We start from the raw sequence: 144179 nt of genomic DNA, 5'->3' as shown, positions 1-144179 counted from the left end.
ATACATACACTGCCTCCATACATACATACACTGCCTCCATACATAAACACTGGGTTGATATCACCATACAGATGCCGGGATCCTGTCTGTCAGATGGCCGGCGGGGGGGGGGGGGGGGGGGGGGGGGGCAGGGGGGGGCATCCATACACTGTTTCCATACACTGCCACCATACATATATAAACATACACTGCCTCTATATATCCATACACTGCCTCCATACATACATATATATATATACATCCATACACTGCCTCCATACATATATAGTACAGGGCATACATCCATACACTGCCTCCATACATACACACATATATACATCCATACACTGCATCCATACATACACACATATATACATCCATACACTGCCTCCATACATATGTATGGAGGTAATGTATCCATACACATATGCAGGCACAGTACATCCATACATATATACATCCATACACTACCTCCATACATACAGACATATATACAATACATCCATACACTGCCTACGTACGTACGTACACTGCCTCCATTCATACATCCATACACTGCCTCCATACGTACATACATACATCCATACTAGAGATGAGCGGGTTCGGTTTCTCTGAATCCGAACCCGCCCGAACTTCATGTTTTTTTACACGGGTCCGAGCGACTCGGATCTTCCCGCCTTGCTCGGTTAACCCGAGCGCGCCCGAACGTCATCATCACGCTGTCGGATTCTCGCGAGGCTCGGATTCTATCGCGAGACTCGGATTCTATATAAGGAGCCGCGCGACGCGGCCATTTTCACACGTGCATTGAGATTGATAGGGAGAGGACGTGGCTGGCGTCCTCTCCGTTTAGAAATTAAAATAGATAGGAGAGTGAGAGTGAGACACTTCATTTACTTACTGGAGCTTAGGAGGAGTTATACTAGTGACTGATGACCAGTGACCTGACCCACCAGTGCAGTTTTATAATTTATTATTATTTAATAATCCGTTCTGTTCTTGTTCTCTGCCTGAAAAAAACGATACACAGTGACTCAGTCACACTCACATACCATATCTGTGCTCAGCCCAGTGTGCTGCATCATCTATGTATAATATCTGACTGTGCTCACACAGCTTAATTGTGGGGGAGACTGGGGAGCAGTTATAGGTTATAGCAGGAGCCAGGAGTACATATTAAACAGTGCACACTTTTGCTGCCAGAGTGCCACTGCCAGTGTAACTGACCACTGACCACTGTGACCAGTGACCTGACCACACTGACCACCAGTATAGTATATTGTGATTGTCTGCCTGAAAAAGTACACTCGTCGTGTGACTTGTGTGGTGTTTTTTTATTCTATAAAAATTAAAAAACTCATTCTGCTGACAGACAGTGTCCAGCAGGTCCCTCATTATATAATATATACCTGTCCGGCTGCAGTAGTGATATATATATATTTTTTATATCATTATTTATCATCCAGTCTATACTAGCAGCAGACACAGTACGGTAGTTCACGGATGTAGCTACCTCTGTGTCGGCACTCGGCAGTCCATCCATAATTGTATACCACCTACCCGTGGTTTTTTTTCTCTTTCTTCTTTATACATACTACATCTCATTATCATCCAGTCTATATTAGCAGCAGACACAGTACAGTACGGTAGTCCACGGCTGTAGCTACCTCTGTGTCGGCACTCAGCAGTCCATCCATAATTGTATACCACCTACCCGTGGTTTTTTCTTTCTTTCTTCTTTATACATACTACATCTCATTATCATCCAGTCTATATTAGCAGCAGACACAGTACAGTATGGTAGTCCACGGCTGTAGCTACCTCTGTGTCGGCACTCGGCAGTCCATCCATAATTGTATACCACCTACCCGTGGTTTTTTTTTTCTTTCTTCTTTATACATACTACATCTCATTATCATCCAGTCTATATTAGCAGCAGACACAGTACAGTACGGTAGTCCACGGCTGTAGCTATCTCTGTGTCGGCACTCGGCAGTACATCCATAATTGTATACCACCTACCCGTGGTTTTTTTTTTCTTTCTTCTTTATACATACTACATCTCATTATCAACCAGTCTATATTAGCAGCAGACACAGTACGGTAGTTCACGGCTGTAGCTACCTCTGTGTCGGCACTCGGCAGTCCATCCATAATTGTATACCACCTACCCGTGTTTTTTTTTTCTTTCTTCTTTATACATACTACATCTCATTATCATCCAGTCTATATTAGCAGCAGACACAGTACAGTACGGTAGTCCACGGCTGTAGCTACCTCTGTGTCGGCACTCGGCAGTCCATCCATAATTGTATACCACCTACCCGTGGGTTTTTTTTTCTTTCTTCTTTATACATACTACATCTCATTATCATCCAGTCTATATTAGCAGCAGACACAGTACAGTACGGTAGTCCACGGCTGTAGCTACCTCTGTGTCGGCACTCGGCAGTCCATCCATAATTGTATACCACCTACCCGTGGTTTTTTTTTTCTTTCTTCTTTATACATACTACATCTCATTATCATCCAGTCTATATTGGCAGCAGGTACAGTACGGTCGTCCACGGCTGTAGCTATCTCTGTGTCGGCACTCGGCAGTCCATCCATAATTGTATACCACCTACCCGTGGTTTTTTTTTCTTTCTTCTTTATACATACTACATCTCATTATCAACCAGTCTATATTAGCAGCAGACACAGTACGGTAGTTCACGGCTGTAGCTACCTCTGTGTCGGCACTCGGCAGTCCATCCATAATTGTATACCACCTACCCGTGGTTTTTTTTTCTTTCTTCTTTATACATACTACATCTCATTATCATCCAGTCTATATTAGCAGCAGACACAGTACAGTACGGTAGTCCACGGCTGTAGCTACCTCTGTGTCGGCACTCGGCAGTCCATCCATAATTGTATACCACCTACCCGTGGTTTTTTTTTTCTTTCTTCTTTATACATACTACATCTCATTATCATCCAGTCTATATTGGCAGCAGACACAGTACAGTACGGTAGTCCACGGCTGTAGCTATCTCTGTGTCGGCACTCGGCAGTCCATCCATAATTGTATACCACCTACCCGTGGTTTTTTTTTTCTTTCTTCTTTATACATACTACATCTCATTATCAACCAGTCTATATTAGCAGCAGACACAGTACGGTAGTTCACGGCTGTAGCTACCTCTGTGTCGGCACTCGGCAGTCCATCCATAATTGTATACCACCTACCCGTGGTTTTTTTTTTCTTTCTTCTTTATACATACTACATCTCATTATCATCCAGTCTATATTAGCAGCAGACACAGTACAGTACGGTAGTCCACGGCTGTAGCTACCTCTGTGTCGGCACTCGGCAGTCCATCCATAATTGTATACCACCTACCCGTGGTTTTTTTTTTCTTTCTTCTTTATACATACTACATCTCATTATCATCCAGTCTATATTAGCAGCAGACACAGTACAGTACGGTAGTCCACGGCTGTAGCTACCTCTGTGTCGGCACTCGGCAGTCCATCCATAATTGTATACCACCTACCCGTGGTTTTTTTTTCTTTCTTCTTTATACATACTACATCTCATTATCAACCAGTCTATATTAGCAGCAGACACAGTACGGTAGTTCACGGCTGTAGCTACCTCTGTGTCGGCACTCGGCAGTCCATCCATAATTGTATACTAGTATCCATCCATCTCCATTGTTTACCTGAGGTGCCTTTTAGTTGTGCCTATTAAAATATGGAGAACAAAAATGTTGAGGTTCCAAAATTAGGGAAAGATCAAGATCCACTTCCACCTCGTGCTGAAGCTGCTGCCACTAGTCATGGCCGAGACGATGAAATGCCAGCAACGTCGTCTGCCAAGGCCGATGCCCAATGTCATAGTACAGAGCATGTCAAATCCAAAACACCAAATATCAGTAAAAAAAGGACTCCAAAACCTAAAATAAAATTGTCGGAGGAGAAGCGTAAACTTGCCAATATGCCATTTACCACACGGAGTGGCAAGGAACGGCTGAGGCCCTGGCCTATGTTCATGGCTAGTGGTTCAGCTTCACATGAGGATGGAAGCACTCAGCCTCTCGCTAGAAAACTGAAAAGACTCAAGCTGGCAAAAGCACCGCAAAGAACTGTGCGTTCTTCGAAATCCCAAATCCACAAGGAGAGTCCAATTGTGTCGGTTGCGATGCCTGACCTTCCCAACACTGGACGTGAAGAGCATGCGCCTTCCACCATTTGCACGCCCCCTGCAAGTGCTGGAAGGAGCACCCGCAGTCCAGTTCCTGATAGTCAGATTGAAGATGTCAGTGTTGAAGTACACCAGGATGAGGAGGATATGGGTGTTGCTGGCGCTGGGGAGGAAATTGACCAGGAGGATTCTGATGGTGAGGTGGCTTGTTTAAGTCAGGCACCCGGGGAGACACCTGTTGTCCGTGGGAGGAATATGGCCACTGACATGCCTGGTGAAAATACCAAAAAAATCAGCTCTTCGGTGTGGAAGTATTTCAACAGAAATGCGGACAACAGGTGTCAAGCCGTGTGTTGCCTTTGTCAAGCTGTAATAAGTAGGGGTAAGGACGTTAACCACCTCGGAACATCCTCCCTTATACGTCACCTGCAGCGCATTCATAATAAGTCAGTGACAAGTTCAAAAACTTTGGGCGACAGCGGAAGCAGTCCACTGACCAGTAAATCCCTTCCTCTTGTAACCAAGCTCACGCAAACCACCCCACCAACTCCCTCAGTGTCAATTTCCTCCTTCCCCAGGAATGCCAATAGTCCTGCAGGCCATGTCACTGGCAATTCTGACGAGTCCTCTCCTGCCTGGGATTCCTCCGATGCATCCTTGCGTGTAACGCCTACTGCTGCTGGCGCTGCTGTTGTTGCTGCTGGGAGTCGATGGTCATCCCAGAGGGGAAGTCGTAAGCCCACTTGTACTACTTCCAGTAAGCAATTGACTGTTCAACAGTCCTTTGCGAGGAAGATGAAATATCACAGCAGTCATCCTACTGCAAAGCGGATAACTGAGGCCTTGGCATCCTGGGTGGTGAGAAACGTGGTTCCGGTATCCATCATTACTGCAGAGCCAACTAGAGACTTGTTGGAGGTACTGTGTCCCCGGTACCAAATACCATCTAGGTTCCATTTCTCTAGGCAGGCGATACCGAAAATGTACACAGACCTCAGAAAAAGAGTCACCAGTGTCCTAAAAAATGCAGCTGTACCCAATGTCCACTTAACCACGGACATGTGGACAAGTGGAGCAGGGCAGGGTCAGGACTATATGACTGTGACAGCCCACTGGGTAGATGTATGGACTCCCGCCGCAAGAACAGCAGCGGCGGCACCAGTAGCAGCATCTCGCAAACGCCAACTCTTTCCTAGGCAGGCTACGCTTTGTATCACCGCTTTCCAGAATACGCACACAGCTAAAAACCTCTTACGGCAACTGAGGAAGATCATTGCGGAATGGCTTACCCCAATTGGACTCTCCTGTGGATTTGTGGCATCGGACAACGCCAGCAATATTGTGTGTGCATTAAATATGGGCAAATTCCAGCACGTCCCATGTTTTGCACATACCTTGAATTTGGTGGTGCAGAATTATTTAAAAAATGAGAGGGGCGTGCAAGAGATGCTGTCGGTGGCCAGAAGAATTGCGGGACACTTTCGGCGTACAGGCACCACGTACAGAAGACTGGAGCACCACCAAAAACTACTGAACCTGCCCTGCCATCATCTGAAGCAAGAAGTGGTAACGAGGTGGAATTCAACCCTCTATATGCTTCAGAGGTTGGAGGAGCAGCAAAAGGCCATTCAAGCCTATACAATTGAGCACGATATAGGAGGTGGAATGCACCTGTCTCAAGCGCAGTGGAGAATGATTTCAACGTTGTGCAAGGTTCTGATGCCCTTTGAACTTGCCACACGTGAAGTCAGTTCAGACACTGCCAGCCTGAGTCAGGTCATTCCCCTCATCAGGCTTTTGCAGAAGAAGCTGGAGACATTGAAGGAGGAGCTAACATGGAGCGATTCCGCTAGGCATGTGGGACTTGTGGATGGAGCCCTTAATTCGCTTAACAAGGATTCACGGGTGGTCAATCTGTTGAAATCAGAGCACTACATTTTGGCCACCGTGCTCGATCCTAGATTTAAAACCTACCTTGGATCTCTCTTTCCAGCAGACACAAGTCTGCTCGGGTTGAAAGACCTGCTGGTGAGAAAATTGTCAAGTCAAGCGGAACGCGACCTGTCAACATCTCCTCCTTCACATTCTCTCGCAACTGGGGGTGCGAGGAAAAGGCTCAGAATTCCGAGCCCACCCGCTGGCGGTGATGCAGGGCAGTCTGGAGCGACTGCTGATGCTGACATCTGGTCCGGACTGAAGGACCTGACAACGATTACGGACATGTCGTCTACTGTCACTGCATATGATTCTCTCAACATTGAAAGAATGGTGGAGGATTATATGAGTGACCGCATCCAAGTAGGCACGTCACACAGTCCGTACTTATACTGGCAGGAAAAAGAGGCAATTTGGAGGCCCTTGCACAAACTGGCTTTATTCTACCTAAGTTGCCCTCCCACAAGTGTGTACTCTGAAAGAGTGTTTAGTGCCGCCGCTCACCTTGTCAGCAATCGGCGTACGAGGTTACATCCAGAAAATGTGGAGAAGATGATGTTCATTAAAATGAATTATAATCAATTCCTCCGCGGAGACATTGACCAGCAGCAATTGCCTCCACAAAGTACACAGGGAGCTGAGATGGTGGATTCCAGTGGGGACGAATTGATAATCTGTGAGGAGCGGGATGTACACGGTGATATATCGGAGGATGATGATGAGGTGGACATCTTGCCTCTGTAGAGCCAGTTTGTGCAAGGAGAGATTAATTGCTTCTTTTTTGGTGGGGGTCCAAACCAACCCGTCATATCAGTCACAGTCGTGTGGCAGACCCTGTCACTGAAATGATGGGTTGGTTAAAGTGTGCATGTCCTGTTTATACAACATAAGGGTGGGTGGGAGGGCCCAAGGACAATTCCATCTTGCACCTCTTTTTTCTTTAATTTTTCTTTGCGTCATGTGCTGTTTGGGGAGGGTTTTTTGGAAGGGCCATCCTGCGTGACACTGCAGTGCCACTCCTAGATGGGCCCGGTGTTTGTGTCGGCCACTAGGGTCGCTTATCTTACTCACACAGCTACCTCATTGCGCCTCTTTTTTTCTTTGCGTCATGTGCTGTTTGGGGAGGGTTTTTTGGAAGGGACATCCTGCGTGACACTGCAGTGACACTCCTAGATGGGCCCGGTGTTTGTGTCGGCCACTAGGGTCGCTTATCTTACTCACACAGCTACCTCATTGCGCCTCTTTTTTTCTTTGCGTCATGTGCTGTTTGGGGAGGGTTTTTTGGAAGGGCCATCCTGCGTGACACTGCAGTGACACTCCTAGATGGGCCCGGTGTTTTTGTCGGCCACTAGGGTCGCTTATCTTACTCACACAGCTACCTCATTGCGCCTCTTTTTTTCTTTGCGTCATGTGCTGTTTGGGGAGGGTTTTTTGGAAGGGCCATCCTGCGTGACACTGCAGTGCCACTCCTAGATGGGCCCGGTGTTTGTGTCGGCCACTAGGGTCGCTTATCTTACTCACACAGCTACCTCATTGCGCCTCTTTTTTTCTTTGCGTCATGTGCTGTTTGGGGAGGGTTTTTTGGAAGGGACATCCTGCGTGACACTGCAGTGCCACTCCTAGATGGGCCCGGTGTTTGTGTCGGCCACTAGGGTCGCTTATCTTACACACACAGCTACCTCATTGCGCCTCTTTTTTTCTTTGCGTCATGTGCTGTTTGGGGAGGGTTTTTTGGAAGGGACATCCTGCGTGACACTGCAGTGCCACTCCTAGATGGGCCAGGTGTTTGTGTCGGCCACTAGGGTCGCTGAGCTTAGTCATCCAGCGACCTCGGTGCAAATTTTAGGACTAAAAATAATATTGTGAGGTGTGAGGTATTCAGAATAGACTGAAAATGAGTGGAAATGATGGTTTTTGAGGTTAATAATACTTTGGGATCAAAATGACCCCCAAATTCTATGATTTAAGCTGTTTTTTAGGTTTTTTGGAAAAAAACACCCGAATCCAAAACACACCCGAATCCGACAAAAAAAATTCGGTTAGGTTTTGCCAAAACGCGGTCGAACCCAAAACACGGCCGCGGAACCGAACCCATAACCAAAACACAAAACCCGAAAAATTTCCGGCGCTCATCTCTAATCCATACACTGCCTCCATACATACATACACTGCCTCCATACATATATATATATATATATATATATATATATACATATCCATACCCATACACTGCCTCCATATGTACATACATACATACATACACTGCCTCCATACGTACATACATATACACATACATACATATACTGCCTCCATACATACATCCATACACTGCCTCCATGCATACGCACATTTACAGTATACACTGTCTCCATACATAAATCCATATACATAATGGCTCCATACATACTGTACATAAATCCAATCCCCCTCCCCACCCCCTGAGCACACTTTAGCCACTACCACTTCCCAAGGGTGTGACTCTAGGCAGCCAATACTCCGGGTACCCCACCATCACACCAAAGGGGCGGAATTTTACCGCTGGCCAGGATGCTGTAAAGAGGTTACTGCTCCTGCTGCTGCCACCATCTTCCGGCTCATGGTGCCGCCCGGTTAGTGCTGCTGCTAGCGGGGAGACACTGCTCCTGCTGCTGCTGCCGCCGGCTCCGAGTCCATAGTGCGCTGCAGATGACGTGGGGCGGGCGGTTGCTTCTGTCGAGGGGCGGGCGGCTTCTGCCTCTGATTACATTTTTCAAAACAAATCAGTGCTGTGGGTTGCGGGGAAAGTAGCGGCCGCTCATTCCTAGTTGTGCAGCTGACTAAGTGCCGCCCTAGGCAGCTGCCTAAAGCTGCCTAATGGTAGCGTCGGCCCTGTCTGGACAGACCGTACCCCTCTACGTCCTGAACTACCCCGATGTCGCTCTGATGAACGCAGCGCGGTATCCCGGACAGAAGGGGATCGATCACTTGTCTTGGAGAGGGAGAAGGGGACTGCTTCTAGCCCTGCTCGGGCTGTCCGCTGCGCCTTCTCCTCTCCAACAGAGTCCCTTACCTTCTAGCTTCTGCTCCGTCTCCTGTCCCTCCGTCAGCGGCCTGCTCCGTAGTCGCTGATGCGCCCGGCGTCCTCCCGCACTTCCGGTTTGGTCCGATCACGTGACCGAGTTGAAATCTCAATGGGTGCCGTTTCTTTCCTCTCTCGTCCTTCCTCCTCTGGGTCTTAAATCGATCGCTCTGATATTCAATTTTAAAGTCTATTGTGGATGTGCTCGTTTGTGCTTGTGTTCTCCAACGCGTATCGGCCAGTGTTGGCCTTCGTCAGGGAGTCCTTGTCCGCCATCTTAGATGTGGGCTATTTATGCCCACATGCAATGGGAGTGGCCTAAGTTGATTTGCTGCATAATTGGAAAGGGGGGGGGGGGAGGGGGGATAAGGGGGGGAGAATATGTGCTAAAGAATGGAATAAATAGAAGTAGAATAAAGTAAATGGGTTTTAACCCTTCTCATTCTTGTATGCCTTGTACCCATAAACGGGGGAATGGGAAACATAGAAATTGTGCCACTATACTATAGTGCTGTACATTAACTTTATGACAGTCAGTCATCGTAGTCCAATTAATATTGAATATTATAATGAGATGGGTCATATAGAAACATTAGGTTAGTGTATATAGACACGCACAAGTTTTCTATGTATGCACCTACACACACACACACACACACACACACACACACACACACACCCCTTGTCATTGAGAGGGTGACCTTTTGGGACTCTAGTTTCCAGTGATTGTCCATAACCAATTAGCTACTGATCACTTGCCTGTAATTACTGCTCATTGTCTAGATTCAGCCCATGCGGTCTTAAGGTTTTGAGTGTAAACATCCATTTTAGCTCTTCCTTGTTAATCGTCTTCGTGAAGTCCCCACCTCGCCAGTTTTGTTTTAACATTTTAATACCTATGACTTTCATCCCATCTGGGTTCTGCCCGTGTTTTTCTCTGAAATGATTTGAGAGGCTGTGAGTTTCTAGACCTTTTCTTATATTCCTTATGTGCTCAGAAATTCTTGTTTTTAGTGGTTTTACTGTCCTCCCTATATACTGCAAGTGACAGGGGCATTCAACCAGATAAATGACTCCCTTAGATTGACATGATATATGTTCCTGAATGTCAAAAGACTCCTGTGTCATATTTGATTGAAAACTTAAAAAACCCTTGGTTGAAACACGGTTTAATTTACAGTATTGGCAGGAATTGCAGTAAAAGAAACCTTTGCTCAGATTAATTCCTGATAAAGTGGTCTGTAATGTTTCTCTCTTATTTAGATGACTGTGTGTTATTCTGGATTTAAGGTCTGGCGCCTTTCGATAGATCACTCTTGGTTTTTCTGGCAATATGTCCCCTAATGACTCATCTTCTAAAAGAATGTGCCAGTGGTTTCTGATGATCTTTTCAAGTTTTCTATTCTTACTACTGTATTGGGTTTGAAATGTAACTTTCCAATCTTTTGTCTGCTCCTTTTTATTTTTATTATTGTATGTCAGAAGTGTTCCTCTTTCTAATTTCTCAATTTCCTGTAGATCTCTGTCTAGTGACTCTTCTTTGTAGCCTTTGTTCATAAACTGTGTTTTCATTTCATTAGCCTGAGTATGGTAATCTTCTATTTTCGTGCAGTTCCTCCTAATTCTTTTAAATTGGCCTGATGGTACACTACGTAGCCAGTTGGGGTGATGTCCACTGGTGGTGAGAATGTAACTATTGACATCCACGCTTTTTTGGAAAGTTTTAGTATGAATGGTGGTCCCTTCTATGAAGATGGTAATATCTAAGAAGTTAACTGCGGTTTGACTGTAATCGGTTGTGAATATCAGGTTATTGTTATTTGAGTTGATGTGTTTCAAGAAGTCTTGTAGTCGTTCCTCGGTTCCCTGCCATATGAAAATTACATTGTCTATGTACCGTCGCCATAGGACCAGGTTCACCCCAAAGTCATGCCCACTCCAGATGTAATTGTCCTCTACGGAGCAGACCGCTGGCGGAGGGACAGGAGACGGAGCAGAAGCTAGAAGGTAAGGGACTCTGTAGGAGAGGAGAAGGCGCAGCGGACAGCCCGAGCAGGGCTAGAAGCAGTCCCCTTCTCCCTCTACAAGACAAGTGATCGATCCCCTTCTGTCCGGGATACCGCGCCGCGCTCATCAGAGCGACATCGGGGTAGTTCAGGACGTAGAGAGGTATGGTCTGTCCGGAGTCCTCACTACTAAGAGCACCAGCCCTACCCTGACCCCACACCGGCAGCGGCTACTCAGGGGTACCCCTTGCTCTTTTTCTGGATCCCACCTATGTAAAAGACATTTCACAGATCATTTATTAGCTCTGGACAATATCCATCCAAGACATTATCCACTGCAGAGGTGGGACGCCACCTTTCTGAAGTGGAATATCAGCATATTTATTCCAATTGTGCTAATTTATGAACATTATCACCGCTTCATCCATAGCAGTGGAACCCTCCCCCATTTTCTCCCCTATCTACCCCCCCTACCCTGTATTAGCAGACGTTTCAGTGCACTAACACAAAATAAAAACACAATTTTATTTCAGCATCATTAATTATTGTCAGTGATTAGATTACAGCTAATATTGTTTAGCAGTGCCATCACATTGAGGGTACAAACAATTAGGAAGAGAAAAACACACAATTCTTTCAGGCGCACTTGTAAAACCCATTACTAGTATTGTTTATGCCAGAGGTTCTCAAACTCGGTCCTCAGGACCCCACACAGTGCATGTTTTGCAGGTCTCCTCACAGAATCACAAGTGAAATAATTAGCTCTACCTGTGGATGTTTTAAAATGTGTCCGTTAATAATTAATACACCTGTGTGCCTGCTGGGTTACCTGCAAAACATGCACTGTGTGGGGTCCTGAGGACTGAGTTTGAGAACCTGTGGTTTATGCGAAGTCTTTTGGAGGTATTTCATTTACAAGTTGTTGCCCACACGAAATATCCGTACACACGAGCGCCATTTACCTGACTTGTATATTTCATACGTTATATCTGCCACACCTGCAGTGCACATGGGGGCTCATACCCGTACGCACGCAGTGGTTCATTGCTGTGGTGCGAATTGGTCAGAAATGCGCATGCACGGAGGTTGCAGTGCGCACGCGCATCATTACCTGGCGACGATTATCACTGGGCCACGACTCCGCCAGCGACAAATGTGATTGCAGCGGCGACCGCAAGAAGATGGACAGGTGGGAGGTGTTCCACGGTGGATACTCACCATTTTCCAGGCATGGTGAGTTCAACGCAGGCGTGGTGAGGTGCTTGGAGGGCGGATGTCTGACGTCAGGACCGGGACCATCACCGCTGGATCCGTCGCACAGGGTAAGTAACTCTTACCCTGGTCTTGTTTTGCAGGAAACTTTTTTAGCATAGCAGGGCTGCACAAGCGTTCGCAGCCCTGCTATGCTAAAATATACTCCCCTATAGGCGGAGATTAGTTGATCGCACCAGCAGCAAAATGTTGCTTGGTGCGATCAACTCGGAATGAGGGCCATGGTTTTGCCCAAATGCTAACAAATTTGCTGCTGCGATCAACTCTGAATTACCCCCATTATCCACTCACTGATTATTTCCAGACAAAAAGTATTCACAGCGCTTCACTTTTTCCACATTTAGTTATGCTACAGCCTTATTCCAGAATGGAATAAATTTATTTTTTCCCTCAAAATTCTACACCCAATACCCCATAATGACAACGTGAAAACAGTTTTTCTGAGTTTTTTGCTAATTTATTAAAAATAAAAAAAAACTAAGAAATCACATGTACATAAGTATTCACAGCCTTTGCCAAAATTGAGCTCAGGTGCATCCTTTTTCCACTGATCATCCTTGAGATGTTCCTACAGCCTTATTGGAGTCCACCTGTTAGAAATTAAGTTTATTGGACATGATTTGGAAAGGCACACACCTGTCTATATAAGGTCCCACACATGACAGTGCAAGTCTGAGCACAAACCAAGCATGAAGTCAAAGGAATTATCTGTAGACCTCCGAGACAGGATTGTCTCGAGGCACAAATCTGGGGAAGGGTATAGAAAAATATCTGCTGCTTTGAAGGTCCCAGTGAGCACAGTGGCCTCCGTTATCTGTAAATGTAAGAAGTTCGGAACCACCAGGACTCTTCCTAGAGCTGGCCAGCTGTCTAAACTGAGTGATTAGGGGAGAAGGGTCCTAGTCAGGGAGGTGACCAAGAACCCGATGGTCATTCTATCAGAGCTACAGCATTCCTCTGTGGACAGAAGAGAAACTTCCAGAAGGACAACCATCTCTGCAGCAATCCACCAATCAGGCCTGTGTGGTAGAATGGCCAGACAGAAGCCACTCCTTAGTAAAAAATCACATGGCAGCCCGTCTGGAGTTTGATAAAATACACCTGAAGGACTTTCAGACCATGAGAAACAAATTCTCTGGTCTGATGAGACAAAGATTGAACTCTTTGGTGTGAATGCCAGGCATCATGTTTACAGAAAACCCGGCACCGCTCATCACCGGGCAAATTCCATCCCTACAGTGAAGCATGGTGGTGGCAGCATAATACTGTTGGGATGTTTTTCAGCGGTAGGAACTGGGAGACTAGTCAGGGTAGAGGGAAAGATGAATGCAGCAATGTACAGAGACATCCTGGATGAAAACCTGCTCCACAGTGCTCTTGACCTCAGACTGGGGCGACGGTTTCTCTTTCAGCAGGACAAGGACCCTAAGCACACAGCCAAGATATCAAAGGAGTGGCTTCAGGACAACTCTGTGAATGTCCTTGAGTGGCACAGCCAGAGCCCAGACTTGAATCCGATTGAACATCTCTGGAGAGATCTGAAAATGGCTGTACACCGACACTTCCCATCCAACCTGATGGAGCTTGAAAGGTGCTGCAGAGGAATGGGCCAAACTCCCCAAAGATAGATGTGCCAAGCTTGTGGCATCATATTCAAAAAGACTTGAAGCTGTAATTGCTGCCAAAGGTGCATCAACAAAGTAAGGGCTGTGAATACTTATGTACATGTGATTTCTTAGTTTTTTATTTTTAATAAATTATCAAAAATCTCTTAAAAACTTTTTTCACATTGTCATTATTGGGTACTGTGTATAGAATTTTGAGGGAAAAAAATAATTTATTCCAGTTTGGAATAAGGCTGTAACATAACAAAATGTGGAAAAAGTGAAGCACTGTGAATACTTTCCGGATGCACTGTACATCTCTGACCTTATCTCCTATCACTCTACCACCCGTCCTCTTCGCTCTGCTAATGTACGCCGACTCTCCTGTTTTCTGATTACTTCCTCCCACTCCTATCTCCAAGATTTTTCACGTGCGGCTCCCTTACTCTGGAATTCTCTACCTCTCCCCCTCAGACTCTCCAACTCTCTAGAGAACTTTATTATCAAACCCAGCCAAATCTCATCCTGACCCTCTGTCCCACTCTCGGTCGACCCCATTTGTATCACCCCTCTCTGTCTGCCCCTCCCCTTTAGAATGTAAGCTCTTTTACGAGTAGGGCCCTCTTCCTTTATGTGCGTATCCTTTTCTTACTTTAATAACCCTCAACTGCACCAAATCCTGCAGTACTTTTCGGCCACCTTGATACTTATCTCAGTGTCGTCTACTGATGTAGTTATGCTTAGTTACCCTGTACTTGTGCCATATTGTCTTCAACTGTAAGTCACTGTTTTCCTGTTTTGATAATGTGCATATGTACTCTGCAATTGGGTGCTTCAGAATACTTGTGGCACCATATAAATAAAGGATAATAATAATGACATTAATAACATGTTATATCTGTCCTCAGTGCAGTGCACATGGTTTTGCCCATTAGCTAACAAATTTGCTGCTGCGATCAGATCTGAATTAGGCCCAATGCCCCCTTTCTATTTCTCTTGTTATTGGCACTGCCACAGTATATCAATTCAGTTAATTCAATGGAGCAGAGAAACTAGTAATTTTAAGTGCTATTTTGGCCCATAGGACAGCAGAAAGGAAATAATCAGCATTACAGGAGAATGAATGAAAACAAAATCTATAAATGTTTCTTCCAATGTGTATAGCTTTAGGTGTATGCAATGAAATTTCCTAATGATCTGTAAAATTATTTATCTATAAATTACAATATTTCAGAATTACCAGAACCTTCAATGTATTTAGAACCTGACTCTACTAACAATGAAATGAAGATTCGTTGCAACGCACCAAGAGCGCACAATGAAATTTGGTTCCAGTTGATGGATGACTCTCGTATGATTACAGAACAGGCAGCGAATGATACCAACAGTACTATATTCACTATAAATCCAAGTGCATATCTTCTTAAAGAAAGAATTTCATGTAGTTACCGCATAAAATATGAATGCGGCTTTGTGGATTCTAGACCTTGCAGACACTGTAAGTCTTTCTATACCGCTTTTTACCTTATTAGATATAAGTGACTTATTTACCAGTAGGGGAGAGAGGTGTATGATGAGCCAGTGGGTAAGATGACCCACCCCTGTGTCTAGGTTACTGTACACTTTTGCTGTCATTTGACCATAAAATCCGTAAGCAATGGTTATATCTATCTGGCTGTGATGAGAGAAGCACATGGTAAAGTGGTATGTTTTTTTTTCTTATAAGAAAGTTTTTTGTTTGTCAAAGTAAATTTTCTGCATGTCAGGTTTGTTATGTCAAATGTATTCAGTTGTAAATATAGATGTCATACATGTTGGTGATTTGCCAATGTATTAAACCATACAAATCATTTGGCTAAAGATTAGCCTAAATTACTAAAATAGCCTGTTTGAAATTTAGGGCAATGAGGTGAATGCAAGATTTCTTAGAAGAATCCTTAAAAACAATTATAGGGATCTAGGCCACAAACTTAAGGCAAGGACATCTAAGGTAATATTCTCGGAAATATTACCTGTGCCACGCGCTAGGCCAGGGAGATTAGGGATGTTAATGTGTGGCTAAGAGATTGGTGCAGGAAGGAGGGATTTGTGTTCCTGGAACACTGGGCAGACTTCTCGGTCAGGGGCCATCTTTTTTTGTCGTGCTGGATTGCACCTGAACGAGGAGGGGGCAGCAGTGCTTGGGGGAAGGATGGTTAGAAGGTTGGAGGAGATTTTAAACTAGATGTCTGGGGGGAGGGATTAGAAAGAAGTTACGGGAACATCAGTGAGTGCAGTAAGGAGGGAGGTTTTAAGTATAATGGGGGTGGAGAAGGGGGAAGGGGAAGAACAGCCAGAAATGCAAAATCAGGAATTAAGATATCATTGAATAGACACACAGATAGGGATAGTACTAACCTAAAGTGTATGTTTGCAAATGCAAGAAGCCTATCAGGAAAAATTTGGGAATTAGAAATGCTTGTAATAAAGGAACAATATGATATTTAGGTATCACAGAGACATGGTGGGATGATTCTCATGATTGGGTAGCTAACTTGGAGGGTTATATCTTCAGGAGAGACAGGGCTATTAAAAGAGGGGGTGGTGTATGTCTTTATGTTAAAACATTTGTAAAACCATACTTAAAGGAGGTTATTTACGAGGGAACTGGAGATAATGTGGAGTCATTATGGGTTGAAATTTCTATGGGAAGTAAATGTACAAAAAAGCTTTTAAAAGGGACTTGTTATAAACCGCCTCATTATGTGTGACTGAGGAAGCGCAACTCTTGATGCAAATCAAGAAAGCTGTCCTAATCATTGGAGATTTTAATTACTCGGATATAAATTGGGCCAATGAATCATGTGATACAGATACAGCTAGGGGAAAAAGGTTTTTAAATATGCTAAAAGATAACTACTTGTCGCAAATAGTTGAGAAACCAACCAGAGTTAAGACTATACAGGACCTAGTACTAACTAATAACGTGGAGATAGTAGCAAATACCACAGTAGGGGAGACCATGGGTAACAGCGATCATAATATGATCACATTTGATATTAGTTTTCAAAAGCAGCATTCTAATTGTTCAACTAAGACTCTTAAAAAGCTAATTTTAACATGCTGAAACACGCACTGAAGGACATAGATTGGAAAACTTTGTTTCAGGGAAAGAACACTGCTGAAATATGGGATGCTTTTAAAGTGTTGCTAGACAAATATACTCATAAGTTCATCCCCATGGGCAATAAACATAAGAGTATTAAATTCAAACCAATGGGGCTAAACAAAAAGGTAAAGGAAGAAATGTATAAAAAGAGGCGGAGTCAATCCTGTACTACAAGGAATATAACAAAAAATGCAAAAAGGAAATCAGAGCAGCTAAAATAGAAAACAAAAAGGAGCTAAGGAGAATAAAAGTAACTTTAAAAAGCAATCTTTAAGTATATAAATGGTAAGAGGGTAAAAAAGAGACTATAGGACAATTAAAAGGTGAACTGGGAGTCTTGATAAATGATGACTAAGAAAAAGCTGAAATATTGAAAAAAAAATGTCATCAGTGTTTACTAGAGAGGACCAGATGGTGGGATTAGTGAGTAACCATAATAATAGTAATGATTAAGGCCCATTGCTTAATACTTGTCTGTCTGAGGAAGTAGTCCATGAGTGATTAAAAAAATTAAGACTAATAAATCTCCTGGTCCAGATGGACTTCATCCTAGGGTTCTTATGGAGCTTAACGCTGAAATAGCAAGGGCACTGATTTTCACTGATTCAATTACATCAGGCATGGTACCCAAGGACTTGCATATAGCAGAGGAAGTCTCAATATTTAAAAAGGGTAATAAACTTCATCCTGGTAACTATAGACCGTATAGTCTGACATTTATAGTGGGGAAACTTTTGGAAAGTATACTAAGGGATAGCATACAGGGTGCACTTGGAGAACTCACAGTTTATTAATAAGAACCAGCATGGTTTTGTGAGAAATAGGTCATGTCAAACTAATTTGATTAGCTTCTATGAGAAAGTAAGTGACAATCTTGACCAGGGTAATGCAGTAGTTGTGGTCTATCTGGATTTAGCAAAAGCTTTTGACACAGTACCTCATAGGAGGCTGTTTTCAAATGAAGGGAGCTTGGTATAGGGAACACTATCTGTACTTTGATGAGTAAATGGCTGGATAACAGGGAACAGTGAGTGGTGGTTAATGGGATGTTTTCCACCTGGGCTAAAGTAATCAGTGGAATACCACAGGGTTCCATGCTGGGGCCACTATTGGTTAACATATTTACAAATGATCTAGGGAAGGACTAGAAAGCACATTGTCAATTTTTGCAGATGATACTAAAATATGAAGGGTAATAAATTCAGATGTGGATGTGGAGTCTCTTCAGAGCGACTTATTTAAACTGGAAGTTTGGCAACGAAGGAGTTTGAGGTTTAATATGGAAAAATTTAAAGTTATGCACTTTGGGACTAAGAATAAATATGCATCCTACCAATTAAATGGGGAAAATATAAAGGAAACAATATTAGAAAAGGATTTGGGGGTGTTCATTTATAGTAGATTTAGCAGCAGTACCCAATGTCAAAGTACAGCAACAAAGGCAAATAAGGTATTAGCATGCATAAAAAAGGGAACTGAGGCAAGAGAGGAAAGCATAATCCTACCACTGTATAAATCATTGGTCCGACCGCATGTTGAGTACAGTGTACAGTTCTGGGCACCACACTATAAAAGAGACATTTTAGAACTTGAAAAGGTTCAGAGGCGAGCTACCAAATTTATTAAGGGGTTGGAGGCACTGGACTATGAGGAGATACTTTCTAGGTTAGATATGTTTACACTAGAAATGAGACAACTAAGAGGAGACATGATTAATACTTACAAATACATAAAGGGGCAATATGTGGAGCTATCATGTGAGTTGTTTATTAAGACACAACTCCTTGCGCGGACACTCACTAAAGCTTGAGGAGAGGAAATTTCGTACTCCGCGCAGGAAGGGATTCTTCACTGTAAGGTCTATACGAATGTGGAATTCACTGCCAGAGTAGGTTGTAATGGCGGACTCAGTCAATGGCCCTCATTCCGAGTTGTTCGCTCGCTAGCCGCTTTTCGCAGCAGTACACACGCTAAGCTGCCACCCTCTGGAAGTGTATCTTAGCTTAGCAGAATTGCGAACAAAGTATTCGCAATATTGCGAAAATATTTTTCTGTGCAGTATCTGAGTAGCTCGAGACTTACTCTGCCAGTGCGATCAGTTCAGTGCTTGTCGTTCCTGGTTTGACGTCACAAACACACCCAGCGTTCGCCCAGACACTCCCCCGTTTCTTCAGCCACTCCCGCGTTTTTCCCAGAAACGGCAGCGTTTTTTCACACACACCCATAAAACGGCCAGTTTCCGCCCAGAAACACCCACTTCCTGTCAATCACACTACGATCACCAGAACGAAGAAAAAACCTTGTAATGCCGTGAGTAAAATACCAAACTTCTTAGCAAATTTACTTGGCGCAGTCGCAGTGCGAACATTGCGCATGCACAATTAGCAGAAAATCGCTGCGATGCGAAGAAAATTACCGAGCGAACAACTCGGAATGAGGGCCGATGTGTTTAAAAATGGTTAGATAAATTTCTAACGGAAAAAGATATCTGAGGATATAGGGGGTAATTCCAAGTTGATCGCAGCAGGAAATTTTTTAGCAGTTGGGCAAAACCATGTGCACTGCAGGGGGGGCAGATATAACATGTGCAGAGAGAGATAGATTTGGGTGTGGTGAGTTCAATCTGCAATCTAAATTGCAGTGTAAAAAATAAAGCAGCCAGTATTTACCCTGCACAGAAACAAAATAACCCACCCAAATCTAACTCTCTCTGCAAATGTTATATCTGCCTCCCCTGCAGTGCACATGGTTTTGCCCAACTGCTAAAAAAAATTCCTGCTGCGATCAACTTGGAATTACCCCCATAGCCTTTAACCAGAATAGAATATGGAATATAATATAATTCAGGTTGAACTCGATGGACTACTGGTCTTTTTCAACCTCACCATCTATGTTACTATGTAATCCGTGGGAGCACTGGGACGGTTAAAGTCCTATTGGACCGTCCAAAATCAAGCTCTGAAGGTCCTCCATTCACTCCATATGGACTATACCATCTTCACAAGTGCTATATACACCCCCTGGACTGTGGCATCTTTTTCCAAGGATTCTATACAGGAGAATGTGTTTGGCCTCTATATGTGGTAATATATTCAATGAAGTGTTGTGCTGTGTTTGCCCTATTTTATATATTTTTAATATCTATATATATATATATATATATATATATATATATATCTATATATATATATATATATATATATATATATATATAGTTCCCAAATGACCGGCACTCCAAACAACTTGTTAATTACCTGGGTGCCCTCCCACGGTCCAGACAGAGCAGAAACAAAGAGCAAGTTCAGGCGGCACTCCACGGATTTACAAAACCAAATTAGACAGCTACACCAGCTTGATTGTCAACGTTTCAGGTGCTATTTAATTACACCTTTCGTCAGGATACAAATAAAGAAAGTACAACATACCTTATATAGATCACCAGTGTTCAGACCCCAATCACCTTTGCCACCCTTTTCCGGTCACGGGTGCCGTCATTAAGCACGGCCATCCACAGCTGACAGGAAAACGGGTTGCCATAGCAACCCCCAACCAACCAACACGTAACCTACGTGCTCCAGACCACCCACACCCCCGGAGCCCGTCCAGCGGCATTGCGTAAAGCCGCGTCTACCAATGAGCGGACGGGGGAGGCGGGGGCCCGTCGCCTAGGCAACGAAATGCTTACCAATGTGACAACAAACAGTGTGCGGAATCATGCTGGAACATAACACAGGCAATCAAAGCATATAACAATATCACATTGTGGTGCTTCGTCATGAGTACAACAACTAGGGTTAAATAAAAGGTCTGGATGCTGCAATAATCACGATATTAATGAGTCGGTTATCTAAGGAATTACGGCAGTATTGCGGTATATATTAATGATCAGAAAGCTATTACTTTAAAGCTGGTAACATCCATGGAAAGAATTCCTAAAGGCATTGATTAACCACCCTTACAACACTAAATGTGTCAAAGATCATAGCAACAACATAGCCAAATATAATATTAGTTTATGAATCCATTCAGCAATAAGCCGCCTCTCCTAGAAACCGAATTAATTAACAGTTAAATGTGTCATTAAATAGAAAGACTCATTATCGCTGCTAGCAGACCTATTAGGTATACAAAAAAACATAGGCCCTCATTCCGAGTTGTTCGCTCGGTATTTTTCATCGCATCGCAGAGAAAATCCGCTTAGTGCGCATGCGCAATGTTCGCACTGCGACTGCGCCAAGTAACTTTACTATGAAGAAAGTATTTTTACTCACGGCTTTTTCTTCGCTCCGGCGATCGTAATGTGATTGACAGGAAATGGGTGTTACTGGGCGGAAACACGGCGTTTCAGGGGCGTGTGGCTGAAAACGCTACCGTTTCCGGAAAAAACGCAGGAGTGGCCGGAGAAACGGTGGGAGTGCCTGGGCGAACGCTGGGTGTGTTTGTGACGTCAACCAGGAACGACAAGCACTGAAATGATCGCACAGGCAGAGTAAGTCTGGAGCTACTCTGAAACTGCTAAGTAGTTAGTAATCGCAATATTGCGAATACATCGGTCGCAATTTTAAGAAGCTAAGATTCACTCCCAGTAGGCGGCGGCTTAGCGTGTGTAACTCTGCTAAATTCGCCTTGCGACCGATCAACTCGGAATGAGGGCCATATTTGTTGATGCTATTACCAGGCCCATTATACCCAAGCAGAGACAATACTTTATAAAAAGCATAGAAGAGATAAGTTTTCATTGAGGCCCATTGGTGAGACAGTGTTAAAGTTATTTATCCAACGTGCCTCCAACTGCAGCAGCTTCTTATTTCGGTCGCCCCCACGCGGTAATGGTGGAACATGGTCCACCAATTTGTACCGCAAAGTGGCCATACTGTGGCCCATTTCCTTATAGTGACGCGCTACTGGCTGTTCGGTGGCTTTACCCTCCAAGGCCATTCTGATGGCGGATCTATGTTGTGCAGCCCGTTCCCGAAAGGTGCATACCGTTTTGCCTATGTATGCTAGACCGCACGGACATTTAATGATGTAGATAACAAATCTTGAAGTGCACGTCAGCACATGCTTAATGGCAATTTTTTTACCAGAGTGGGGATGCAGTACCACTGGTCCTGTTTCCAGGAATCTGCAAGTTGTACATCCCGTACACTTGTAGGACCCCGGGGGCTTACTCAAAAAATGAGACCTGAGCTCCCTTTGTGGTGATACTATATCAGAATGTACCAACCAGGTGTAATTAAATAGCACCTGAAACGTTGACAATCAAGCTGGTGTAGCTGTCTTATTTGGTTTTGTAAATCCGTGGAGTGCCGCCTGAACTTGCTCTTTATATATATATATATATATATATTAATTTTTGTTGCTGCAACTAAATGTTAATTTTTGTATAAATAAAAGGCTATATTGTCTATATCCAGTTTATAGCGCTGTATATTCTTCCCTTAATCAATACCCTTTAAATACACTTAAACCTCTATATGTTTCCTTTAAAGTCCCTCAGACCCCCTTACATGGAATTAGATCATTCTACATACCCCTAAAATTCCCATCAGATCCCCCACATGCCCTCAGACATTGCACATATAAACAGTAGTGGAACTAGTGAGTGGTGGACCCAGGTTAAAAAATATGCTTTGGGTCCCACACTCATACGCCTCCCCCCACATATGCTAAAGATTAGCAAGACAGTTCGTTCATGCACTGAGTGCCCTTGGCTGTGCTCCCTCTACGGTAGCACGTTTCCCGCTACACATTGCGGCACTATATCCCCCCCCCCCCCCTTACAAACTACATCCCTGCACTATAGTCCCCTTATAATATACTATACTACTTTGCTGTACTACGTTACATCACCCTATATATACCTTGCACTACATCACTACACTCCATTTTTGCACTACACCCTTCCTATACCCTGCCGTACATCACTACACTACATTACTTAATACATCCCCCTATATGCCGCACCACATACACTACATCCCCCCATATGCTGAACTACATCCCCCCCATGCGCTGCACTACATCACTATATCTCCCTCCCTATACGCTGCACTAATTTACTACAGTACACTACACGTTAACATTAGCAACATCCCTCCAGATACCTTCTCAGCTCCTCTGTCCTATGGAACTCAAACAGGGTAGAATGAGAGAGTGCAGGCAGGGTAGTGTGGAAGAGGGGAACAAATTTAAATTGGTGGTGACAAGGTGGAGGGTAAGAAGCGGTCGAGCCTAGTCCTCAGAACATGAGGAGCAGATTATAATATAGAGGGTCAGTCATGTGCGGTCGCACCTGAGACCATCAGTGCAAAGTACTGATTTTAGTACTTTGCTAATGTATAGGACCTGTTCTGCATGTGAGCGAGCAGGTCCTGTGGCACAGGATGCAGGCTGGTATGCTCTTCCACACCAAGTGACCTGCTCAATTCCCTGCCTGAACCCTCTAACACCTTCTCTTCCTTTGATCCTACAAATGAAGATGAAGTATCTGCACTCTTTTCATCTGCCTACTCTAATACCTCTCCCCTTGACTCTATACCCTCACAAATTAGTAAAGCTCTGTCTACTGTGCTCATCCCAACCTTAACGAAAATCTGTAATCTCTCCCTGTCTACTGGTATCTTTCCTTCTCTATACAAGCATGCAGTGATTACTCCCATTCTGAAAAAAACAAAACTCTGACCCGAACTCTCTCTCTAACTACCATCCCATCTCTCAGCTCCCATGCCCCTCCAAGCTACTGGAGAGACTTGCCTACACTCGCCTCACACACTTTCTTAACTCACACAGCCTACTGGACCCACTTCAGTCAGGATTTCGTGCCCAACACTCCACAGAGACGGCACTGACTAAGGTAGTGAATGATTTAGTCACTGCTAAATCTAAAGGACATTACTCTCTACTTATTCTCCTTGATCTCTTTGCTGCTTTTGACACTGTTGACCACTCTCTTCTCATACAAACACTACAATCCCTAGGTATTCAGGACACAGCCCTTTCTTGGTTCTCATCCTACCTATCTAATCGCTCCTTCAGTGTTCATTTCTCTGATTCCACCTCTCCTTCGCTACCTCTCTCAGTTGGAGTACCGCAAGGCTCAGTCCTAGGTCCTCTGCTTTTCTCTATCTATACCACATCGCTTGGCAAACTAATCAACTCTTTCAGATTTCAGTACCATCTGTATGCGGATGATACTCAAATCTACCTATCCTCCCCTGATTTGTCACCATCTGTATTGGGCCGTGTCACGGAATGCCTTTCTGCCATTTCATCTTGGATGACATCTCGTCACCTCAAACTTAATATTTCCAAAACAGAATTAATTATATTTCCACCGGCCAATAGTAGTTTCCAACCTGATATCTCTATCACTGTTGAGAACTCTGCAATCACCCCTACCCCACAAGCTCGCTGCCTAGGTGTCATTCTTGACTCTGAACTGTCCTTTGTTACCCACATTCAATCTGTCTCAAGATCATGTTACATACATCTAAGAAACATATCCAAAATACGCCCTTATCTTACACAAGACACAGCAAAAACTCTAATCCATGCTCTCATTATCTCCCGCATTGATTATTGTAATAGTCTCCTGACCGGTCTTCCCAAACATAGGCTCTCACCACTACAATCCATTTTGAATGCAGCTGCGAGGCTAATCTTCCTTGCCAGACGTTCATCGTCTGCAGATTCGCTCGGTCAGTCCCTCCATTGGTTACCGGTATTCTACCGTATTAAATATAAAATACTTTTACTCACATACAAGGCTATTAACCAAACTGCACCAACATACATCTCTTCACTCATCTCAAAATATCTCCCTACCCGACCTCTCCGCTCTGCACAAGATCTACGTCTCTCATCCACATGCATTACTTGTTCACACTCAAAATTACAGGACTTTATCCGGGCTTCACCCACTCTGTGGAATGCCCTCCCACGCACAGTAAGACCCGTCTCTAGTCTCCAAACCTTTAAATGTTCCCTGAAAACTCACCTCTTCAGACAAGCCTATCAAATTCTAGACCCACCCACATAACCTTCAGTGCTTCCCTATCTAATTACATCCTCTGTAGAATATTCATAACATCACATATCTTGTCTTTCTTTAGTCTCACACCCTCCTGACACTTGGATAACTTTGTGGGGTATCATCATACAACCCATTAAGAACCTAGCAATCTGGTGGACCATTATGCAATAGGTAGCATCTATCCTTGTGTATCTATGCCTATTTCCCTATAGATTGTAAGCTTGCGAGCAGGGCCTTCCTACCTCTGTCTGTCTGTTTTTACCCAGTTTTGTTCTATTACTGTTGTTCTAATTGTAAAGCGCAATGGAATATGCTGCGCTATATAAGAAACTGTTAATAAATAAATAAAATAAATAAATCCCTGCACCGCGCTGCTGCTGGTGAGTGACAATGCACCGTACCACACTCCCCTCCGTTGCCTAAGCATACCTTACCTTTGATAGGGGATGATCGGGGTACGGTCAGTGGCGGATCTAGACTTAACTTTTAGGGGGGGCGGTTTAAGAATTATAACTCCTCCCCTTAATCATAGCCCATCCCACTTAGTAATACCCTTCCCGTTCGCTTCTAAAATTTCCTATTGTTGCCATTACTAATAAAATGTTGCCAGTTAGTGGAGAGAACCCTGCGCACTGGTGATACAGACTGGCGAATCGCCATTCCTTCCATCAGAGGTGGTAGAGGCTAAGACACTAGGGCAATTTAAATATGCATGGGATAGACATAAGGATATTCTTACAAAGAAATAAGGATCACATAAGGTTAGAGATAAAAATAATGTAAAAAAAAAAAAAAGGGGCAGACTAGATGGGCCAAGTCGTTCTTATCTGCCGACAAATACTGTTTCAACAGCACACAGATTGAGCCGAAATTCACATTATAGCACACTGAATGAGCCGTAATTCACATTATAGCACACTGAATGAGCCGTAATTCACATTATAGCACACTGAATGAGCCGAAATTCACATTATAGCACAGTGAATGAGCCGAAATTCACATCATAGCACACTGAGCCGAAATTCACATCGTAGCACACTGAATGAGCCGAAATTCACATCGTAGCACACTGAATGAGCTAAAATTCACATTGTAGCACACTGAATGAGCTGAAATTCACATTGTAGCACACTGAATGAGCCGAAATTCACATCGTAGCACACTGAATGAGCCAAAATTCACATTATAGCACGCTGAATGAGCCGAAATTCACATTATAGCACACTGAATGAGCCAAAATTCACATTATAGCACACAGAATGAGCCAAAATTCACATTATAGCACGCTGAATGAGCCAAAATTCACAATATAGCAAGCAGAATGAGCCAAAATTCACATTATAGAACGCTGAATGAGCCAAAATTCACATTATAGCAAGCAGAATGAGCCAAAATTCACATTATAGAACGCTGAATGAGCCAAAATTCACAATATAGCAAGCAGAATGAGCCAAAATTCACATTATAGAACGCTGAATGAGCCAAAATTCACAATATAGCAAGCAGAATGAGCCAAAATTCACATTATAGAACGCTGAATGAGCCAAAATTCACAATATAGCACACTGAATTAGGCAAAATAATGCAGGGACATAATGCAGGGAGAAGAGGGGGGAGAAATGGGACACAGGGGACACCTTCCCCCCCCACCACCACACAGACACACACACACACACGAGACACCTACTCATAGATGGCACACACTGGAGGCCGGGTCCCGCCGCGTTATTGGGAACTGGTGGAGAGCGGTGCAGCGCGGCGGCGGACGAGGAGAGAGAGCGTCCTAACGCGCGTACAGGGAGGAGGGGGCGTGGTCAGAACAGAAGCTGCTGTACGCGCGTGAGGACGCTCTCTCTCTCCTCGTCCCCCGCCGCGCTGCACCGCTCTCCACCAGTTCCCAATACCGCGGCGGGACCCGGCCTCCATCCCGGTGGCGGTATATCTAGGGGGGGCGTTCGCCCTAATCGCCCCCCGCTAAATCCGCCACTGGGTACGGTGAAGCAGAAGGGGAGGGCAGGAGATCACACTCTCCATATAGCCTCCTCCCCTTTGTCTGCTGTCAAAGTGAAACTGACAGACTCGCACAGGACATGGACAGCGCTGCTGGCCAGATCGCGTCCTGAGGGACCCAACGGGTTTTAATTTTCGGGGTCCTCACTGTCATTTTTGTGGTAAAATACGCGCAGTAGCGTGTTTTTGCGATCACTGCCCATATTACACACAGTACAACATTACATTACATTACACACACCCATATTACACACAGTAGCACATTACATTTTACACTCCCCCATATTACAGACAGTAGCACATTACACACACACACCCATATTACACACAGTAGCACATTACATTACACCCCCCATATTACACACAGTAGCACATTACACACACCCATATTATACACAGTAGCACATTACATTACACCCCCCCATATTACACACAGTAGCACATTACATTACACCCCCCACATTACACACAGCAGCACAATACATTACACCCCCCACATTACACACAGTAGCACAATACATACATTACACTCCCCATATTACACACAGTCGCACAATACAACACCTCTCCCTCCTCTCCCCCCCCCCCCCCCCATAGTAGCACATTACATTGTACATAGTCCCCCTACCCCCAATAACCCCCAGTAGACACTGTACCTGCCTGGTTTGTTGCTCCCTCCTGTGAAGAGCAGGGTCAGGTGGCAGCCCTGGGACAGTGTGGTGTGGGAGGTAGCACAGAGCAGCCACATCCAGCAGCAGGGAAGCTGGGCTGTTACAGGAAGCCTACTGTGGTGGGCGGGGCCAGCCACAGCGATGCAGAGCCCCTGCTGCCGGGTCATGTGCTTCACTGGTGGCTGCTGTGCTTATTTACACCCTGCTGCTGGTCAGACTGCCTGACTGGTACAGGGCACTAGGACAGTGACCAGGACTCTCAGAGCACACAGTCTGCCTCTCCGGCGCAGTTCCTGCCCCCCGCATTTCCGGAATCGCGCATGCGCAGCCCGGATTCACGCGGATGAAGAGTTAAAAACCGGGAGGGCTGACAAGGTATGCGGGACAGCGGGAGGCTCGTGTAAAAATCGGGAGCCTCCCGCTGAATGCGGGAGGGTAGGCAAGCCTGAGTCACTCTCTACCTATATCACCACCGTATAATACAGACAGTATTAGTGACTGCCATATAATACAGACAGCATTAGTGACCCATACCTCCCAACATGACCCTCTCCAGGAGGGACAAAATGCTCTGCTACTGGACTTTTCTCTTCATTTATGATTGCTAGCAGCTGTTTTGAACAGGAAATGCATAAGAAAGGTGTTCAGGGGAGGCAATGGCAATCATAAATTAAAGAGGGAAGTCCATGAGCAGAGCATTTTGTCCCTCCTGGAGGTGTTGGGAGCTAAGGTGACCTACTGTACATATTCTTAAGATGGCATTAGTGAATGCCATATACAGTACTGCAGTGACTAGTGACCACCATAAATTAGTGATAGATTAAACTCCTAATTACATCCCCCATCCTTCTGTCACCCAGGACACATGATCCCCCCATCACACACACACACACACACACACACACACACACACACACACACACACACACACACACACACACACACTATTGGATTACCCAGAATATTCTTGATTAATAATAAACACAAGCTCTAATTTAGGAAAGCTGCCTAATTAAACAGTCTGTTGCACAAAGAAACACATTGTAAGTATTAATCAAAGAGAGAAGACTTTTTTAGTTTATTATCTTTCATTTTTTACATTGCCTGTGATATTTTATTTGAGAAACAGTGCTTTTATGTATTTTTAAGGTAAAAAAATGTGTTTATATTACAGTGGGAATTGTAAGTTTGGGCACCCCAGGCAAAAAATAATTTTAATGTGCAAAAAGAAGCCAAGGAAAGATGGAAAAATCTCCAAAAGGCATCAAATTACAGATTAGACATTCTTATAACATGTCAAAAAAAGTTTGATTTTATTTCCATCATTTACACTTTCAAAAGAACAGAAAACAATAAATGGCATCTGCAAAAGTTTGGGCACCCTGCAGAGTTAATACCTTGTACTGCCCCCTTTGGACAGCTGAGACCTGGCAGTGTCATGGATTGTTCTCAATCATCGTCTGGAAAGACCAGGTGATGTCAATCTCAAAGGTTTAAAAAGCCCAGACTCATCTGACCTTGCTCCAACAATCAGCACCATGGGTTCCTCTAAGCAGTTGTGTAGAACACTGAAACTGAGAATAGTTGACGCTCACAAAGCAGGAGAAGGCTATAAGAAGATAGAAAAGCGTTATCAGATGCCCATATCCTCTGTTCGGAATGTAATTAAGAAATGGCAGTCATCAGGAACAGTGGAAGTTAAAGCAAGATCTGGAAGACCAAGAAAATATCAGACAGAACAGCTCGCAGGATTGTGAGAAAAGCAAGTCAAAATCCACGTTTGACTGCACGATCCCTCCAGGAAGATCTGGCAGACACTGGAGTTGAGATACTTTTACAAATATGGTCTTCATGGAAGAGTCATCAGAAGAAAACCTCTTCTACGTCCTCACCACAAAAATCAGCATTTGAAGTTTGCAAATGAACATATAGAAAAGCCTGATGCATTTTGGAATAAAGTTCTGTGGACCGATGAGGTTAAAATAGAACTTTTTGGCCGGAATGAGCAAAGGTACGTTTGGAGAAGGAAGGGCACAGAATTTAATGAAAAGAACCTCTGTCCAACTGTTAAGCATGGGGGTGGATCAATCATGCTTTGGGGTTGTATTGCAGCCAGTGGCACAGGGAACATTTCACGAGTAGAAGGAAAAATGGATTCAATAAGAGTCCAGCAAATTTTGGACGCTAACTTGATGCCATCTGTGAAAAAGCTGAAGTTAAAGAGAGGCTGGCTTCTACAAATGTATAATGATCCTAAACACACCTCAAAATCCACGGTGGATTACATCAAGAGGCGTAAACTGAAGGTTTTGCCATGGCCTTCACAATCTCCTGACCTCAACATAATTGAAAATCTATGGATAGACCTAAAAAGAGCAGTGCATCACAGACAGCCCAGGAATCTCAAAGAACTGGAAGACTTTTGTAAGGAAGAATGGGTGAAGATACCTCAAACAAGAATTGAAAGACTCTTAGCTGGGTACAAAAAGCGTTTACAAGCTGTGATACTTGCCAAAGGGGGCAGTACAAGGTATTAACTCTGCAGGGTGTCCAAACTTTTGCAGATGCCATTTTTTGTTTTCTGTTCTTTTGAAAGTGTAAATGATGGAAATAAAATCAAACTTTTTTTTGACATGTTACAAGAATGTCTAATCTGTAATTTGATGCCTTTTGGAGATTTTTCCATCTTTCCTTGGCTTCTTTTTGCACATTAAAATGAATTTTTGCCTGGGGTGCCCAAACTTTCAATCCCCACTGTAGATACGAATTATCCTAAATTAGAACCCATAATCATACCACAGATTGAATGTTATGGGTAAAACAATACCACTCATTGGACATCAAAATATAATAAAGTCTACTAGAAAAATGGAGTGAAAAGCAAAAACAAAAAATGACTTCATAAATGTGTCATGATCCTGACTTTTCAACACTCATGTATTAAGTGACTTATCATGTGACTTACCTTTGTTACCTGTCCTGCGGGTCAGGTTTTCTAGTTGCTTAATGTTGTGGAGCAGAAGCAAGGACGTCACAATATTAGATCTCATCAACTGACCATATTCCCTTCACTCAAAGTACCTTGCCTCAGCTGACTCTAGCAGCCAATCTGTGACCTGTAACTCCTATATAAATAAACATATACCAAACAAGCCAATTAGGAAAATTCAGTACAGGCGCTATAGATATAGAATAACCACACTAATATTTTTAACTTATTTTTGCAGCTCTCACACAGTGATCAGAAACAACTGAAAAGATAAATAAAATGAATATATAAGAGAGCGCGAAAATAATATAATATAAAAACAATTTATTAACTTAATAAAGTGTTCTGTTTCAGTCTGGTTTTATGACAAACTGAGAGCTTCTTAGACTTTAATTATTTGGTACCACGAATATCTACTTCTCCTCCCCCCTTTCAAACCCCTCCCATATCCTTTCATGTAGTTTTATTCTGTTTTTATTTTATTGTTTTTTGTGATTCTTTGGTGAGAATTGCGATGTCGGCCTCTCCAACTATGTTTAGTTAGTTATAGCTTTTTACATGGATATCTGCTTTTATTATAACAAGAGTTGTTATATATTTACTGGCTCTCCTACGGATATTAACCACAACCTGGTTAATTCTCCCTTTTAAGCTGAGGCTGGTTCTGATATATATTGCTAAATTTATTTAGCTACTTTCTCTTTCTCTCCTTTGTCCTAGATTCCCTGATATGGGAATTATACTTCTTTCCTAATTTAACTGCTAAATTGTTATTCTTACTTTTCTGTAATGCCGTCATCGTTATATTAATTGTAAATGTATACGTTGTCATAATGACGATCTTAAATAATAATAAAGAAATTGTTGTCTAAAAAAAAAACAAACAATTTATTATGATTAAAAAGTCCAATTGGTAAACAGATCAAAATTTGTTATAATAATAAAACCACATCACATCACTTGAACCATTATAAACCAGTAGACTTATGTCCATGACCAGTCCCAATTTAAACGTATTTATAGATGTCCAAAGATTCTTACATAGACAAAGATGTAAATAAATGTCCCGGACCAATGAATGGCTCCCTGTATTGAAGAATAAATGTGGATGTATACCTTATTGAGGGTACTGGCCTTTTAGATATAGTGGAGATATGTGCCGAAATAGAGCTTGACACTCTGCTGGATATGATTTAATAATCCTCCTCATCCATGTAGTGCAGTCACAGCCCCCGTGATTGGTACATAAAATATCTCACCGCTAGCATTTCTGTGCCTCTCGTCCTTTGAACTCCAAATGGTGCACTTGTAGCCGTGGAATGCAGGGAGACGCTGACAGACCCTATAGCACAAGTGCTGAGGCAGCGATGTAGAAGATGGTGAATCCCCTTCTGAGTAAACCGACAGCCAGCTACGTCGGAGAAACGCGTAAAGGTGATAGCCACTTCACCCACCTTGTTACCAGCTTTCAATACCGGCATTGCCACTGTGGTGATTACCTGTGCCGCGGACAGCTACTTCATCCCAGCTTTGGGATCCACCTCCTTGCAGATCACCTATTTTGTTGCCGGCCGCTCTGTCCCAGTCAGGGACGAATCATCTGCAGACCGCCCGTGCTGCTTGCGGCTGCGCTGCCCCAGTCCGGGATTCACCGTCATCTACATCGCTGCCTCAGCCCTTGTGCTATAGGGTCTGGCAGCGTCTCCCTGCATTCCACGGCTACAAGTGCACCGTTTGGAGTTCAAAGGATGGGAGGCACAAAAATGCTAGCGGTGAGATATTTTATGTACCAATCACGGGGGCTGTGACTGCACTACATGGATGAGGAGGATTATTAAATCATATCCAGCAGAGTGTCAAGCTCTATTTCGGCACATATCTCCACTATATCTAAAAGGCCAGTACCCTCAATAAGGTATACATCCACATTTATTCTTCAATACAGGGAGCCATTCGTTGGTCCGGGACATTTATTTACATCTTTGTCCATGTAAGAATCTTTGGACATCTATAAATACGTTTAAATTGGGACTGGTCATGGACATAAGTCTACTGGTTTATAATGGTTCAAGTGATGTGATGTGGTTTTATTATTATAACAAATTTTGATCTATTTACCAACTCCTATATAAGCCTTCCTTGTTGCTGATCTAACTGCCAGAGCAATTTATCACATCCTGACTACCAGGCTTCTGTTTCCAGAAAGCCACATTGCTAATCCTAGCTACAGTTAATAGAAGACTACAGTTCTTAGGGCCTAATTCAGTAAAGATGGCAAATTCTGGTAATTAGCAGAATTTTCAATCCTTCTGTTCGTATGTTGGGGGCCGCCCATCACAGGGCAAGGCTGCCCAGCATGCTGACCCCCCCCCCTCCCCCTTCAACAAGCAGAAATTGCGATCACATCACAATTTCTGCTTGTTAGCAGAAACTAAGGATGCCTCCTGCCGGCACAGCTAAGCTGCGTCCGCAGGAGGCCGCCACCATGTTTCCGATCATGGCAGCTGCGTGACATCACACCCCCATTCGTGCTTCACTGCGCCCCGTTTGCCAGCCTACGCACCCACAACCCTCCATCTTTGCTCTAGAAATGGAGCGTTGCCACCCCCCTGCCCAGGGACCACCTCTGCCTGATTGACAGCCAGAGGCAATCACATTTTCTGCAGCCCCCCACAGATAATGTGGGCACATGCACAGGACGGCCACATGCGCATGCATCTTTTTCTCATTTTTAGAGGTTGGGTCGCACACTGCTGTCCAACCTGAATTAGCCCCTTAGTTTTTACAGTTCCTTGCATTGCTAAGTTCCCTGCCTGTGCAGCCTGTCAAACCACAGACATCAGAGTTCCTTGTGCACTGTTCATCTAAGTTTATGTTATTCAAACTACAGCATATCTGTGTCCAGTCTATCAGATCAGTGTGGACTTCAACTGCAGCCCACTGATGTCAGAACTGTTTGGTACATTCAAGATTCTAGTCTGCAGTAATCTACAGCCCCATACTAGTGTCTGCTTCTCAGTTTTCTGTGACTCCTTCCTGTTACAGATGTATTTGGTTGTGAATTCAGACTAGATGTAGAGACTGTGTTAGGATCATGGGTACTTGAGCAGAAACTGGGAGGTCTTATCCAAACTTCACAGGTTGGATACTGTGATGTGAAGCAGTACCAGTTACACAGGATTGCTAGGATGTGGAGCAGTACCAGCTACATGGACTTTGACGCTGGGATGCAGAGCAGTACCATCTATTCTGGACTGCTATGTTACAACCAGCCACTCATGCATAGATGCTGGGATGTGGAGCAGTACCAGCTATTCATGATTGCTGGGTTACAACCAGCTACTTAGACTTAGATGCTGGGATGAATACCAGCTACACAGGATTGCTGGGACATGGCCAGCTGCTCAGACTTAGATGCTGATATTAATACCAGCTACACAGATTGCTGGGACACAGCCAGCTGCTCAGACTTAGATGCTGGGATGAATATTAGCTACACAGGATTGCTGGGACACAGCCAGCTACTCAGGATTGCTGGAGCATGACCAGCTGCTCAGGATTTCTCGAAGGAGTCATTGAGTGCTAAGAATGGCAATTGTACTGGAGTCAATAAGCATAATGCTGACCAGGGAGAGTCTCAGCAGACCAGTGGCATCAGAAGGGGTTGACACCAAAGTGCTGGCTTTTCCACAGCGACAGAAGCTAGGTGCTGCAGTGTAACATTCTCCTGCAGCACCTGGCTCCTGTCATAGCGAAGGAGCTGACGCTACATACAGCCCTGTCTTCGGGGGCACCCAACATCTCCGTGGATGCTGGGCATGCCTCCCAGAGTGATGAAACCTGCGGCTGTCCTCGAAGCCACACTCATCGATAGACCACACGCATTTTCGGACACACGGGGAAGGGGGATGCACCAGGTGTCACCTATACAAGTGAAACCTCTGCAGCAGACTTCTCAGCAGATTTACAAACATCAAAGCACTGACAACCAGGAAGTGCCTTTGAAGGATTTTTATACACCTGGGTATCTGCTGATTGGCTGGGAGCATCATGTGATCACAGACTGGCTTCCAGTTGGTGTTTGGCCAATCACCTGATCTAAACTGTCATGTCTGTGTCCATCTCCAATTGTGGGGGGAACTCTGGCAAGTACTGTGAAAAATGCAAAGAGAATGGAAAGCACTCTGCAGTTCAGGTCTAATACTTCCAGCTGGATACAAACTCTGCTGTAATCAGGAGTCTGCAGGTTTCACAGACAGAGAACTTACAGGTGCACACTCAGCCTGGAAAGGAATGCAGCAGTTAGTAACACAGATCCATGCTGCAGCTTGCATGCTACTGTAAGTCGACCTCTCAGGCAATTCTGTAAAACTGCATGACAGATGGCAAGTGTAAGTCACAAAACAACTAGTTAATTATGAGACAAGTAGTCAGGATTGTGACACTGACTAATCACCCACCTGTGAGCTTCACAGGTGAGTTAATCTCAGACCTGTTAACCAGTTGCTGTATTAGTGCAGTCCTCCTGCAGTGTTCCTGAAATCCTAGCGTGCATTTAACATCTGGTTGCCCTGCAAGCATCCATTCATCTGCTTCATAGACAATTTCCAGTCCTCTTCTGTATACTCATTTAAAGACAGTGGGGTTATTCAGTATCGGTTGCAGATTTTACTATTTTAGCAAAATCCACGACCACTAAAATTCAATGCAGGGGGGCCACCCAGCACAGGGTGAGGCAGCAGGAAATGCAGGTGACCCCCAAAACACCCAGGACACGTCTGCATTTCCCTCACCACTCTCACCCAACGCTGTGTCACCACCCCCGGACGCCAGCCGCCTGTCAATCACCATGTGATCACATCCTTCTGGGATGCAATCGCATAGTGAAATTCTGCCCCTGTACATTGCAGCTGCAGCACATACGCAGTGTTCTGAAAATTGCCCGTTTGCGATTTTCTGAACATTGTGGGCAACTCTGAAAAGCCCCCATAATCATCTACTCCTGAGCTGTCTGCACACAGTCTCCCTGATTCCATCTACAAGTAAGCATATATTATTGCAAGTACAATTCCTTAGGGGTCTATTTACTAAGCCTTGTATGGAGATAAAGTCAGCAGAGATAAAGTACAGCATGTGGCATTGCAGTTAGGAGCCGATTTGCTGGTACGTTATCTCCGTCGACTTTATCTCCAGTCAAGGCTTATAGGCCCTACACACATGCCGATATTCTGAAAGATATGAACGATCTCGTTCATAAATGAACGAGAACTCGTTCATATCTTTCAGTGTGGAGACTCCAGCGATGAACGATGCGCGGCCCCGCGCTCGTTCATCGCTGATCTCCCGTCGGCTGTGCATGCAGGCCAATATGGACGATCTCGTCCATATTTGCCTGCACTTCAATGCAGCCGGGTGACGGGAGGAGTGAAGAAACTTCACTCCCCCCGTCACTGCCCCCCCCGCCGCCGGGTTGCTCGTCGGCCGTATCGGCCGTCGGGCACCTCGGCGGCGCATCGCCGAGTGTGTAGGGCCCCTTAGTCAATAGATCCCTTAATAGATCCCTTAGAATGTAAGCTCTCACGAGTAGGGCCCTCTTCCCTCATGTGCTTATACTTTTCTTACTTTAATAATCCTCAACTGCCCAGATCCCACAGTTTTTTGACCACCTGGAACTTATCTCTGTTTACTGGTGTAGTTATGCTTAGTTGCCCTGTACTTGTCCTATATTGTATTCAACTGTAAGTCACTTTTCCTGTTTTTTATGTGCATTTGTACTCTGTAATCGGGCGCTGCGGAACCCTTGTGGCGCCATATAAATAAAGGATAATAATAATAATAATAATAATAATGTCTAGTATTCTGAGGTTACTACACTTCCTAGTTTCAGCTCAGCTGTATTTGCTTCATAGCGCCACTGAACGCAGCAATACCCGATTCCTGCTCATTCTGGTTCATCCCGGATTATGCCTGTTCCAGTTCCAGACCTGTTTCTGCCTGTTTTTGTTCCAGCCCAGATTTTGCTTGTTCCATTTTCAGCCCGGATTCTGTCTGTAACGTTCCAGGCCAGATTTTGCCTTTTTCAGTTCTGTCTACTACCAGTACCAGTCCAGTTTCAGTCTGAACATCAGTACCTATCGTCTTGCCCTAGTCTCAGAGTTCACTCCTATGCCTGCACCTTTAAGCATTTATCTATACAGTTTCTTCTATAGCTCAATTATCCTAGTCCCTGTGCCCACAGACAAACACCACAAATCCAGACAGGACAGATACTGACAAAATGTATAGAATTATTAATTATTATTATTATTATTATTATTATTATTATTATTTTTATCATCCTTTATTTATATGGCGCCACAAGGGATCCGCAGCGCCCAATTACACAGTACATAATCAAATAAGCAAACAAGAAAACAGCACTTACAGTTCAAGACGATATAGGACAGGTATAGAAAACCCGGGGTTAGGTGCCATCAAAGGGAGTATGGCGTATAAGATAGTGTAAGTAAGAAAAGTAAAGGCACATGAGGAAAGAAGGCCCTGCCCTTGCAAGCTTACAATCTGAAAGATGAGGGGCTAACAGACCGGGGTGACACAGAAGGGGTAGACAGTGAGCATAGACAAGAGGGTTAGGAGGAGAGTTGGCTGGGTTTGGTGAAGAAGTGGGTCGTCAGAGCCCGTTTGAAGTTTTGTAGAGAGGAGGAGAGTCGGATGAGGAGAGGTAGAGAATTCCAGAGATAGGGAGCAGCACGTGCAAAATCTTGTAGGTAGGAGTGGGAGGAAGTAATCAGTTGGCAGGAGAGACGGCGTGCATTAGCAGAGCGAAGAGGACCGGTGGGAATGTAAAGAGAGAATTGTTATATTAGTACCACTGTTAGAGCCACAATCTAAATATATGCTACAGTCTGACATTCAGAGCTAATATTATCTACACACAGTGTAGATATACTTATATTCATAAGCTATCGGCCCATTAATTATCCAGGAACCAGTCACTTATGAATATACAGTATTCTTCAGTGTGTTCCCTAATAATATCATTGGTTCCTAGTAAATACATTCCATTGTAATGAATAATTGTTCAATCTACAAAACACAGTAGCTGCCTCAGCTATGTAGGTGATAGATGACAGGTTTATTCATATCACATATTTAGTTAATCACTGGAGCATTCTGCTAGGACCTGTCACGTTGTTCCATGTGAAGACTTATACCAGTACATTTCACATTTAGTTAGGCGGGATCAGTCGGTCATACCAACACCAGGATCCCGACCAGCACAATCCCGACAGGGGGACGAGCGCAACACAGCCCCTTGCAGGCTCGCTGCACTCGCCACGCTGCTGGCACGGTGCCTTGCTACGCTCGGCACACTAATTTATTTGCCCTCTATGGGTGTCGTGGACACCCACAGAGGGAGAATATGTCGGGATTGTGCCGGTTGGGATCCCAGTGGAGGTAATCCGACCGTCGGGATCCCGTCCGGCGGGATCTTGACCGCATCCCAGTTAGGCCCCTGGTTGCTCTCTACTGGGGATCGTGGGGATAAAAGGTTTCTAAAAAAATTGGAAAACAAATTCCTTTATTCTGGTCCCTTTATGACAATTGAATAAATATGCATTATTTATTGTAAATACTGTCTCTAGTTTATTACTTCTGGGACAGACAGACTTTCGTGCTATTGCTTGAGTTGCACCTTCTATTTCCCCAATTTATGGCAGGTACAGTATGAGGAGCTCAGGGTCATAAGCAGGACCAGAGCTGGGCTCTATGATACCCTGTGCCAGCCCTGCCCCTGAAAAGTTGACATAATGTTGTCACATCAATGGAAGAGACCGCTGACACTAGGAAGTAGAGCACTGCCCAGTGTAACCTTAGGACAGTGGCTCTACTGGCTGCAGGGAGCATACCCAGACAGAAGCACTATTGGTTGCAGGATACCATTCCAGGCACACTGTATGCCAAGTGCATGTGCAGTGGTGGCAGAGATGGTGCTGCCCCCGGGGCTCTGTGCTTTAAGCGACAGCACCACTAACACCTAGCTATGGCCCTGGTCATAAGCACTGCCATGAGATGTTCCTGTTACAAATGGCTACACCATATGAGAGGTTGGGTACGATATCACTCAGCATGCTGACAGTCAGAATCCTGGCAGTGGAATCTCGACGTCCAAAATCCAGATGGAAATTGGTACGTATTGTAGGTATTGTAACCCTAACCCACGCCTCCCACAGACTGACCCTGTTTCCTCCCTCAGCCTATCCTTAACGGTCCCCTCCTACAGCCTAACCTTAACTGTCCCCTCCCACAGCCTAACCCTCCCCCTAATGACTTTCCCAACCCCCAATACTTTCCTTCTTGATTTTGAGCCTAGGTATTCTGCTGCTCGGATTCTATCAGCAATCTGAGCATCTGGATATTGACTACATTTCCATACGAAGACATACAGAAAGGGGCGATTCTAGAGAGGAGGAGGCGGCAGCTAGAGGATCCTAGTGTTGTCCCACAGTTTACAGCGCATGGGTGTACGGTGTGGGCTCCCCTGGGTCCCCGGGGGCCTGTGTGCACTGCGCACACTGCGTCTATTATAAATATACGCCAGTGCATGCAGATAGGTTTATCCACACAAACATTTTTGCTATTTACAGTGTACTTAGCTTTTATTTCTGCACATTAATCTATCAATATTGTTGTTCTCAGTTTCAGGAACCTACACACTGATGTTCGTCCGACATATTCTGTCAGCATTGGTGTTAATTCTGATGGGCATCATAATATTAGTACACTTCAGAGGATTCAGGAAGACAGAGGAATCTGCACTTTCTCTACCACCTACTCGCTATAGATTTGGAAAAGAGTCTGATAACACTCAGGTTGTGTGGAAAATTGGCAGTGAGGAGGAGACTGCAGAATTTCCCAAATAGCTGATTCAGCTTCCACCATTCCACACAACAACTGCAGCACAATTTTATTTGTGAGCAAATTCTATGAAAACGTTTTCATTTTTGTTGTAGTTGCATCACCATTTCCTACAGTATAACAAAAAATGTAATATACTGACATGAAAAAAGTAGGTTTTATATAGTATTTGCCTTGCTATGCCCCTGTTTCTGTGCATTTAGGGACTGATTGTGAGTCGGACACAAAGTGTCCACAAATGTGGGCATCAGTGGCAGACAGATTTTCTACCTTATGTTAATGGAGGTATCTGTACGACTTTACGACTTTACGCGTACTGTTGCAGCGCCCATTTTTTTTTCCATTCACAGCTGCAACCATCATCATTAGTATTGGCACTTACACCAGTCCCTGCAGGGTGCAAAAGATCCATCATAAATAGGCTTCCCTATTCTGAACACTCACCTTAGACTAGAACGGAAATGTGGCTTTCTGCCCACGACACTCCCATGAAACTGATTTTTTTCTTGTGTTTGCAAGGTAGTCACCCAGAAATGCCCAGTTTACAGATAACAAGAGATATGACAATGCATGTCGCTTCTTCTGTCAAGATGCATATGCATGGTGCATTATATGCGCTGTTTGTTATTGCTATTTGCAGTGTATGCAGGGCCTGTGTATAATCAAGGGATGAATCAGTTTCCTTGATCCAGTTTACATGTATGAGTATGTGCATGTGATAGCTGGAAAGTGGTGACTGAAGTAGAGCAAAAGATTGTTCCCATTGACAGGAGTAGATGCCCAAAGATGGGAAGATTGAGTCTTCTGTAGAGAATGTGGGATATAAGAAGTAATGAACCTGGTTCATTTAGTGGATGGGGAACATCTAGGGCTAGAGAATGTGCAGCATACTTGCCTACCTGCCCCTCTCCATGAGGGAGAAAAAGCTCTGTTCCTGGACTTTCCTGGTAATGTATGATTGCCATCACCTGTGGTGATACACATTTCTTATCAATTAACTATCTCACCACAGGTGATGGCAATCATACATTACCAAGAAAGTCCAGGAACAGAGCATTTTCTCCCTCATGGAGAGGGTCAGGTAGGCAAGTATGATGTGCAGTCAGTGGGAGTTATTGGTTTAGTAGATGCCCCCAGGCCATACTGTATATGAACAAGGAAAACATTCTCATCCTCAAAACTGCAGATCCTAATGTGGCAGTGACTGAGTCTCTCCTTTACATTCAAAGCAATATACATGTTCCATTCCCCTGTATACTCATAAGATTAGAGCAGGTTCCTCTGTGGTGGAATGACGTCTACAGTAAATTGTCATATGTTGCCTGGCTATGGTATGTTTTACCCCTGTAATAAATGCTTCTACACATTGAGAAGCTCATTCAGATATACATAAATTTCTGTACTGCAAATGTGTGTACTCATATTTATGTAGATTTTTCTGTATTATTGACTCTTCTCTTTTTAAACAAAAAAAAGAGGCAGAATAGCGGGGGGCTTTATTAAGGGATGAACTAGTGAATATATGTAATTGGGTGTCTAATATTTACCTTTTATTTCTGTACATTAGAGCAGTAAGTAATTTTGCAACATAGTATAATTAAAATAGCAAAATAAAGATTAGTGAGAGTTGTAAAGGAAAAGTGATTAAAAAACTGTATGCTATCTTTCCATTTTGTAAGAGATGATGTATTTTGGAAAGTGTATGGTAGATTTTAACCGTTATATCTTATTTTTATGCTGATAAGTATATACTTATTTACAGAATAAATATCCCACTTTAAAACCTTGTGTCAAAATTAAAGATTTTCATTAACGCTTTTAATATTTTTCTGCAGATATCACTATTAATATTACCAGTATCTGACATGCCACATTAATGTTTATGTACAAATCTCCTTGCAATGAGTTCCTTTTGCAGCTGTCATGCCTGCACATACTGTATATCAGGCCTGGCCAAACCGGTCCTCGAGATCTACCAACAGTTCACATTTTCCAGACCACCTAGCTGGTGCACAGGTGTAGTCATTACTAACTGAGATGTGCTGCATTCATTCCTAACTGACAATTCTACAGATCTCCAGGAGGCCTGGAAAACATGAACTGTTGGTAGATCTCGAGGACCGGTTTGGCCAGCCCTGCTGTATATGTATCTAGGACAGTGATTCCCAAATATGGCCCTTAAGGCACCCTAACAGCCCAGGTTTTAAGGATATCCATGCTTAGACACTGGTGAATTAATTAGTACCTCAGTCAGTTTGATTATAACATCTGTGCATAACAGGGATATCCCTAAAACCTGGTTTGTTGCGGTGCCTTGAGGACTGCGTTTGGGAACCACTGATCTTGGAGAAAAAATGTAGGGTTCCTGCAAAAGCAGTTCCAATCTATTTTACTTCCTCAGAACACAATACATTCCACTGTGTTCTCACTTCCCTGTCCTCTGCTTTCCACAGCATACAGGGGAAAAGTAGGAGCAAAGGGACAATTACATTAACTTTGATAATTCTTTAATTCTCAGTCTTTAACCCATTATAGGGTTTTATCTATTGGGTGTTTTTTACCTTGAACACTTGTTCTACTGCTGACATCATGCAAAAAACTGTGTCCATATATTGTGGACCTTAATACTCATACGTAGAGTTTATAAATATACCAGGGTACATTTACTAAGATGGGAGTTCTATTTAAGATGGGATGTTGCCAGGGGCTGGCTGGTAACTTTTAGCCTGTGGGGCAAGTCCAGAGCTCTGGCCCATAAGAATGGCGCCATCTTAAATGGAGGTTTTTTTGTTTAAAAATATTTATTAAAAAAAAAAATTAGGCCTGGTGTAAATTATCCCAAAGATACTTTATTATAAATTTGTCAGTGTGGCCGCGGCTTCAGCAGAGCTGTGTAGTGCAGAGGTGGCCAACCAGTCAGTGGTAAAGAGCCAGAAAAGATCTGTAGTCAAGGGTAAGAGCCATATCATGCGCACGCCCAAGGCGCGTGAGCAAAAATGGGGGCGTGGCATAGTTGTCACAATGCCACACCCCATTTTTATGCGCATACCTTTCACAGTGCCAGATACACATGTCCCCCCAGTGCCAGATATGCCCCCAGTGCCAAATATGCCCCCACTGTCAGCTACACATCTTCCCAGTGCCAGATATGCCCCACTGCCAGCTACACGTCTCCCCAGTGCCAGAATGCCCCCAGTGCCAGATACACGTCCCCCCAGTGCCAGATATGCCCCCAGTGCCAGAAACACATGTCCCCCCAGTGCCAGATATGCCCCCAGTGCCAGATACACGTCCCCCCAGTGCCAGAAACACATGTCCCCCCAGTGCCAGATATGCCCCCAGTGCCAGATACATGTCCCCCCAGTGCCAGATACACATCCCCCAGTGTAAGATACACATGTCCTCAAACTGCACCCCCCCCAAGTGCTGCTCACCGCTGCACTGCTGTTCTGCTCAGTCAGCTGCTTGTGAGGGGAGGAGAACACAGCGTGCGCCTCCCCTGCCCCTCAGTCTCCACTCTCCGGTGGTGTTGATTTTTTCTAATTAGGCGCCGGTCTGTGAGCCAATCAGAGTTCATGGACCGGCAGCTAAGACTCCTGATTAGCAGTGGGTCCGCGAGCTCTGATTGGCTCACGGGCCGGCGTCGGGCACTGCAGACTAGGGCAGCGGGAGGCGCTGCTGAAGCTTACGAGCCGCAAGCTGAGATAGAAAGAGCTGCATGCGGCTCGAGAGCCGTGGGTTGGCCACCGCTGGTGTAGTGGAAGGTGGCGGCCGGTCCATGACCCTTGGCAGTAGCGTGGCCCGGGGGGCACATGGCACCCTGCCCCCCAGGCCAGCCTGCCTCTGGATGTTGCCCATATCAACCAATCAGATTCTACTTCTCATTTATCTAGTACCTTCTAGAACATGATACCTGGAATCTGATTGGTTGCTATGGGCAACATCCTATCTTAAATAGAACTCCCATCTTAGTAAATTTACCCCACAGTATGATGTGGTGTCATATAATTGAAAAAAACTTGGTCAATTTACCTTGATAATTTGGATTTACTGTAAGTGTAATGAATATACAAAGGGAAGGATTCTACACTGGATAGTAATAATTACACAGTATCTCTCAGAATAACCAACACCTAACAAGGGGTATAATGACATTAGTTAGCTATAGCTCTGTTGGTGGGGCTCCCCAGAACCAAATGCAGTGTACTCAAACGACAGAATTAGCAAAGGCTAATAAAGAAAGTGATTCCTTTTGGGGGGCACTTTTTTGTCATATGGTATGTATAAATATGTGAAATGGTCAATATTAAAACATAATTTTAATTAGTTGTCCACTACTTTTGAGAGAAATTGCATATGCATTTACTAGAAGAAGGAACCATCTGTCCCTTATATTCTATTGTCATTCCCCCATCCTCTGACTGGAAAACATTTGAGATAGATTGGAGTGTCTGTGGACCAGGATACATGGTAGCTCATCCTCTAATACTGCACTAGATGGCACCCAGTCCCCAACAAGGTAAACACCATTAACCCACACTTGTCTGATCTTTGCTGGAAAAGCTGCCACATGAGGGGTACTTATATACATATTTGGCAGGAGTGCCCGGCTATTCGAGATTCTGGGATAGTATCGACCTCATTGTCTATATCCTGGGTACCCAAATACTAAAGGATCTCTTGACCTTGTTGTTTTAAAAACCTATTAGAGCAATCCCTAAACCAGCACACAAGCTAGTTTGACATACTGTACTTGCATAGCAGCTAAGCTACAAAGAGCCACGGATTGGAAAAATCTGAACTCACTCTCTATGATTGCTGCAATGAGCAAACTATTTGAAATCCATGGACTATATAACCAACCTTCTACTAGACCTTCAACTAGGTCTTCTTAGTTGAAGACTCCAACATGGTTTGAGATCCTTGGTATCCAATGGTGGCTCCCTTCCAGGCAACATTTAACTTAGCTTTTAACCCTCACCACTGTAACCTACCTGCAATGTGTAGTAGGCATTAATAACAGTAGGCAATTATTTTCACTTTGGGGCCAGTAAGGACTGTTATTATCCCCCACCCTTCCCTAATATTATTTTAGTCCTACAGTACTTTCTCTTCCTTGAATTGGCATACAGCTAAACAGTCCCGGCTGCTTTCTCACGGTACATTCTAACATGAGATGCTACTCTTACAATTTTCATCCCAATATGACTTCCCTTTTTGGCAGATGGATAGATTCACCCTGGGATACTACAGTTTCTCCTGTGGTTCTTTTCTTCCCAATGATTTGGAATTTATTCTCTAATAATAGTTATTCATTCACTCCGTGTTTTTATGATACTTGATAATGTCTTATGCAAGTTCATTATATTTTTTGTTGCTGTTATAAATAAAATTATATTAAAGAAGACTAATTTATAGATTTATATGATCTTCAGAATAGTTTTAGAAATAAGTTCCTAGGACTTTCTAGTCTCTTACTGTACTGTATTTAACTTTGCACCTGGACAAGCCATGCTGCAACACAAGTAGTGCAGATGCATATATGTTTTCTGTATGCAGGGTAAACAGGGTTCTAGTCTATGGATAGACAGTATCTAGCTTGACAGTCAGTAGGCCAACATCATATGGTCGGCATGGCCAAAAGGCTTCCATGTAAAAGGTCGACTGTGTTTATGGTCGACAGGTACAAAAGGTCGACTTGACACATTTTTTTCAATGTTTGCTTCATTTACCTTCCACGTGGACCACGATTGGGAAAAGCTTTATATGTGTTTGAGTTCACATTGGGGAACTCCTAATGGGGGAGCCTGCTGTACTTTCTGAAAAAGCATCTCAGGATGATTGTTAAAGCAACTGTAAATGAGCCCCAACACTCACATATGTGGGGCTTGTTCTCAGTTTGTTTCTAATCAGTTATAGACAGTTTCTAGTTAGACAGTCAGCAGGTTGATTGAGTTTATGGTCGGCAGGAACAAAAAGTAGACAGATTCAAAAGGTCGACATGACAATGGTCTACACAAGTTTTTTTATTATTTAATTTTTTTCAAACTTTTGTTTCGTTTACCGTCCACATGGACTACGATTGGAAATAGTAACCTGTGGTGAGTGCAGTGAGCCCACGAGGGTCTACATTCCCACTAATCATGGTCGCACACTATGAGATGAACACATTTTGGTAAAACATTTTATTTTGTGTTGACTTTTTTGTGTCACCCATTTACATGTTGACATTAGACACAGTTGACCATATGAGGTCAAGCTATTGACTGTCTATCTATTTTCTGCACCCAGATAAACACTGGCTGCCTTTACTTGTAGCCCACAAATGCTGGACAGCTGCACCCCTTCCGAGGGAATCAGTATGATATCCCAGCTGTTGGAATCCCAGCGATCAGCAAACCGACACTGTAATCCTGACAGCTTGAATACCGGCGCTGAGCGCATTGTGTCCCCTCGTGGGCTCGCTGCGCTTGCCATGCATCGGGCCCAGTGGTGACCAAATCTATTCCCCCTCGGGTGGTGGCATGGACCGGCCTGGGTGCACCTAGTCACTGTGAGCATCTCCGTCTGGACGGGTGCGCGCACCCGGACGGAGACGCTCCCCAATCACTTAAATGGAGAGCGTCTCCGTACGGGCGCGCGTGCGCTCAGACAGAGACGCTTACAATGGGAAGCGGCTCGTGCACTCCTGGAGTGACTAGGTAGACGGATCGCCTAGTCACGCCGGGAGTGCACGCCTGTGCCTTGGGGAGCCAAGATAAGGAAGTCTCCATCTGTAATAGAGGTAAGGTACAAATGTGATTAGAGGTTGTGCCTTGAACCAAATATTAAATAGGACTAGAACAAGATTAAAAAAAGATGGGCAATAAAAAACATGCTGCACTCTACTATTCTGAAGCATCTTAAATTATCCCCATAACACCAGTAAATCAGAGCACTTATTTGGGCACAAAACACATCCTTGGGTATAGATCCGCTAACGTAGCCATCAGTATGCTGGGGAACCACGATAATTTTCATGTAGCACACAACATAGATACATAGAATTTGAGGGCAGAGAAGAACCACTTGACCCATCTAGTCTGTCCTTTTTTAACCTTGAACCCTATTTAGTCCTTGCAGGTAAATGTATGACCAGGCATTATGGGAGGAAGTGGTATCAGCGCACGTTTCTCAGTAGTGATTACTGGCAAAGGCCATGAGATGGAGGAGAGACTGTGAGACACAGTGCATCAGTACCAGGCTGATGCACGGGTCTGGGACTCATGATAGACAGCAAAAAGGTCGACAAACATTAGGTCGACGTCAATTGGTCGACACACCTTAGGTCGACATGGACAAAAGGTCGACAGGAACAAGGTCGACATGGAAAAAGGTCGACATGAGGTGTTTTTTTTGTGTCGTTTTCTTCGTAGAGTGACCGGGAACCCCAATTAGTGCACCGCTTCGCTCGCCATGCTTCGGGCATGGTGCCTTCGCTCCGCTACCGCTTCGCTCGGCACAGATTACCGTTCCAATCGTAGTTCACGTGGATCGTTAAGTATGAAAAGGTTCCAAAAAAGAAAAAAATCGTGAAAAACTCATGTCGACCTTTTTCCATGTCGACCTTGTTCCTGTCGACCTTTTGTCCATGTCAACCTTTTGTCCATGTCGACCTAAGGTTTGTCGACCAATTGGCGTTGACCTAAGGTTTGTCGACCTTTTTGCTGTCGATCTGGAGTCCGGATACCCTGATGCACTGTGGGCTGTGACAGGGATTTCCGGTAGGGGGAGTTTTCACTTCCACACTGTGGCAGCCAAGATGTTAATACATGTCATCGCTACTGCTTCCTGCAGGGAGGGGTGGTTAGGTTTAGGCTGCGGGGGGGAGGGTTAGGGTTAGGCTGCGGGAAGTAGTCATGGGCAAAGTGAGTCACTGAACTGAGTTGAGACACATGACTCAGTTCAGTGAAGTGTCTCGAGTCAGTGTCTCGGCACATGAGTCATGACTCATTTGTATTTTAATGTATTGCAGAGACTGCACATGAATCAGTGAGTTGCCAGTGCTGGCAGATCAGTGCTGGACTCATGGAGGGAGTTATTCAGCTGCAGTGATTGTGCAGTGCATCTGGGGGATGCAGCTGCTTATGCACTGATTGTTAATAATATATTAACATAGATTCACTGAGTCATGTTGATATATTATTAATAACCACTTATTGCATACTAGTTACAGAATATGCACATTACTTCTGACTGAGGAGAGAAAGCTTAACAGCCATGAAACACATCATTCAGTCTGTAACTAAACCAAATAAAAACATTTTTTTTTACTTTGCATACTTTGCTAATTGGATGATTTTAGGTGGGCTTTTTTTTTAGGTTGGCTTGGATTTATTATATTATCCACTATCTAGCCTCCAGGGAGTTTGCCACCCACAATCACATTGAGCAGGAACAGTGAGTTGAGAACACTGTACCACAGGGGCTCCACCTCCTGCAGGCTTATGCTGCATGAATCAGATCCATCCACTGAGTCACTGAGTCTACACAGTGTACAACTGTCTCAACTCACTGGCAGACTCAGGATGAATCATGATTCATGACATGACTCAGGCACAGCAGCACTGCACTCACTGACTGGTGAGTCGTGACTGCTCCCTCCCCCCTCCTACTGGGTGTCACCTGGTATAGCCTCTGGCCAATCACAGCTAAAGACACTCAGCAGAAGACACTGACTGAAGGACACACTGAGTTTCCTCCCTCTGGCTGAGAGAGGCTACTGCTGCAGCTGTCTCCACTCATTAAACAGTGAGTGACTCGAATCATTCATCATACTTCCTGATGATTCGAGTCACTGTGTTGAGACAGTGAGTCAGTAGCCATCTGTAGCGGGAAGGGAGGTTAGGGTTAAAGCTGCGGGGAGGAGGAAGCTTTAGGTTTAGGCTGCAGGAAGGGGGGGGGGGTTAGGGTTAGGCACCACCGAAGAGGCTGGGAAAAGAGGGTTAGAGGGTATTAGTTAGAATAGTTTACTAATCCCTGTTGGGATGCTAACAATCGGGATGCTGCCATTGGTGTTTTGACCGCTGGCAACCCAACTGCCAGCATTACAGCCCCAATCCCTTTTATGTACTATTGTTCAAAATAAATAAATTGGAAGGGAGATTGCATTTAAAATGCAAGCACGATATGTTTCATTGTATTTATTTTATAATTAAAGCTTTATTTCACCAAGACTTATAAGAACCATATAGGCGTACTGCCTAGCAAAGGACTAATGTTAAAACATTTTCTCTAACGTCCTAAGTGGATGCTGGGGACTCCGTAAGGACCATGGGGAATAGCGGCTCCGCAGGAGACTGGGCACATCTAAAGAAAGCTTTAGGACTATCTGGTGTGCACTGGCTTCTCCCCCTATGACCCTCCTCCAAGCCTCAGTTAGATCTCTGTGCCCGAACGAGAAGGGTGCACACTAGGGGCTCTCCTGAGCTTCTTAGTGAAAGTTTTAGATTAGGTTTTTTATTTTCAGTGAGACCTGCTGGCAACAGGCTCACTGCATCGAGGGACTAAGGGGAGAAGAAGCGAACTCACCTGCGTGCAGAGTGGATTGGGCTTCTTAGGCTACTGGACATTAGCTCCAGAGGGACGATCACAGGCCCAGCTTGGATGGGTCCCAGAGCCGCGCCGCCGGCCCCCTTACAGAGCCAGAAGGCAGAAGAGGTCCGGAAAATCGGCGGCAGAAGACGTCCTGTCTTCAACAAGGTAGCGCACAACACTGCAGCTGTGCGCCATTGCTCTCAGCACACTTCACACTTCGGTCACTGAGGGTGCAGGGCGCTGGGGGGGGGCGCCCTGAGACGCAATAAAAACACCTTGGATGGCAAAAAAAAATGCATCACATATAGCTCCTGGGCTATATGGATGCAATTAACCCCTGCCAGAATCCATAAAAAAGCAGGAGAAAAGTCAGCGAAAAAGGGGCGGAGCCTATCTCCTCAGCACACTGGCGCCATTTTCCCTCACAGCTCCGTTGGAGGGAAGCTCCCTGTCTCTCCCCTGCAGTCACTACACTACAGAAAGGGTTAAAAAAAAGAGAGGGGGGCACTAATTAGGCGCAGTATTAACTATACAGCAGCTATAAGGGGAAAAACACTTATATAAGGTTATCCCTGTATATATATAGCGCTCTGGTGTGTGCTGGCAAACTCTCCCTCTGTCTCCCCAAAGGGCTAGTGGGGTCCTGTCCTCTATCAGAGCATTCCCTGTGTGTGTGCTGTATGTCGGTACGTTTGTGTCGACATGTATGAGGAGAAAAATGATGTGGAGACGGAGCAGATTGCCTGTAATAGTGATGTCACCCACTAGGGGGTCGACACCTGAGTGGATGAACTGTTGGAAGGAATTACGTGACAATGTCAGCTCTGTATAAAAGACAGTGGTTGACATGAGACAGCCGGCTACTCAGCTTGTGCCTGTCCAGACGTCTCATAGGCCGTCAGGGGCTCTAAAGCGCCCGTTACCTCAGATGGCAGATATAGACGCCGACACGGATACTGACTCCAGTGTCGACGGTGAAGAGACGAATGTGACTTCCAGTAGGGCCACACGTTACATGATTGAGGCAATGAAAAATGTTTTACACATTTCTGATAATACGAGTACCACCAAAAAAGGGGTATTATGTTCGGTGAGGAAAAACTACCTGTAGTTTTCCTGAATCTGAGAAATTAAATGAGGTGTGTGATGATGCGTGGGTTTCCCCCGATAACAACGGATAATTTCTAAAATGTTATTGGCATTATATCCTTTCCCGCCAGAGGTTAGGGTGCGTTGGGAAACATCCCCTAGGGGGGATAAAGCGCTCACACGCTTGTAAGGGCTCTACCTTCGCCTGAGATGGCCGCCCTTAAGGATCCTGCTGATAGAAAGCAGGAGGGTATCCTAAAAGGTATTTACACACATACTGGTGTTATACTGCGACCAGCAATCGCCTCAGCCTGGATGTGCAGTGCTGGGTTGGCGTGGTCGGATTCCCTGACTGAAAATATTGATACCCTAGATAGGGACAGTATATTTTTGCCTATAGAGCATTTAAAAGATGCATTTTTATATATGCGTGATGTACAGCGGAATATTTGCCGACTGGCATCAAGTCTAAGCGCGTTGTCCATTTCTACCAGTAGAGGGTTATGGACACGTCAGTGGTCAGGTGATGCGTATTCCAAACGGCATTTGGAAGTATTGCTTTATTAAGGGAGGAGTTATTTGGGGTCGGTCTTTCAGACCTCGTGGCCACGGCAACAGCTGGGAATTCCACGTTTGTACCCCAGGTCGCCTCTCAACATGAGAAGACGCCGTATTATCAGGCGCAGTCTTTTCGTGGACAAGAGGGCAAAAGGTTCCTCATTTCTGCCCCGTGACAGAGGGAGAGGAAAAAGGCTGCAGAAATCAGCCAGTTCCCAGGAACAGAAACCCTCTCCCGCCTCTGCCAAGCCCTCAGTATACGCTGGGGCTTTACAAGCAGAATCGTGCCTGGGGGGCCCGTCTCAATGAATTTCAGCGCGCAGTGGGCTCACTCGCAAGTAGACCCCTGGATCCTTCAGGTGATATCTCAGGGGTACAAATTAGAATTCGAGACGTCTCCCCCTCGCCGTTTCCTAAAGTCGGCTTTACCGATGTCTTCTTCTAACAGGGAGACAGTTTTGGAAGCCATTCACAAGCTGTATTCCCAGCAGGTGATAATCAAGATACCCCTCCTGCAACAGGGAACAGGGTATTATTCCACACTGTTGTGGTACCAAAGCCGGACGGCTCGGTGAGACCGATTCTAAATCTAAAATCTTTGAACACTTACGTACAGAGGTTCAAATTCAAGATTGAGTCACTCAGAGCAGTGATTGCGAACCTGGAAGAAGGGGACTACATGATGTCTCGGGACATCAAGGATGCTTACCTTCATGTCAAAATTTACCCTTCTCACCAAGGGTACCTCAGGTTTATGGTACAGAACTGTCACTATCAGTTCAGACGCTGCCGTATGGATGGTACACGGCACCCCGGGTCTTTACCAAGGTAATGGCCGAAATTATGATATTCCTTCGAAGGAAGTGAATTTTAGTTATCCCTTCCTTGGACAATTCCCTGATAAGGGTAAGATCCAGGGAACAGTTGGAGGTCGGTGTAGCACTATCTCAGGTAGTGTTGCGGCAGCACGATTGGATTCTCAATATTCCAAAATCGCACCTGGTTCCGACGGGATGATCCTGGACACAGTCCAGAAAAAGGTGTTTCTCCCGGAGGAGAAAGCCAGGGAGTTATCCGAGCTAGTCAGGAACCTCCTAAAACCGAGCCAAGTCTCAGTGCATCAATGCACAAGGGTTCTGGGTAAAATGGTGGCTTCCTACGAAGCAATCCCATTCGGCAGATTCCACGCAAGAACTTTCCAGTGGGACCTGCTGGACAAATGGTCCGGATCGCATCTTCAGATGCATCAGCGGATAACCCTGTCACCAAGGACAAGGGTGTCCCTCCTGTGGTGGTTGCAGAGTGCTCATCTTCTAGAGGGCCGCAGATTAGGCATTCAGGACTGGGTCCTGGTGACCACGGATGCCAGCCTGCGAGGCTGGGGAGCAGTCACACAGGGAAGGAATATCCAGGGCTTATGGTCAAGCCTGGAGACATCACTTCACATAAATATCCTGAAGCTAAGGGACATTTACAATGCTCTAAGCTTAGCAAGACCTCTGCTTCAAGGTCAGCCGGTGTTGATCCAGTCGGACAACATCACGGCAGTCACCCACGTAAACAGACAGGGTGGCACAAGAAGCAGGAGGGCAATGGCAGAAGCTGCAAGGATTCTTCGCTGGGCGGAAAATCATGTGATAGCACTGTCAGCAGTATTCATTCCGGGAGTGGACAACTGGGAAGCAGACTTCCTCAGCACGACCTCCACCCGGGAGAGTGGGGACTTCACCCAGAAGTCTTCCACATGATTAAAAACTCGACAGGTATTGCGCCAGGTCCAGGGACCCTCAGGCAATAAGATGTAGACGCTCTGGTAACACCGTGGGTGTACCAGTCAGGGTATGTGTTCCCTCCTCTGCCTCTCATACCCAAGGTACTGAGATTGATAAGATGGAGAGGAGTAAGCACTATATTCGTGGTTCCGGATTGGCCAAGAAGGACTTGGTAACCGGAACTTCAAGAGATGCTCACGGAGGATCCGTGGCCTCTACCTCTAAGAAGGGACCTGCTCCAGCAAGGACCCTGTCTGTTCCAAGACTTACCGCGGCTGCGTTTGACGGCATGGCGGTTGAACGCCGGATCCTGAAGGAAAAAAGGCATTCCGGATGAAGTCATCCCTATCCTGATCAAAGCCAGGAAGGATGTAACCGCAAAAACATTATCACCGCAATTGGCGTAAATATGTTGCGTGGTGCGAGGCCAGTAAGGCCCGACGGAGGAAATTCAACTGGGTCGATTCCTACATTTCCTGCAAACAGGAGTGTCTATGGGCCTGAAATTGGGGTCCATTAAGGTTCAAATTTCGGCCCTGTCAATTTTCTTCCAAAAAGAACTAGCTTCAGTCCCTGAAGTTCAGACGTTGTAAAAGGGGTACTGCATATACAGCCTCCTTTTGTGCCTCCAGTGGCACTTTGGGATCTCAATGTAGTTTTGGGTTCCAAAAGTCACATTGGTTTGAACCACTTAAATCTGTGGAGTTAAAATATCTCACATGGAAAGTGGTTATGCTGTTGGCCCTGGCCTGGGCCAGGCGCGTGTCAGAATTGGCGGCTTTATCCTGAAAAAGCCCTTATCTGATTTTCCATTCGGACAGGGCGGAATTGAGGACTCGTCCTCAGTTTCTCCCCAAGGTGGTTTCAGCGTCTCAGCTGAACCAACCTATTGGTGGTGCCTGCGGCTACTAGGGACTTGGAGGCCTCCAAGTTGCTAGACGTTGTCAGTGCCCTGAAAATATATGTTTCCAGGACGGCTGGAGTCAGGAAATCTGACTCGCTGTTTATCCTGTGTGCACCCTACAAGCTGGGTGCTCCTGCTTCTAAGCAGACTATTGCTCGTTGGATTTGTAGTACAATTCAGCTTGCACATTCTGTGGCAGGCCTGCCACAGCCAAAAATCTGTAAATGCCCACTTCACAAGGAAGGTGGGCTCATCTTGGGCGGCTGCCCGAGGGGTCTCGGCTTTACAACTTTGCCGAGCAGCTACTTGGTCAGGAGCAAATACGTTTGTAAAATTCTACAAAATTGATATCCTGGCTGAGGAGGACCTGGAGTTCTCTCATTTGGTGCTGCAGAGTCATCCGCACTCTCCCGCCCGTTTGGGAGCTTTGGTATAATCCCCATGGTCCTTACGGAGTCCCCAGCATCCACTTAGGACGTTAGAGAAAATAAGAATTTATTTACCGATAATTCTATTTCTCATAGTCCGTAGTGGATGCTGGGCGCCCATCCCAAGTGCGGATTGTCTGCAATACTTGTACATAGTTATTGTTACAAAAATCGGGTTATTATTGTTGTGAGCCATCTTTCAGAGGCTCCTCTGTTATCATGCTGTTAACTGGGTTCAGATCACAGGTTATACGGTGTGATTGGTGTGGCTGGTATGAGTCTTACCCGGGATTCAAAATCCTTCCTTATTGTGTACGCTCGTCCGGGCACAGTATCCTAACTGAGGCTTGGAGGAGGGTCATAGGGGGAGAAGCCAGTGCACACCAGATAGTCCTAAAGCTTTCTTTAGATGTGCCCAGTCTCCTGCGGAGCCGCTATTCCCCATGGTCCTTACGGAGTCCCCAGCATCCACTACGGACTATGAGAAATAGAATTATCGGTAAGTAAATTCTTATTTTTTAATATCAATATTAAGTTTGCTTATCCTCTGTTCAGGGTGGGATCAATACACAGGGATAGAACAATTTATGGAATACATACTATATCCTAGTCGTCGGATTGCCGGCGGTCACATTACCAACAGCGGCATTCCAACATTGAAGAACCCAACATTGGAGAGGGTAAGTATATCTACCTAACCCTAACCCCCCTATTGCCTAATTCTAATCCCCCCACCCCCCGCCCCCACCCCTGGGGTACCCTAGCCTTAACCCCCACCCAGATACTCACCTTCGGATTGTCAGCTGTTGGTGATCCAGCGCCGGTATCCTGAGTGGTGTTGGGATTCTGGCGTCAATCACATAACCACTGGCATCCCTATAGCTGGGATGATAAATGCATCCCCAGCTTATTGCAAGGCTAGTTTTATGGTATCATTTTTTTTTAAAGAATTAAAACTATTTTTTATTGCCATATTCAACAATAACACAAATAGTAATAAAACCTATTTGTGAAAACTAGGTGGTATCCTGCAATAGGCAGTAGACCACACCCCCCCACCATTACCCACTATACAACCAGTCTGTGTCTACATCCAGCCTTTGCAATCCTCTCAGAACCAGCTCTCCTCTATCCATTCCATGCACCCTGTGTTACCCTGTGGGCAGCCCATCAGGCTTGCTTCTCGCTATGCACGTCCATCCCGCCGATCAGGAATGAATGGGCCATATGACATGGAGGATCGGCTGAGGGCCAGGATGGAGAGAAGCTTGGGTCACTACTCATCGTCCCCCTGTCATGGATCTCTGACTGTGTGCTGATGACAGCCTATCCACGGGGGAGGTGGTTGATAGATAGACAGTTCAAAGGTCGACAGTCTGTAGGTCGACACCATAGGGTTGACAGTTACAAGGTTGTCATAAAAAGGTTGACACATATATGGTTGACACATGTTTTTTAGGGTTTTTTCATGTTTTTACGTTTGCTGCATTTACTAGTATCCATGTCACAAACTATTACCTCTAGTAAATTTGTGGCGAGTGAAACGAGACACCGAGCCTGAAGCGTGGCAAGCACAGCGAGCCCGCGAGGAGACGCATCTCAACAAATTTACTGCATATTTACCTGCATATGCAGCCTGTGAAATGAAAGTTAGGAGCTCATTGATTGGTACTTTATCTCTGTCCACTTTATCTCTCTACAAGTTTTGATACATCTCCCCCTTGGTGTAAGAAATATAGAGATCTATTTACTAAGCCTTGGAGAGAGCTAAAGAGGAGATAAAGTACCAGCCAATCAGCTCCTGTAATTTTTCAAACACAGCCTGTAACATGGGAATTAGGAGCTGATTGGCTGCTACTTTATCTTTCTCCACTTTATCTCTTTCCATAGCTAAGTACATCTGACCCATAATCAGTGGCATGAAGTTATCCACAGAAAACCATTGATGGATGTCCCTGCTTTAGGATAAAGTTGCTAGCATTAAACATTTCCAGCATTATATAGTGATAGTACCTCATCAGATCTTGGAGATCTACAATGTCCAATGTGAAGGCCGGGTAAACACCGGGGTGACATCGGTACGATATGTCGTTTCTCGGCAAATTAGAATGAAATCATCCGGATCATGCAGTCTGTACCCTCGATTGTGTGCTCCCCCAGACCGTTAACAATATCTTCTGGTTGGCCGTACTGCATGGTCAGTCAGAAGATAATGTTAATGATGCCATGCTACTAAATGCATCACACAGTGTGTACGGGCAGCACGATATGTCAGCTCATCTGCCGGCGGATAGTTCAGTAACACATCATTCTGATATCCAGGCCTAATGTTTCCTTATTTATATTTCTCTAACGTCCTAAGTGGATGCTGGGGACTCCGTAAGGACCATGGGGAATAGCGGCTCCGCAGGAGACTGGGCACAAAAGTAAAGCTTTAGAACTACCTGGTGTGCACTGGCTCCTCCCCCTATGACCCTCCTCCAAGCCTCAGTTAGATTTTTGTGCCCGAACGAGAAGGGTGCACACTAGGTGGCTCTCCTGAGCTGCTTAGTGAAAAGGTTAGTTTTAGGTTTTTTATGTTCAGTGAGACCTGCTGGCAACAGGCTCACTGCATCGAGGGACTAAGGGGAGAAGAAGCGAACTCACCTGCGTGCAGAGTGGATTGGGCTTCTTAGGCTACTGGACATTAGCTCCAGAGGGACCGATCACAGGCCCAGCCATGGATAGGTCCCAGAGCCGCGCCGCCGGCCCCCTTACAGAGCCAGAAGACAGAAGAGGTCCGGAAAATCGGCGGCAGAAGACGTCCTGTCTTCAACAAGGTAGCGCACAGCACTGCAGCTGTGCGCCATTGCTCTCAGCACACTTCACACTCCGGTCACTGAGGGTGCAGGGCGCTGGGGGGGGGGCGCCCTGAGACGCAATAAAAACACCTTGGATGGCAAAAAAAAATGCATCACATATAGCTCCTGGGCTATATGGATGAATTTAACCCCTGCCAGAATACACAGAAAAACGGGAGATAAGGCCGCCGAGAAGGGGGCGGAGCCTATCTCCTCAGCACACTGGCGCCATTTTCCCTCACAGCTCCGTTGGAGGGAAGCTCCCTGGCTCTCCCCTGCAGTCACTACACTACAGAAAGGGTTAAAAAAAGAGAGGGGGGCACTAATTACGCGCTGTATTAAAAATACAGCAGTTATAAGGGGAAAAACACTTATATAAGGTTATCCCTATATATATATAGCGCTCTGGTGTGTGCTGGCAAACTCTCCCTCTGTCTCCCCAAAGGGCTAGTGGGGTCCTATCCTCTATCAGAGCATTCCCTGTGTGTGTGCTGTGTGTCGGTACGTTTGTGTCGACATGTATGAGGAGAAAAATGATGTGGAGACGGAGCAGATTGCCTGTAATAGTGATGTCACCCCCTAGGGGGTCGACACCTGAGTGGATAAACTGTTGGAAGGAATTACGTAACAGTGTCAGCTCTGTATAAAAGACAGTGGTTGACATGAGACAGCCGGCTACTCAGCTTGTGCCTGTCCAGACGTCTCATAGGCCGTCAGGGGCTCTAAAGCGCCCGTTACCTCAGATGGCAGATATAGACGCCGACACGGATACTGACTCTAGTGTCGACGGTGAAGAGACAAATGTGACTTCCAGTAGGGCCACACGTTACATGATTGAGGCAATGAAAAATGTTTTACACATTTCTGATAATACGAGTACCACCAAAAAAGGGGTATTATGTTCGGTGAGGAAAAACTACCTGTAGTTTTCCTGAATCTGAGAAATTAAATTTATTTATTTATTACCAGTTATTTATATAGCGCACACATATTCCGCAGCACTTTCCAGAGAATATTTGCCCATTCACATCAGTCCCTGCCCCAGTGGAGCTTACAATCTATATTCCCTACCACATGTACACGCACACACATTCATGCTAGGGTTAATTTTGTTGGAATCCAATTAACCTACCAGTATATTTTTGGATTGTGGGAGGAAACCGGAGTACCCGGAGGAAACCCACGCAAGTACGGGGAGAATATACAAACTCCACACAGTTGGGCCATGGTGGGAATCGAACTTATGACCTCAGTGCTGTGAGGCAGTAATGCTAACCATTACACCATCCGTACTGCCCAAATGAGGTGTGTGATGATGCGTGGGTTTCCCCCGATAACAACTGATAATTTCTAAAATGTTATTGGCATTATATATATATATATATATATGCCATATATATTAGGGTGCGTTGGGAAACACCCCCTAGGGTGGATAAAGCGCTCACACGCTTGTAAGAACAAGGGCTCTACCCTCTCCTGAGATGGCCGCCCTTAAGGATCCTGCTGATAGAAAGCAGGAGGGTATCCTAAAATGTATTTACACACATACTGGTGTTATACTGCGACCAGCAATCGCCTCAGCCTGGATGTGCAGTGCTGGGTTGGCGTGGTCGGATTCCCTGACTGAAAATATTGATACCCTAGATAGGGACAGTATATTATTGCCTATAGAGCATTTAAAAGATGCATTTCTATATATGCGTGATGCACAGCGGAATATTTGCCGACTGGCATCAACTCTAAGTGCGTTGTCCATTTCTGCCAGTAGAGGGTTATGGACACGACAGTGGTCAGGTGATGCGGATTCCAAACGGCATTTGGAAGTATTGCCTTATTAAGGGGAGGAGTTATTTGGGGTCGGTCTTTCAGACCTCGTGGCCACGGCAACAGCTGGGAAATCCACGTTTGTACCCCAGGTCGCCTCTCAACATAAGAAGACGCCGTATTATCAGGCGCAGTCTTTTCGTGGGCAAGCGGGCAAAAGGTTCCTCATTTCTGCCCCGTGACAGAGGGAGAGGAAAAAGGCTGCAGAAATCAGCCAGTTCCCAGGAACAGAAACCCTCTCCCGCCTCTGCCAAGCCCTCAGTATGACGCTGGGGCTTTACAAGCAGAATCAGGCACGGTGGGGGCCCGTTTCAATGAATTTCAGCGCGCAGTGGGCTCACTCGCAAGTAGACCCCTGGATCCTTCAGGTGATATCTCAGGGGTACAAATTGGAATTCGAGACGTCTCCCCCTCGCCGTTTCCTAAAGTCGGCTTTAACGATGTCTCCTTCTGACAGGGAGGCAGTTTTGGAAGCCATTCACAAGCTGTATTCCCAGCAGGTGATAATCAAGGTACCCCTCCTGCAACAGGGAACGGGGTATTATTCCACACTGTTGTGGTACCGAAGCCGGACGGCTCGGTGAGACCGATTCTAAATCTAAAATCTTGAACACTTACATACGGAGGTTCAAATTCAAGATTGAGTCACTCAGAGCAGTGATTGCGAACCTGGAAGAAGGGGACTACATGATGTCTCGGGACATCAAGGATGCTTACCTTCATGTCCCAATTTACCCTTCTCACCAAGGGTACCTCAGGTTTATGGTACAGAACTGTCACTATCAGTTTCAGATGCTGCCGTATGGATGGTCCACGGCACCCCGGGTCTTTACCAAGGTAATGGCCGAAATGATGATACTCCTTCGAAGGAAGGGAATTTTAGTTATCCCTTACTTGGACGATTCCCTGATAAGGGTAAGATCCAGGGAACAGTTGGAGGTCGGTGTAGCACTATCTCAGGTAGTGTTGCGGCAGCACGATTGGATTTTCAATATTCCAAAATCGCAGCTGATTCCGACGACTCGTCTTCTGTTCTTAGGGATGATCCTGGACACAGTCCAGAAAAAGGTGTTTCTCCCGGAGGAGAAAGTCAGGGAGTTATCCGAGCTAGTCGGGAACCTCCTATAACCGAGCCAAGTCTCAGTACATCAATGAAATGGTTCTGGGAAAAATGGTGGCTTCCTACGAAGCAATCCCATTCGGCAGATTCCACGCAAGAACTTTCCAGTGGGACCTGCTGGACAAATGGTCCGGGTCGCATCTTCAGATGCATCAGCGGATAACCCTGTCACCAAGCACAAGGGTGTCTCTCCTGTGGTGGTTGCAGAGTGCTCATCTTCTAGAGGGCCGCACATTCAGGACTGGGTCCTGGTGACCACGGATGCCAGCCTGCGAGGCTGGGGAGCAGTCACACAGGGAAGGAATTTCCAGAGCTTATGGTCAAGCCTGGAGACATCACTTCACATAAATATCCTGAAGCTAAGGGCCATTTACAATGCTCTAAGCTCAGCAAGACCTCTGCTTCAAGGTCACCCGGAGTTGATCCATTCGGACAACATCACGGCAGTCACCCACGTAAACAGACAGGGTGACACAAGAAGCAGGAGGGCAATGGCAGAAGCTGCAAGGATTCTTCGCTGGGCGAAAAATCATGTGATAGCACTGTCAGCAGTATTCATTCCGGGAGTGGACAACTGGGAAGCAGACTTCCTCAGCAGACACGACCTCCACCCGGGAGAGTGGGGACTTCACCCAGAAGTCTTCCACATGTTTATAAAACTCGACAAGTATTGCGCCAGGTCAAGGGACCCTCAGGCAATAGCTGTAGACGCTCTGGTAACACAGTGGGTGTACCAGTCAGTGTATGTGTTCCCTCCTCTGCCTCTCATACCCAAGGTACTGAGAATTATAAGATGGAGAGGAGTAAGCACTATATTCGTGGCTCCGGATTGGCCAAGAAGGACTTGGTAACCGGAACTTCAAGAGATGCTCACGGAGGATCCGTGGCCTCTACCTCTAAGAAGGGACCTGCTCTAGCAAGGACCCTGTCTGTTCCAAGACTTACCGCGGCTGCGTTTGACGGCATGGCGGTTGAACGCCGGATCCTGAAGGAGAAAGGCATTCCGAATGAAGTCATTCCTATCCTGATCAAAGCCAGGAAAGATATAACCGCAAAACATTATCACCGCATTTGGCGAAAATATGTTGCGTGGTGCGAGGCCAGTAAGGCCCCGACGGAGGAATTTTCAACTAGGTCGATTCCTACATTTCCTGCAAACAGGAGTGTCTATGGGCCTGAAATGGGGGTCCATTAAGGTTCAAATTTCGGCCCTGTCAATTTTCTTCCAAAAAGAACTAGCTTCAGTCCCTGAAGTTCAGACGTTTGTGAAAGGGGTACTGTATATACAGCCTCCTTTTGTGCCTCCAGTGGCACCTTGGGATCTAAATGTAGTTTTTGGGTTCCAAAAGTCACATTGGTTTGAACCACTTAAATATGTGGAGTTAAAATATCTCACATGGAAAGTGGTCATGCTGTTGGCCCTGGCCTGGGCCAGGTGCGTGTCAGAATTGGCGGCTTTATCCTGTAAAAGCCCTCATCTGATTTTCCATTCGGACAGGGCGGAATTGAGGACTTGTCCTCAGTTTCTCCCTAAGGTGGTTTTCAGCGTTTTCACCTGAATCAACCTATTGTGGTGCCTGCGGCTACTAGGGACTTGGAGGACTCCAAGTTGCTAGACGTTGTCAGAGCCCTGGAAATATAGGTTTCCAGGACGGCTGGAGTCAGAAAATCTGACTCGTTGTTTATTCTGTATGCACCCAACAAGCTGGGTGCTCCTGCTTCTAAGCAGACTATTGCTCGTTGGATTTGTAGTACAATTCAGCTTGCACACTCTGTGGCAGGCCTGCCACAGCCAAAATCTGTAAAAGCCCATTCCACAAGGAAGGTGGGCTCATCTTGGGCGGCTGCCCGAGGGGTCTCGGCTTTACAACTTTGCCGAGCAGCTACTTGGTCAGGAGCAAATACGTTTGTAAAATTCTACAAATTTGATACCCTGGCTGAGGAGGACCTGGAGTTCTCTCATTTGGTGCTGCAGAGTCATCCGCACTCTCCCGCCCGTTTGGGAGCTTTGGTATAATCCCCATGGTCCTTACGGAGTCCCCAGCATCCACTTAGGACGTTAGAGAAAATAAGAATTTACTTACCGATAATTCTATTTCTCGTAGTCCGTAGTGGATGCTGGGCGCCCATCCCAAGTGCGGATTGTCTGCAATACTGGTACATAGTTATTGTTACCAAAAAATCGGGTTATTGCTGTAGTGAGCCATCTTTTCTAGAGGCTCCTCTGTTATCATGCTGTTAACTGGGTTTAGATCACAAGTTATATGGTGTGATTGGTGTGGCTGGTATGAGTCTTACCCGGGATTCAAAATCCTTCCTTATTGTGTACGCTCGTACGGGCACAGTATCCTAACTGAGGCTTGGAGGAGGGTCATAGGGGGAGGAGCCAGTGCACACCAGGTAGTTCTAAAGCTTTACTTTTGTGCCCAGTCTCCTGCGGAGCCGCTATTCCCCATGGTCCTTACGGAGTCCCCAGCATCCACTACGGACTACGAGAAATAGAATTATCGGTAAGTAAATTCTTATTTTTTATTTATATTTTTATAACACACTTGTTTTATTTCAAATAATCCTCCACAATGCAAATTACCTTTGACGCCTAATAATAATAATGTGTGATCAAGCTTGCATGCAACTTGCAGAAAAAAAAAATAATGTAATTGAGCAGTTGAAAATGTTTTAAAATAGGATTTTGGTACTTACCGTTAAATCCTTTTCTCCTAGTCCGTAGAGGATGCTGGGGACTCCAAAAGGACCATGGGGTATAGACGGGATCCGCAGGAGCTTGGGCACACTAAAAAGACTTAAGACTGGGTGTGAACTGGCTCCTCCCTCTATGCCCCTCCTCTAGACCTCAGTTATAGGAACTGTGCCCAGGAGAGACGGACATTACAAGGAAAGATTTGTGTCTTAACTAAGGGCTACCAAATTACCAGCCCACACCATAAACATACCGTACAACCGGAATAACGCCAAACCAGATCACAGTATGCATAAAACTCCAGCAACCAGCTGCAACAAACCAATCCACAAGTCGTGTACATACTAACTTAACCAGTAAGAAAATATATAATGCAAGTAATAGTCCGCACTGGGACGGGCGCCCAGCATCCTCTACGGACTAGAAGAAAAGGATGTAACGGTGAGTACCAAAATCCTATTTTCTCTTACGTACTAGAGGATGCTGGGGACTCCAAAAGGACCATGGGGATTATACCAAAGCACCAGAACGGGCGGGAGAGTGCGGACGACTCTGCAGCACCGACTGAGCAAACGCCAGGTCCTCATCGGCCAGGGTATCGAACTTATAGAATTTAGCAAAAGTGTTCAAACCCGACCAAGTAGCCGCTCGGCAAGGCTGTAGTGCCGAAACACCTCGGGCAGCCGCCCAAGATGAGCCCACCTTTCTGGTAGAATGGGCTTTAACCGACTTCGGCACCGGCAACCCCACCGAAGAATGAGCTTGCTGGATCGTACTACAAATCCAGCGTGCAATAGTCTGTTTTGACGCGGGATGACCAACTTTGTTGGCCGCATACAAAACAAACAACGCTTCAGTTTTCCTAGTAACAGCTGTCCTAGAAACATAAACTTTTAACGCTCTTACAACATCCAGAGATTTTAAAATCGCCACTTCTTCCGTAGCTACAGGAACCACAATAGGTTGGTTAATGTGAAATGACGAAACCACCTTCGGTAGAAATTGTTGACGAGTCCTCAATTCCGCCCTATCCGCATGAAAAATCAAGTACGGACTCTTAGGAGATAAAGCTGCCAATTCCGATACTCACCTGGCAGATGCCAGCGCCAAAAGCATAACTACCTTCCAAGTGAGAAATTTTAATTCAACCGTCCGCAAAGGTTCAAACCAGGAAGACATGAGGAACCGTAAGACGACATCAAGGTCCCATGGTGCTACAGGCGGTACAAACGGTGGATTGATATGCATTACACCCTTTACAAAAGTCTGAACCTCTGGGAGGGCAGCTAACTCTTTTTGAAAGACAATAGACAAAGCCGAAATTTGCACTTTGATGGAACCCAATTTCAGGCCTGCATCTACACCCGCCTGTAAAAAGTGGAGAAAACGACCCAAGTGAAAATCCTCCTCAGGAGCCTTTTTAACCTCACACCAGGAAACATATTTCCTCCAGATACGGTGATAGTGTTTCACCGTAACCTCTTTCCTAGCCTTAATGAGAGTTGGAATGACCTCCCTGGGAATACCCTTACGAGCTAAGATCTGGCGCTCAACCTCCATGCCGTCAAACGCAGCCGCGGTAAGTCCGGAATCAAGCATGGACCCTGTAACAACAGATCCTCTCTTAGAGGAAGCGGCCAAGGATCTTCCACCAGTAAGTCCTGAAGATCCGGGTACCAGGCTCTTCTTGGCCAGTCTGGGACGACGAGAATCGCATGAACCCTTGCTCGACGAATGATCCCCAGCACCTTTGGAATGAGAGGAAGAGGAAGGAACACATACACCGACTGGAAGACCCACGGAGACACCAGGGCATCCACCGCCGTGGCTTGTGGGTCCCTTGACCTGGAACAATTCCTCAGGAGCTTCTTGTTGAGTCGAGACGCCATTATGTCTATCAACGGAATTCCCCAGCGTCTTGTCACTTCTGCAAATACCTCTTGGTGCAGAGCCCACTCTCCCGGATGGAGGTCGTGTCTGCTGAGGAAATCCGCTTCCCAGTTGTCCACCCCCGGTAGGAAAACTGCTGACAGTGCGCTGACGTGTTGTTCCGCCCAGTGAAGTATCTTTGTGGCCTCCGCCATTGCTGCTCTGCTCCTCGTTCCGCCTTGCCAGTTTATATGGGCCACCGCTGTGATGTTGTCTGACTGTACCAGGACCGGTCGACCCTGAAGAAGACTTCTTGCTTGGAGCAGGCCGTTGTAAATGGCTCTCAACTCTAGAACATTTATGTGGAGACATGCTTCCTGGAGCGACCATTTTCCCTGGAAATTTCTTCCTTGGGTGACTGCGCCCCAGCCCCGGAGACTTGCATCTGTTGTCAGAAGTTCCCAATCCTGGATACCGAATCGGCGTCATCCCAGGAGGTGATGAGCTTGTAGCCACCACAGGAGAGAAATTCTGGCTCTGGCAGATAGACTTATCTTCCGGTGAATGTGTAGGTGAGACCCGGACCATTTGCTCAGCAAGTCCCACTGAAACACACGGGCGTGAAATTTGCCGTATGGAATGGCTTCGTACGCCGCAACCATCTTCCCCAGAACCCGAGTACAATGATGGATCGACACACTCGTCGGCTTCAGAAGTTCTCTGACCATCGTCTGCAATTCCAGAGCCTTTTCTTCTGGAAGGAATACCTTCTGTAACTCCGTGTCCAGAATCATGCCCAGAAAAGGAAGCCGAGTGGTCGGAATCAACTGGGATTTCGGCAAATTGAGGACCCATCCGTGTTGTCGCAGAATCGATAGAGACAACTCTACACTTGTCAGCAATCGTTCCTTGGACCTCGCCTTTATCAGGAGATCGTCCAAGTACGGGATAATTGAAACCCCTTGTTTGCGAAGAAGAACCATCATTTCCGCCATGACCTTGGTGAAAATCCTCGGAGCCGTGGAAAGCCCAAACGGCAACGTCTGAAATTGGTAATGAGAATCCTGTATCGCAAACCTGAGGAAAGCCTGATGCGGAGGTTATATCGGCACATGTAAGTAGGCATCCTTTATGTCGACTGACGCCATAAACTCCCCCCCCCCCCTCTAGGCTGGCAATCACCGCTCGAAGGGATTCCATCTTGAACCTGAAGACTTTCAAGTATGGATTGAGGGATTTTAGATTTAGAATTGGTCTGACCGAACCGTCCGGTTTCGGTACCACAAAGAGGCTCGAGTAGAACCCTTCCCTCCGCTGGGACGGAGGGACGGGAACAATGACCCTCTGTAGACACAATTTTTGAATGGCCGCCCGGACCACCTCCCTGTCTGGAAGAACCACTGGTAATGCCGAAATGAAGAACCGGTGAGGGAGCATCTCCCGAAACTCCAGTTTGTGTCCTTGAGACTCTATTTCTAACACCCAAGGATCCAGGTCTGATTGAATCCAGACCTGGCTGAATACCTGAAGATGGCCCCCCACCGGTCCGGACTCCCCCAGGGAAGCCCCAGCGTCATGCGGTGGACTTTGTAGCAGCCGGGGAGGACTTCTGGTCCTGTGCACCTGAGGTTGCAGGAATTATTCTTCTCCGTCCTCTACCCTTTGAGGCGAGGAAAGACGAACCCTTTCCACGCCTGTATTTATTGTGACGAAAGGACTGCATTTGCTGATGTGGTGCCTTCTTCTGTTGTGTGGGAACATAAGGAAGAAAAGAGGACTTACCCGCAGTCGCGGTTGAGACTAGGTCCGCCAGGCCGTCCCCAAACAAGACCGTACCTTTAAAGGGTAGAGCTTCCATAGACCTCTTGGAGTCGGCATCAGCATTCCATTGATGGATCCACAAGGCCCTCCTGGCAGATATCGACATGGCATTGGTCCTTGATCCCAAGAGACAGACGTCCCTTGCCGCATCCTTCAGGTAATCTGCAGCGTCCTAAATATAACCAAGAGTTAGAAGGACATTATCTTTATCAAGAGTATCCATGTCACTAGCTAAATTCTCCGCCCATTTAGCAATAGCACTACTCACCCATACCGATGCCACAGCAGGTCTGAGCAATGCACCCGTATTAGCGAAAATTGACTTCAGACACGTCTCCAACTTGCGATCCGCCGGATCCTTGAGAGCTGCCGTGTCAGGAGACGGAAGCGCCAGCTTCTTAGACAAACGGGATAGAGCTTTATCAACGGTTGGAGATGTCTCCCATTTTTCCCTGTCATCAGAGGGAAAAGGATACACCATAAAAATCCTCTTGGGAATCTGCCATTTCTTATCCGGCGATTCCCAAGCCTTTTCACAAAGAGTATTCATTTCATGAGAGGGGGGAAACTTTACCTCAGGTTTCTTCCCCTTGAATAAGCAAATCCTTGTTTCCTGCACCGCAGGTTCATCAGAAATGTGCAACACATCCTTTATAGCCACAATCATGTACTGATTACTCTTAACCAAACGTGGATGTAACGCCGCCTCAGTGAAATCGACCTTGGAATCAGAGTCCGTGTCGGTATCCGTATCCCCCACCTGAGTAAAAGGCCTCTTATGGGACCCAGATGGGGTCTGTACCTGAGATAAAGCCTCCTCCATAGATTTCTTCCACACCTGGGTCTGTGACTCAGACTTATCTAACCTCTTAGATAAAGAAGCTACATTGGAATTTATTGTAGTAAGGAGTGCTAGTAAATCAGGAGTCGGCTGCGTCGACAGTGCTAGCTCTAGCCCCGCATCCCCACCTCCTATAACCTCCTCTGGTGAATAACATTCAGGTTCCGACATGTCGACACGCAGTACCGACACCCACAACACCCAGAACCGTCCCAGCAAGGTGACAGGCCCACAATTCAGCACAGAAGAGGAGACAGAGGGAGTATGCCAGCTCACACCCCAGCGCCTGTATTGGGACACAGAAGATTAAGTGTACCCAGCGCTGCCTTATAATTCACAACTGGTACCCCACAGCGGCTCCCCACTGGAGATGCCCCTTATACTTGCAGAAACCGTGGAGGTCCCGGCAGCGTCTCTCCCTCGGTGCTGTGTAGGGAGAAAATGGCGCGCGAGTGAGCCGCGGACCGAAGCTCCGCCCCCTTCCCGGCGGCTTCGGCCCGCCAAATTTTAACATACAAAAAATGCCCGGCGGGGCTCTGTAATAAAGTGCCTCGGCACCTACGATCTTTTGCCGGCTCAGTAACCTCAGTGACATGCCCCCAGGGCACCCCCCCAGCGCCCTGCACCCAGTGACAAGCGTTGGTGATGTGTGTGTGGGAGCATGGAGCACAGCGTTACCGCTATGCTTTACCTTCCGTCACTGAAGTCTTCTGCCGTCCTGAAGTCTTCTGTTCTTCTCATACTCACCCGACTTCTGACTTCTGGCTTCTGTGAGGGGGTGACGGCGTGGCTCCGGGAACAAGCAGCTAGGCGCACCAAGTGATCGAACCCTCTGGAGCTAATGGTGTCCAGTAGCCGAGAAGCAGAGCCTTGAAACTCACAGAAGTAGGTCTGCTTCTCTCCCCTCACTCCCACGCTGCAGGGAGCCTGTAGCCAGCAGGGCTCCCTGAAAATAAAAAACCTAACAAAAAGTCTTTTCCTAGAGAAACTCAGGAGAGCTCCCCTAGTGTGCATCCAGTCACTCCTGGGCACAAAGTCTAACTGAGGTCTGGAGGAGGGGCATAGAGGGAGGAGCCAGTTCACACCCAGTCTTAAGTCTTTTTAGTGTGATCAAGCTCCTGCGGATCCCGTCTATACCCCAGCATCCTCTAGGACGTAAGAGAAATATACAGAATGATCCAGGGAATTGCAAAAACCTGGAATTGTTCTTCTGCATTTAGAAAACGAGTGCAGCTAACCAGTTAGATATTTATTTTCTAAACAAGAAGAATTATAAATTTTGATTGTTTGCTATGAATAACAGATTCTGTATGGATAATATTAATAAACTCTGAGCAGATCTTGATAAATGTCCTAACATTTGCAGTACAGTGAAGAGGCATAAAGAGGTCTGGAGAAGTAATGTCCCATTTTTTATTTAGAGATTGCTCTAAACCAGGAGTGATTACATGCAGCAATCCAGCTGTTGTGTAACTACATATACCAGCAGGGGTGTATCTAGGGATCCGAGCGCTACTGGCAAAGTATGGGGCTAGCGCCCCCCTATTTGAAGTAGATAAAACATGTGTGATGAAAAAGGGGCATGTTCTTGTCATGAAGGGGTGTGGTCACACAATAGTACCCACAATTCACATTACTCCACACAGTAGTCCCTTTATTCACATTACACCACACAGTAGTCCCTTTATTCACATTACACCACACAGTTTTGTCCCTTATTCACTTTACACCACACACTAGAGCCCCTTATTAATGTTACACTACACAGTAGTACCATTTATTAACATTATGCTACACAGTAATGTCCCTTGCACATTATGCCCACAGTAGTAGTGTCCCTTACACATTATGCCCACACAGTAGTTGTGCCGCTTACACATTATCCCAAACACAGTAGTGCTCCTTGCACATGCTCACAATATCAGTGCCCTTTATATATTATGCCCACCCAGGTGTAGGGTCTTGCCCAGCCAAGGATGGGAGCCGCCTGGTGCTACTACATGTCTGCAGTAGGTGGAATTAAATAGTAATGGCAGTACCTGGTGTGGTGTGCCGCCCTAGGCAGTGCTTGGCCTGGAGACTCTTACAGACTTAATGGCACTTGTGTCTTGCACTTCAGTGAACAGACTCAAAATGAACTACAGCTCTATACAGCCATTGCCAGGCACTGCCTAGCACAGCAAATCACACCAGGTACATAGACACGTAGAATTGGACAGCAGATAAAAACCACTTGGCCCATCTAGTCTGCCCTAAATGCATGTACATGCACACACTAGGGTTAATTTTTGTTGAGAAACCGGAGTACCCGGAACAAACCTACACAAGCATGGGAGAATATACAAACTCCACACATGAGCTCATGACCTCAGTGCTGTGAGGCAGTAATGGTAGCCATTACACTGTCCGTGCTGCCCAAATTGCTAATACTGCTCATGCTTCTACGGCTGGACAACAAAGATGCTGTTTCCATGGCAGAAAACGTACAGTATGAGTCTGTCCTCATAACTCAGACTACCAGCAAAGGACATTTACATACAACTCCCAATACCAGGATACATTTTAATATGCTACTAAAACAATACAGTCTACGTCTTAGGGAGAAAATAAAATAACTACAATTTTGCATAGTAGAATAAGAAATGAAGAGGAAAAAAGTTTTATATCCACTTACAGTAAATGCAAACATGTTTTGGTGTTAAAGGGATTAAAGCTGGAGATCTGCATATTTACCTGTGGTGTCTGGTAATCTGTGTCGTGGTTACTTTTTGATTCCAACAGCATTCAGCCTTTGCTCTGGGCCCTCACCAGCAGCGACCTGCCCTTCAGTCTCTCCACGTAGCTAGAGGACATATAGCTGGTGCCCCAGTCTTCCCACTGCCGGTCCCCATTGAGCAGTAAACCTTCACCCGTCTCTGGGTGTCACTCATAATGGCGGTACTCTCTGTGGGAGGCCCATCCCCACCTCTCCTGATGGGATGTAGCCACGATCCAGGCGGTCAGCATAACGATGCCGGTATCCCGGCTGCCAGAATGCCGGCAGGGGGCCAAGGGCTATTCCCACTCATGGGTGTCAACGATACCCATAGTGTGGGAACAGATCATGTGGTGAGCACAGTGAGCCCACAATGGGCTTTGTTGCTCTCGCTCCCCTTGGCGGCATTCTTGGTGGCCAGGATCCCGCTGTCGGCATGCTACCCACCTGGATCCTGACTGCCGGTATCCCGAACCCAACCCATCCTGACACCTGTCACCCACTCAGCAGCGCCCTGTCCCTGGTCTCTGCTGACACCCAGCAGGCAGTGAGAGCAAGGACCGGTAACTGACCTCCAGCAAAATGGTCCCCAGAGACTGGCGTATAGCGGAAGTAGTGCTGATATTTAAAAAGAGCAGTAAATCTGAACAGAGTATTTATGGACCAGTAAGTCTTACATCTATTGTGGGGAAAGTACTGGAAGGTATTTTAAGAGTTAGAATACAGGAATTCCTTGAAACCAATAAGGTTATTAATAGGAACCAACATGGATTTGTGAAGGATAGATCATGTCAAACTAACTTAATAGGCTTTTATGAAACAGTTAGTGCTAAGATAAGATAAGGGTAAAGAGTTCGATGTAATCTTTGCGAAAGCTTTTGATACAGTGCCTCACATGAGACTTATCTACAGATTAAGGGAACTTGACCTAGGGAGCACAATATGCAATTGGATTAGAAATTGGTTAGATAAAAGGTAGCAGTGAGTGGTGGTAAATGGAACATTTTCAAATTGGTCTGAAGTACTAAGTGGTGTACCCAGGGGCGGATTAGCCCACCAGGACACCATGACAGATTCCGATGGGCTGGTTCAATATCCTCCTTAGCCAGGTCGATTCACACTCAGGCTGGGCCGGCACACACTGCTTTCAGTACTTTCGGTTCATTGAAACGCAATTCGGAAGTTAGGCTGGAAAGAACTTTCGGGTGCCGTTAGCCGTGAAAAGTGGTGAAGCTGTTCTACCAACGGGGGACCTGGAGAAAGTTAACTAACCCAGAAGCATCCTCTCCCTGGCCCCGGCCAAAGGTCTCTTCAATGAGCTTGGCCTGGGAGCAGCAGCATAGCAATGGTCACAGCCGGGTTTTCTAGAGCCGCCGCCACATTAACTCCCGCACTCTCACTGGACTGGCCAGAGCGGTGACTGAGCACTGAAGGGTATCCGGCAGAGAGGTTATTTTTAATTACATTATTTGCATTATAATGTTAGTGTAAGGATTAGGGCATCCACGGTCACAGTGTATGGTTTGAGGACTGGACAGGAGCAGGACATACCTTGTTCAAAGGATGCCAGCTGATCAGTCTGCACTCACAGCCAGCCCTGGGACAATCTCTAATGCAAAGTCCTTCAGCCCTATAGCTGCCCAAGGTCTGTCCATGATGATGAGCCCATTTTTTTTAATGCAGTGGCTACGTATGTACTGTGGTGCTATACGTGTAATGTGGTGCTAAATGTGTTATGTGGTGTTATTTGTATAATGCGGTGCTATACGTGTAGTGCGGTGCTATACATGTAATGTGGTGCTATACATGTAATGAGGTGCTATATGTGTAATGTGGTGGTATTTGTATAATGCAGTGCAATACGTGTAATGTGGTGCTATACATGTAATGAGGTGCTATACATGTAATGTGGTGGTATTTGTGTAATGCAGTGCTATACGTGTAGTGCGGTGCTATACATGTAATGTGGTGCTATACATGTAATGAGGTGCTATATGTGTAATGTGGTGGTATTTGTGTAATGCAGTGCTATACGTGTAGTGTGGTGCTATACATGTAATGCAATGCTATACGTGTAATGAGGTGCTATTCGTGTAATAATGTGGTGGCTATGTATTTAATCATAGTCCCCTGTGTCTGTGTTTCACTACTTGTGTGTGCTCCCTCCCTGTACTCTGCTGTATGTAGTGTGTGCTCCCCCTTGATTTACTATGAAACATATAAAGTTAAAAAAGGGGTTTGTAGAATGAAAAATCAATAAAATCAGAAGGAGATTAAAGGCATGACTGCAGTGTCTGTAGACACAGAAAGTGGGCATGTCAGTCCTTGTATATTCAGACATATGGATGTACATCAGGGAAGGGTATTGTAGTAGCATGTGCATAAAGTCTCAGGTAAACAATAGCATAACATAAAGCAAAGAACGCCACAACTGTGTCTATCTCAGAATCAGGACCTCTGAGGAGTGACCCCCTCTTGACAGACTCCACCCCTCAACAGACTCCGCCCCCATTAGGGCTGTTTGCATAGATTTCCCAGGCTGGTGTTCGAACCCAATCCGACCTCTGCTCACACCAATGAGCCAACTGCCGCGCCCATCCTGGCTCCGTGCTTTTCAAGTATGCACAATGCTATGCAATCCATCAATCAATCAATCATGCAAGCAAGCAGTGTGACATTCTTCTTCTTCAATGAAAGGTTCTCTGGTTGTGCTGAACCTTCCCATGACATCCAGATTAATTATTTCGGCAGGCCCATCAAAGCGGATTTTCATTTTTTAAATAGGCAGTTAGTAGTTCCTGCCTTCAGGATTCCTCTTCTATGATGCGTTCTGTGATTCTTCTATGATGCATCTTGATAAGGGGTGTATTTATTCTCTTCTACTCCCCTCCTTTTCTCTGTCTGACCATATTGTTTGTATTATAATATTATATTTCATATCTTTGAAGCAAATGTATAATTTTAACCTTTTAGTGGTTTATAATAATCGTTAATCACTAATTGTGTACCTTTGAATAACATACCCGCAGAGGTTGCATCTAGACATATATATCTTTAAATCATTAGGAATATTCTGTTCATAGAAGAATGCACGCCAGTCATATAGAATGTAAATCATAAGAATGTATTTCAACAAACAATTGCTACTCATAAAATTCACTTTTATCATTAAACAGTATTGGTCAAATACAATGCAAGTCACCATAGAATATTTTCACAAGTTCAAACTATATAAGAAAGAAATAGTATGAAAGAAGTGTGAGAAATGTGTGTGTGTGTGTGTGTGTGTGTGTGTGTGTGTGTGTGTGTGTGTGTGTGTGTGTGTGTATATTTATTTATTACTGGGGAGATATTACTCCAAGCACTCTACTAAATCACAGATTCCATAAAATGAAACCCTAGATTTATTGATAGATATTGGAAAAATATCTATCTGAAGAAACATCTAAGGGGATTGGTTTTGGTTTATGTATGTGTGTGAGTGTATGCGGGGGAGGGGCAGCATGTGACTGCATGGTCCACAGACCGCATGGGACAGAAACTAGACTCCATTTTGGGAAAACTCCCATGATTCCAAAGTCTGCAACACATGGTTCAAAAGGGGATGCCAGAAGCCGCATGGCAGCAACTATTTTTGTATGAATTAACTAACTCATTCAGGCACTTTTCAATCCAACTAATTATATTCCACGTCCAATCCAAAAACACTGATTTCAGCATATGGTTATAGTTATCACATCACAAAACTATAACAATGCCACCATCCTTTGTTTCCAGGTTCAAGCACATGACAATAACCATCTTGAACGACATTACATATGTGCTGATTTCACAATCCAAGCCATCTAATTATATCCCACGATTCCAATCCAACGTAACCAATTTATTCAAACATCCCAAGAACCAACACAGTATCTTGCATACTGCACATCCTATATGAGCCATTACAAGACAAGATAACCACACATCCCAGCATACCATTGCTACAAAACACATATAAATCAAGTAACCGTATGATTAACAAGATATGCTATTCACAAACCAGCACAATCTATCCTAAATCACCATCCATAAACGTAAATATAACAAACACATATTTAGCTATGCTATTCCATTCATCTATGTGATTTAGAGAGAATGATACTTAGCCATTATGAGGAAAGTCCTCCAATCATCCCAGGCATATCAAGGTCCATGGTTCTGAGGTCCATGGTTCTGAGAGACCTCTGTAGCTGTGTGTGTGCCAGTGTGTGAGGGTCTGGAGAGAGGGAGCTGTTTTCTCAGCTGTTCATGTAATACATAAAACTTGTAGGTGTGTCTTCTACAGGAAGTGTGTGAAAGCTATTGTATAGTAGTGAGCAGGCCATGTGAGCTGGGATTGTCTGTTCAAATGCTAACTAGGCTTGTATAGATATGTTAATTAGGCCTGGCTGAATAAACCAATGTTACCAGTTTAATTCTTTGTATAATAGTAAAATAAAATATATGTCTCTAAAATGGATATAAGGAAATTACTCTGTAACACATCCTCTGTGATATCACAATACGCTTGCTTGGGTTTGGGTGTATAGGCTGTATTTGTTTGCTGACAGCCACTTGAGGGAGACACACACCAGGAGATGCAGCAAATCATCGGAGATCGTTCCTTTTCTGCCTTTCCAGCACACACACGCACACACCTCCTGCAGCCATTCTGGACAAAAAAACAGAGCTCTAAAACAATGGGTCGAAAAGCCAAAGCACAGGATAATAGTAAGTCATGCATTTAGGAATTAGTTTAGAAGTAGAACATTTTGTTAGTTCGCTCACAATTCGAATTCACTACTGAGGCCTATGTAGGCATAACATCCTGATAGCCTCCCAGCATTTAAATTTGCATTGGATAGAAGTAGGGCAATAAATGGAGACAAGAAGAAAATACAAAATGAGACTTCACAGTGTAGTTTTCAGTTTGTTTGTTTTTTAGTCATTTGTTACATTTTCGTGATTAAACAGTTATTGCATACAATTTTGCAACAATGTATCTCTGGTTGCAAAATCCCTCTAAATCAGTTTGGCAATGCAAGACCTTTGTAAATGCACACCCAAATTCCATTGGAATAAGCAATTCAGTAGTCAGTGTTCTTTTTTGGGGGGACGGAATAGGAAAGCTGCACCAGTCCCGGAAGTATTGCAACACCGATTCAATGCGTGGAGTGGACAGGAAAGGAAAAAGGATCCCGACACCACCATGGATCTACCTACTCCACCTACTTAGATTTGGCGGCGACCAAGAAATTCGAACAAGCAGGCACACATAAAACAATGCTCCAAAACAGTGGGTCGAAAAGCCAAAGCACAGGATAATAGTAAGTCATGCATTTAGAAATGAGTTTAGAAGTAGAACATTTTGTTAGTTTGCTCACAATTTGGATTCAGTACTGAGGCTTAGGTAGGCCTCACATCCTGATAGCCCCCCAGCATTTAAATTTGCTTTTGATAGAAGTAGGGAATTAAATGGAGACAAGAATTAAACAAAAAATGAGACTCAACAGTGCAGTTTTCAGGTGTTATTTTTAGTCAATTGTTAATTTTTTGTGATCAAACAATTATTGTATACAATTTTGCCACAATGTAACCCTGGTTGCAAAATCCCCTTAAATCAGTTTAGCGATGCAAGACCTTTGTAAATGCACACCTGAATTCCATTGGAAAAAGCAATTCAGTAGTCAGTAGACTTTTTTTTGAAAGATGGATTAGGAAAGATGCACCAGTCCCGGAGGTACTACAATACCGGGTCAATAAGTGGAGTGAACAGGAAAGGAAAAAGGAAAAGGATCCTGATGCCATCATGGATCTACCTACTCCACCTATCTAGATTTGGCAGTGGCCAAGAAATACTAACAAGCAGCCCAAATTCCCTCCATCCCTTACTCCCTTCCTCCGTCCGATACTCACTCCTGCATCATGAATTTCTCTCTTCTCTTGCTGGCTGGATGATACACAATCATTTGCATGTGCTCCACCTCTGACATCGACACCCATGAGCCAACTGCCACACCCATCCTGGCTCTGTGCTTTTCAAGTTTCCACAAAACTATGCAATCCATCAATTAATCAATCAATCAATCATGCTTCCAAGCAAGGAGTCTGACATTCTTTTTCTTCAATGGAAGGTTCACTGGTTGCACAAAACCTTCCCATGATATCCAGATTAATTATTTTAACAGGCCCATGAAAGCAGATTTTCATTTTTTAAATAGGCAGTTAGTAGTTCCTGCCCCCAGGATGCCTCTTCTATGATGCCTCTTCTGTGAAACTTCTATGATAGGTCTTCTGTGATGTCACAATGAGCTTGCTTGTGTTTGGGTGTATAGGCTGTATTTGTTTGCTGACAGCCACTTGAGGGAGACACACACCAGGAGATGCAGCATATCATCAGAGGTTGTTCCTTTCCTGCCATTTCAGCAACCACACACAATGCCTGCAGCCAGTCTTGACACAAAACAATGCACTAAAACAATGGGTCAAAAAGCCAAAGCACAGTATATTATGATGGAGGAAAAATCAAATATACATCTGTATTGCCTCAGAAATTGTGCTTTCAAACTTATAGTTAGATGTCTGTAACTTGCTCTTTAATTCCAATAATGGTCAGTCTTTCTTACAGTGGAATTTTCGGTCAACCTTTGTCCTAGCTTGTGACTAAGAGCATATGTGCTTAGATAAAGACCCTTGTATTTAGATAACCAGAACTTAATGACATTTTATGGGTTTTGATAAGTAAATATCAGATGAACCTTCGGCTTTGAAAAGAGCACCATGACACATGAACAGGAATAACCTCTTTGCTGACGAAGCTTATTAAGAGACTCTATTGGCTTGAATGGGAGATCCAAGACTCATGGAACCAGTCTGCCATCTTCAGGAGAAGATCAGCCATTTAATCTAGCCCAGCTGACCATATCGGGATTTCCTGTTTGTGACCATCAGCCAATCAATGATCCCCTTGTTATCTGAATACATGCCCTATTGATTAATCAATTATGAATTATTGTATATTTATGTACTATATATGTAAGCCTGAAATCCCCTTGTCACAACTGAGGGCCTAAGCTGACGGGAGGAAGCCTCAGTTGTAGGGGCTGAGGTGAAGCTAAACTTCGGTGGTTTAATCAGACCCCTGGACATATGAGTAGGATGTAGAAAGGTTGCCCGAAGGCGTGACCATGACAACCAGGATTAAAAGTCAATAAAAGTTTATTAACAGAACTCTATGTATTCACAGCAGTGATAAATGAATGAAGATATACAGCAGATATGATAAAACAGTTCCTGGATAACTATGGGTTTGGCAATGGCCACAGGGTACTGGTAGCAGTAGGTACAGTTCTTAATGTCCCAGAGAAGGAATGTCCTTACCAGACCCGTCCGTAGTATTAAGTGTAGCCAAGGAACACACCAGCAGATGTATCACTGGAAGCCGGTAACACTGTAGTTGAAGTAGCTGCTGTGGACGCTGGATGGAACCATCCAGGTGTTAGAACATGGAGTGGATGCTTGATGGAACCAGCCCAAATAGTAGAATGAAGCTAGGGAGCGAGGAAATAGGAACCGATGGTGTGCGGGTACCGATGGTTTGCGGGTACCAATGGTATGCAGGTAACCGCTGGAGACGCACCGGCTCTTTTAAGGAAGCTGATCACTGCTGGAAGCTGACCGCTGGAAGCAGATGAAACTGTAGCTGGAAGCTGGAGCAAACACAGAAGAGTGCAGAGTCAGGCTGCACCGCAAGGTGGTAAGCTGGTGCGGGTCTCTTAGTGGTAACTGGAAACAGGAGCTGGAAACCTGGAATGAAAACAACCACAGGAGAGAGAGACTGGAAACAAGGTTTGACAACCAAAGCACTGACGATTTCCTGGTGCAGGCTCAATCCCCTTATACCCTTAGGTATGCAGGGATTGGATGAGCAATTAGGCAGACTTCAGCGGAGCTATGGATTGGAGGTCAGGATCATGTGACTGGAACTAAGATGGCTGCGCCCATACCGGCCAGTGGAGGGAAACCCTGTTTGTAACACCACATGGAGATTCCTCTGTAATGGCGGCGGTGAACACAGAGAACGCCGACTTGCATCTCAAACCTCCAGCATGGACGGCCGCGGCCGCAGTAGGTGAGGAGTGCCACATACCCTGTAATGCATTGTGAATACGGAGATGATGCCCGAGGCCCTGCCGGCAGGTGACGCCATGCCAGTTGCCCGGGCATTGGAAGGTCAATATCCACGGATCAGCAAAGATGAGACATGACATATGAATGCTAGCAACATAGCTGGGAACTGGGCCTAGGATGCTGAGCCAGCCTTAGGAGACACCTGAAAGGTAAATAATGGCGTCCAGATACCCGGATCGTGACAGCACCCCCCCTTTAGGAGTGGCCCCAGGACACTTCTTAGGCTTCTGAGGAAATCTGGAGTGGAAATTCCGGACCAAGGTAGGAGCATGGACATCTGAAGCATTGGTCCATGAGCGTTCCTCAGGGCCATAGCCCTTCCAATCAATAAGATATTGTAACTGACCATAACGGAAACGTGAATCCAGAATCTTGGCAACTTCATACTCAACTCCCCGTTGAGTCTGGACTTTAGGAGCCGAAGGTAGTGCAGAATGGAATCGATTCAGGATCAGCGGTTTCAGAAGGGAAACATGGAATGTCCTAGGAATTTTCAAGAATGGGGGTAACTGGAGTCTGTAAGCAACAGGATTGATAACTTGTTCAATTTGAAAAGGACCGATGTACGGAGCGCAAACTTCATGCTTGGAACTCTCAATCTCAAATTCTTTGTAGACAACCAAACACGATCACCCACTTTGAGAGCAGGAACTGCCCTACGCTTCTTATCTGCAAACTTCTTGTATCTAAACGATGCTTTGAGCAGGGCCGCTCGAACATTTTTCCAGTTGTTTGAAAACTGGCGCAAGGTGATATCAACTGCTGATACAGAAGTCACTGGAAGCGGCTGGAATTCTGGAACTTTAGGGTGGAATCCGTAGTTGATGAAGAATGGTGTTGAAGAAGATGAGGAATGATATTGGTTGTTATGGATGAACTCGGCCCAGGGAAGAAGTTGAACCCAGTCATCTTGAGAGGAAGACACATAGATGCGGAGGAAGGCCTCCAAGTCCTGATTCACCCTCTCATTTTGACCATTGGTCTGAGGATGGTAAGCTGTAGAGAACTTTAATTTGACTTGGAGGGCTTGACACAAACTTCGCCAGAATTTGGCTACGAATTGTACTCCTCTATCAGAGAGGATCTCCTCGGGAAGACCGTGTAGTCGGTAGATTTCCTGAATGAATACTTGAGCCAACTTGGAAGCTGACGGAAGACCGGTGAGGGGAATGAAATGTGCCATCTTGGTAAACCGGTCAACCACTACCCAGATGGTATTAAACTTGTTGCACATAGGCAGGTCTGTGACGAAGTCCATCGACAAATGGGTCCACGGTCGACGGGGAACAGATAATGGAACCAGTTGCCCCGCAGGCGACTGGCGGGATACTTTGTGTTGGGCACACTTTGGGCAAGAAGCAATAAACTCCATGACGTCCTTCTTCAGAGTTGGCCACCAATAAGACCTAGAGATGAACTCAAGGGTTTTCTGAATGCCTGTATGTCTGGCAAAATGGGAAGCATGTGCCCAATGCATGAGCTTCTTCCTTAACACCGACTTCACAAAACTTTTCCCTGGTGGGGGCTTAGAGTTCATCCTTACCTTGGAGAATGCCAACGGATTGATAATAGGATGCTTGTCAGAAGACTCCAACTCATTTTATTGCTCCCAAGAGCGGGAAAAGGCATCGGCCTTGCGATTCTGAGAGCCCGGACAGAACTGGAGTTTAAAGTCAAACCTAGAAAAGAAAAGTGCCCATCTGGCCTGACGAGGATTAAGACATTGTGCGCCTTTCAAATGCAAAAGATTCTTGTGATCGGTAAGTATGGTAACAGAATGAGAAGCTCCCTCCAGCAGGTATCTCCATTCCTCTAGAGCGAGTTTGATTGCCAGCAACTCCTGATCGCCAATGGCATAGTTGCGCTCAGCTGGGGAAAACTTCCGGGAGTAGAAGCTGCAAGGATGTAGATGACCATCTTTAGCTCTCTGGGATAGCACCGCGCCTACTCCAACGGAAGAGGCATCCACCTCAAGGATGAAAGGTGAGTTGATGTCGGGTTGTTTCAAAACCGGAGCAGAGATGAATCGTTGCTTTAATAGATGAAAGGCTTGCATAGCTTCTTCAGACCACTTGGACGGATTAGCACCCTTCTTGGTTAACGCAGTGATAGGTGCCACAATGGTGGAAAAGTCTTGTATAAACTTTCTGTAATAATTGGCGAATCCTAAAAATCTCTGGACCCCTTTGAGGGTTAAAGTATCAGCCAATTCTGGATTGCTTGTAGTTTCTCAGGATCCATCTCTAGTCCGGAACCGGACACAATGTAGCCTAGAAACGGAATGGATTTGACTTCAAAAACGCACTTCTCCAATTTGCAATAGAGATGATTGACACGGAGACGGGACAGAAGTTCCTTTACCCAGAAACGATGTTCCTCCAGATTGTTGGCAAAGATAAGTATATCATCTAGATAAACCATGACATGGCGATATAAGATGTCTCTGAAGATCTCGTTCATGAAATGCTGGAAGACAGCTGGAGCATTACTTAATCCGAAAGGCATGACGAGGTACTCATAATGTCCATCACGGGTGTTAAATGCGGTCTTCCACTCATCACCCTCTCGGATCCGGATGAGGTTGTAGGCACCCCTCAAATCTAATTTCGTGAAGATGGTTGCTCCGCTAACTCTATCGAAGAGTTCTGTAATCAAGGGTAAAGGATATCGGTTCTTGACAGTGATGTCGTTCATGCCTCTGTAGTCGATGCATGGCCGCAGGCCACCGTCTTTCTTCTTAACGAAGAAGAAACCTGTGCCAGCTGGGGAGGAAGAAGGTCGAATGTAACCCTTCGCCAGATTCTCCTTAATATATTCTTCCATAGAATGCGTTTCTGGTAAAGACAACGGATAGGTTCGGCCTCGAGGTGGAACCTTCCCCGGGATGAGATCGATTGGACAGTCCCACTCCCTATGAGGAGGAAGGATATCGGCAGAAGCTTAACTGAACACGTTCGTGTAATCTTGATACGGAGGAGGTGGAACATCAAACGACTTGGAGGAGGAAGAACAAACAGGAAGCACTTTGGACAAACAGGTCTCAGTACAGGAAGGACCCCATGCCAGGAATGGAGTAGTCGTCCAGTCAATCGATGGGTTATGGAGACGAAGCCATGGAAGGCCCAAAACCACTGGATGTGTGGCTCTTGGAATAACTAGAAAATAAATTAATTCTGAGTGAAGAACTCCTACTCTCAGACGAAATGGTAGAGTTCTTAAATAAATAATTGCATCAAAAATCTTAATGCCCTCCACGGCAGTCAAGATATGGATGAGGAAAGTCTCTCAGTGGGTAGGGACCACCGTTTAACATAGGCTTCAGCTATGAAATTCCCAGCTGCTCCGGAATCTAGGAGGGCAATGACGTTCCTATAACGGTGAGCAATTTGAAGCAAGACTGGGAGATTACAATCATGAGGAGATGGAGAGGAAAGCATTACTCCTAGCCGGCCCTCTCCTTGGCGGGCTAGGACTTGAAGTTTCCCGGACGTTTGGGACAGGCATTGATTGCATGAGACGGAGCTGCACAATAAAGACAGAGGGACTCAGAAAGATGTCTTCGACGCTCAGCTGGAGATAGACGGGAACGACCAATTTGCATGGGCTCATCTTTGGATGGAGACGGTTGACGAGGAGGAGGAGCAGAAGATTTTGGGATAGATGACCTTCCCCGCTCAGTTGCTCTTTCTCTGAACCGTAGATCAACTTTTGTACATAGAGATATTAGCTCATCCAACTTAGAGGGCAAGTCTCTGGTAGCTAATTCGTCCTTGATGCGTTCAGATAAGCCATGCCAGAATGCAGCCTACAGGGCTTCGTCGTTTCATGCCAGTTCGGATGCCAGGATCTTGAATTGTATTAGGTACTGTCCCATAGTACGCGTTCCTTGGCATAAACGAAGAATCTCAGAAGAAGCTGAAGTTACACGGCCTGGCTCGTCGAAGATGCGCCTGAATGTCGTTACAAAGTCAGTATATGAGGACAACAGGGTGTCGGATTTCTCCCATAAAGGTGATGCCCAATCAAGGGCTGAGCCACTGAGGAGGGAAATAATATTTGCAATTTTAGTGCGATCACTAGGGAAACTGCCAGGTTGTAGCTCGAAATGAATTTCACATTGATTGAGAAAACCCCTGCAAGATCTTGGAGATCCATCAAATTTTGCTGGCTTTGGAAGATGAAGACGTGGAGCAGAAATGGGTAAGGTGGGTGGGGTTACAACTGGTGTCACTGTGGTGGACGCAGCGGACGCCCCTGATCCACGGAGGGTCGTTTGGATCCCATCCAGCCGAGTAGAGAGATCCTGGAGACAGCGGATGATGTGGCCTTGTGCAGCATCCTGATGTTCGAGTCTGGCTGCCAGTTCTTGCATTGGCCTGGCCGCTTGATCCTGGTCTCCGGCTGGATTCATTTGGTCAGTGCTTACTGTCACAACTGAGGGCCTAAGCTGACGGGAGGAAGCCTCAGTTGTAGGGGCTGAGGTGAAGCTAAACTTTGGAGGTTTAATCAGACCCCTGGACATATGAGTAGGATGTAGAAAGGTTGCTCGAAGGCGTGACCATGACAACCAGGATTAAAAGTCAATAAAAGTTTATTAACAGAACTCCATGTATTCACAGCAGTGATAAATGAATGAAGATATACAGCAGATATGATAAAACAGTTCCTGGATAACTATGGGTTTGGCAATGGCCACAGGGTACTGGTAGCAGTACGTACAGTTCTTAATGTCCCAGAGATGGAATGTCCTTACCAGACCCGTCCGTAGTATTAAGTGTAGCCAAGGAACACACCAGCAGATGTATCACTGGAAGCCGGTAACACTGTAGTTGAGGTAGTTGCTGTGGACGCTGGATGGAACCATCCAGGTGTTAGAACATGGAGTGGATGCTTGATGGAACCAGCCCAAATAGTAGAATGAAGCTAGGGAGCGAGGATATAGGAACCGATGGTGTGCTGGTACCGATGGTTTGCGGGTACCGATGGTATGCAGGTAACCGCTGGAGACGCACCGGCTCTTTTAAGGAAGCTGATCACTGCTGGAAGCTGACCACTGGAAGCAGATGAAACTGTAGCTGGAAGCTGGAGCAAACACAGAAGACTGCAGAGTCAGGCTGCACCGCAAGGTGGTAAGCTGGTGCGGGTCTCTTAGTAGTAACTGGAAACAGGAGCTGGAAACCTGGAATGAAAACAACCACAGGAGAGAGAGACTGGAAACAAGGTTTGACAACCAAAGCACTGATGATTTCCTGGTGCAGGCTCAATCCCCTTATACCCTTAGGTATGCAGGGATTGGATGAGCAATTAGGCAGACTTCAGCGGAGCTATGGATTGGAGGTCAGGATCATGTGACTGGAACTAAGATGGCTGTGCCCATACCGGCGAGTGGAGGGAAACCTTGTTTGTAACACCACATGAAGATTCCTCTGTAATGGCGGCGGTGAACACAGAGAACGCCGACTTGCATCTCAAACCTCCAGCATGGATGGCCGCGGCCGCAGTAGGTGAGGAGTGCCACATACCCTGTAATGCATTGAGAATACGGAGACGATGCCCGAGGCCCCGCCGGCAGGTGACGCCATGCCAGTCGCCCGGGCATTGGAAGGACAATATCCACGGATCAGCAAAGATGAGACATGACATATGAATGCTAGCAACATAGCTGGGAACCGGGCCTAGGACACTGAGCCAGCCTTAGGAGACACCTGTAAGGTAAATAATGGCGTCCAGATACCCGGATCGTGACACCCCTGAAGGGACAGGCATCATTGATGAAGTCTGTCTTGATTCACGTCTCTCTGCGCAGATAAATAGGCATGGCCTCTTTTTTGATAATACATTCTATATGCTGAATATCATCACAATGGAGACTCCCCAATTCTTTTAAAATAATTAGGCTTTAACATTTTGGGGGCTCGTCCAGGAACTACAACCACCCATCTCCTACGGAAGACCACCTTTCCCAGGCACAGACAGAGAGGACAGCTGGCTTGGAGGTAATTATATGCCTTTTTATATATATATATATATATATATACACAATAAATTGTACTGTCCCCTCTGCTCTGTTGCCTTGTCAAAGTATTCTGTAGCTGATGGGACGCTAGTTACACTGAACTCGGGAACCGGTTTTGGTGAGTTCTTGTGATCCATATTCATGCATAATTAAATAACTAAGTAACACAGTACAGTAAATGATATTTTTTTTCTCTCTCTCTGCTGTTTATAAAGACACTGAAATAGTGATAGTATGCATATATATTTGAGATTACAGGAAAAGTTTATTGCCTCATCCTGACTTAATATTTCACTGTGTTATTTGTGAAGAGTCTAAAGTACATAGATAAGATATTGTAGGATTTTTTGTCGGTTTGAATAGAAAAAATGTTGTTTCAGTTATGGAATATTATTCCCTATGGAGGAATGAGGAAATAAAGAAGTGAGTCACTTGTTCTTATAAGTTATACGTTTGGCAAACCAAATTTGGGAAAGACACTGATACGCTGTCTATTTGAGACTCTTTGTGGCCACATAAGAGCAGTCCAGGCATCAAATTGGGAGAAAATTAGATACAGTGTTGTTGTTGAAAATGGGAAGTGACTTGTCAAAGAGTAATGATGGTACCGCAGTGAATTGCATGCTTAGCATTTATGGGCGACCTTGCATCCAGTTTATTTCAAAGTGGAATGACATCACGCAGAATGAGGCTATACCATTTCCTACAACGGGTAGTTTTGACCCCGCAGTACTTCAATGCCTTGAAAAAAGGATAAAGTCAGTTATAAATCCTAATGATCGCATTAAGCATTTACAAGTTTTAGATTTGTGGAAAAAAGAAATGTGTAACTGGACTGCAGATAATGTTAAGACTAACCTCTGTATTGACACATGTACTGACACTCCAAACACACATAACAATCCTCCACCATACAACAATATCACAGCATTACCAGCATCTCTATACCCTGTGAAAGAATTACAGTCACTACAAAATGCACCAAAGGATATTTCAACTTTTTATTGAAGATGACGTAGCTTTTATTCAGTTTGCTGTTTCTCAAAATACACTTCCTCACGTTGCACAGGCGTCTATTATTCCACAGCCAGGAGCTAGTGCTGCACAACGACCTGGCACTCCTTCAGCGACACAGAGAGCGCAGGGCTATGCCCCCCCTCCACTCACTGGCAGCACGCAGCAAGCACACACTGCACCTACTACATACAGCTCTGACCACACAAGCCCACAACAAGAAGAACTTAGAGAATCAAAACAGGATGTTGACACATTACACGACAATATCCAACAACTGGTATCTATAATATCAAGTGACTCTTCTGTTTCACATCTTTCTGCTTCTTCCCCTGATTTCAATAAGCTTCCAATATCTAAACTTTCCTTTGCTACTCCATCGGTGGCCTTTCCTGTATATCTAAGCGGTAATCATGCATGTCTTAATGTTACAAGTACACCTAAACAGATTGTACAGTCAATTAGAACACTCAGACATGGACCAAGGTTTAATTACAAAATACTAAATAACACAGGACAGTGGGTATTCCACCGCACTGGAAAACAAGAAGTAATTGACACTGCCACTCAAGATCAGCTTGCAGCGTACACCATACAAGTACCTACAGATCAGGAACTCATGGAAACTGATACTGATACTATAGCACTGAATCCTATGCGTACAATGACATTACCGGGTAGAGCAGAAGTGAAAGGTGAAGGAAATACCATTGTAAGCCCGGCTGTGTCAGCTTCCTCAGTTGAGGTCAGCTACCCATTATCAAAACCTGAGTTGTTAAGTATAAAAGCAGGATTCCCCGACCCAAGGAAAAACTCTAATTCCACTTGCCATTACCTTTCGCAGGAGTATTATGTTCATAAGTTTACTTGCATGGATCTAGAGCAGATATTGTATACTTGTTTACCAGAAGACTTAGCGCAATCCCTTTTCTGCAAGCATTGATCTTGCCGCAAATGATTACAGCAACCCAACTAAGGCCAAAATAGATGCACTAAATACTAGACTACGGGAACTATACCCACCAGTCCCCAAATGGGATGACTTGTTTACAATCAGACAGGCAGATAATGAAACAGTGGATGAGTATTTTGACAGATTTAAGTTAATGGTACCAACTTTTACTGCAGGTGAAATGATAGTTAAACCAAATGAGGCTTCCACCATGCTGGTCACATGTTTTGTTGAGGGTCTAAAGCCTGCAGTAATAACAGCTCTCAAAACCACTAAATTAGCATGGAGAACCTCCCCAATAACACTGTAGTGGGGGAAGCAAGAGCACATGAACGTAATCTTGTCAAACCCACTCCAGTCCTTGTTGTAGAACACATTCCTCCTGCACAAATTCAGCAACAGACAAATATAACCAACCCACAGACAGTTCAAAACAATCAGGGACCACCTACACAAAGCCATTGGGACCCCAGACAGCCAAGACATAGTCAGCAGAAGAGAAACTCATGGCAGGGACCGCAGGGAGGTAAGTACACACCTAGAAATATAGGGCCGGTATACCAGGGCCCTAGACAACCAGACCCAATGGCATGCTTTACATGTGTTAAGTACGGCCATAGAGCTAGATATTGCAGAAGTCAGGTATCCTCACAGCACAGATTATACCCACATGGAATTGTGGGGACACCCAGCGGACACACACAGACTACCTACCACCAGTATGATAACCAAGGACCCCATGTAAGCAATCAGGCCCCACACAGTGGCCCACACAAACAGGTGTCTTGCTGGCCGCAGCATTCATACTGATATTTAAGCCATCCAGTGTCTTCACTATGCAGCGAGCAATGTCAACACATTGAGGAACCTATGGTTACTTTGCATGTCAATAATGAACCTGTTTCTTTTTTATTAGACATTGGAGTGGCTAAGTCACTACTTACCTCTGCACTGCCTTCACAGACGTTTTCAGGCACAACAGTCCAAGCAGTAGGAGTCTCAGGGCAAATACAACACCTGCCAATACTAGCTGATAGTAAAATACAGATAGGTCCATTAAATGATACACATGCTTTCTTGCTAGCATCCAATGCACCAGCAAACTTGCTAGGCCGTGACCTACTATGCAAACTTAAAGGCACCATTTACTGCACAGCGGATGGCATTTATTTAGATATTCCAAAATCACTAGAAAGCAATGCACAAGCACTGTTAGACACACCTGTCCCACTACTGTCATTATAGCTTGAACAAACCAACACCCACATGCGTGAACACATACTGGAAGCAGTTCCCAATTCCTTATGGGCTAGTTATAAGGATGAAGTAGGCTTACTTCAAGGTGTTGACCCTGTAATGGTCAAGCTGCAACCAGGAAAGTCCCCACCACGCATCATGCAGTACCGACTAAAGCCAGAGGTGGAGGAAGGGGCATACCCGTCCATCCGCTCACTTCTGGACCAGGTGGTCTTGCGCAAATGCGTCAGCGACGCAAATTCTCCGATCTTTCCCGTATGGAAACCAGGCCACACGCAAACATACCGGATCGTACGGGACCTACGCGCCCTTAACGCAGTCATACAAGTTTGCCACCCTGTAGTGCCCAACCCCACTACAATCCTAACGCAGGTCCCGCCAAATGCAGAATATTTCACAGTTATTGACTTATGCTCAGCATTTTTCTCCATCCCGTTACATCCAGACTGTCAATACCTGTTTGCCTTTACATTCTACGGTCAACAGCATACCTGGATGCGAATCCCCCAAGGTTTTCGGGATGCTCCCAATTTCTTCTGCCAAGCCCTCCATGATAAATTGCAGAATTGGTACCCAACACATAACTCAGTACTCATTCAATATGCTGATGATTTGTTATTGTGTTCACAGACAGAGGAGGAATCATGGGAAGACTCAGTGTCCTTATTGACTTTCCTAGCCTCAATTGGCTTGAAGGCCAACAAAGCCAAACTACAGCTGTCCCAACAGAAAGTGCAGTACCTAGGTCATTGCCTCTCCCAAGGACAGCGTCACTTCTTACCGTCACGCATTCAGGCCATACAGAATATGGCTCTGCCCCTCACACAACAGCAGATACGACCCTTTCTAGGGATGACCTCCTTTTGTAGACACTGGATACCAGGTTATGCTGCTATAGCACTGCCTCTGCAGGAACTGGTATCCATAAAAAAAGCCGGATCCTGTCATCCATGATGACACCACAATGCTAGCTTTTCACCAGTTAAAGGAAGCCCTCACTGCCACCCCAGCTCTAGGCTTCCCATGTTACACTAAACCATTTTTTCTCTTTTGTACAGAGATCGATGGCTGTGCTGCTGGAGTGCTAACTCAGAAAAATGGGGACTGGCACCATCCAGTAGGATATTATAGCACACAACTGGATACAGTAGCTAAGGGCCTGCCACAATGCGTGTGCACAGTAGCTGCAGCAGCGACACTTGTTGACAAGACAGCAGATATAGTTCTGGCACACACACTCCACTTGAATGTCCCGCACGCAGTTGCTGCTTTATTAAACGGTTCCGCCACAAAACACATCACAGCTTCCAGGCTAACCAAATGGGAACTAGCACTTCTCATGCCCCCTAATATAATATTGCAACGTTGCACAACTTTGAATCCAGCCAATTTCCTCCCAGGTGTGACTGGACAGTCACAAAGTGAGGAGAAGATAGATGATCATGATTGCGAAAAACATACTCAGACTCTATGCACCCCAAGACCAGATATAAGAGACACTGAGATACAAAATGCGGACTTGAACCTGTATGTTGATGGTAGCTGCCACGGCCAGAATGACATGGTCATTCTGACATCTGGATATGCCATAGTGGACGATACACATGTCATTGAAGCACTCCCGCTTCCACCACCTCACTCAGCGCAAAAAGCAGAACTCATAGCGTTGGGGAGAGCATGTTACTTGGCACGCAACAAAATAGTTAACATTTATACTGACTCACAATATACATTTGCCATTTTGCACAATTTTTCCGCTATTTGGAAACTTAGACATTTTCTAACATCAAATGGGACACCAATCTCTCATGCAGAGATAGTTAAGTACCTAATGGAAGTGGTATTGCTACCAAAACAAGTAGCAGTCATGAAATGTCAAGCTCACACAAGCCACTCAGACCCAGTGTCAAAAGGAAATGCCTTCGTTGATGAAACAGCAAAAGCAGCAGCCTTAGTGGCATTAAGTAATCATGGCTCCGTGCCAGAGATACGGAGTCTCATCTCTTTGCAAATGTTTGCACCTGTAACAATAGAAAAATTAATGAATTTGTACCAATCTTGTTCAAAGCAGGAAATATCCTTGTGGAAGCACAGGGGGTGCAGTCCAGATTCCTCTGGTATCTGGAGGGACACAGCAGGTAGCACCAAAAGCCATACTACCCAGTCTAGCTGAGGCAGCCCATGGGCTCACTCATCTGGGAAAGGTAGGAATGGTAAAGACCCTCAGGGCCTATTGGTTTGCCCCTGGTTTCTCATCCTATGCAGGTAAGAAAGCTCAATCATGCCTTATCTGTTTAAGGAAGAACCCAGGTATGGCTGTCCCAGCACCAATTGCCCACATTCCGCATAGCCTAGAACCTTTCCAGGCAATACAGATAGACTTCATCCAGTTACCACCCTGTAGAAATTTCAAATATGTTCTTGTTTGTGTTGACATCTTCAGTGGTTGGCCTGAGGCCTACCCAGCGGTAGCCTGCACAGCACATTTTACAGCAAAGAAGCTAGTACAGGAATTTGTATCTAGATATGGTATTCCAGAGATCATTGAGTCAGATCAAGGCACACACTTCATGGGCAAGGTTTTTCAAGAGATGTGTAGGATCATGGGTATAGAGTCCAAATTCCACTGCCCGTACAGACCGCAAGCGGCAGGTCTCATAGAAAGCGTTAACTATACCATAAAGAACAAACTTTCCAAGGTCATAGAAGAGACTAGCCTAAACTGGGTAGAGGCACTGCCCATCGTACTACACAGCATTAGAGTGACTCCCAAACCTCCCCTCAGTCTGTCCCCTTACGAGGTGTTATTCGGAAAACATCCCAACCTGATGATAGGCCCAGAAGAGAGCCACTCCACTCTACGCGATCTAACCACAAAATATGTCCTAGACTTGCATGGACAGTTCAAACAGATACACAAGGGACTAATTCTCTCTAAAGGTGCTAATCAAAGTGACTTGAAATGCCATGATGTGAAACCAGGAGAATTTGTGATGGTTAGAAATTTCTTACGCTCTGGTTCATTTGTAGACAGGTGGGAGGGACCATACCAAGTACTGTTGACCACGCCCATGGCTATAAAGGTGGCAGAGAAATCGGCTTGGATACATGCATCACATTGCAAGAAAGTGACTGAGGAAGAAAAGAGCAAAGAGTCCCAGAAAAGCCCACCAGAGGAAGAAGCTGCAGAAACGGTGAACTTGCAGGCTCTTTTTGAGGAACCCCAGTAACCAGAGACTAAGAGATAACAATGGCCTGGTTTGGTAAGATGTATGTTGAAAATGATATGGGACAATCCGTGTTGCTAAACCCCAACCAGGTGAAGAAAAAATCCAGGAGGGCTATTGAAGTTGGAGTATCAGTTGTAAGCCTTGGAGTAATAATATGGATGGGGGGATTATTGACTTACTACTTATTAACTAGGATGACTGAGGGTCCAGGTCAGGGTCAGTCCGGTGAGGTGCACGAGGTGGCTTCCCCAGAGGATATGTCTCTGATGACCTTTGAGGAAGTAATACATCACTACCCTAGTCATGTACCTCTCGTCACACCCCTAGACACAAGAGACGAGAGAAAGAGAAGAGAGGCAAAAGAAGAGTACCCAAATAGATGTCAACAGTTACCCCCGATAGCCAGATGTATTTATAAATATTGCGGACGAAACCCCGAACAAAGATGTATAGATTGGTGCCACGATGATCCACTGCTTTTTGGAGGTGCACGCACAGTCAGGGCCCCCATAGAACAGACCGAGTGCCACAAGATGGTGAATGTGTATATATGTATCTGTGTCCACTGTGGGAGAATCCCCCAGAATGATTGTATAATATGGTGTTATGAAGGTGAGGAGAGGAATCAGACACAACATTCAGACACACACCACACACTCCATGGGGGAATTAGGAATGATCGATAATGGCACCCTGAAGAAAGGGAAAATAAGAATAAAAACACAAAGACAGATGAGGGCCCTTTTGAGGGCCCAGTGGAAAAAGCTAGAGTATATGAAAGGAACACCTTTGTAGAATTAGCCACAGGTGCAGCCCATAGTAATGCTTTCTGCGTAGTACCACCCAAACATGTAGAAGAAGCTAATAAGACTTGCTTTATATGCATTCCAATAACAATAGAAGAAATGCAGAAGATAGAATTGCTACCAGGGAAAAATATCACCTTTATAGACATAAACATGGAAACATTAGGGACCAACAACCCGGAAGATAAAACAGGACGGTATCACACCACCAGGTATAAACTTGAAATCCAGCCCAGCATATTTGAAAAGAACTGTTGGGATATTGTTGGTAAGCCACAGTTTGAGTCTTTAGGGGTTACCACAAAATGCATCTCCTTGATAACAATAAGTAGCCCTAGGATTGACATATACATGCCCAGGGGCCTATTTTTAGTATGCATAGATATTGCATTCTCCTATTACCCAGCAAATCACACGGGAATTTGTTATTTGGGCAGACTCACTTTTGTAGCAGCTCATGCAAACATAACCACTCTAGACTCTCATAGTAAAGAAAAAAGGTAATTGGATCCCGATTGTCTATCAGACTTGCCACTACTCAGCAAGGCACAATACACAGCATTAGCCTATGCACTTGTAGGAGTCCCAGGACTCAGCCTATATAACACAAGGGTGATAAACAGCATAGCCTGCGGATTGGCAAAAACCATAAAGTAAACTCAGAGAAGTAAGAGATGGTATGATACAAAATAGAGTAGCCATTGATTACCTGCTTCTTAAAGCAGGAAGTGGTTGTGAACAATTCAAAGGAATGTGTTGTTTCAATATCTCAGATAATTATAATCCCATTGAACAAAGGGTTAAGTTGTTGCAGGATATACAAGAACATATGACCCAATCGGCTGATTGGGACCCCTTTGGATGGATGGGAGCTGGAATTTCAAAATGGCTTTACCACATACTACACTATGTTATGATAATAATACTTATAATTTTTATAATTTATGTAACAATCCAATGCCTACCTATTCTTGGACGATCGTGTGGGAAAGTACTCACACGGCCTGAAAGGAAACCAAGAACCAAGCTTATGGTAATGACTTCCGTTACCTACACTGCAGTAGCCTACACATAGTGAATCAGTAGTATTATTACACATAGTCAGATTATCAGAAATATACCCTAATAGGTGCTTACACGCTCACGCATCATATATGTACACTTAGTAAGAAGGAACCTCAACCTATAGCCAGGTTGAAGAAGACAAGAATACATCCTGTCGCTACCCCTTTCATTTCTCTTATCTATCCAAGTTTTCTGGAGGGTTGAGACTTTTCGCATCGATACTCAATGGACTTGTGCCAGCGATTGCATCCAGAGAATGGATTTGTCTTTTACTATCTCACATCACACTCATTTGAAAATTAATTTGAATATGATGAATGTTTGATTTGCTATATGTTGTGTTTAGAGATTAAACAATAGATAGGAATGAGGGAGGAAAAATCAAATACACATCTGTATTGCCTCAGAAATTGTACTTTCAAACTTATAGTTAGATGTCTGTAACTGGCTCTTTAATTCCAATAATGGTCAGCCTTTCTTACAGTGGAATTTTCTATCAACCTTTGTCCTAGCTTGTGACTAAGAGCATACGTGCTTAGATAAAGACCCTCGTATTTAGATAACCAGAACTTAATGACATTTTATGGGTTTTGATAAGTAAATATCAGATGAACCTTGGGCTTTGAAAAAAGCACCATGACACATGAACAGGAATAACCTCTTTGCTGACGAAGCTTATTAAGAGACTCTATTGGCTTGAATGGGAGATCCAAGACTCATGGAACCAGTCTGCCATCTTCAGGAGAAGATCAGCCATTTCATCTAGCCCAGCTGACCATATCGGGATTTCCTCTTTGTGACCATCAGCCAATCAATGATCCCCTTGTTATCTGAATACATGCCCCATTGATTAATCAATTATGAATTATTGTATAATTATGTACTATATATGTAAGTCTGAAATCCCCTGAAGGGACGGGCATCATTGATGAAGTCTGTCTTGGTTCACGTCTCTCTGCGCAGATAAATAGGCGTGGCCTCTTCTTTGATAATAAATTCTATATGCTGAATATCATCACAATGGAGACTCCCCAATTCTTTTAAAATAATTAGGCTTTAACAAATAGTAAGCCATGCAAGTAGGAATTAGTTTAGAACTAGAACATTTTGTTAGTTTGCTCGCAATTTGAATTCAGGACTGAGGCCTAGGTGGGCCTCACATCCTGATAGCCCCCCAGCATTTAAATTTGCCTTGTATAGAAGTAGGGAATTAAATGGAGACAAGAAGTAAACACAAAATGAGACTCAACAGTGCAGTTTTTAATTTTTTTTTAGTCGATTGTTACATTTTCATGATCAATTATTGCATACATTTGTGCAACAATTTAACCCTGGTTGCAACATCCCCTTAAGCCAGTTTGGCAATTCAAGACCTTTGTAAATGCAAACCCAAATTCCAATAGAAAAAGCAATTCAGTAGTCAGTAGTTTTTTTTTGGAGGACGGAATAGGAACAGTGCTTCAGTCCCAGAGTACTGCAATACCAGGTCAATGCGTCGAGTGAACAGGAAAAGGAAAAAGGAAAAGGATCCTGACACCATCATGGATCTACCTACTCCACCTATCTAGCTTCGGCGACAGCCAAGAAATTCTAACAAGCAGGCAAACTTTCCCTCCGTCCCTCACTCAATCACTCACTCACTCCCTTACTAACTTACTCATTACTCTCTCTTCTTTTGCTGGTAGGATGATGCACAACCATTTGCATGTACTCCAACTGCAACAGCCACACCCATGAGCCAACTGCCATGCCCATCCTGGCTCCATGCTTTTCAAGTTTCCACAATGCTATGCAATTCATCAATCAATCAATCAATCAATCAATCAATCAATCAATCATTCATGCAAGGAAGCAGTGTGACGTTCTTTTCAATGGAAGGTTCTCTGGTTGCGCCAAACCTTCCCATGACATCCAGATTAATTATTTTAAGCGGCCTATGAAAGCGGATTTTCATTTTTTAAATAATCAGTTAGTAGTTCTTACCCCGGGATTTCTCTTCTATGATGCTTCTGTTATGCGTCTTCTGTAATGTCACAATGAGCTTGCTTGGGTTTGGGTGTAAAGGCTGTATTCGTTTGGTGACAGCCACTTGAGGGAAACACACATTAGGAGATGCAGCATATCATTGGAGGTAGTAACTTTTTTTGCCTTTTCAGCAAACGCACACACCTCTTGCAGCTAGTAAAACATAAGATGTATTAACCTGGAGAAGGCATAAGGAAGTGATAAACCAGTGATATGTGCAAGGTGATAAATGCACCAGCCAATCAGATCCTAACTGTTAATTTACATATTGGAGCTGATTGGCTGTTGCCTTCATCACCTTGCACATATCACTGGTTTATCACTTCCTTATGCCTTCTCCAGGTTAATACATCTGCCCCAATGTTCTAAAACAATGGGTCGAAAAGCCAAAGCAAAGGATAATAGTAAGTCATGCATTTATAAATGAGTTTAGAAGTAGAACATTTTGTTAGTTTGCTCACAATTCGGATTCCGTACTGAGGCTTAGGTAGGCCTCACATCCTGAAATCCCCCAGCATTTAAATTTGCTTTGGATAAAAGTAGGGAATTAAATGGAGACAAGAAGTAAATAAAAATGGGACTCCACATTGCAGTTTTCAGGTGTTATTTTTACTCAATTGTTACATTTTAGTGATCAAACAATTATTGTATACAATTTTGCAACAATGTAACCCTGGTTGCAAAATCCCCTTAAATCAGTTTAGCAATGCAAGACCTTTATAAATGCACACCCGAATTCCATTGGAAAAAGCAACTCAGTAGTCAGTAGTCTTTTTTTGGAAGACGGAATAGGAAAGGTGCACCAGTCCTGGAGGGTTGTCTTCTGTATGCCGAATGTCGGGATCCCGGCGCACAGTATACCGGCGCCGGAATCCCGACACCCGGCATACCGACAACTATTCTCCCTCGTGGGGGTCCACGACCCCCCTGGAGGGAGAATAAAATACGCGCCACCGTGTCCGTAGCGTGGCGAGCGCAGCAAGCCCGCAAGGGGCTCCTTTGCGCTCGCCACGCTGTCGGTATGCCGGTGGTCGGGCTCCCGGCGCCGGTATGCTGGTCGCCGGGAGCCCGAACGCCGGCATACCATACTACACCCGTCCTGGAGGTACTGCAATACCGGGTCAATAAGAGGAGTGAAAAGGAAAGGAAAAAGGAAAAGGATCCTGATGCCATTAGGGATTTACCTACTCCACCTATCTAGAATTGGCGGTGGCCAAGAAAATCTAACAAGAAGGCACACTTTCCCTCCATCCCTCACTCACTCCCTCCCTTACTCACTCACTCACTCACTCACTCACTCATTCACTCACTCACTCCTGCATCATGGGTTTCTCTCTTCTCTTGCTGGCTGGATGATGCACAATCATTTGCATGTGCTCTACCTCTGACACCCACACCCATGAGCCAACTGCCATGCCTATCCTATCTCCGTGCTTTACAAGGGGACAATATACAGATCTTGTGCAGGACCTGTTTTTGGTTAGATCAACACAGAGAACTCGTGGACACTCGCTCAGGTTAGAGGAGAGGAGATTCCGCACAATACGGCGTAAAGGCTTTTTTACGGTAAGGACCAGGGGTTAAAGTGAGCCGGAACGGGCCGGAACTGCGTTCCGTCAGTTCCACCAGGAGACGGAACGCAGTTCCGCCTCCCCCGGCTCACCTAACCCGATGTCCCGGGCGGCGCTGCAGGGAGATGCCGGGCGCCCGCTGAGATCGCGTTACCAGCGGGCGCCCGTCTCCCTCTCCGCAGCGGCAGCCGTAGGCAGGAGCTCAGTACTGAGCTCCGGCTTCCGGCTCTGTCAGTGCGCGCTATGGGAGAGACGTCATGACGTCTCTCTCATAGTGCAGAGGAGCGGGCGGCGAGAGAGGACTGCGGTGGGAGCGGGGCTAGGTAAGTATAGTTCTTCCACCCTCCCTCTCTCCCTCTCCCTCCCTCCCTCCTATATGTGTACCACAGGCGTTTCTACTGGGGGCCTTTACTACTGGGGCAAACTACTGGGGGGCTCTAGTACTGGGGGCAAACTACTGGGGGGCTTTACTGCTGGGGCAAACTACAAGGGGCAAACTACTGGGGGGCTCTAGTACTGGGGGCAAACTACAGAGGGGCAAACTACTGGGGGGCTCTAGTACTGGGGGCAAACTACTGGAGGCCTTTACTACTGGGGCAAACTACAGAGGGGCAAACTACTGGGGGGCTCTAGTACTGGGGGCAAACTACTGGGGGGCTTTACTGCTTGGGCAAACTACAAGGGGCAAACTACTGGGGGCATTACTACAAGGGGGCAAGCTACAAAGGGGCAAACTACTGGCAGCCTTACTACTGGGGGCTAAACTACAAGGGGGCATAATTACAGGAGCTAAACTACTGGGGGTATAACTACAAGGGGGCAAACTACTGGGGACATTACTAACTTTGGCAAACTACATGGGGGCTAAACTACAGGGGCTAAACAACTGGGGGCACAACTGCAGGGGGCATTACCACTGGGGGCTAAACTGCATGGGGCAAACTACATGAGGGCAAAACTACTGGGGGCATTACCACTCAGAGGCTAAACTAGAGGGCGGGGGAGTAAATTGCTGGGGTCATAACTGCAGGGGCATTACCAGTATGGGCATGACTACTGGGGCTAAACTACAGGGGCTAAACGACTAGGGGCAATACTACACAGGGGCATTACCATTAAGGGCATTACTGATGGGGTGCACAGCTAATGAGGGCATTGTAAAGGGGGTACTTCATAAGGGGCACTACTGTTGGGGGCATTGCATAAGGGGCACTACTACTGTGGGCATTGTATAAGGGATGCTACTGCTGGGGGCATTACTGTATGGGCCGACAAAGAAGCTGCGTTCCCGGTCCGCCCTCCGTCGCTCCGCCCCTACCATCGCCGCCGCACTGGAAGCCCAGGTTCCAGACTCCCAGCTGCAGCGGATCTGGGACCAGGCCGGCTTTATTATCCCTGCCGCTGCATCGAGCTTCTGTGACCGCGGCACTACTAGTTCAAATCTGTCGCTGATTGGCTGCCGGTCCGCAGCAGTTTTGAAATATTAGCGCCGTGGTCACAGGAGCTCGATGCGGCGGCAGGGATAATAAAGCCAGCCTGGTTCCAGATCCACTGCAGCCGCCCTCAGCCTCTTCTGCCGCCCCGCCCTCGGACCTCTGCGCACCCACAGCCTCCTCCTCCGCACTATCTCCGAGGCCCACAGCCTCCACGTCACGCCTACCACAGCCTACTCATCCACAGCACCGCAGACCACCGCCGCTGCTAAACAGGTAATCTAACCTGCTGCCTTTCTCTCTCCCTAGTCCCTAATGTATTCCCCTGCTGTCACTTTCCATATCCCTGCTGTCACTTTCCATGTCCCTGCTGTCACTCTCCCTGTCACTCTGTCACTCTATAATGTGAATTTCGGCTCATTCTCTGTGCTATAATGTGAATTTTGGCTCATTCTGTGTGCTATAATGTGAATTTCGGCTCATACCGTGTGCTATAATGTGAATTTCGGCTCATACTGTGTGGTGTAATGTGAATTTCGGCTCATACTGTGTGGTGTAATGTGAATTTCGGCTCATACCGTGTGGTGTAATGTGAATTTGGCTCATACTGTGTGGTGTAATGTGAATTTGGCTCATACTGTGTGGTGTAATATGAATGTGGTTCATACTGTGTGGTATAAATGTGAATTTCGGCTCATACTGTGAGCTATAATGTGAAAGGGGTCCTACTATTGTGGTGCATAATGTGTATAAGGGGTATATGGTGTGGTAAACTACATTGAAGGGCACGCCCCTTTTGCGTGGCCACGCCCCCTTTTGCGTGGCCACGCCTACGGCGCGCGCAATACCTTTATTTCATGGGCGCCGTGGGGAGGGGGGTGAGTTCCACCACCTCTCTAGGACCACTTTAAGCACTGGTAAGGACGATACGTGTTTGGAATTCCCTGCCTGATGGAGTTGTAATGGCCGACTCAGTCAACACCTTTAAGAATGGGTTAGATAAATTCCTAATGGATAAGGATATCCTGGGTTACGGGGCATAGTCACGCACTATGGTTATTATAAAAAAGAGGGGTAAAACGTAACAGCAGTCATCAACTTCAGTCAAAATTTGATACAAAATAATCGTGCATAGGAGACCACAAATAGGTTGAACTCGATGGACAGTTGACTTTTTTCAACCTTAGATACTATGTTACTATGTTACTAAGTTTCCACATTGCTATGCAATACATCAATTAATTAATCATGCAAACAAGCAAGCAGTGTGATGTTCTTCTTCTTCAACAGAATGTTCTCTGGTTGCACCAAACCATCCCGTGATATCCAGATTAATTATTTGAAAAAGGCCAATGAAAGCGGATTTTCATTTTTTAAATAGCCAGTTAATAGTTCCTGCCCCCAGGATGCCTCTTCTATGATACGTCTTCTTTGATACTTCTGTGATGCGACTTCTGTGATGTCACAATGAGTTTGCTTGGGATTGGGTGTATAGGCTGTATTTGATGGTGACAGCCACTTGAGGGAGACATTCACCAGGAGATGCAGCATATCATTGGAGGTCGTTCCTTTCCTGCCCTACACACATCGCCTGCATCCAGTCTGGACACAAAACAGTGCTCTAAAACAATGGGTCGAAAACCAAAGCACAGGATAATAGTAAGTCATGCATATAGGAATTAGTTTATTACTAGAATATTTTGTTAGTTCGCTCACAATTTGAATTCAGGACTGAGGCTTAGGTAGGACTCACATCCTGATAGCCTGCCAGAATTTAAATTTGCCTTGAATAGAAGTAGGGAGTTAAATGGAGACAATAAATAAACACAAAATGAAACTCAACAGTGCAGTTTTTAGTTGTTTTCTTTAGTCAATTGTTACATTTTCATGATCAAACAATTATTGCATACATTTGTGCAACAATTTAACCCTGGTTGTAATATCCCCCTATCTCAGTTTGGCAATGCAAGACCTTTATAAATGCACACCCAAATTTCACTGGAAAAAAGCATATCTGTAGTTAGAAGGTTTTTTTTGGAGGACGAAATAGGAAAAGTACACCAGTACCTGAGGTACTTCAATACCGGGTCAATGCGATCAGTGGACAGGAAAAGGGAAAAGGATCCTGACACTATCATGTATCTACCTACTCCACCTATCTAGATTTGGTGGTAGAAAAGAAATTATTACAAGCAGACACATATTCCCTTTATCCCTCACTCACTCCCTCCCTTAATTACTCACTCCTGCATCGTGAGTTTCTCTCTTCTCTTGTGTCAGGCTCCGGTGCCTTACCTCCAGCGGGTGCTCCCATGGGTTACCATCCTGCTGGTTGGCGTGGCTGCGGCGGCAGGTAGCTGCTGGTGGCGGGTCCTTCTGGACGGATGTACGGCTGCCAAGGCCGGGGGCCGAGGGTCTGGAGAGCCGGGCGCTGCGGCTGGGATCGCTGCGGTAAGGTCCTCTAGTGGTGACACAGTATAGTGTGTCAGAGACAGAAGCTGGCTAAAGCTGTGTGCTAACCGCTAAGTATGTCTCCTGTGCTGGGGGCAGCCATGTTGGAGACCACAGTACTACCAATGAAGTTCCCAATCTGTGTCCAGCCAATCCTGCATGTTCTTCCCTTACAAAAGGGGGTTGGCTCAGAGGGAGAGTGCCAGTGCTTCATGTTACTTCTCCAGCTCCCTGCTCCCAGGTTACTTCTGGTTCCCTGGTCCTGGTTGCTCTCATCCATTGTTACCTAAACGCTGCTGCAGTCCTGCTGTCTAAGTCCGTTGCCACTCGTGGAAGCGCTCACGGGGTCCCAGCTCGTAGAGGAGCTCCAGGTGCTAACGGCGGTTCCCACAGGCGTCTTCATTTCTTCAGAGTCCAAGTTCTTCAGCCTCGTCTTTCAATCACAAACCACAGTCTTCATTTCTTCAAAGTCCAAGTTCTTCAGCCTCGTCTTTCAATTACAAACCACAGTCTTCATTTCTTTAAAGTCCAAGTTCTTCAGCCTCGTCTTTCAATCACAAACCACAGTCTTCATTTCTTCAAAGTCCAAGTTCTTCAGCCTCGTCTTTCAATTACAAACCACAGTCTTCATTTCTTCAAAGTCCAAGTTCTTCAGCCTTGTCTTTCAATTACAAACCACAGTCTTCATTTCTTCAAAGTCCAAGTTCTTCAGCCTCGTCTTTTACTCATAAAACACAGTCTTCAGTTCTTTACCGGAGTTCTTCAGCTTCACTCTTCAAGTCATTTAACCATAGACTTTAATTCTTCCAGTTTCTTCAATTGCTCCAATATTAGTGTACAGCCTGATTATTCATTAAAACTACAGTTATTTTCCTACGAAGTCCTCCTTTTCTTTACGCCCTCCGGCCAATGTTAACACTTAAGGGGGGTACTCACGGAGCGATCGCTGCTTAAAATCTAAGCAATCTGACTAGATTGCTTAGATTTTAAGCAGCGATCACTCCATGTGTACCCCTCACAGCGATTGCGATGCGCAGCCCCGCGCATCGCTATCGCTGGTTCTAGATTGGCCTGCATGCAGGCCAATCTAGCAGGTCGCTCACCACACCCGCTGGGTGAAATGAGCGCCCCCCCCCCGTCTCCCCCCGCATGCTCAGCACACATCGCGCTGTGCTGAGCGGGGGGGAGAGATGTGTGCTGAGCGGTTCCTCGTTTACAACTATTGCCACCCAGTAAATTTGACGGTAGTCCAAAGCAATGCCGAGGGTTCCTCAATCAATGCGAGATCCAGTTTGAGCTTCAGTCAGCTAACTTTCCGTCTGATCAGACCAAAATCGCATACATCATTTCACTTCTGACCGGACCAGCTCTGGATTGGGCTTCACCAATCTTTGACGAGCCAGGCGTACCACCTCTGCCTCTTTGGAGATTCTGCGTCTGCGTCAGGGAACCCGTTCCGTCGCCCAGTACGTGATCCAGTTCCGTACTCTGTCTTCCGAAGTGGGCTGGAATGAAGAGGCTCTCATTGCCGCCTTTTGGAATGGTCTCTCCGACAAAATTAAAGATGACCTGGTCACTCAGGATGTGCCAGTTAAGCTCGATCAGCTTATTTCTTTATGTAACAAGCTTGATCTAAGATACAAGGAGCGCTGTCTTGAGAGAACAAGGTTCGAGCGACCCACTCCCACTCCTACATCATCCTCACCGTCTACTGAGGAACCCATGCAGGTCAATCGTTCTCGTCTCACCAATGAGGAACGTCAAAGAAGCAGACAGGGAAACCTCTGCATGTATTGTGGGGCGGCAGACCACTTTGTTAAGTCTTGTATTCAATGACCGGGAAACTCACGCTCCTAGCTTACGCAGGAGAGGTTAAGCTAGGAGCATTCCCCAACCAATTTACAAGGAAGGAATCACTGTTGGCTGTATGTCTGGAACTTCCCTCTACCTCCTTTCATGTTACAGCACTTTTGGATTCTGGAGCTGCAGAAAGTTTCATTACTTCTGCCTCAGTCCAACTGTCTGAAATACCAACCACTCGCTTGGAGCGATCTATCTCTATCACCGCGGTTGACGGAAGTTATATCCCTGAAGGGATCATCACCCACCGTACAGTTCCTCTGAAGATGAAAGTTGGTATTCTCCATTCTGAAGTTATCTCTTTCCTGGTAATTCCCAAAGCCTCTCAAAAAATAATCCTAGGATTCCCGTGGTTGCAGGAGCACAACCCCCGCTTGGATTGGCAAAATATGGATGTACTCACCTGGGGGGAGTCGTGTTCTCAAAGCTGTTTATCCACCGTCAAGCCACTCTTTACCCTACACTCCACTGATCTCCCAGATGCCTATCAGCCCTTTCTGGATGTGTTCAGTAAGCAAGGCGTGGATACCTTGCCTCCCCACCAAAGTTGGGACTGCCATATCGATTTACTGCCTGGTAAAACACCTCCCAGATGCCGAACGTACCCTTTATCTCTCCCAGAAACCCAAGCGATGTCTGAGTACGTACAGGAGAATTTGGCCAAAGGGTTCCTTCGCCCTTCCTCTTCTCCAGCTGGGGCAGGGGTTTTTTTTGTTAAGAAGAAGAACGGGGGCCTACAGCCTTGCATCGACTACCGGGGCCTCAACGAAATTACAGTTAAGAACAGATACCCCTTGCCCTTGATTCCCGAACTATTTGACCGTGTAAAGGGGGCTACCATTTTCACCAAATTGGACCTGCAGGAAGCTTATAACCTTATACGCATTCGCACAGGAGACGAGTGGAAGACTGCGTTCAATACTCGCAATGGGCATTACGAATATCTGGTGATGCCCTTTGGCTTATGCAATGCTCCAGCAGTCTTCCAGAATTATGTCAACGAGTTATTCCGAGATCTCCTCTATAAGTTCCTGGTTGTGTATCTGGACGATATTCTAATATTTTCCAAAGATCTGAAAGTCCATCAGGAACAAGTCAGAGAAGTCTTGAGACGTCTAAGGGAAAATCTATTCTTTTGTAAACTAGAGAAGTGCACGTTTGAGGTTCCCTTCATCCCTTTTTTAGGTTACATCATTTCCGGGAGGGAATTACAGATGGATCCTGCCAAAGTCCAAGCAATCAGAGACTGGACCCTTCCTACCACTCTGAAGGGAATCTAGTGTTTTTTAGGCTTCTCCAATTTCTATAGGAAGTTTATTAAAGATTAATCCTCCATCATTGCCCCGATTACAACACTAACAAGAAAAGGGTCTAATTCTGCAGCTTGGCCACCTGAGGCACTAAAAGCCTTTTTGTTTCTAAAAGAGGCCTTCATGTCTGCTCCTATCCTTCAGCAACCTGATCTCAGTCGTCCTTTTCAGGTGGAGGTGGATGCTTCTTCAGTAGGAGTGGGGGCCGTCTTATCCCAGTACTTCGAGGAACAGAAAGCTCATCCTTGTGCTTATTTTTCCAGAAGATTCTCTCCGGCAGAACAAAACTACGCCATTGGAGAACAAGAATTGCTTGCCATAAAACTTGCTTTTGAAGAGTGGAGGTACTTACTGGAAGGAGCTCGGCACCCAATCTCAGTAACCACAGATCACAAAAATCTTTTATATCTTCAGACCGCCCAATGTTTACACCCATGGCAAGCCAGGTGGGCACTGTTCTTCTCACGTTTCTCCTTCAAGCTCAGTTATCGCCCAGGGTCTCTTAATCGGAAAGCAGATGCGCTCTCTCATTCATTGAGTTCAGATGAGTCCACAGATCTTCCGGACAGACAATTCATCCTAGATCCTGCCTCCTTTGCTGCAACTCGTACTACTCCGCTTCCTCCACTGGGAAAAACCTTAATTGCACCAGAACTCAGAAAAAAACTGCTCACGTGGGCTCATACCTCACCGTGTATGGGACACGCAGGTAGCCTCAAGACTCTTAAGTTCATCCAACGCTCCTATTGGTGGCCTCATCTGAAGACGGATGTTATGGAATTCATAGCTGCCTGCCCAAAGTGTGCCCAACATAAAAGTCCAAGAGGATCACCATCGGGTCTTCTTCATTCGATATCGGTTCCACAAAAACCCTGGGCACACATCTCCATGGACTTTATAACTGACCTACCTGTCTCCAGAGGACGAAACATGATTTGGGTCATTGTGGACTGATTTTCCAAAATCGCGCACTTTGTCCCACTCACAGGTCTTCCAACCACTCCAAAACTATCAAAAATGTTCATATCAGATATCTTCCGGTTACATGGACTTCCACAAGAGATAGTTTCCGATCGAGGGCCTCAGTTTGTGGCTAAATTCTGGAGAGCACTGAGTTCAGCTCTTGGAATGGAATTAAGTTTCTCCACTGCATACCATCCCCAAACAGATGGCCAGACTGAGAGAGTGAACCAAGACTTAGAGACCTTCCTATGACTCTTCATGTATTCTTCTCAGGACGATTGGCTGGACTATCTTCCATTTGCTGAATTTGCTCACAATAATCTCTACCATTCCGCTACTCATTCCAGACCCTTTTATGTGAATTATGGACTTCATCCACGTATTCCTGCTATCCAATCTCTTCCAGCTCTCGAAGTACCTGCCGCAGAGTTAGCCCTTCAGCAATTCACTAAGATGTGGAAACAAGTTCATGAGGCTCTGCTTAAAACGTCCAATAAGTACAAGTTTTTTGCAGATCGGAAACGGAAGGCTGTCCCTAGTCTCAAAGTGGGTGATCAAGTCTGGATTTCTACTCGAAACTTAAGACTCAAGGTTCCTTCCAAGAAATTTGCCCCCAGATTCATTGGACCATATCCTGTTGAAAAAGTATTGAATCCAGTAGCATACAAAGTGACGTTGCCTCCATACTTGTAGATCCCAAATGCATTTCACATCTCCTTACTGAAGCCTCTCATACTGAACCGTTTTCGGGCTGCGCTTCCTAGACCTCCCAAGGCGCAAGCTGCTTAGGAAGAAGAATTTGAAGTTCATAGGATCCTTGACTGCCGTAAAAGATATGGTCGTCTCCAATATCTTATTGATTGGAAGGGATATGGACTGAAGGAAAGGTCCTGGGTTTCTGAAGAGGACGTCCATGCTCCAAGATTAGTCCGGGCCTTTCATACCAAGAATCCGATGAAAGCACAAGGATGTTCAGAGCCCATTCTAAAAAGGGGGGGGGGGGGTAATGTCAGGCTCCAGAGCCTTACCTCCGGCGGGTGCTCCCGCGGGTTACCATCCTGCTGGTTGGCGCAGCTGCGGCGGCAGGGAGCTGCTGGTGGCAGGTCCTTCTGGACGGATGTGCGGCTGCCAAGGGCTGGGAGCCGGGGTTCTGGAGAGCTGGGCGCTGCGGCAGGGATTGCTGCGGTAAGGTCCCCTAGTGGTGACACAGTATAGTGTGTCAGAGACAGACGATGGCTAAAGCTGTGTGCTAACAGCTAATTATGTCTCTTGTGCTGGGGGCAGCCATGTTGGAGACCAGAGTATTACCAATGAAGTTCCCAATCTGTGTCCAGCCAATCCTGCGTGTTCTCCCCTTACAAAAGGGGGCTGGCTCAGAGGGAGAGTGCCAGTGCTTCATGTTGCCTCCTTGTGAAAGGTTCTCCAGCACTGTGCTCCCAGGTTACTTCTGGTTCCCTGGTCCTGGTTGCTCTCATCCATCATTACCTAAACGCTGCTGCAGTCCTGCTGTCTAAGTCTGTTGCCACTCGTGGAAGCGCTCACGGGGTCCCAAGTCATAGAGGAGCTCCAGGTGCTAACGGTGGTTCCCGCAGACGTCCTCATTTCTTCAAAGTCCAAGTTCTTCAGCCTCGTCTTTCAATTACAAACCACAATCTTCATTTCTTCAAAGTCCAAGTACTTCAGCCTCGTCTTTTAATCATAAAACACAGTCTTCAGTTCTTCTTTACCAGAGTTCTTCAGCTTCACTCTTCAAGTCATTTAACCATAGACTCTAATTCTTCCAGTTTCTTCAATTGTTCCAATGTTCGTGTACAGCCTGATTATTCATTAAAACTACAGTTATCTTCCTACAAAGTCCTCCTTTTCTTTACGCCCTCCAGACAACATCAACACTTAGTTTGGGTTCCACCCCATAAGGAGGAATTACATTCCACCACCTCGCTTACTCTCCTCACAGGTAGCTGTCCCTTCAGTTAAAACTCGGTTGTCGGAACCCCAACTTACGCCGAGCATGACATCTTGCTGGCTGGATGATGCACAATCATTTGCATGTGCTCCACCTCCGAAACCCAAACCCATGGCCATGCCCATCCTGGCTCCAACCCCATGACATGCCCATCCTGGCTCCATACTTTTCAAGTTTGCACAATGCTATGCAATCCATCAATCAATCAATCAAGCAATCATGCAAGCAAGCAGTGTTACGTTCTTCTTTTTTTAAAGGAAAGTTCTCTGGTTCTGCCAAACATTCCCATGACATATAGGTTAATTATTCCAACAGGCCCATGAAAGCGATTTTCATTTTTTAAATAGGCAGTTAGTAGTTCCTACCCCCAGGATTCCCTTTTCTATGATGCATCTCCTGTTATGCTTCTGTGATGCCTCTTCTGTAATGTCACAATAAGCTTGCTTGGTATTGGGTGCATACCTGTAGGCTGTATTTGTTTATTGACAGCCACTTGAGGGAAATGCAGCATATCATCAAAGGTCGTTCTTTTCCTACCTTTCCTGCAAACGCACACACCTCCTTCAGCCAATCTGGACACAAAACAATGCTCTAAAACAATGGGTCGAAAATCCAAAGCACAGGACAATAGTAAGTGATGCATTTAAGAGTTAGTTTATAAGGAGAACATTTTGTTAGTTCGCTCGCAATTCGAATTCACGACTGAGGCCTAGTTAGGCCTCACATCCTGATAGCCCCCCCAGCATTTAAATTTGCCTAGGATAGAAGTAGGAAATTAAATGGAGAGAAGACATTAAAACAAAATGAGACTCCACAGTACAGTTTTCAGGTGTTTTTTTTAGTCAATTTTGACTTTTCGTGATCAAACAATTATTGCATACAATTTTGCAACAATTTAACCCTGGTTGCAACATCCCCCTAAATGAGTTTGGCAGTGAGAGAACTTTATAAATACACACCCAAATTCCATTGGAAAAAGCAATTCAGTTGTCATATCTTTTTTTGGAGGACGGAATAGGAATGATGCACCAGTACCTGAGGTACTTCAATACCGGGTCAATGCGTGGAGTGGACACGAAAAGGAAAAAGGAAAAGCATCCTGACACTATCATGGATCTACCTACTCCACCTATCTAAATTTGGCGGCGGAAAAGAAATTCTAACAAGCAGGCACATATTCCCTCCATTCTTCATTCCCTGCCTCCTTTAGTCACTCACTCCTGCATTGTGAGTTTTTCTCTTCTCTTGCTGGATGGATGATGCACAATCATTTGCATGTGCTCAAACTCCAACACCCACACCCATGAGCCAACTGCCACACACATCCTGGCTCCATGCTTTTCAAATTTGCACAATGCTGTGCAATCCATCAATCAATCATTCATGCAAGCAAGCAAACAGTGTGACCTTCTTCTTCCACGGAAGGTTCTCTGATTGCACTGAACCTACACATGACATATACAGTAGGTTAATAATTCCAACACGCCCATGAAAGAAGATTTAAATTTTTTAAATAGTCAGTTAGTAGTTCCTGACCCAGGATTCCTCTTCTATGATGCGTCTTCTGTGATGCTTATATGATGTGTCTACTTTAATGTCACAATGAGCTTTGTTGGGTTTGTGTGCATAGCCTATATTTGTTTGCTGACAGCCACTAGAGGGAGACACACACCAGGAGATTCACTATATTATCAGCGGTCATTCCGTTTCTGTCTTTCCACTAAACGTACACACCTCCTGCAGCCAGTCTGGACCATACTTGCTTACTCTCCCGGAATGGCCGGGAGGCTCCCGAAAATCAGGTGACCCTCCCGGCCCCCTGGAAGAGCAGGCAAGTCTCCCGATTTGAGGGGTCCCCCCTGCCCGTCCGCCCACTTTGTGTGTAGGGCAGACGATGATAGCTGCCCCCTGCAGTGTAATGCCGGTGATCGTGGCATTACAGAGTGGGGGGCGTGGCTTAAACGAGACATCACCGTGACCCCACCCTTGCTCCGCCCCCATCCTGCCTCCGGCCCACCTACTCCTTACGTCACAGCGCTCCCCGGCCCGCCTGTTGAGCCGACCTGGCTGCTCTCTCCCGCAGAGAGCAGGCAGAATGTCGGTAAGTATGGTCTGGACACAAAAGAATGCTCTAAAACAATGAGTAGAAAAGCCAAAGCACAGGATAATAGTAAGTCATGCATTTAGAAATTAGTTTAGAAGTAGAACATTTTGTTATTTCGCTCGCAATTCGAATTCTGGACTGAGGCCTAGGTAGGCCTCACATCCTGATAGCCCCCCAGCATTTAAATTTGCATTGGATAGAAGTAGGGAATTAAATGGAGACAAGAAGTTCAAGTAGACACAAAATGAGACTCCACAGTGCAGTTTTCAAGTGTATTTTTTTCAGTCAATTGTTACATTTTCGTGATTAAACAATTATTGCGTTCAAATTTGCATCAATGTAACCCTGATTGCAAAATCCACATTAATCAGATTGGCATTGCAAGACCTTTGTAAATGCACACCCAAATTTCATTGGAAAAAGCAATTCAGTAGTTAGTAGTTTTTTTTGAGAGGACGGAATAGGAATAGTGCTCCAGTCCCGGAGGTACTGCAATAACGGGTCAATGCATGGAGTGAACAGGAAAGGAAAACGGAAAAGGATCCTGAAACCATCATGGATCTACCTTCTCCATCTATCTAGATTTGGCAGTGGTCAAGAAATTATAACAAACAAGCACACATTCCCTCCATCCCTCCTCCCTCCCTCCCTCCCTCCCTCCCTCCCTCCCTCACTCCCCCCTCCCTCCCTCCCTCCCTCACTCCCTTATTCACTCACTCCTGCATCTGGAGTTTATCTCTTCTCTTGCTGGCTGGCTGATGCACAATCATTTGCATGTGCTCCACCTCCGACACCCACACCCATAAGCCAGCTGCCTCGCCCATCCTGGATCCATTCTTTTCAAGTTTGCACAATGCTATGCAATCCATCAAATCAATAATACAAGCAAACAGTGTGACGTTCTTCTTCAACGGAAGGTCCTATGGTTGCGCCGAACAATCCCATGACATATAGATTAATTATTCCAACAGGCCAATGAAAGCGGATTATAATTTTTTAAATAGGCAATAAGTAGTTCCTACCCCCAGGATGCCTCTTCTATGATGCGTCTTCTGTGATGCTTCTGTGATGCCTCTTCTGTAATGTCTCAATGATCTTGCTTGGGTTTGGGTGTATGGCCTATATTTGTTTGCTGACAGCCAATTGAGGGAGACACACACCAGGAGATGCAGCATATCATTGGAGGTCGTTCCTTTCCTGACTTTCCAGCAAACGCACACACCTCCTGTAGCCAGTCTGGACACAAAACAATCCTCTAAAACAATGGGTTGAAAAGCTAAAACACAGGATAATAGTAAGTCATGCATTTAGGAATTAGTTTAGAAGTAGAACATTTTGTTAGTTTGCTTGCAATTCGAATTCAGGACTGAGGCCTAGGTAGGCCTCACGTCCTGATAGCTGAACAGTATTGTGGAGACAAGAAGCAGACATAAAATAAGACTCCACAGTGCAGTTTTCAGGTGTTTTTTTTTTTGTCAACTGTTAAATCTTCATGATCAAACACTTTTCTCTTACGTCCTAGAGGATGCTGGGGTCCACATTAGTACAATGGGGTATAGACGAGTCCACCAGGAGCCATTGGCACTTTAAGAGTTTGAGAGTGTGGGCTGGCTCCTCCCTCTATGCCCCTCCTACCAGACTCAGTTTCGAAAATGTGCCCGGAGGTGCCGGTCACAGCTAGGGGAGCTCTACTGAACTGTTCTAGTTAAAGTTATTTTTAGAGTTTCTTTTTTTATAGGAGGCTGTTGGCAACAGCCTGCCTACAACGAGGGACTAAGGGGGGGAGCAGTGTCCACCCTGCGGGGTCTGAGCCACTGTTTCCGCTGACTGGACACTGAGCTCCAGAGAGGTCGAAACATTGTCCGCCACAGGGGACCGCTCGCCCCAGCAGCATGCCGCCAACCCCTTACAGTGCTGAAGAGTGGTGAGTGAGACACTGAGCCCCCTAGCAACGGGGAGGGAACGCAGTATTAACTGCGCTCCTGTGAAGGTTCAGAGGCAAATGGTGCAGCATTGTGAGGGGCGCCCTGAGCCAGCGTTTACCCCCACACTGGTCATCAAGTCTGTCGGGGTCCGCGGATCTCAGCCAGCAAGTTTTACCTCAGGCCAGTATAATTCTTGAAGAGTGGGAAGACAGTGCCATTAAGGGGGCGGAGCTTCTCTTCAGAGCGGACCCAGCAGCGTTCCAGCACCATTTTTTTGCCTACACAGTGCTGGATAGACAGCAACTCCAGCTATCAGTACACAGTACCAGGGGGTTGTAGAAGGGAGGGGAGGCTGTAAAATGACCGTGTCTCCTATTAAGGGACACAGTCTGCGCTGACAAGGGTCTCCCTTTGCTAAAAGCGCTGTGTGTGGGTTGGCTCCGATCTCTGTGTCTCTCTTGCCTTTCTTGTGGAGGAAACTCTGTCTGCCCCCACCTGTGTGTGTGTGGAGTGTGTGGTGGTCTCCTTTAGCTATGTCCAGGGACACTGTGTCATATTCTGCAGAGGATTTATCCTCCCAGGATGATCCCATTCCATGTAATCAGGATAGCACTGGTTTAGCACAGATACCAGCAAGGGAACCAGAGAGATTTTCCTCTATCAAATCTTGGATTTCTCAGATTTCTGACAGGGTTGCAAGTAATGAATCTGCAACCCAGGTATTACAGAGCTCTATGGCTGTGTGGCCTGTTTCTGGTACCTCAGGACACCCCGCTATATACCCCCACAAACGTGTGCTTGTGCATGTCACACAAGACGACATGGATACTGATTCTGACACTACAGATGGTGATGGGGATGTGTTACGGGGGTCCGCATCTATGCAAAAGGGGGTGCAATTGTTGATAGAGGCTATCAGGGATGTGTTAAATGTTAATGATACCACACCTGAGCAGGTTGAGGAGGCTTTTTTCAATGAAAATAAAAAGCCTCGCTAACCTTCCCTGCATCAAAAGAATTGAATGCTATATTTGAATAAGCATGGGAAAACCCTGAGAAAAAATTCCAGGTCCCTAAAAGGGTACAGGTGGCATTTCCTTTCCCTGAGGAGGATAGGAAAAAAATGGGAAAACCCGCCGATTGTTGACGCCTCTGTGTCCAGACTCTCAAAGAAGGTGGTTTTACCTGTTCCAGGATCTACTGCCTTAAAGGAGCCGGCTGATAGGAAAATTGATAACACGCTTAAATCAATGTATACTGCTTCAGGGGCCATATTAAGTCCCACTATTGCTACTGCATGGATTGCAAAGGCAATAGTAAAGTGGTCGGCTACCTTACTTGAGGATTTGGATACGATGGATAGGGATGACGTTGCATTGTATTTACGCAACATACATGATTCAGCAGGTTTTATGGTAGAATCCATGAAAGACCTGGATTCCATGGCTGCGGGAATATCTTCCATGTCTGTTTCAGCTCGTCGGGGACTGTGGCTGTGCCAGTGGTCAGCCGACGTGGAATCCAGAAGAAGTGCGGAGTCCCTACCCTATGTAGGTCAGGCTCTCTTTGGGGAAGCTCTAGACGCATGGATATCCACCGCTACAGTGGGTAAGTCTCCGTTTCTTCCCTCAGCAGCACCTGCTCAGAAGAAATCTTTCTCTCCAGCTGCAATGCAGTCCTTTCGGCCTAACAAGCCTAGAAAGTCCAGAACACCCAATACCTTCTTTAGGGGAGGTCGGGTTAAGTCCAAGAAATCTGCCACTGCAGGTTCCCAGGAACAGAAGCCTACTTCGGGTACGCCTAAGTCCTCCGCATGATGGTGTGGTGGGGCCAGTGGGAGCGAGACTCAGACACTTCAGTCATGTCTGGGTATCATCCGGCCTGGATCCCTGGGTGATAGATATTGTGTCTCAGGGATACAGGCTGGAATTTCAAAGTCTCCCTCCTCATTGCTTTTTCAAGTCAGGCTTACCAACTCTGTTGGAGGACAGCACAGTACTACAAGACACTGTCCAAAAGCTGGTGGAGGCACAGGTCATTGTGCCAGTCCCAGCTCACATGCTGACCAAAAGTTACTATTCGAATCTTTTTGTGGTACCGAAACCGGATGGTTCGGTCAGGCCCATTCTGAACCTAAAATCATTGAACCCTTTTCTAAAGGAGTTCAAGTGCAAGATGGAGTCTCTCAGGGCGGTGATATCAGGTCTGGAAGAAGGGGAATTCCTGGTCTCACTGGATATCAAGAATGCGTACCTCCACATGCCGATCTGGCTGCCGCATCAGGCTTATCTCTGCTTTGCATTGCTGGACTGTCATTTCCAGTTCCAGGCCCTGCCATTCGGCCTCTCCACAGCACCAAGGGTGTTTACCAAGGTGATGGCGGAAATTATGATTCTCCTCCGCAAGCAAGGTGTGAACATCATTCCATATCTGGATGATCTGCTAATAAAGGCATCGTCCAAGGAGAAGCTACTGCAGTCCATTGTTCTCACAACAAGACTGCTCCAGAGTCACGGTTGGATTCTGAACCTTCCAAAGTCACATTTGGAATCAACACAGAGGTTATAATTTCTGGGAATGATCCTGGATACGGAAGTGCAGAGGGTGTTTCTTCCGCACGAAAATGCGTTGGTGATACAAGCTATGGTCCGGGATGTCCTGAAGCCACCCCGGGTGTCGGTTCATCAATGCATTCGCCTATTGGAAAAGATGGTGGCCTCTTACGAGGCTCTCCAGTACAGTAGGTTCCACGCTTGGACCTTCCAACTGGATCTCCTGGACAAGTGGTCGGGATCTCACCTCCACATGCACCAGAGAATTCGTCTGTCACCAAGGGCAATGATTTCACTCCTCTGGTGGCTCCAATTGCCTCACCGTCTGTAAGGTCGCAGGTTCGGGATTCAGGACTGGGTCCTTCTAACCACGGATGCGAGCCTCCAGGGCTGGGGAGCAGTCACTCAAGGAGTAACCTTCCAAGGACGGTGGTCTAGCCTGGAAGCCGGCCTGCCCATCAACATCCTGGAACTAAGAGCAATCTACAATGGTCTTCTTCAGGCGGCCCCTCTTCTGAGAAATCTGGCCATTCAAGTGCAGTCGGACAACGTAACAACAGTGGCTTACATAAACCGACAAGGCGGAACGAAGTGTAAAGCAGCAATGTCAGAGGTGACAAGAATTCTCCTCTGGACAGAAAAACACGCATTAGCGCTGTCAGCCATCTTCATTCCGAGAGTAGACAACTGGGAAGCAGACTTCCTCAGCAGACACAATCTCCATCCAGGAGAGTGGAGACTCCATCCGGAGGTGTTCAAGGAAATAACAGATCTTTGGGGCTTACCCCAAATAGACATGATGGCCTCTCGTCTCAACAAGAAGCTTCGGCGTTATTGTTCCAGGTCGAGGGACCCATAGGGAGTGGCAGTGGACGCCCTGGTGTCTCCGTGGGTGTTCCAGTCAGTGTACGTGTTTCCACCACTCCCACTCATCCCAAGAATCCTAAAGCTCATAAGGAGAACAAGGGTTCAAACGATCCTCATTGCCCCAGACTGGCCAAGAAGGGCTTGGTATGCAGACCTTCTGAATCTACTGCAAGAAGAGCCAAGGCCTCTTCCTCTTCGGAAGGACCTGCTGCAGCAGGAGCCGTTCACCTAATAAGACTTACTGCGGCTACGTTTGACGGCATGGAAGTTGAGCGCCTGATTCTTGCTCGGAAGGGCATTCCGAGGAAGGTTATTCCTACCCTCGTACAGGCTAGGAAAGGGGTAACGTCTAAACATTACCATTGTATTTGGAAGAAATATATCTCTTGGTGTGAGTCCAAGAAGTTTCCTACGGTGGAGTTTCAACTGGGACGTTTCCTCCTCTTCCTGCAAGCAGGAGTGGATATGGGTCTGCGGTTGGGATCTGTGGAGGTCCAGATTTCAGCCCTATTAATTTTCTTTCAGAAACATTTGGCTGCCCTCCCTGAGGTTCAGACCTTTTTGAAGGGAGTTCTGCATATCCAACCTCCCTTTGTACCACCTACAGCGCATTGGGACCTTAACGTGGTGTTGCAGTTCCTCCAGTCGGATTTGTTTGAACCTCTACAGGAGGTAGAGGTCAAATTTCTTACATGGAAGGTGGTCACTTTGTTGGCCTTAGCTTCTGCTAGACGTGTGTCCGAGCTGGGGGCTTTATCCTGTAAAAGCCCTTACTTGATCTTCCACAAAGATAGAGCTGAGCTCCGGACTCGTCAGCAGTTTCTTCTGAAGGTTGTGTCGGCATTTCACATCAACCAACCTATTGTGGTGCCAGTGGCTACTGACTACTCAATTACTTCAAAGTCCTTGGATGTCGTAAGGGCTCTGAAGATATATGTGAAGAGAACTTCTCATCACAGAAAGTCGGACTCTCTGTTTGTCCTATATGATCCCAAGAAAATTGGGTGTCCTGCTTCTAAGCAGACGATCTCTCGCTGGATCAGGTTCACTATCCAGCACGCTTATTCTACAGCAGGACTGCCATGTCCAAAACCTGTTAAGGTCCACTCTACTCGTAAGGTGGGGTCTTCCTGGGTGGCTGCCCGGGGTGTCTCGACAGTACAACTTTGCCGATCTGCAACTTGGTCTGGGTCGAACACGTTTGCAAAGTTTTACAAGTTCGATACTTTGGCCTCTGATGATCTGAAGTTCAGTCAATCAGTACTGCCGGAGCCTCAGCACTCTCCCTCCCATTCTGGGAGCTTTGGTACATCCCCATGGTACTAATGTGGATCCCAGCATCCTCTAGGACGTAAGAGAAAATAGGATTTTGGTACCTACCGGTAAATCCTTTTCTTGTAGTCCACAGAGGATGCTGGGCGCCCGCCCAGCACTTCATTTTCCTGCAAATGTTATTTGGTTCAGTACAACTTCGTTTTAGTTGAGTAATGCATTGTTACTTGGTAAGTAATGTTTCAGCTGTTGCTGAGTAGTTCAGCTAGTTTGCTTGAAGTGCCTTGTATGTGAGAGCTGGTATGACCACTATCTGTGTATAATCCTTCTCTCGAAGTATGTCGTCTCCTCAGGCACAGTTTCTAAACTGAGTCTAGTAGGAGGGGCATAGAGGGAGGAGCCAGCCCACACTCTCAAACTCTTAAAGTGCCAATGGCTCCTGGTGGACCCGTCTATACCCCATGGTACTAATGCGGACCCCATCATCCTCTACGGACTACGAGAAAAGGATTTACCATTAGGTACCACAATCCTATTATTGCATACAATTTTACAACAATTTAGTCCTGGTTGCAAAATCCCCCTAAATCAGTTTGGCAATGCCAGATATTTGTAAATGCACACCCAAATTCTATTGGAAAAAGCAATTCTGTAGACAGTCTTTTTTTGGAGGACAGATTATGAAAGGTGCACCAGTGCCGGAGGTACTGCAAATCCTGGTCAATGTGTGGAGTGGACAGGAAAAGGAAAAAGGAAATGTTAAAGGATCCTGACACCATCAAGGATCTACATACTTCACCTATCTAGATTTGGTGGCGGCCAAGAAATTCTAATAGGCAGACACACCTTCCCGCCATATCTCACTCAATCACTCACTCCCTCTCTTACTCACTCACTCCAGCACCGTGAGTTTCTCTCTTCTCTTGCTGACTACATGATGCACAATCATTTGCATGTGCTCTATCTCCGCCACCCACACCCATGAGCCATCTGCCACGCCCATCCTGGTTCCGTGCTTTTCAAGTATGCACAATGCTATGCAATCCATCAATCAATCAATCAAGCAAGCAAGCAAGCAAGCAGTGTGACGTTCTTCTTCTTCAATTAAAGGTTCTCTGGTTGTGCTAATCCTTTCCGTGACAGCCAGATTAATTATTTCAACAGGCCCATGAAAGCAGATTTTCATTTCTTAAATAGGCAGTTAGTAGTTCCTGCACCCAGAATGCCTCTTCTATGAAGCGACTTCTGTGATGCTTCTATGATGCGACTTCTATGATGTCACAATGAGCTTGCTTGGGTTTGGGTGTATAGGCTGTATTTGTTTACTGACAGCCACTTGAGGGAGACACACACCAGGAGATGCAGCATATCATTGGAGGTCGTTCCTTTCCTGACTTTCCAGCAAACGCACACACCTCCTGCAGCCATTCTGGACACAAAACATTGCTCTAAAACAGTGGGTATAAAAACCAAAGCACAGGATACTAGTAAGTCATGCATTTAGGAATTAGTTTGGAAGTAGAACATTTTGTTACAAAATATGCAAAAAATGCAAAAAAGAAATAAGAGCGGCTAAAGTAGAAACTAAAAAACTGGTAGCAAAGGAAAGCAAAGCGAATCCCCCAAAAAATCTTTAAATACATTAATAGTAAGAGATTAAAGAAGGAGAGTATAGGCCCTTTAAAAGAAAAATTGGGAGTCTTAATCAAATATTATAATGACATAGTGGACATACTAAATGAGTCTTTTTTCAACAGTATTTACTAGAGAGGACCCAATTCAGGGACTAACACACAATCTCAATAATGAGAATATCCCACTGATAGAGTTCACAAATTGCCGATGCGCGCTCCTTCTGGGAATGGAATCTATAATATAACCCTAGGGGTCTTCCACCACTCCAGTATTCAAACACACTTCTTTCTTCAACACTTTATATCCCCTTGTCCATATCCCTCAAACAAAAACAGAGGTGGGGGATACTAGTGAAGTACAGTTTTAATAGAAATGGTACAAGTTAAAACCACTATGCAAAACAATTCTCAATAGCAATCCACCACAGTCTATGGTCAGAGTATGCGTACCACAATGCGAGGGGTGTCAAACAATGTCCACCCAATAGCGCTTTTTAGTCAGGTACCTCCCGGAATATCAGCACCCTTACGCCACTGGTCAGGAACCTTTCTCCTCGCATACGGTCTGCTTCAGTCTGTGCCAAGATACCACCAACGCGTTTCTGCTCCTCAGAGCCTTTATCAAGGTGCATGGTGGACTGAACAATATGAGGGTATTTAAACCCCTTGGTGCAATATCATTGGTGCAGACAAATCAGACCCGAAATCATCATATAAACAGGATATACCTCGCAGCTACATATCTACTGAGAGGTGTATCTTAATATAAATTCCTGGTTGCATGTAATGCTGCTTTAATTATAATACAAACAACTAAATAATGATAAAAATTGCGCTCATGCGTTCCACCTGGAATGCACGCACCCCCCTTCCGCTTCCGCCCGCCGCTCGGCTCTCCCGGCCGGCAGAAGTGCGTCATGCTTCCGGCTAGTGGAACGCACGCGTCGCGTGCGTTTCACAGTCAAGTGCGGAGGTGACGGGCATCCTCCTTTCCCAGCCGGCGGAAATGCACGGCCGGTCCTGCTTCCGGTTAATGGAACGCTCTCTCCCTTGCGTTCCACCACTAGTCTAGAAACTTTTGGAATGACATCATAGAAATATAGCAGCAACTGATTACTATATAGTAAACATATAAACTTTTAACAGTATACAGGATTATAAAAGTTATCATCCCAGTAAAAGTGCTGAATGCATATACATAACATAATCTCATAATCTTACACCCTCTGGCACACACTATTGTAAACATATTATACAATAAAATAAAATATACAGATATAGTTAAAATGATAAGGACTGATAAAATCAAAGAAACCATTTTAATTCAAAATCTAGGTTGAGACCTTTAGGTGCCAAAGTTCCCATATTAAAAATCCATTTAATTTCCGTCTGTGCCAAATTCTCCTCAGTATTGCGTTTACGCCAATGATTTTGAACTGATGTTATACCTATTACTTTTTTAAGCTCTAAGGGATTGTTGTTATGTGATTCTTTAAAATGCTTAGAAACAGAATGGTTCTCATAACCCTTTTTTATATTTCGAATATGTTCTGACCAGCATTCTTTCAATGGCCTAGAAGTGCATCCTATGTACTGCAGACCACAGCTACATTCCATAAATATACGCAATTTTTGGTATTACACGTAATAAAATCATTAATGGTATACATTTTCCCTTTCATAGATTTAAAATCTTTAGTTTTTACTTGGCTGGTTCCTATGTGTTCTACACATTAGGCATAAACCACACCTATGAAACCTTTTCGTTTTTACTCTCCCTGATTTCTTAGGAGGAATGGTACTTTTATCAAGTTTTTGCCTTAAATTAGGGGCTCTCCTATATATAAATTTTGTTTTTTGTGATATATATGTTTTATATATGTTTCTAAATGTGTAGAACACATAGGAAAAAAAATGCGTATATGTAATGGAATGTAGCTGTGGTCTGCAGTACATAGAACACACTTCTAGGCCATTGAAAGAACGCTGGTCAGAACATATTCGAAATATAAAATAGGGGTATGAGAACCATTCTGTTTCTAAGCATTTTAAAGAATCACATAACAACAATCCCTTAGATCTTAAAAAAGTAATAGGTATAACATCAGTTCAAAATCATTGGCGTAAACGCAATACTGAGGAGAATTTGGCACAGACGGAAATGAAATGGATTTTTAATATGGTAACTTTGGCACCTAAAGGACTCAATCTAGATTTTGAATTAAAATGGTTTCTTTGATTTTATCAGTCCTTATCATTTTAACTATATGTGTATATTTTATTTTATTGTATAATATGTTTACAATAGCGTGTGCCAGACGGTGTAAGATTATGAGATTATTTTATGTATATGCATTCAGCACTTCTACTGGGATGATAACTTTTATAATCCTGTATACTGTTAAAAGTTTATAAGTTTACTATATAGTAATCCGTTGCTGCTATATTTATATGATGTCATTCCAAAAGTTTCTAGACTAGTGGTGGAATGCAAGGGAGAGAGCGTTTCATTAACTGGAAGCAGGACCGGACGTGCATTTCCGCTGGCCCGGTAAGGAGGATGCCCGTCACCTCCGCAATTGACTGTGAAACGCACGCGACGCGTGCGTTCCACTAGCCGGAAGCATGACACACTTCCGCCGGCCAGGAGAGCCGAGCGGCTGGCAGAAGCGGAAGGGGAGTGCGTGCGTTCCAGGTGGAATGCACGAGCGCAATTTTTATCATTATTTAGTCGTTTGTATTATAATTATAGCAGCATTACATGCAACCAGGAATTTATATTAAGATACACCTCTCAGTAGATATGTAGCTGCGAGGTATATCCTGTTTGTATGATGATTTCGGGTCTGATTTGTCTGCACTAATGATATTGCACCAAGGGGTTTAAATACCCTCATATTGTTCAGTCCACCATGCACCTTGATAAAGGCTCTGAGGAGCAGAAACGCGTTGGTGGTATCTTGGCACAGACTGCAGCAGACCGTATGCAAGGAGAAAGGTTCCTGACCAGTGGCGTAAGGGTGCTGATATCCCGGGAGGTACCTGACTAAACATCGCTATTGGGTGGACATTGTTTGACACCCCTCGCATTGTGGTACGCATACTCTGACCATAGACTGTGGTGGATTGCTATTGAGAATTGTTTTGCATAGTGGTTTTAACTTGTACCATTTCTATTAAAACTGTACTTCACTAGTATCCCCCACCTCTGTTTTTGTTTGAGGGATATGGACAAGGGGATATAAAGTGTTGAAGAAAGAAGTGTGTTTGAATACAGGAGTAGTGGAAGACCCCCAGGGTTATATTATAGATTCCATTCCCAGAAGGAGCACGCATCTGCAATTTGTGAACTCTGACTTGGACTTCTTGGAGTGGAGGTGACCATTCCAGCAGGCGCTGCTGTACCGTTGTATTGGAGCGCGGGTTTGAGACTATTTTCATTTTTCTGTATCCCACTGAGAGGTACTTATTTAAATGAGGAGGTAGTCTGTGACTGATTAAAACATTTAAAGATTAATAAGTCACCGGGGCCCGATGGAATTCACCCAAGGGTTCTAATGGAGCTTCACTCTGAACTTGCAAAACCGCTATTTTTGATCTTTAAGGATTCAGTTATATAAGGTATGGTTCCCAAAGACTGGCGTATAGTGGAAGTAGTGCCTATATTTAAAAAGGGAAGAAAAGCTGAACCGGGTAATTATAGACCAGTTAGTCTTACATCTATAGTGGGGAAAGTACTGGAAGGTATTCTAAGGGATAGTATTCAGAAGTTCCTTGATGCCAATAAACTCATTAAAAGGAATCAACATGGATATGTGAAGGACAGATCCTGTCAAACCAACTTACTTGGTTCTTATGACACAGTAAGTGCAAACCTCGATCAGGGTAAAGAGGTGGATGTAATCTTTTTAGACTTTGCCAAAGCTTTCGACACAGTACCACACATGCGACTTATCTACAAGCTACAAGAAATAGGGCTAGGAAGCAAAATATGCACTTGGGTCAAAAATTGGTTAGATAATAGGAAGCAGCGTGTTGTGGTTAATGGATCTCTTTCAAATTGGACTGAAGTGTTAAGTGGTGTGTCACAAGGCTCAGTATTAGGACCGATATTGTTCAACATTTTCATTACCGACCTAACAGAAGGTCTAGAGAGCATGGTGTCAATTTTTGCAGATGATACCAAATTGTGTAAGGCTATAAATACGGAGGAGGATGCTGTCTCTTCAGAACGACTTAGTTAAATTAGAAGCATGGGCAGCCAAATAGAGATGTGCTTCAACACAGACAAGTGTAAGGTAATGCACTGTGGTAGCAAGAACAAAAATAAGCACCTACATACTGAATGGGGTAAAATTAGGGGATACTGTACTGGAAAAGGACTTAGGTGTCCTCATAGATAGCAAACTAAGCAGTAGTACCCAAAGTAGGATGGCAGCAAAGAAGGCTAATAAGATATTAGCAGGCATAAAATGGGGAATTGATGCAAGGGACGAGAGTATTATACTCCCATTATATAAATCACTAGTGAGGCCACACAGCGCCGTAACTACGTGTGTGCCAGGTGTGCTTGGCACACAGCGCAGTTGAAAAGAAAAATTGTGGCAGGGATCAGTTTGTTTGGGTGCACTCATCCCCTTCATATGTCTATATCTATAAAGTTCCTTCAATTTTATTCTTTTATTATTGAGTAACTCTTTACAAACATGAAATACCAATACCCACATGGAATGTTATCCTTTGTTCATAATCTCCCATGCGGTATTATTATGGTCTAAGTATTAGACCATACAAAGCGAAATATTAATTTTTTTTTAGATAGAAATAGAATAACGTGAAAAGAAAAAAAAATTATTAGACAGATTTCTGTCTTGTGTATAAAAATATTTTTTTTTGTTAAAACCAAATCGTGCGCCACCTATTACTTCTTGTATATCTATTATACTCTTATGATGAGTATGAATGTTCTAAGCTTAATATATGTATTTCTTCTATATTAATTTATTATTCTCATTGCCATATATTTTTATAAGAAAACACAGTGAGAGATAACCTGGTGTTCCTTCATACAAAAATGTGTTACTTTCTGACCTATTGCCATGCTCAGTAATATGCATCCACAGGAGGCAAGGCACAAAGGATCATTTGATTACATTTATGGGCCCTACACATTGGCCAACATCACTGCACGATATGAACGATCTCGTTCATTAATGAACGAGATAACGTTCAGATCGTGCAGTGTGGAGGCACCAGCGATGAACGATGCAAGGCCCTGCGCTTGTTCATCACTGGTGCCCTGTCGGCTGTGCATGCAGGCCAATATGGACGAGATCGTCCATATTTGCCTGCACGTCTACGGAGCCGGGTGATGGGAGGAGTGAAGAAACTTCAATCTCCCCGTCGCTGCCCCCCCGCCGCCAGATCGCCCGTCTGCCGTATCGGCGGTCGGGCAGCTCGGCGGCACATCGCAGACTCTGTAGTGCCCATAAGTCTGCTGAAAACCTGCATTTTGTTTGATCTATTAAACAACATAGTATATGTCAGTTACTGATACTTATATATAAGAAGATATCCAGTGAACACTGTTCTTGTGCGCCTTGTCATTATGCAAATGATTATATTATCGCACACCACACACTGAGAAGGGAATTATTCAATCTAGATGGTGTTATGTAAGGAGAATAATAAACTCCAAGAGCAAATACAACTAATCCTCTATTATATCTTCTGATATAGCCTGTTACTCAATAACTGATGACTGATGGTGTGGCCTAATAGGGACCTGTAGTTTATTCTAGTCCCTATTTCTGTTTGTGCATGCATTTCATATTGTGGCTGCACAATAGATTGAATGGAATCAGTGTAAATGGTGTGAAGAAAGGGAATTGGCAATTTATTCCTCCACTATTCATTCTAATCATGGGAGGGGTGGTCTTCTGTTTGCCGGCGGTCGGGCTCCCGGCGCTCAGTATACCGGCGCCGGGAGCCCGACAGCCGGCATACCGACAATTATTTTCCCTCGTGGGGGTCCACGACCCCCATAGAGGGAGAATAAAATAGTGTGGCGCGCGTAGCGCGCCACCGTGCCCGTAGCGTGGCGAGCGCAGCGAGCCCGCAAGGGGCTCATTTGCACTCGCCAAGCTGTCGGTAAGCCGGCGGTCGGGCTCCCGGCGCCGGGATGCTGGTCGCCGGGAGCCCGACCGCCGGCCAGCCGTAGTGAACCCCATGGGAGACACCAGTCCCAGCAATTAATATTACACCCATCATTTATGTGAGGAACACACGGCCACAGAGTGTAGTTTATTGAAATTGAGGTCGGGCACTCCAGCGTATACAGTTAATACGTGGTGTATGTCAAGTTTTATAACAAATAAGGGCACAGGACAGAAGTTGGTCTGGAATTAGAATAGAACATCAAATACAGCAATAAACAATTGTGGATAAAAAATAAATAAAGCAATTACATCCCCAGCATACTTTATATATGCAGCATAGAAATACTGGCAGACTGCCAAGGATTTTACTGGCGTGTGTGTATATAGCAACATTTGTTGCCAGTGTCTGCACATAGAATAGTATCAATTGAAACAAATTACTGTCAATAAATATGTCAGTAGACACAGTATCAACACCAGGGTGCAGATAGGAATAAAGAATTTTATTTACCTTTTTCACATTACTTTATTGAGATAAAAGGTACATTACATTGAGAATCATATATAATAGATCATTCAGATACAGGCACAGTTGTACACTATGTAAAAAATATATGGCAATGAGAATAATATATTAATATATAAGAAATACATATATTAAGCTTAGAACATTCATACTCATCGTAAGAGTATAACAGATATACAAGAAGTAATAGGCGGCGCACGATTTGGTTTTAACAAAAAATATTTTTATACACAAGACAGAAATCTGTCTAATATTTTTTTTTTCTTTTCACGTTTTTACTATTTCTATCTAAAAAAAAATTAATATTTCGCTTTGTATGGTCTAATACTTAGACCATAATAATACCGCATGGGAGATTATGAACAAAGGATAACTTTCCATGTGGGTATTGGTATTTCATGTTTGTAAAGATTTACTCAATAATAAAAGAATAAAATTGAAGGAACATTATAGATATAGACATATGAAGGGGATGAGTGCACCCAAACAAACTGATCCCTGCCACAATTTTTCTTTTCTGTATGTACCTTCTGATCAGTGGGTAGCACCAACGTTTGAATGTATGCGAATTTCTGCACATTAAAATCTAACGTATAATCCGCTACACTAAAATTTATCATTATTAGTTCTGGTGCGGGATACTCTTTCTCACACAGCGCAGTTGCCCTGAGGGCGCAACGGCCAGCAGCTTGTAATGAGTCAAATTGACTCATTACAAGCTGCCTCTACTGTGTGCGGCGCGCTGGAGAAGCCGGTCCAGAGGCAGGGGAGGAGAGCAGCAGCGCCGGAGAGCAGCAGCGCCGGAGGCAGCGGAGAAGAAGGAGGAGGGAGGGGGACTGGAGCCGCAGCAGCGCTATGTAATTGGTAGAGGCACCGCTGCAGCAGTCCTCTCTCCTTCCGTATTGGCTGCTCGGCGCTGCGGTTAATGCTGGGATGCGGTTCCTTCATCCCAGCATTCACAGCGGCGGCTGGCAGCCAATGCGGAAGGAGAGGGGACTGCTGCAGTTGCACCTCTATCAATTACATAGCGCTGCTGCAGCTTCAGTCCCCCTCCCTCCTCTTCCTCCTCCCCTGCCCGGGATCTGCCAGCATGAGAATCCTGACTGCCAGCGGGGAGAGGTGGTAAGTATCTCTCTCTGTCTCTATCTATTTCTCTATCTATTCTGTCTGCTGCAATGTGTAAAAAGGGGGACTGGCTGCCGTAATGTGTAAAAAAGGGGACGCTGTCTGCCATAATGTGTAAAAAAGGGGACGCTGTCTGCCGTAATATGTAAAAAAGGTAATGCTGTCTGCCGTAATGTGTAAAAAGGGGACTCTGTCTGCTGTAATGTGCAAAAAGAGGATGCTGTCTGCCATAATGTGTAAAAAGAGGGACGCTGTCTACCGTAATGTGTAAAAAGGGGGACACTGTCTGCTGTAATGTGTAAAAAGGGGGACGCTGTCTGCCGTAATGTGTAAAAAGGGGACGCTGTCTGCCATAATGTGTAAAAAGGGGATGCTGTCTGCCGTAATGTGTAAAAAGGGGGAAGCTGTCTGCCGTAATGTGTAAAAAAGGGGACGCTGTCTGCCGTAATGTGGAAAAGGGGGACGCTGTCTGCCGTAATGTGTAAAAAAGGGGACTGTCTGCCGTAATGTGTAAAAGGGGCTCTACTTGGTGTAGTGGCACTACTGTGCAGCGTAATTTAAATAATGGAGACTACTGTGCACCGTAGTATGTATTGGTATTATTTTGTGGCTACACCCCTTCCCCATGAAGCCACACCCCTATATATTTTTCTGCCCCTATCTTGCATGGGGGGTGGCGCCACTGCCGTCTCTTGCACACAGCGCTAAAATGTCTAGTTACAGCACTGAGGCCACATCTTAAATACTGTGTACAATTCTGGGCACCGTACTACAAAAAGGATATCCTGGAGCTAGAAAAGGTTCAGAGGCGGACGACCAAACTAATTAAGGGCATGGAGATGCTGGAATACAAGGAAAGGCTTGAAAGACTAGGCATGTTTACATTGGAAAAGAGGAGACTAAGAGGGGACATGATCAACATCTACAAATATATAAGGGGACAATACACAGAGCTTGTGCAGGACCTGTTTTTGTCTAGATCAACACATAGGACTCGTGGACACTCGCCCAGGTTAGAGGAGAGAAGATTCTGCACAATACGGCGTAAAGGCTTTTTCACAGTAAGGACGATACGTGTTTGGAATTCCCTGCCTGAGGGAGTTGTAATGGCAGACTCTGTCAACACCTTTAAGAATGGGTTAGATAAATTCCTAATGGATAAGGATATCCAGAGTTATGGTGCATAGTCACGCACTATAGTTACTATAAAAAGGGATAAAATGCAACGGCTGACATCAGCATCAGTCAATATTTTAGACAATATAATCCTGCATAGGAGACCACAAATAGGTTGAACTCGATGGACAATTGTATTTTTTAATCCTTAAATACTATGATACTATGTTACTATGTTAGTTTGCTTGCAATTTGAATTCATGACTGAGGCCTAGGCAGGCCTCACATCCTGATAGCTCCCCAGCATTTAAATTTGCCTTGTATAGAAGTAGGGAATTAAATGGAGACAAGAAGTAAACACAAAATGAGACTCAACAGTACAGTTTTTAATTGTTTTTTTTAGTCAATTGTTAAATATTCATGATCAATTATTGCATACATTTGTGCAACAATTTAACCCTGTTTGCAACATCCCCCTAAGCCAGTTTGGCAATGCAAGACCTGTGTAAATGCAAACCCAAATTCCAATAAAAAAAGCAATTCAGTAGTCAGTAGGTTTTTTTTGGAGGACGAAATAGGAATAGCGCTCCAGTCCCAGAGTACTGCAATACCAGGTCAATGCGTCGAGTGGACAGGAAAAGGAAAAAGGATCCTGACACCATCATGGATCTACCTACTCCACCTATCTAGCTTCGGCGACGGTCAAGAAATTCTACAAGCAGGCAAACTTTCCCTCCATCCCTCACTCAATCACTCACTCCCTTACTAACTTACTCATGCATCGTGAGTTTCTCTCTTCTTTTGCTAGCTGGATGATGCACAACCATTTGCATGTGCTCCAACTCCAACACCAACACCCACACCCATGAGCCAACTGCCATGTCCATCCTGGCTCCGTGCTTTTCAAGTTTCCACAATGCTATGCAATCCATCAATCAATCAATCAATCAATCAATCAATCAATTATTCATGCAAGCAAGCAGTGTGACGTTCTTTTTCAATGGAAGGTTCTCTGGTTGCGCCAAACCTTCCCATAAAATCCAGATTATTTCAAGTGGCCTTTGAAAGTGGATTTTCATATTTTAAATAGTCAGTTAGTAGTTCATAACCCAGAATTTTTCTTCTATGATGCCTCTTCTGTGATGATTCTGTTATGCGTCTTCCGTAATGTCACAATGAGCTTGCTTGGGTTTGGGTGTAAAGGCTGTATTCGTTTGGTGACAGCCACTTGAGGGAAACACACATTAGGAGATGCAGCATATCATTGGAGGTAGTAACTTTTTTTGCCTTTTCAGCAAACGCACACACCTCCTGCAGCCATTCTAGACATGAATCAATGCTCTAAAACAATGGGTCGAGAAGCCAAAGCACAGGATAATAGTAAGTCATGCATTTATAAATGAGTTTAGAAGTAGAACATTTTGTTACTTTGCTCACAATTCTGATTCCATACTGAGGCTTAGGTAGGCCTCACATCCTGAAGTCCCCCAGCATTTAAATTTGCTTTGGATAAAAGTAGGGAATTAAATGGAGACAAGAAGTAAATAAAAATGGGACTCCACATTGCAGTTTTCAGGTGTAATTTTTAGTGAATTGTTACATTTTCGTGATCAAACAATTATTGTATACAATTTTGCAACAATGTAACCCTGGTTGCAAGATCCCCTTAAATCAGTTTAGCGATGCAAGACCTTTGTAAATGCACACCCGAATTCCATTGGAAAAAGCAACTCGGTAGTCAGTAGTCTTTTTTTGGAAGACGGAATAGAAAGGTGCACCAGTCCTGGAGGTACTGCAATACCGGGTCAATAAGAGGAGTGAAAAGGAAAGGAAAAAGAAAAAGGATCCTGATGCCATCAGGGATTTACCTACTCAACCTATCTAGAATTGACGGTGGCGAAGAAATTCTAACAAGAAGGCACACATTCCCTCCATCCCTCACTCACTCACTCCCTCCCTTACTCTCTCACACACTCACTCCTGCATCGTGAGTTTCTCTCTTCTTCTGCTGGCTGGATGATGCACAATCATTTGCATGTGCTCCACCTCCGACACCCGCAACCATGAACCAACTGCCACGCCTATCCTATCTCCGTGCTTTCCAAGTTTCCACAATGCTATGCAATCCATCAATTAATTAATCATGCAAGCATGCAAGCAGTGTGATGTTCTTCTACGGAAAGTTCTCTGGTTGTGCCAAACCTTCCCATGATATCCAGATTAATTATTTGAAAAAGCCCATGAAAGCGGATTTTCATTTTTTAAATAGGCAGTTAATAGTTCCTGCCCCCAAGATACCTCTTCTGTGATGCGTCTTCTGTGATACTTTTATGATACGTCTTCATTGATATCACAGTAAGCTTGCTTGGGTTTGGGTGTATAGGCTGTATTTGTTTGGTGACAGCCACTTGAGGGAGACACACACCAGGAGATGCAGCATATCATCAGAGGTTGTTCCTTTCCTGCCCTTCCAGCAAACACACACACCTCCTGCAGCCAGTCTGGGCACAAAGCAATGCACTAAAATAATGGGTCGAAAAGCCAAAGCACAGGATAATAGTAAGTCATGTAATTAGGAATTAGTTTAGAACTAGAACATTTTGTTAGTTCGCTCGCAATTTGAATACAGGACTGAGGCCTAGGTAGGCCTCACATCCTGATAGCCCCTAGCATTTAAATTTGTCTTGAATAGAAGTAGGGAATTAAATAGAGACAAGAAGTAGACACAAAATGAGACTCAACAGTGCAGTTTTCAGGTGGTTTTTTTTAGACAATTGTTACATTTTCGTGATTAAACAATTTTGTAATTAAACATTTATTGCATTCAAATTTGCATCAATGTAACCCTGATTGCAAAATCCACATAAATCAGATTGGCATTGCAAGACCTTTGTAAATGCACACCCAAATTTCATTGGAAAAAGCAATTTAGTAGTCAGTAGTCTTTTTTGGGAGGACAGAATAGGAAAGGTGCGCCAGTCCCGGAGGTACTGCAATAACGGATCAATGCATGGAGTAGACAGGAAAGGAAAATGGAAAAGGAAAAGGATCCTGAAACCATCATGGATCTACCTACTTTACCTATCTAGAATTGGCAGTGGTCAAGAAATTATAACAAACAGGCACACATTCCCTCCCTCCCTCCCTCCCTTATTCACTCACTCCTGCATCATGAGTTTCTCTCTTCTCTTGCTGGCTGGGTGATGCACAATCCTTTGCATGTGCTCTACCTCCGACACACACACCCATAAGCCAGCTGCCGCGCCCATCCTGGCTCCATTTCAAGTTTGCACAATGCTATGCAATCCATCAGTCAATCATACAAGCAAGCAAACAGTGTGACGTTCTTCTTCTTCAACGGAAGGTTCTATGGTTGCACTGAACCTTCCCATGACATAGATTCATTATTCCAACAGGCCAATGAAAGCGGATTTTAATTTAAATAGGAAATTAGTAGTTCCTACCCCCAGGAAGCCTCTTCTATGATGCGTCTTCTGTGATGCTTCTGTGATGCCTCTTCTGTAATTTCTCAATGATCTTTCTTGGGTTTGGATGTATGGCCTATATTTGTTTGCTGACAGCCAATTGAGGGAGACACACACCAGGAGATGCAGCATATCATCGGAGGTCATTCCTTTCTTGCCTTTCCAGCAAACGCACACACCTCCTGCAGCCAGTCTGGACACAAAACAGTGCTCTAAAACAATGGGTCGAAAATCCAAAGCACAGGATAATATTAAGTCATGCATTTAGGAATTAGTGTAGAAGTAGAACATTTTGTTAGTTCACTCGCAATTCGAATTCAGGACTGACACCTAGGTAGGCCTCACATCCTGATAGCCACCCAGCATTTAAATGTGCTTTGAATAGAAGTAGGGAATTAAATGGAGACAAGAAGTAAACAAAAATGAGACTCCACATTGCAGTTTTCAGGTGTAATTTTTAGTGAATTGTTACGTTTTCGTGATTAAACAATTATTTCGTACAATTTTGCATCAATTTAATCCTGTTTGCAAAATCCCCCTAAATCACTTTGGCTATGCAAGACCTTTGTAAATGCACACCCGAGTTCCATTGGAAAAATCAGTTCAGAAGTCAGTAGACTTTTTTGGGTGGACAGAACAGGAAAGGTGCTCCAGTCCCGGATGTACTGCAAGATTGGGTCAATGATTGGAGTGGAAAGGAAAAGGAATAAGGAAAAGAAAAAAGATCCTGACACCATCATGGATCTACCTACTCCACCTATCTAGAAATGGCGGTGTCCAAGAAATTCTAACAAGCAGACACACATTCCCTCCATCCCTCACTCACTCCATCCCTTATTCACTCACTTCTGCATCATGAGTTTCTTCTCTTGCTGGCTGGATGATGCACAATCATTTGCATGTGATCCACCTATGACACCCACACCCATGAACCACCTGCCACGCCCATCCTGGCTCCATGCTTTTCAAGTTTGCACAATGCTATGCATTCCACCAATCACTCAATTATGCAAGCAAGCAAGCAGTGTGACGTTCTTCTTCTTCAACGGAAAGTTCTCTGGTTGTGCCGAACCTTCCCATGAATTATAAAATAATTATTCCAACAGGTTCATAAAAAGCGGCTTTAATTTATTAAATAGGCAGTTAGTAGTTCCTGCCACCAGGATGCCTCTTCTATGATGCGTCTTCTGTGATGCTTCTATGATGCGTCTTCTGTGATGTCACAATGAGCTTTCTTGGGTTTGTGTAAAAAATACTACCAAGGTAGGGCTTGGTGCTGACGTGTGCTGTTTGAATTCCAGCTGCTGAAAAAATAGGGCTAGTTAAACCCTAATAATACAAATAGAATGAATTACAAATAATCAGCACTATAAGCTGGGTAAAATAATGAATTCACAATGTTTATTATATAAAAACATTTAGTATTAAGAAAAAAAAATAATAGTAAATGACTGTTGCAACAGAGATTAAAAATAGGGCAGAAGCAGCACTGCTAGATATAATAATAAATCATGCTGGGAGATGTTTCATAGGAGGAGCCACAGTCCTAGGGAGATAATTGCAAATGCACGTATTACCAGTTCGTCATAAAAGGATTAGTCCTCCAGTAGGTTAGCACTCCTGTTTGACATTAGAGGTCCTCTTAATGTTGGATTCTGCTGGTGTTCGCGCTGTCCTGTTGTATATGGACCGTAGCAAGGTCCTTTGGTATGAATTCCAAGAAACGTCACAAGGTGATAATAGCAACTCCCAATCACGGACCTCCAGGCAAACCTCTGTTATTTTGTTGTCCCAGACTTGTCCAGTTCTTGGGTTTGGGTGTATAGGCTGTATTTGTTTGCTGACAGCAACTTGAGGGAGACACACACCAGGAGATGCAGCATATCATTGGAGGTCATACCTTTCCGGCCTTTCTAGCAAACGCACACACCTCCTGCAACCAGTCTGGACACAAAACAATGCTCTAAAACAATGGGTTGAAAAGCCAAAGAACAGGGTAATAGTAAGTGATGCATTTAAGAATTATTTTCAAAGTAGAACATTTTGTTAGTTAATTCTAATTCAGGACTGAGGCCTAGGTAGACCATACATCCTGATAGGCCCCTTGCAGTTAAATTTGCCTTGGATAGGACTAGGGAATTAAATGGAGACAAGAAGTAGGCACAAAATGAGACTTCACAGTGCCGTTTTCAGGTGGGGTTTTTTTTTTTTTAGTTAATTATTACATTTTAGGGATAAAACAATTATTGCATACAACTTTGCAACAATTTAACCCTAAATCAGTTTGGCTATGCAAGACCTGTGTAAATGCTCACCCAAATTCCATTGGAAAAAGCAATTTAGTAGTCAGTAGTCTATTTTTGGAGGAAGAAATATGAAAGGTGCACCAGTCCCGAAGATACTGCTATACCGGGTCATTGTTTGGAGTGGAAAGGAAAAGAAATAAGGAAAAGGAAAAAGATCCTGACACCATCATGGATCTACCTACTCCACCTATCTAGATTTGGTGGCCGTCAAAAAAATTCTAACAAGCAGACAAACTTTCCCTCTATCCCTCACTCCCTTACTAACTTACTCATGCATCATGAGTTTCTGTCTTCTTTTGCTGGCTGGATGATGCACAACCATTTGCATGTGCTCCACATCTGACAACCACACGCATGAGCCAACTGCAACGCCCATCCTGACTCCATGCTTTTCAGGTTTGCACAATGCTATGCAATCAATCAATCAATCAATCAATCAGTCATGCAAGCCTGCAAACATTGTGACAATCTTCTACTTCAACGGAAGGTTCTCTGGTTTGTGCCGATCCTTCCCATCACATCCAGATTAATTATTTCAACCGGCCCATGAAAGTGGATTTTCATTTTTTAAATAGACAGTTAGTAGTTCCTGCACCCAGGATGCCTCTTCTATGAGGCGACTTCTGTGATGCTTCTATGATGCGACTTCTGTGATGTCACAATGAGCTTGCTTGGGTTTGGGTGTTGCAGTGACCTGCGGTGGGGTGAGGCAGGTGAGGCAGAGCCTTTCCTGTCATACTTACGTTTAAACCAGAGTTTTGACTGAATAAAATATATGAAAATTACTGATAATTTGTTTGAAATATCTTCTTTGTATTATTCTAATAAATTTTATAGCCCAAACTCTGGAGTAAAAAGTCTATGGCAGGTGAGGCAGTGCCTCACCTGTGTATCCTTTCCACACATCTCTAATGAAAACTCACCAGATTTCCAGGAGTTTATACTGCTGCACCTGTATATAATGCCCAGATGTACCCTTTGGCTCATATATTGCATCTAAATCTGGCTCAGGGGTTAGCCAGTGCCTCCTGAGCCATTTAGCTCACCGCACTTCCCTGGTGTATAGGCTGTATTTGTTTGGTGACAGCCACTTGAGCAGGAGATGCAGCATTTCATCGGAGGTCGTTCTTTTCCTACCCTTCCAGCAAACGCACACAACGCCTGCATCCAGACTGCACACAAAACAATGCTCTAAAACAAAGTGTCGAAAAGCCAAAGCACAGGATAATAGTAAGTCATGAATTTAGGAATTAGTAGGTCATGAATTTAGGAATTAGTTTAGAAGTAGAACATTTTGTTAGTTCGCTCGCAATTCGAATACAGGACTGAGGCCTACGTAGGCCTCACATCCTGATAGCCCCCTAGCATTTAAATTTTCCTTCAATAGAAGTAGGGGATTAAATGGAGACAAGAAGTAGACACAAAATGAGACTCCACAGTGCAGTTTTCAGATTTTGTTTTAGGCAATTATTACATTTTCGTGATCAAACAATTATTGAATACATTTGTCCAACAAGTTAACCCTGGTTGCAAAAGTCAGTTTGGCAATGGAAGACCTTTGTTAATGCACACGCAAATTCCATTGGAAGAAGCAATTCAATATTCGGTAGTCTTTTTTTGGAGGACGGAATACTAGGAATAGGAAAGGTGCACTAGTCTCGGAGGTACTGCAATACCGGGTCAATGCGTGGAGTGTACAGGAAAAAGAAAAAGGTAAAAGGATCCTGACACCATCGTAATTCTACCTATTCCACCTATCTAGCTTTGGCGATGACCAAGAAATTCTAACAAGCAGGCACACTTTTCTTCAATCTCTCACTCACTCCCTTACTAACTTACTCCTGCATCGTGAGTTTCTCTTGTCTCTTGCTGGCTTGATGATACACAATCATTTGCATGTGCTCCAACTCCAACACCCACATCCATCAGCCAACAGCCATGCCCATACTGGTCCTTGCATTTCAAGTTTCCACAATGCTAGGCACACCTTCAATTAATCAATCAATCATGCAAGCAAGCAAGCAGTGTGACGTTCTTCTTCTTCAATGGAATGTCCTCTGTTGCGCCAAACCTTACCATGAGATCCAGATTAATTGTTTCAACGGGCTTATGAATGCGGATTTTCATGTTATAAATAGGCAGTTAGTAGTTCCTGCACCCAGGATGCCTCTTCTATGATGCGACTTCTGTGATGCGTCTTCTGTGATGTCACTATGAGCTTGCTTGGGTTTGGGTTTATAGGCTGTATTTGTCGGCTGACAGACACTTCAGGGAGACACACACCAGGAGTTGCAGCATATCATGGGAGGTTGTTACTTTCCTGAATTTCCAGCAAACACACAAACCTCCTGCAGCCAGTCTGGACACAAAACAATCCTCTAAAAGAATGGGTCGAAAAGCAAAAACACAGGATAGTAGTAAGTCATGCATTTAGGAATTAGTTTAGAAGCAGAACATTTTGTTAGTTTGCTCGCAATTCGAATACAGGACTGAGGCCTACGTAGGCCTCACATCCTGATAGCCCCCCAGCATTTAAATATGCCCTGGATAGAAGTAGAGAATTAATTGAAGACAAGATGTAGATACAAAATGAGACTCCACAGTGCAGTTTTCAGGTGTTTTTTTTAGTTAATTGAAAAGTAAATAGGAAATGTTAAAGGATCCTGACACCATCATGGATCTACCTACTCCACCTATCTACATTTGGCGGTGGACAAGAAATTTTAACAAGCAGGCACACATTTCCGCCATCCATCACTCACTCACTCCCTCTCTCCCTTTCTCACTCCTGCATCATGAGATTCTCTCTTCTCTTGACGGATGGATGATGCACAGTCATTTGCATGTGCTCTACCTACGCCCATGGCCGGATTAACAATGGGGCGGATGGAGGTGCAGCTCCAGGCCCCCGATTGAAAACAGGCCAAAAGAGTCTCCTGCAATGCAGCCAGCCAGCGATGACAGGAGAAATACCTTTCTCCTGTCATCTCACATCAACAGCATACACCTCCGCCCCGGCCAAGGCTCCACCTACACCCTCCGCTCTGCCTTCAGTGCAGTGTGCACATCCGACCCCATGTTACCTGAAGCTCAGATCACGTCTGTGCTAAGCTCCGCCCAAACCGTGATAAGCTCCGCCCCCTGGACGTTCTGCAGCTGTGCTCCCTCTCCTCTCCCATGCCATCTGATCCAAGGCTCTGTCCCCAGACAGTAAGTTCCACTCACTGCTCCACTCCTTCCAGCCCACACTGAGCCTGGAGCCACCCCCATTCCCCCTGGAATCCTGAAGCTCCGCCCACATGTCCGATTAGCTCCGCCCCCTGGGCAGTCAGTGGCTTTGTCCATTTTCCTGGCATCTGAAGTCATGAAAATTCAGCTGCTGCTGTCAGTCAGCCAGTGTGCAGAGGCGGATTAAGGTTCAGTGGGGCTTGGACACTTACATGAGGGGGCCCCTATTGCTTAAAGTGTGTAAAAAATATATTATATATATATATATATATATATATATATATGATATGGCAGGGCTGTATGTAGCAGGATGCCAAGTGTGCCACACAGCGCAGTTTGCCTGGAAGTGGCACTCGGAAACTAGCAGTCGCAGCAATGTCTATTTTGCCGGGCCTGCCACCAGCAAACCAGGAAGTGGAGAGCACAGCATCTCCGTGAACTTCTTGCCCATTGGGACCCATGAAGCCGGGGAACTAAGGAGCAATCAGCCCGACAGCAGGTACTCTAATAAAATAGGAGGACAGACATCAGTCGCACTTACAGGAGATAGTGACAGCAGTGCAGTTACTACTGTACTGGGAGCAAGCAGCACTGGAGTCTGACCGTTTGTTCCAGACAGCGCTGCTTGCAGAACGCTCTTCTGTATTGAGCATTTGCAACTTTGGCCTCTAAATAACCAGACTGGGACACACTATAATGGAGTCATGATAATCTGCTACTGCCCCCATCTCGTGCTGTTCCCATCACTATTACCCCCTTCATCCCCTGCGCTACTGCCCCCATCTCCCGCTGTTCCCATCACTACTGTCCCCATCATACCCCCCTACAGCCCCCCATCTCCTGCTGTTCCCATCACTATTACCCCCTGCATCCCCTGCGCTACTGCCCCCATCTCCCGCTGTTCCCATCACTACTGTCCCCATCATACCCCCCTACAGCCCCCCATCTCCTGCTGTTCCCATTAGTACTGCCCCCACATGCTATGTGTTTCTTCATACTGTGCCTGCCTCCTACATCCATCTCTCTCTCTCTCTCTCTCTCTCTCTCTCTCTCTCTCTCAATTCACCATTGTTGTGTAGCACAATGTGTATAAAGGTACTACATGAACATGGTGAATGCTCTGCATTATATGGTGGTCACTAAGGGGGTCATTCCGAGTTGATCTAGACGCCGCCTATGGGGGAGTGTATTTTAGCATAGCAGGGCTGCGATCACTTGTGCAGACCTGCTATGCTAAAAAAGTTTTGTGCAGAAGTAGACTAGCCCTTCAGTTACTTACCCTGTGCGATTGATCCTGCGATGAAGGTCCTGGAACTGACGTCAGACATCTGCCCACCAAATGCCTTGATATACCTGTGTTCGGATCTCCACGCCCGGAAAACGGTGAGTAGACGCCCCGAAACGCCTCCCCACTATCAAACTTCTTGCGATCGCGCTAGCGATCACTTTCATCTTTCTTCTGGTCGCTGCCCAGCGACGGTTGTCGTCAGGCAACGACGCGCGTGCGCAATTTGGCCACCGCACATGCGCAGTTCCGACCCGTTCGCACCGCAGCGATGAACCGCTGCGTGCGAACGGATCGGAATGACCCCCTAAGATGTTGTCTGTATTATACGTATTATACTAAACATTTAATCACATAAAGGTTGAAAATGAAGAATATTTTCAGAGTGCAATTTCAATGTACAAGGGGTAGAGCTTTCAAAGGCATAATTCTTCTTTGCCATAAACATTAAAGGTAATAAAAAAATTGTTAGCTATCTCTAATAATAATATAATAATAATAATAATAATAAACACAAAAGTCTGAATAAAAGTTAATACTTGCATGGTGAAGTCTATTTAGCTAGTATTGTAATGGTATTTGCACTGCCTAATTACTTGATTTATAATCGCTATCTCAGGATGGCAATGACAATTTAAATTTGTTTTTGTTTTAATATATTTTTATATCTAAAGATTTTTTTGAGTTTTTTTTTATAATCTTAAAGATTTTTTTACATTTTATTTGTATTTTTTAATTAAAAAATAAAACTGAGAGCACAAACCAGCTCACACATGAACATCTGCAATGCAGCATACACGCTGTGCGATAAAACAGACGATATTGCTACTTTTCACCTTTCTGAGCAATATCATTTGTGATATCGCACAGTGTGTATGCTGCATGCGCCGGTTGATGCGTGCTCCTGGGGGTTGTAAATGACCCTCGCTGTCGGCCGTGCATGCAGCTCAATTTGGACTTATCGTCCGAAGCTGCAAGCATGGCCCGGGCACGGCATGATGTCACTGTGCAATATCGCACAGTGTGTATGCCCATGTCGGGTGGCCTGGGCGTGGAGGGAACATAATGTGCGATGTTGCTCATTGAGCGCATCGCACAGTTTGTACGGGGCTTTAAACCTTACCGCCCTGGTCCAGTATTGCCATTCCAGCTCTTTAATTTTCTAAAAAGACGGCAGCTAAGAAGGCAGCTAATTTATTAATTTAATACAGTGCTATAAATGTGGGATGAACACTTACATAAATATGGCAATAACAGTGAACAATTTTGGATTTTTTTCTTTTTTTATTAATTTAAACTACTCTAGCACTCAATAAAAGTCAAACAATACAGATCGCCCCTTTCACAAAAAAACACACAACTTTTTTTTGTTATAGCTCCACTATAAGGTAGTTGAAGGTGTGCACCAGTTATGCCCTCCACAGCAATAGCCACACCCACAGCACAGGCCACACCCTCTGTAGACCACAGACCCACCTTACTGGTCACACCCCGACATCAGTCATTCTGCTGCAGCAATTGTCCCAGCCCCCACAGCGGCACACAATAGGCCCTTCATAAATCTCAGCTCCAGACCCATGTGGACCTTAATCTGGCACTGCCTACGCCAACCACACCCATGAGCCAACTGCCACACCAATCCTGTCTCCGTGTTTTTCAAGTATGCATCAATCAAGCAAGTAAGCAAGCAAGCAAGCAGTGTGATGTTCTTCTTCTTCTTCAAAGGAAGGTTCTCTGGTTGTGCTGAACCTTCCCCTGACAGCCAGATTAATTATTTCAACAGGCCCATGAAAGCAGATTTTCATGTTTTAAATAGGCAGTTACTAGTTCCTGCCCCCAGGATGCCTCTTCTATGAGGCGACTTCTGTGATGCTTCTTTGATGCGACTTCTGTGATGTCACAATGAGCTTGCTTGGGTTTGGGTGTATAGGCTGTATTTGTTTGGTGACAGCCACTTGAGGGAGACACACACCAGGAGATGCAGCATATCACTGGAGGTCGTTCCTTTCCTGACTTTCCATCAAACGCACACACCTCCTACATCCAGTCAGGACACAAAAACAAAACAGTGCTCTAAAACAATGGGTTGAAAAACCAAAGCACAGGATAATAGTAAGTCATGTATTTAGGAATTAGTTTCGAAGTAGAACATTTTGTTAGTTTGCTCGCAATTCGAATACAGGACTGAGGCCTACATAGGCCTCACATCCTGATAACCCCCCCCCCCCCCCCCACCCCCCCCCCAGCATTTAAATTTGCCTTGAAAATAAGTAGGGAATTAAATGGAGACAAGAAATAGACACACAATGAGACTCCACAGTGCAGATTTCAGGTGGTATTTTTACTGAATTGTTAAATTTTCGTGATCAAACAATTGCATACAATTTTGCAACAATTTAATCCTGGATGCAAAATCCCCCTAAATCAGTTTGGCAATGCCAGATATTTGTAAATGCTCAAGCCCCCAGTACAGGAAACACGTTTCAGGTCAGTGGAGAAAGATAAATCTGACCAGTATCCCACGGAGAACTTACACGTTAGCCTGTGTTCCCTTCACCAGAAGGACTTTCTCTTCTTCATAAGGACCTTTGCGGTCAGAAGTTTTTACAGATCTTTTAAATAGCATAGCGTTATTACGGTACAAAAAAGAACAGTGATATACAAAGAGTGTACCTTGGGACAAGAGCACTTTAATAATTATAGACAGAGTAAAACGCTGACGCGTATCTGTCTTTCTTATACTGTCTTGTATTGTCTGTGTATATTTGTTTTGTACACCGGTATTAGGATTGTTTTATTTTATATATTTTTATAATTATATAATTCTTATTTAAATAATTCAAATAAACACATTTATTTACAAACAATATATGCCTAGACTTTGTTTATAGTGAGCGCGGGAGATCCTTTTCTATTTTCTACGTATTTGTAAATGCACACCCAAATTCCATTGGAAAAAGCAATTCAGTAGTCAGTAGTCTTTTTTGGAGGACAGATTAGATTTGGTGGCAGACAAGAAATTCTAACAGGCAGGCACACCTTCCCGCCATCCCTCACTCACTCACTCACTCACTCACTCACTCACTCACTCACTCGCTCCCTCCCTTACTCATTCACTCCGGCATTGTGAGTTTCTCTCCTCTCTTGCTGGCTACATGATGCACAATCATTTGCATGTGCTCTACATCCGCCACCCACACCCATGAGCCATCTGCCACACCCATCCTGCTTCCGTGCTTTTCAAGTATGCACAATGCTATGCAATCCATCAATCAATCAATCTTGCAAGCAAGCAAGCAGTGTGATGTTCTTTTTAATCAACAGAAGGTTCTCTGGTTGTGCTGAACCTTTCCATGACACTCACATTAATTGTTTCAACAGGCCCATGAAATTGGATTTTCATTTTTTAATTAGGCAGTTAGTAGTTCCTGCACCCAGGATGCCTCTTTTATAAGGCGACTTCTGTGATTCTTCTATGATGTGACTTCGGTGATGTCATAATGAGCTTGCTTGGGTTTGGGTGTATAGGCTGTATTTGTTTGGTGACAGCCACTTGAGGGAGATACACACCAGGAGATGCAGCATATCTTGCACAGATTGCTTGATGTCACGTTGTTTCTTGCCAAGCAGAATCTGGCATTCCGCAGCCACAAGGAAGATAAGACTTCATTGAATAAAGGGAACTTTCTTGAGATGGTTGAGGTATTTTCAAAATATGATCCAGTGCTGAAAGAGCACCTAATGAGATTGAAAAGGGGGTGGAGCTAAACAGACCAGGCTGCTGTAGGGAGAGGGACAGCCAGACGTAGGTAAGTGGAGGGTGAGAGAGAAATGTGTGTGTGTGTGTGTTTGTGTGTGTATATATATATATATATATATATATATATATGTGTGTGTGAATTGTGTGTGAGGTATGTCTATGTGCGCACGCATTATGGACGCTACCACAGGGGTGCCATTACATGTAAGGATGCTACTACTATGGGGGAGGCATTACATATAAGGACGCTACTACTAAGGGGCATTACGTATAAGGACGCTACTACTAAGGGGCATTACGTATAAAGACGCTACTACTACTGGGGGGCATTACATATAAGGACGCTACTACTACTGGGGGGGCATTACGTATAAGGACGCTACTACTAAGGGGGCATTATGTATAAGGACGCTACTACTGCTGGGGGGGCATTACGTATAAGGATGCTACTACTGCTGGGGGGTCATTACGTATAACGATGCTACTACTACTGGGAGGGGGCATTATGTATAAGGACGCTACTGCTCCTTGGGGGGCATTACGTATAAAGATGCTACTACCACTGGGAGGGGGCATTATGTATAAGGAAGCTACTACTGGGGGGGGGGACTTACATGTAAGGACGCTACTACTACTGGGGGGGGGGCATTACGTATAACGATACTACTACTACTGGGAGGGGGCATTACGTATAAGGACGCTACTACTGGGGGGCCCATTACATGTAAGGATGCTACTACTACTAGTGGGGGGGGGGATTACATGTAAGTACGCTACTACTGCTGGGGGGGCATTACGTATAAGGACGCTACTACTGCTGGGGGGGCATTACGTATAACGATGCTATTACTACTGGGAGGGGGCATTACGTATAAAGAAGCTACTACTACTAGTGGGCATTACGTATAAGGACGCTACTACTACTGGGGGGGTATTATGTATAAGGACACTTCTGCTACTGGGGGTGCACTACGTATAAGGATGCTACTACTACTGGGGTGCATTACGTATAAGGATGCTTCTGCTACTGGGGGGTGCACTACGTATAAGGACGCTACTACTGGTGAGCATTACATATAAGGACGCTACTACTACTGGGGGGCATTACGTATAAGGACGCTACTATTACTGGGTGGGGCATTACGTACAAGGAAGCTACTACTACTTGGGGGCACTACGTATAAGGACGCTACTACTACTGGGGGGGCATTACGTATAAGGACGCTACTACTATTTGGGGGAATTACTTATAAGTACGCTTCTGCTACTGGGGGTGCACTACGTATTAGGATGCTGCTGCTGCTACTACTACTGGGGGGGACATTATGTATAAGGACACTCCTAGTACTGGGGGTGCACTGCGTATAAGGATGCTACTACTACTGTGGGTGCATTATATATAAGGACGCTACTACTACGGGTGGGACATTACGTATAAGATGAATAAGATTGTGCTACTGTGTGGCGTAATTTTAAATGGGGGTACTATTGTGTGGCCATGCCCCTTACTTGTGAGACCACATCCCTTTTCCCGGCGCGCACCAAAGGCGCGCGCTGACCCTTTGTTGAATATGGGAGGGTGCAAATTTATAGTTTGCAGGGGGGCGCCGAACACACTAGCACCGGCCCTGGCCACGCCAATCCTGCTTTTCAAGTATGCACAATGCTATGCTATCCATCAATCAATCAATCAATCAATCAATCAATCAATCATGCAAGCAAGCAAGCAAGCAGTGTGACTGTCTTCTTCAACAGAAGGTTCTCTGGTTGCACTGAACCTTCCCATGACATCCAGATTCATTATTTCAACTAGCCCATTAAAGTGTATTTTATTTTTTTGAAATAGGTAGTTATAGTTCATGCCCCTTGGATGCCTTTTCTATAATGCGTCTTCTATGATCCTTCTATGATCCTTCTGTGATGTCTTGGGTTTGGTGTATCAGCTGCATTTGCTTCTGACAGCCACGTGAAGGAGATATACGCCAGGAGATGCAGCATATCCTCAGATGTTGTTCTTTTCTTGCATTTCCGGCAAACACACACATCTCCTGCAGCCAGTCTGGACACAAAACAATGCTCTAAAACAATTGGTCGCAAAGCCAAAGCACAGGATAATAGTAAGTCATGCATTTAGGAATTAGTTTGGAAGTAGAACATTTTGTTAGTTCACTCGCAATTCGAATCCAGGACTGAGGCCTAAGTAGGACTCACAACCTGATAGCGCCCCAGCATTTAAATTTGCCTTGAAAAGAACTAGGGAAATAAACGTAGACAAGACGTAGACACAAAATGAGACTATACAGTGCAGTTTTAAGAGTTATTTTTCAGTAAATGTTTACATTTTTGTGATCAAACAATTATTGTATTCAATTTTGCAACAATGTATACCTGGTTATAAAATCCCCGTAAATCAGTTTGGCAATCCCTAACCTTTGTAAATGCAAACCCATATTCCATTGGAAAAAGCTTTTCAGTAGTCAGTAGTCTCTTTTTGGAGGAAAGAATAGGAAGAGTGAACCAGTCCCGGAGGTACTTCAAATCTGGGTCAAAGCGTTAAGTGGACAGGAAAAGTAAAAAGGAAATGTAAAAGGATCCTGACACCATCAAGGATCTACCTACACCACCAATCTAGATTTGGTGGCAGCCAAGAAATGTTAACAATTTTAACAACAAGCAGGCATACATTCCAGCCATCCCTCACTCACTCACTCACTCACTCACTCACTCCCTCACTCACTCACTCACTCACTCACTCATTCACTCACTGCTGCATCGTGAGTTTCTCTCTTCTCTTGCTGGCTGGATGATGCAAAATCATTTGCATGTGCTTTTACCTCCGATACCCACACCCATGAGCCAACTACCACGCCCATCCTGGCTCCGTGCTTTTCAAGTATGCACAATGCTATTCATCCATCCATCCATCAATCAATCAATCAATCAATCAATCAATCAATCATGCAAGCAAGTAAGCAATGTGACTTTCTTCAACAGAAGTTTTTCTGGTTGCGCTCAACCTTCTCATGACATCTAGATGAACTATTATAACAGGCCCATGAAAGCGGATTTTATTTTTATAAATAGGCAGTTAGTACTTCATACCCCTAGGATGCATCTTCTATGAGGCGACATCTGTGATGCTTCTATGATGCGACTTCTGTGATGTCACAATGAGCTTGCTTGGGATTGGGTATATAGGCTGTATCTGTTTGCTGACAGTCACTTGAGGGAGACACACTCCAGTTGATACAGCATATCATTGGAGGTCGTTCCTTTCCTGACTTTCCAGCAAACGCACACACCTCTTGCAGCCAGTCTGGACACAAAACAATGGTCTAAAACAATTAATTGAAAATCCAAAGCACAGATAATAGTAAGTTTTGCATTTAGGAATTAGTTTTGAAGCAGAAAATTTTGTTAGTTTGCTCTCAATTCAAATTCGGGACTGAAGCCTATGTAGGCCTCACATCCAGATAGCACTACAGCATATACAGTAAATTTGCCTTGGATAGAAGTAGGGAATTAAATGGAGACAAGAAGTAGACACAAAATGAGTCTCCACGGTGCACTTTTCAGGTTTTTGTTTAGTCAATTGTTACATTTTCGTGATCAAACAATTGCATAGATTTCTGAAACAATGGAACCCTTATTTCAAAATCCCCCTAAATCACTTGATAAAGCTAAATATTTATCGTATATAATACCCTTTATGAGGTCTAAGAACACTGTACGCTATCTACGTATGAAGTACCGTAAGGGTACGCTAGTTGCGTAACAATCGCTTTGCCGTGATCGAGACGCTCAAGCGTCAAGTTCACTCACGGCCAAGAGATCACAGGCAGGCACGTTATTGGCTGTTGACTAACGTAATGATTCGCTATAGCGTAGCGGACGCTCGGGACCACGAGGAGATCACCAGCGGCGCTGACGCTCACTATATTAAACCTTTGTATCTAAACCATAAACAGTGTATTGTACAGTAAAACCTTAGTGTAATGTTAGTGTGTAAACGCAACACAGTATAACCTTTTTACCTTTAAAGCTGTTCGAGCGTCACCGACGCTCTGAGAATACTTAATACTATAAGAAACACACAGATACCGTGCTCAGGGTCCAACGCCTAAAATATATATTATGAATGCTATACTTGCAAAAGAGTTAAATACAATACAAGTCATACACTACAATATAACATAGACTACCTAACCAGATAACTACACAGGAAATACAATACAATACAATTTAAGGGAAAATGAGAGAGAAAGAGAAGGAGAGAGAGAGAAATTGAGAGAGATTGGCTCGGAATAACAAGAAGATCAATATGATTGCGGAGAAACACTTACGCACAAGGGGAAACGATCGCATGCGCCTCGATATCCAGCTCCCGATTATCAGCAATGAGAACCGTTGAAGAGAGTGAACTGGATATGGTCGGCCTGCCTATTTATGCCCCACACACAATGCAATTCAATGGTCCCTACAATCTCATTGTTCATTGGACACAGGAATTCGGCTTCGCATTATAACAAAAGGTCATAGGTTGATTCATACAGGTGGGCTGTGACTGCTTCCAACTGTTCAGGTGGGTGGGACACTGAGTTTCCCGCCGCATGACTAAATAAGAACAAATAATAGTAAATGGACATAAACTTCTTATGTCCATAACTATTCGCACGAGCGATTAATCCGCTCCAAACCAACACCGGAATATTGCTATTTAAATACTCTTCCGATGGGTACCAAACACCACTGTATGACCCCTGTTAGACCCTTCGTACAATACAAAGAGGGAT

Source organism: Pseudophryne corroboree, chromosome 10 (genome assembly GCF_028390025.1).
Source record: "Pseudophryne corroboree isolate aPseCor3 chromosome 10, aPseCor3.hap2, whole genome shotgun sequence".
NCBI lineage: Eukaryota > Metazoa > Chordata > Amphibia > Anura > Myobatrachidae > Pseudophryne > Pseudophryne corroboree.
Note: the sequence above shows the minus strand (reverse complement) of the source record.